We start from the raw sequence: 121896 nt of genomic DNA, 5'->3' as shown, positions 1-121896 counted from the left end.
CACTCCCCCACACTTCAGGTGGCTGCTGTCTGGTGTACTGAACTGAAACAATAGCCATTATCACCCCCCCACACCCCCAACACACACACACACTGAAACTGAGGAGGTAGTCCTGATGATCTCTGAATCACCTCAGTGGTTATTCTCTTTGTCTTAAAGAATAGCACATGTTTGCACCTGCAGAACTCTATGGTCCGGCCCTGTCAGAACTAAGAGGTCTGATAGGCTTCCTTCCCTTTGTGTTGAGGTGACTGATTAGGTCTGTGGTTCACATCCATACTAATCTAACTGTTGTTTGGTCACATGCTAGTGTTCTCTCTCTCTCTCTCTCTCTCTCTTTCTCCAGTATGAATAGGCTGAGAATTTTCCAAATCTTTAAGTTCTGGTTAATTTTTGCTTAACAATTCCTTCTTTGATTCATTACTCTCTTGCATTTTACTACAAGCAGTCAGGAGGAACCAAACTGCCTTTTAAATACTTTGCTTAGAAATCTCCTCAGTAGCTTGCAAGTTTTAGCTTCCACAAAACACTAAAATATAGTTCAGCCAAGTTTTCTTTTGTCATTTTATAAGAAGGACCACCTTTCCTCCGTTGTCCAATACTAGGTTCCTCATTTCCCTCTGAGATGTCACCAGATTGGTCTTTACCATCCATATTTTATTAACATTCTCTTGATGATTATTTACATATTATCTAAAAAGAGAGAAGCTTCTTCTCCAGCTCTCCTCTTTTCTTTGTGAGTCCTCACAAGAATCATTCCCCCCTAACAGCCATATTTCTATGCACATGCAAACTCCTCTAGCCTCAACCCATTACCCAGTTCTAAAGCCATTCCACATTTTTTAGCTATTTGTTTTATTAGCACTCCACTATCAGTACCAAAGTGTATATTAGTCTTCAGAGAAACAGAACCAATAAGATGGAGATATATCCTGGGTGGGTGGGTGGGGAGATATATTTGACCCATGTGCTTGTGTAGGCTAAAAAGTCCCATGATGTGCAATGGCAAGCTGGAGACCCAGGAGAGTCAATGGTGTAGTTTCTGTCCTAGTCCAAAGACCTGAGAGCCAGGAGAGTTGTTGTAAGTTCCAGTTTCAGGCTGAGTCAGAAGGCGGGAGAAGACCAACATTCTAGTTCAAAGACCGGCAGAGAGCAAATTCTTCCTTACTCAGCCTTTTTTGTTCTATTTAGGCTTCCAGTGGATTGGATGAGGCCCACCCACGCTGGGGAGGGCACTCTGCTTAACTCAAGTCTACTAATTCAAATGTTAATCTCATCTGGAAACGCCCTCATAGACACACCCAGAATAATATTTAACCAAACCATCTGGACAATCTGGACGTCTGTGGTCCAATCAAGTAGACACATACAATTAATCATCATAGTGGCATAGCAGTTTCTGCCACAAAGATAGTAGTGAAACCATTGTAACTTCTTTCTCTTCTGTTTTAGCTGATTTCTCATTATACCTATAAAAAAGTTTTCAGTTTTAGAGATACTAGATATTACACAGATGAAGAAAAAGAAATTTTAATTCCAAGCAGAAAATTTCTCCTATGTCAGGATATTTCTTATCAACTCTAGTGTCTTTTTTTCTTTTTGCATATAATCCATTAAAACAGAATCATTCACTATATTTCACTTTGTGATCTACCTTTCTCTACTTTTCTACTTAAAGTATGTATGTTCAACATTTTTCTACTATATAATATTCTTCTATGACATTTTAAATGATGTATCATAGTCTATTGAATGGATATATGATATTTTTCAGCCAATCCCCTATTTTTGGACAGTTAGGTGGTTTCCAATTTTTCACTTCTATAAGCAGCTCTATTGCACTCTTATTGTCTCTTAATGTTTAGTTACAAAAGCAATGTATGCCCTCTCTAACTAAAACAATAGAGTTGTGTAAGATAGAAAGCAAAGTTCCCTATTTCTATTTACCAGCACTTGTATTTCCCACCATTCCTATTCCACATAAGGCAACCACTATTAATAGCTCACTGTGTATCCTTCCAAATGCTTCTGTCTTCTGATTCCTTTTTCCTTTTCCTTTCATTCCATTAACCTACAGCCTTTTGTTTTCTACTTTCTTCATGCTCAGCCCCAAGCCTCCTCACTGTCCTTATCTGCTGCTTACTCTGGGAAGCTAGGCAAGCATACCTGTTAGAATTTTGTGTGAATTTAGACAAAATAATTTATGAGCGAAGGTCTCACACCTCTGATTAAAGAGCATGAACTTGACGGGTTACCTTTTCGGTCTTGCATGTTGACTGCTAGCTGGGCTTACTAAACCTGTTTCTCGGCACGAACTGGGTCAGGCAGTTGGAAAAGCAAATCTTCAAAAATATAAGGTGTTACTATCTTTATTTCTCATAAGCTAAGACTGAAATACATTTAAGAAACATTTTTATATTTTATATTCTTCTCATGTGTTCATACAATTGACCATGAAAGGAAAACTCTATAAAATAGGAGATCTGCAACTAGAGATTTTTAAAGTATATTCATCCATTCATTAAATATTTACTGAGTGCCTCTCATGTACCAGGCACCAAAGAAATCCTGGGAATGTAAAGACAAAAACCCAAAGCTCTTCACAGTTTCTTTTTTAAGCCTTCACAAACACTACTTAGGAAGCATCCAACAGTGCATTTTATTGTCTTCTTTGCCTGGATTCTCTCTTCTAAACTTGCTGTTCAGCATTTTGTCTCTTAAGAGATGTGTGGTAGTAAAACCCCATTCTCTGTTGATAACACACTGGCACTTGAGCCTCTGTGTATTTTCTTGCCACCACAAGTATAGTTATGCTCTAATAGCTGCAGTAACATTTAGCTCAAAAGCAAGAGGGAAGTCCTCTGGTTGCGTACATAGATGGATATTTAGGGCACTTGGACTCCCTCCCTTGCAGTAAAATTAAGTCCAGATATCTGGCATTGCAATTCACATCATCATCTGAAGAAGCGTACCCCTGTCTTCCTTCCTTCCTCTCTCATTCCCTTTCTCCTCCTCTCCCTCCTCCTCCTCCTCCTTTCCTTCTCCTTCTCCTTTGGGAGGTAGGAAGGGGCAGAGGGACAGGGAGGGAGAGAATCTTAAGCAGGCTCCCTGCCCAGTGCAGAGCCCCATGTGAGGCTCAATCTCACAACCCTGAGATCATGACTTGAGCCGAAATCAAGAGTCGCATGCTTAACCAACTGAGCCACCCAGGTGCCCCCCTTCTTTTTGTTTTCTTAAGCTATAAAAATTGCTGAAATGCCAAGAGTTTGGTTGGGGTGAATAGAGAAGTTTGGAATGTTTTCAATCCTGTGCTTAGTGTTGTTGGTAATATTAGAAGAGCAGCAGAGCCATGTATCCAGTCATACCCTTGGCTAAAGCAGCCTACTCTGACTTTAGTACTCATAAGAAAAAAGACCCAGGGCTTTGGTTGACAGTGAATGCAACCTGAGCCAGCGATGTGACCTGCCTGCCAAAAGAAGCAAATGTGATCTGAACCAGCATTAATAGAAGGCTGGCGGCTGGGACAAGTAAGGTAATAGTTCCAGAGTATACTCTGCACTCGTCAGATCACACCTGCAGGATGGGGTTTCCTCTCCGGCACCGCATTTTAAGAGTGATATCGACAAGTTGGAGTATGCCCCAGTTGGGCAACAGGATGATGAATGGCCTACAAACAATATCCTTTGAGGAATCGTAGGAGGAACTAGGGTAGTTTACCCTGGAAACTAGAAGGTATGTGGACGTGGGATAACTATTTTCAATAAGTGGGAGGCCTATCATGTAGAAGAGTTGGACCCTTCTTTGTAATCTCAGCAAGCACAACTTAGACCAAGGGGTATACATTACAAAGTGGCTGATTGATCTTGTCTCCATGAAAGGAAGAATTTTCTAGCCCTTATGAACATCCAGAAAATAGCAGCTTTGCAAGGTAGTGACTTTACCTTAATAAGGGGTGTTGGCTAATCAAACATTAGCAGCTGGCTAATCAAACATCAGAAGATTCACGAATAGGATGGGAAGTTTGGAGAGATGACCTGATCCAAGATCCTTTCAGAATCAAAGTTTCTAATGCAGAACCTTAAGAAGGAAGTATTAGCACTTTACCCCTTAGACCCCATATAAGCATTAACCATAGAAACTGGGTTAAAATTGAGGCGAAGGTCAAATATGAGAGTTTTGAGGATGAAAAGAAACAAAAAAGCAATAGGAAATTTCTGTTGCCCTAGTGGTTGTGGATTTTTTTTTTTACCTTTTTAAAAAATTAACTATTTTTATTCACATATAATGTATTATTTGCCCCGGGGTACAGGTCTGTGAATCGTCAGTCTTACACACTTCACAGCACTCACCATATCACATATCCTCCCCAATGTCCATAACCCATCCAACATAACCCAACCCTCAGTTTGTTTTGTGAGATTAAGACTCTCTTATGGTGTTGGGGCGCCTGGGTGGCTCAGTGGGTTGGGGCCTCTGCCTTCGGCTCAGGTCGTGATCCCAGGGTCCTGGGATCAAGCCCCACATTGGGCTCTCACCTCAGCAGGGAGCCTGCTTCCTCCTCTCTCTCTCTCTCTGCCTGCCTCTCTGCCTACTTGTGATCTCTGTCTGCCAAATAAATGAATAAAATCTTTAAAAAAAAAAAAAGACTCTCTTATGGTTTGTCTTCCTCCCGGTCCCATCTTGTTTCATTTTTTCCTTCCCTACCCCTCACAACCCCCCACCCTGCCTCTCAAATTCCTCATATCAGGGAGGTCATATGATAATTGTCTTTCTCTGATTGACTTATTTTGCTCAGCATAATACACTCTAATAGTTGTGGATTTTGTGGATTTTAGTGATGTTTGTTAGTTTTTTCCCAAAGCAAACCAAATGATTTTTTCCCCATCTTTAAGATGCTTTAGAGCCCTAGTGTGCTCTCTTTCTCATCAAACTCACAGTCCTGGGGCGCCTGGGTGGCTCAGTGGGTTAAAGCCTCTGCCTTTGGCTCAGGTCATGATCCCAGGGTCCTGGGATTGAGCCCCGCATCGGGCTCTCTGCTCAGCAGGGAGCCTGCTTCCCCCTCTCTCTCTGCCTGCCTCTCTGCCTCCTGTGATCTCTCTCTCTGTGTCAAATAAATAAATAAAATCTTAAAAAAAAAACCAAACCTCACAGTCCTCTTAATGTGTTGTTTTCATTTTAATATGGTGTTACATTTTGCAAAATTACTTTTTAAAAAAAGATTTTATTTATTCATTTGAGAGAGAGAGAGAGACAGAGAGAACACAAGCAGGGGGGAGGCAGAGGGAGAGGAAGAAGTGGAATCCCACTGAGCAGGGAGACTGACCCAGGTCTCAGTCCCAGGAACTAGAGATCATGACCCAAGCTGAAGGCAGACACTCAACCATCTGATCCACCCACGTGCCCCACAAGATTACTCTTAATTCAAATTATGCAACAGCATTTCAGGGAATGGCAATCTGTATTCACATGTCAAAGAGCCACCTCTGTGGAACAGCATTTAAAGCTTATTAATTATTAATAATGAGGTAGCACCAAGTAAAAGGCGTGCATTGAGATAGTTTGGCTCTTCCCCACAATCAGTGAGATGAGTAAGCTGGGAATGAGCATTCCTATTTCATCAATGCAGAAACTGAGTCTTAGAGCAGCTTGCCTACCATGATTATGGATGGAACTGGCACTAGAATCCAGAACTTCTGACTTTTAGTCCAGTGCTCTTTCTAATTCTGTTTTTTTTAAGAGTTTATTTATTAATTTTTTGAAAGAGAGAGGGAGTGTGTGAGAGAGAGAGAGAGAGCACACAAGCTGTGGGGAAGTGTAGAAGGAGAGGGAGAAGCAGACTCCCTGCTGAGCAGGGAGCCCCATGTGTGTTGATCCCAGGACCCTGGGATCATGAACTGAGCTGAAGGCAGATGCTTAACTAACTGAGCCCCCCAGGTGCCCTAATTCTGTTTTAATAGTAAAGGCTACTGTTCTTTCCAAACAGTGGGATTAAAGACTAACTTAAATGCAGAACATTGTTTTTCTCTCTCAACTACAGTGGCTCTCTAGAGTAGGAGGGCAGATTGCTTTGGCCACAGACTCGGCTTTTAACTTTAATCCTGTTCCTAGTTCATCTGATGTACTAAAAATAGTCTCTAGCAAACATCACTATTGATGGCTGATGATACTTGACCCTTTTCTTGAAATATTGATGCTAACACTCGAAATAAAAATCTGAAGGATGTATACAGAACAATGTTTGTCAAATGGGGTAAGTCTGACAGGACAGTGCAGCAAAATGCTCAGGAGCTAGGCTGACTCAGAGAGATCTGGGTTTAAATCCATTAGGCCACCAATTGGCTGTGCATCATCATCATCTCATGGAGTCTCAGAATCTTTACCCGTAAATATGGGGAAAATAATGAGATCTGCCTTTTCAGGTTGTGAGGAGGATTAGGTAAGATAATGTGTGTAAAAGCATGAAAATTGATTTTTATTTATTTATTTATTTTATTATTAACATATAATGTATTATTAGCCACAGGGGTACAGCTCTGTGAATTGCCAGGTTTACACACTTCACAGCACTCACCATAGCCCATAGCCTCCCCAATGTCCATAACCCAATCACCCAAAACTGATTTAAAAAAAAAATTGTTTATCATCAGTTACTATCCATTGTCTTTTACTCATTTTTCTCTTGGGATATTATTCTTGTGTGTTTCCTATTTACTTTCGTTGTGGTGTTTATACTCTGCATAGTATGTGGTGAATAAAATCCTAATCAGGAGTATTACGCTGGACCAATAATCGGTAATAATTCAAAAGACCAAGTGCCTCCTGGGTGCTCAGCACAGTGCTGATCTCTGAGAATACAAAGCATTTTGGGGCGCCTGGATGGTTTAGTTGGTTGAGTGTGCAACTTGGGGTTATAATTCCAGCCCTACGTTGAATACAGAAATTACTTAAACATAAAATCTAGGGATGCCTGGGTGTCTTGGTCCGTTAAGCATCTGCCTTCAGCTCAGGTCATGAGTCCTGGGATGGAGCTCTGCATCAAGCTCCTTGCTTGGCAGGGAGCCTGCTTCTCTCTCTGCCTGCCTCTTCTCCTACTTGTGCCTCTGTCCTATTTCTCTGAAATTTAAATAAGTAAAATCTTAAAAAAATAAAATAAAATCTTGGGGCACCTGGGTGGCCAGTGGATTAAGCCTCTGCCTTCAGGGGCGCCTGGGAGGCTCAGTGGGTTGAGCCACTGCCTTCCCCTCGGGTCATGATCTCAGGGTCCTGGGATAGAGTCCCACATCCGGCTCTCTGCTCAGCGGGGAGTCTGCTTCCCTTACTCTCTCTCTCTCTCTGCCTGCCTCTCTGCCTACTTGTGATCTCTCTCTGTCAAATAAATTAAAAAAAAAAAAAAAAAGTCTCTGCCTTCAGCTCAGGTCATGATCTCAGAGTCCTGGAATCGAGCCCCAGAGCCCCATAACCGGCTCTCTGCTCAGCGGGGGCCCTGCTTCGTCCTCTCTCTTCTCTCTTTGTCTGCCTCTCTGCCTACTTGTGATCTCTGTCAAATAAATGAATAATAATAATAATAAAATCTAAACAACCACAGCCACAAAGCTGCCTGAGACTAGGCCCTTGGTAAGAGAGATTGGTCTACAGTGATCTACAGGTTGCTGTGGAGGCCAACCTGGTTTCAGAAAGCACTGCGGAAGTGTGAGTGTTGAATGAGTCACAGGCAACCAGATCAGAAAAGGTGGGTGGGGCCTTGGTGGAGAAGGAACAGCTAGGTGAAGGCACAGATCTCTGAATCAGCAAAGGAGAGAGTGAACTGAAAGCGTCATCAAAGTTGTAATACTTGTTGGGCTAGTCATGTAACCTCTCAGCATCTCAATTTCCTTATCTGTAAAAAGAATGAAGTCTACCTACTGGTCATGATTTGAAAAGTCAATAGAGTAAATATTTGTAAAGTACTTGCTGGCGCATCAACTGAAAGGAGTAAGTATTCAGTTTTAGCCACCGTTACCACTATGTTTAATAATTTAATAATACCTTATAATTGTGAACCTATCATTCCAAGAATAACTCCTCCCCTGATCATTGGACTTCGAAGAAGGGTATCAGGATTCATAAACCACTCTTGAAGAGCTTTAAGACAAGGATGTCAGGGCTGGCTTCGTGAACACAGCCAAGCGCCAGCAAGACGACCCCAAGTCTGCGCGGTGGTAAAGTGCCCCAGCGCGGAGCCGGCCTCCCAGGGTCACGTGGGCCCCAGTCCCGCCCCGGCCCCGGCCCCGCCCGGGCCCAGTCCGGCCCCGCCCGGGCCCAGTCCGTCCCCGGCGGCTGCCGCTGCGGTAGCGGAGGCTGCGCCTGCGCGGATCCGGGAGCGCTCTGCTGCGCTGTCCGCAGTGGAGGCGGCGCGAACAGCAAGGGGGCGGCGGATGGCTCTGCGGGGCCTGGCAGCCTCAGGGCCCGGCTCCCGCGGGCCGTTGGACGAGACCTTGGCGGCAGCCGAGGACCACGGGGCGCCGGCTGTGGTGGTGGCGGCGGGAGGCACGCCGGAGGACGACGAAGAGGATGAGGGCCGCGGCCGGGGCCTGCTGCGCTGGGACGGCTTCTCGGCCTGGCTGCACTGCGTGTGTGTGGTGGGCTTCGACCTGGAGCTGGGCCAAGCCGTGGAGGTGAGGCCCGGCCGCTCCTTTTCCCCGGCGCCTCGTCCGGGTCTCCTTGCCGGGGAGGCCCCAGCAGAGCGTGTGGCGGCTGGCCCGGACCCCGGCTGCTGCGCATCCGGGCGTGGCCGGCCGCCCCTCCGCCTGTCGGGCCGGGCTGCGGTCCATTGCCAGTTCCCGTGGGAGGATCGTGGGCTGCGGCTAGGGGTGAAAAGTTCTCTCTAGGCCCCTCCTAAATACTTGCTGAGGTTCGTTTTTGTTTATTTTTGTTTTTAGCCGGGTGTCACAGGAATAACAAATGGTTAGCGGCACCGGGAGAAGGCTGCAGGCAGGATGTTGGGGACTTTTTTGAAGACGAGAACAATGCCCCTGACATATGGTGAACTATAATAACCAAGCCTCACACAACCAACTTTTTAGACTCCTTGACCGTTTTGGCCATTTCCAGTAATTCTGAGAGCATTCCCCTCAGCCTGAGCCAAAATGCTTATCTCAGCATGATTTTCTCCATTTCCTCGTTTTGTTCCTCATTTCTGTTATTTTTAAAAAATCGTTTCTTTTATTCCTTGACGTTGCTTTTGAAAAGAGTTGGCCTGAAAGCTGTGATCAAGATTAACATAGTTCATAGTTTATCTTGCTTGTGAATCATTCAAGTTTTCCATCTTATGGTGTCTTATTGAAAGGCCTTCGAATGTTATTTATTCTTGACATTGTTTAGGGTCCCTTTTGTAGCATAAGACATGGCTTGTCATTGTATCCAAGGAAAACCTTATTAGAAGGAGGTATGTTTAAAAAGTTTTTGTCTGTTTGTTTTGGTGATGATGATAGATTTTAATGAACCACCTCATTCAGACTTTAGTGGCATGAGTTAGCTATGAAAATGGGCTTGGGAGGTTTTTCTTAAAGCAGAGCTACTGCTTTTGTATTCAACATGTCTTCTCTGTTTTATCATTATGCAGTTCAGTACACATTAGGTTTCCACTAAGATGTAGGCCTTATGCTGGTTGCTGCGCATACAAATATGAACAAAAAACACTTTAACCCGTATTTGTAGATTTAGACTACAATTTAGAGGGGAACCAAGAATTAATCACGGAAGAAGATAGGGCCAAATCCCATGATTGGTACATTAGTGGTGTTCCATATGTACTTGATGGAATGAGTGAATACTTTATCTTGTCGAGACAAACAACAGTTTCCAAAGACTTTGAATTAGAGATTTTTTTTTTAAAGATTTTATTTATTTATTTGACAGACAGAGATCACAAGTAGGCAGAGAAGCAGACAGATAGAGAGAGGTGGAAGCAGGCTCCCTGCAGAGCACAGAGCCCGATGTGGGGCTCGATCCCAGGACACTAGGACCATGACCTGAGCCGAAGGCAGAGGCTTTAACCCACTGAGCCACCCAGGTGCCCCTGAATTAGAGATTTATAAGTCATCTTTCATTTACATTGACATGTTAACCTGAAGTTATATATGTAGTAAAATACAATTTAACCGTAAACTTAGGAGTGGGTTGTTGTAGTTGATTGTATTTTAAAGTAGCTGAAGGAGATCCTTGTGGACTCTAATCATTTGGGACATTATTTATAAACATGTTCTTCTGACCAGATAGACAGTATTTAGCATAATTGAGATGCTACAAAAATGTGAATCATTAAAGGACTTATTTTGAATTTCATTTCCCATGGGATATGCTACTGAACAGTTTCCTTTAGGTCAGTAGTTCTTAACTTTTTTTGCATTCTGGATCTTTTAAAAAAATATAAACTCCGTTATAAAAATCTTACTAATACAAAATTAAGTATATACTTCTGTGGACTGTCTGGTGGTCATCAGTGGATCTTCTGTTCCACTGTTTCCAGATTAAGAATCACTGATTTTAGAAGGCATTGAATGAGGGTGGGGAAGATGCCCTAATAAAGGATCCAAAGAAAGATAAACACATTAAATGGATTGCAACATAATTTTGTTTCATTTTTATGGGAAATGTAGAATATTATACCTTGCCACTTTTAAAAGAAGGAAAAGGAACACAAATTAGTAATGAATATAATGAAATAGTTTAAAAAATGTATTTAACTTTTGTATTATGGCCCTATCCAGGCCAAAATGGACAGGTGGGGTGGCTGTAATGGGAAAAGAAGGTGGTGAACATAGACTTGTGTTGGGTAAGTGACATACAGTAACTCCAGCTGCAATTCCTATAATGCACAACCATGGAGACTCAGAAGGGAAATTAATTAAAGAATAGGTAAAAACTAAATTTGGACTAAAATATCCTAGAAGACACCTGTGCTGTCACCGTCTTTGAATTTTAGGGTTGAAAGAGATGTAAGACTCTGTTGTGCCATCACAGAAAGTACCATTTGTAAATTTTAAACAAATGCATGAACAGCACCACTTGGTTAAGCTTAAATCCTTATCAAAGGGACAGTATAGCACATCAGTCAAGAACTGAGACTCCAGAGCTGGACTGCCTAGATTTGAGTCTGTGACTTTGGGCATATTACTACACTTGACTCACACTCCCTCTGTAACAGTATCTGCATCAGAGCACTGCTGTGAGAATTAGAGAAATTAATGTTGGTGAAATGTTGGGAACAATACCTGTGACTCAAGACCTACGTAAGTCTGTGTTTGGGAAGTACTGAAATTCCCTTTTCATTTTCAGTGGAGAAAATCCTTAACTTGCTTTGTAAAGGCAAGACTTTTGAACCTTAATTTTCTCACTAGTAAAATGAAGTTGTGTTAGTAGAATCAGTACTTTTTTTTTTTTTTAAACAGGGAAACTTTTTTCCCTGTCTAAATAAAAATCTAATATGGGACCTCAATGGCTAACCTGGTTGAGATGGGGTCTGTGTGTGTGTGTGTGTGTGTGTGTGTATTTGGTTGCAGACAATGGAAACTAAGCTATAGCTCAAGCAGAGAAGGAAACTTTTTCAAGATATTCAACGTACAAAACTATTGGGGCTTCATAAAATGGCTAGAGCCCATAACTTGGAAGCCTCTTGCTTATGCTTTTGGTTTTTGGATTTTATTCATGCTTCATGCTCTCTGCAACTTATTTCCTTGGCTTCTGTAGTCTTTATGGTGGAGAAGTTGCCCTTTTCAGCCACTTCAATGAAGAGAGATGCCAGAGGAAGGTACTCAGGCCTGGTTTGGGGCAAACAATTAGCTGAAGACTGTGTGGTTAGAGGAGTGGTCCATTTTGCATAAAATGTCTGTTAGGCCCTGTCCTTGGTAAAGGGGACAATGAACAGTATCTATTAAGTTGGAAAGAAACTATAAAAGGTGTTGACTATAGGAGGTGTGCTCAGCTTCTTCCTTCTCCCACAAAGTGACCCTAGAGCGTCACTACAGAATCCACGTGTCCTCTGGAACGCAGTTTCAAATCCTCTGGATTTTTATAAACTCTAAGTCACTTCCAGCTCTAAAATTACCTGATTATATAGTAAAGCCTTAATTATCTGAATTCAGAATTGCCTCATTTATTCAAGTTTTTTCTCCCTGATTGAGTAATAATATGCTCATTGTTGAAAACTTGGCAAGAAAGAAAATTATAAACATCAGAAGACATCACTCATAATTATACCAAGAAACAAGTGCTATTAATAGTTGATATTTTCATTAATGCTTTTTTTTTTACATAATTCATATCTGTCAAGAATTAATTTGATTGTTAGGAACAGAAACGCTCTCAAATAAATTTAAGAAAAAAGATTGATTGTAAGGAGTCTCTTGGAACCCAGTTGCAGGAAGCTGGAATGAACCTCATGGGATTTGGAAAGCCTCAGGCATTTTGCCTTTGTTTCTCCGGAGCTGTGTGGTCTTTTGTCTCTGCTTCTCTTTGCCAGTCTGTTCCATTCTTTGTGCCGAGACTGGTTTCTTTTTCAAGGGTCTCAGTTTCTGCTCCTCAGTTTCTCTTGATTTTGGATTATTGTGATACTGATTTTAGCCAAACTACTTTTATATTCTGGAACCAGGCTGAAGCTCAATTCAAATACTGGAATATCTGATTGGCCCAGCATGGGTCAGGTGCTCCCTTTTGTTCAGTCATCTGTTAGGAAACCGCGTTTCAGTGACCATAGTGGCTACTTGTAAAAGGAGGAGGGGACACTTCCAAAGCATAGGCTGGGCAGCAATACCCCAAACAGATTGACTATCAGAGTCTGCTTTTTTTTTTTCTTTTAAGGTTTTATTTATTTGTTTGCCAGAGAGAAAAAAAGAGAGCACAGGCAGAGGGAGTGGCAGGCAGAGGGAGAAGCAGGCTCGCCACTGAGCAAGGAGCCCAACTTGGAACTCATCCCACGACCCTGGGATCATGACCTGAGCCAAAGGCAGACCCCAGAGTCTGCTTTTATTGATAAACATGCTCATAAACAATTTACCAGATCATTAAAGACTCTTCATTAGTACAGTTTTATGGAACATAATTTATTTAACCATTTTTCTTAATTTGGATATTTAGTGGTTTTTCTTTTATCTTCACAGTGTAGAAAATTATTTGCTACCCGTACACACATTTTAGAAATGTTTTGAATTTCTGAGCACCTTTAAAGATTTATTTATTTATTTAATTTATTTACTTGAGAGAGGGAGTTGGGGGGGTTGGAGAGAGGGGAGGAGCAGAAGAGGGACAAGCAGACTGCACTAAGTGTAAAGCCTGACTTGGGGCCCCATCCCACCACCCTGAGATGATGACCTAAGCCAAAATCAAAGAGTTGGTCTCTTAACTGAGTGAGCCACCCAAACACCCCCTCACACTTTATTGATTGATTTATGTATTTGAGCAGAAAGGGAGAGGAATTTTTGAGAGCCTTTAAATCACATGAACTACACAGTGGAGAGTTTTTATCAAGAAAGGAGGCTATATTTTGTCAAATACCAGAATCATCTGGTTCTTGTCTTTTATTAGTGTGGTGTGTCACATTGATTGATTTGCAGCCCAGGAATAAATCACACTTGGTCATGGTGAATAATCCTTTTAATTTACTGGTGTTGGGCATTAAGGAGGGTACTGAAAGTAATGAGCACTGGGTGTTGTATGCAACTGATGAATCACTAAATTCCACCTCTGAAACTAAAAAAAAAAAAAGAAAAGAAAAAAGGAAAGAAGATTATATAATTCATTAAATAACATTGCTCTAAAACTAAGAAAAAAATCACATGAACTTACAGAGTGTCCTAGGAAGTTGACATTTCTGTAATGTGAGGTCACCTCCTGAACTTCTCTACTGCTTGATTTTATAAGAATTGAGGCATCATTAGTAGCTGTTCCTCCTTGAAGTCTTTATCAACTCTTTGGACAATTTCAGTCCAAAATTGAGGTTTGGGAGCATCCAGTTTAAAAGGGAGAGAAACAACCCTTCACACAATTGCCTTCATCTTTCTCAAAAAAATAAACAAAATAAAAATAAAAAAATAAAAAAAAAAGTTTTTTTTTCAATAAATTTTTTTTAAAAAGGTAGAGAGCATCTGGGTGGCTCAGTTAAGCATCCAACTCTTGATTTCGGCTCAGGTCATTATCTCAGGATGGTGCAATGGAGCTCCAAGTTGGCGCTGCACACTCAGTGCAGAGTCTGCTTGTCCCTCTCTCTCTAGTAAAGAGAGCACAAGCTGTTGGGTTTTGAACATCTGGTTGTCTGGTTTTTGGCCAGTTTCTTCAATTTTCTGAGTCTCGTTTCCCTCAACTATAAAGCAGAAAAATAATACCCTAAGAGTGTTGTTGGAGGTACTAAGAATGAGAATGCATTTAAGAATTAATGCCTGTCATTTAATGTGTGCCCAAATGTTCCTCCCTTATTATAGTTAGTGTCCTTGCACGTTTAGTAATCAGTGTAGGACTGCTCTTGGTTATTTTCTTACTCCTATTATTTTGCCTTAAATTGATTTTTTAAAAAATCCCACAGTTTCGGATGTGAATCCCAAGTATTTAAAGTACTTCCTGGGAGGACAACTGGCTGGCTCAGTCATAAGAGTATGCAACTCTTGATCGTGGCCTTGTGAGTTTGAGCCCCATGTTGGGTGTAGAGATTACTAAAAAAGAAAAAAAAATGGGGCGCCTGGGTGGCTCAGTCCATTAAGTGTCTGCCTTCTGCTCGGGTCATGATCCCAGGCCCAACCCCATGTTGGGCTCCCTGCTCAGTGGGGTGCCTGCTTCTCCCTCTCCCTGCTGCTCCCCCTGCTTGTACTCTCTGCCATTTAAATAAAATCTTTTAAAATATATATATGTATAATGAAAAATCAAAGTTAAAAATAAAGCAGTTCCTGGAAATCAAGTCTATAAGGTTTCATTTGCTGATAATCTATGACATAGCCTATTTGTGTGTACATATAGATTGTATTCTACCTCTTGCTGAAAATAATTTCAACCCAATGAAATAATCTGTAAAAAGCAGGACAGTTGATCATTAATATATTGTGTGAGTCCTGATTTCATTTGGATTACTGATCTCAGCCTCCCTCTGCCCCCATACACACTTTGTTGATTTATTTATTTGAAAAAACCGAGAGAGAGCACGGAGGGAGAGGGAGAAGCAGACTCCCTGCTGAGCAGAGAGCCTGACAGAGAGCTCGATCCCAGGACCCCTAGATCACAACCCGAGCCAAAGGCAGATGCCTAACCAACTGAGCCACCCAGGTGCCCCACACTTTTTTAAAAAATAAAAAAAACAAAAAAGCCCCAAATTGAAGATAAATCTCTGCTGAGGGGTGAAGGCAAACTTCTGTACCATTTTTTAAAGAGCAGTTAGAATTTACTCCCCTTTCTTTTTCACTTCTGCTTTTTGCCTCTTCCTTTTTATCCCCTAGCAGGGTGGAGCTTGAGGTAGTCACTACAGTGTTCTTTATCTTAGCAAAGTTTGTTTATTTTTTTGAGAACGGTGAAGACAGTTGTGTGAAGAGTTGTGTCTTTCCCTCAAACTGGGTGCTCTATAACCCCAGTATTTGCTCCTCTGCAAGTTTACTCTTTTAATCAAAACAGGTGTTTGGTGTAACTGTTGCTGCTGGACTGTCTCATCGAACTATCTATTCAGCAGATGCTTACTGGGCAGCTACCATATCCAGACACTGTTGTGTTTTGGAGATAAAGCTTTGATGAAGCCTCCCTTCATTGAGCTTCCAGTCTAGCATGGACGGTAGGCCATTAAACAGTGAGGATTATATTAGGAGGGTGCGAGATGCTAATAATGGCCTTTAAATTTCCTTGTGAACTTGTAGCACTTCATAGTAGCTTGATGTAGTTCTGTGGTTTGAGAGTTGAAGTTTGAGTAATCTCCTGAGCTTAGGCTCCCAGATAGTACAAGGGCTTCTTCAGTGCTACTGATCTCTGGTTCTGTTATGAAATTATATAATCCCAGTATGGAGGAATCTGGGATGTTCCTCCCTCCAGTTAGTCGGTTCACAAGTGCTTTATGTTTTCTGAATGATGTGAAAAATGGACAATTGTATCTAAACTTTACTCTTACTAGAGAAAAATGCTTCATGGTCCATTCCATGTTCAAACTGATCACGTTTTCTAGTAATATAATTTAGTTTAGTTCTTGAGTGAGCTGGAACCTTAGACTGAGGTCCAGTCTGTTCTGATACTGTGATGTCAGGCTGTTTTTTCCCACTTTTTGAAAAAAGTAAGCATTTTTATTGCAGTATAACATACATGTAGGAAAGCATACAAATCCTGAGTTTGGTAAATTTTCTTTCTTTCTTTCTTTTTTTTTTTTAAGATTTTATTTATTTGACAGAGAGAGATCACAAGCAGGCAGAGAGGCAGGCAGAGAGAAAGGGGGAAGCAGGTTCCCCGCTGAGCAGAGAGCCTGATGTGGGGCTGGATGCCAGGACCCTGAGATCATGACCTGAGCCGAAGGCAGAGGCTTAACCCACTGAGCCACCCAGGCACCCCCTGAGTTTGGTAAATTTTCATAAAGTGAGCATATCATTTCACTACTCTGGAGATCAAGAAACAGAATGTTATCACTGCCCCCAGAAATTTCCGTTATGTCTTCTTTCAGTCATGAGCCATTGCCCCTTCCCCCCACACCCTGGCAACCACTCATCTACTTTCTCTGTGGATTCTCCTGTTCTATACATTTCATATGAATGAAATAAAACAATTTCATTTTGCATTTTTTTCTCTGGCTTCTTTCACTTAGTATAATATTTTCAGAGTTCATCCATGTTGTAGTATATATCAGTACTCCATTCCTTTTTATGGCTGAATTTTATATATTAAAAGGAAATATGACATTTTGCTTATCCATTCATCATTTGATGAAAATTTTGCTTTTTTTCCTACTTTTTGGGTATTATGAATAATGCTGCTATGAACAGTTGTTTTAAGTTTTTGTGTGAACATATGTTTTCACTTGTCTTGGAATGAAATTGCTAGGTAATAAGGTAATTATGTTTACTTTTTTGAGAAACTACTAAGCTGTTTTCCAGGGTGGCTGTATTTTCACATTTCCTTTAGTAATGTGTGAGGGTTCTAATTTCTCCGTATCTTGTCAGCACTAATTCTTATCTGTCTTTTTGATTACAGCTGTCCTAGTGGATATGAGATGGTATCTTATTATAATTTTATTTGCATTTTCCCTAATGACTAATGGTGCCAAGTGGCTTTTCATATGCTTATTGGCCTTTTGTATATCTTTTTTGGAGAAATGTCTAATCAAATCCTTTACCCATTTAAAAATTGGGTCACTTGACTTTTTTATTGAGTTGTGAGAATTCTTTATATATTCTGTACCTTAGACCCTCATCAAATACATGATTTGCAGATAGTTCCTTCCATTCTGTGGGTTGTCTTCACCTTCTTGGTAGTGTTCTTTGAAACACAAAAGTTTTAAATTTTGATGAAGTTCAGTTTCTGTTTTCTTTGGTTGCTTGTGCTTTGATTATATCTAAGAAGCTATTGGCTAATCCACAGCCATAAAGATTTATTCCCATGTTTTCTTCTAAGATATTTGTAATTTTAACTCTTACAGTTAGGTCTTTAATCTGCTTTGGGTTAGTTTTTGTATATGATATGAAGTAGAAGTGTTACTTTTTTTAAAACCTCATTTTGACATAATATTTGGCTTACATGGAGTTATAGAAGTAATTTATTTAGATTTCTCTGAAGTTAACATTTTATATAAACATAGTACAATAATCAAGACAAAGAATTTAACATTGGCATGATACAATTTACTAAACAGAGTTTATTGGGAGTCACCAGTTTTTCTATTAATGTGCTTTATCTGTTTCAAGATCCAATCCAGTTCTCTACATTGCATGTAGGTATTATAACTCCATAGACCTCTTCTGTCTGTGGAGCTCCTCAGTCTTTCCTTGTCTCTCATGACCTTGATTCTTTGGAGTACTGTTCATATAGTTTACAGTCTGTTTTTAAATTTTGTTTTTTTCTAGTGTGTTGTCATGATTAGTCTGAGGTTAAAAATTACTGGGAAGAATACCCCAGATATGATGTGTACTTCTCAGAACATCATCTCAAGAAGTACAGGATATTAAAATTAAAATGTCTCATTATTGGTAACTTTAACTTTGATTACTTGGTTGAGATGATGTCTGCCGTGTTTATCCATTATAAAGTTACTGTTTTTGTCTTTGTAATTAATAAGTGTTTATTGTGTTAGAAATTGAACTGCACAGTATCTTGTTTTCTAAGCTTGGTCTGCTAATTCAGCATCCATGAGTGGATCTTACCTGCAGCAATTACTATTCTGGTGTTCTAACTGTGATTTTTTTATTTTCCTTACTCCTTCTATATTTATTAGTTAGAATTCTTTTATGAGGAAGAGTTGTCCCTTTTCTCTCATCCATCCATCCCTCTATCTATATCAGTACAGACTGAGGGATACTTATTATTTGGGTTATAATCTAATACTATCATTATTTATTTTGTTAATCAAATCATTCCAGCTTTGAGCATTGGTACCTTTTTAGGTTGGCTCCTGTGTCCTTTAATCCTGCCCCCCTCCTTTTTTTGAACACTTCCTTTCTGGCACAACAAGATGCTCCAGGATTATCTTGTATTTTTCCTGTCCCAGCCCTGTAATCTGCTACCTTCCTAAGATGCCCTGATTCTTTTTATTTCAGAATGGTATTTAGCAATCAGCATCTCAGCGTTAGGTGTACTCAGTGCTACTGGGGTGTCATTGCTTTATTTTTCATATTAAAAAGCCTTTAAAAAGATATTATGTTTAACATATCTTAAGATATTTTCCAGCCAGTTTTTAAAAATAACCAATATATAACCAATTGAAAAGTGTAGATTTGGGGGTTTTTTTGGTTTTTTTTTTTTTGGAGTTGTTTTTGTTTTTTGCCTGTAAACAGTTTCCATTTTCAGTTTGGAATGAGTATTATTGTCTAATCTTTGAAGACATAACTTCTTAAAAAATATTTTATTTTGGGGGCACCTGGGTGGCTCACTTGGTTAAGCATCCAGCTCTTGATCTCAGCTCAGGTCTTCATCTCAGGGTTGTGAATTCAAGCCCTGCATTGGGCTCCATGCTCTGTGTGGAGCCTACTTAAAAAAAAATTAAAAATAAATAACTGAATAAGATTTTATTTTTAAGTTATCTCTGCACCCAATGTGAGGCCCAAACTTTCAACCCCAAGATCAAAAGTTGCACACTCCATGGACTGACAGGCAGCCAGGGTTCTTATTAGGTTTGAAATTAATTCTCTTTTTAATGATGTTTTGATGATATTTATATGTGATTAATGTTAATGTAGGAAATCAGGGCAGGCCTGGGATGGCCTGGGATGTAGTCTCTGCTGGGCCTGAGATGCTAGGGTAGGGTCGTGCAATAGAAACAGATACTGAATGACATGACAACAGACAGGCATCCATTCACAGATAACTGGGATGCATGACAGGCATGAATTTTTCCCATGTCCGAGTGGTACTAGCAGTAAGTTAACTGGTGTTCCTAATTTTCTTTCTCCTGGGACCCATAATTTCTTCTACATTGAGGTGGGAATGTTAGGATAGGCAGGGGCAAGTGGCAGATAGACATACCTTTGAAGATAATAACCTGATTTAAAACGTTTTGTAATACTCTTTTCCAGCAGATATAATAGTATTTTTTTCCTGGGGTACGTTTTTCCTATTACATCATCATGTGAGATATTTATGCTATGTTATCATTTTTAGGCCTTAATAATGATATCAAATAAAATTTACTTTTTTCTTGGCTTATTACTTGGCCATCTCTCCCTTATTTCTTATAACATGGAAGATCTTAACATAGGTAACAGAACCAGGGTGACATTAGCTGATGCTCTCTGTCCCCCTTTGATGCCTCCCAGGAATGCCAGTGGCCTGGGGGACAGAGATGCCTGGACTTGAGCTGTGGAGAGAGGAAACTTCAAGCGAGAGGCGTCTCCAGGTACTGGGGCCAATCCACAGTTGATTAATGCCTGTATAGTTATCAGGAGCTAACTGACTAAACTAACATTGATTGCCCATACTTCAATTTATACTTTATTTTTTACAAGATAAATTATGTACATAGATAACCTAGTAATGGTTGCAATTTGTGCAGTTTGAGATACTTGGCAGTGGTTACTTTTTAAATTTTTACCTAGGGAGTTTAATTGAAGTTCTAAAATTAAGTATGATTTTTTTTCTATTTTCTTTTTTTTTAAGACTTTATTTATTTGACAGAGAGAGACACGGTAAGAAAGGGAATGCTAGCAGAGAGAGAGGGAGAAACAGGCTTCCCTCAAGCAGAGAGCCTGATGCGGGGCTCAATCCCAGGACTGTGGGATCATGATCTGAGCTGAAGGCAGAGGCTTAATGACTGAGCCACCCAGGTGCCCCTCTATTTTTTTATCTTAAGTACACAGTGGACATTTTCATACCTATAACATATAAAGGTACATTACTTCTTTTTGAGTATTTTATCTTTTCTGAATTAGAACACTGGGCAGTCCTAATGGAGTACATTAAAATGAAATTCTAGAATACTCTTTGATAATCTAGTACAATCAGAGTTTTTAAAGGGCAGACTTGATAGTTTATATAGTTCTTAGATCTTTTTAGCTTACTTAAATATATATATAGCATACATAAACCCCTTAAATACACACACACACACGTTATATATATTCAGGCTACTCATATATATGGGTAAAACATACCAACATTTTTTTCTATATTGTCATGCTGGTATTTTAAACCATAGAAGACCAAAGTCCAGAGGAACCACTGTGAAGTCTTTAGGTAACAAAAAAGTGAAATTTTGTATATTTGCTTTTGAGTTTATAGTTTAATTTCAGGAAAGAAAAATCTGAAGGACATTCACATAAAACTGAGCTTAGAGTCTAAGGTAAAGCTATTGCTACAGGCCGCTAAATATATCAAGATGACAACTCTGGTATAATTTACATGTAATGAGAATTTCATAAAATAGGACTAAATAGATTATTATAAGTTTGCCATTTCTGCTTTAAAGGTAACAAGGTAAAATGGTCTCAAGGTGAAGCAAGGAAGATCTATGTGTGTGTGAAGAATAATTACATATTATTAAATATTGTGTTGTTGAACTAATTTGAGGGTATATCCACTTATTGAAGAAATATATTTTTAGTGTTTACTATGCAGCAGAGACTGTTCTAGGTGTAAAAATAGAGTGGTGAACAAAACAGACCAGATTCATGCGTTCATGAATTGTGAAACAGAGGTTAATTTAGATTGGTTAGAACACGGGATGCAAAAGCAGAATAAGTAGAGAGAATATTGGCTTTGGTGTCATTGTCTATTCCAGAAATGGTAGATGGGTTTTCATGTAATGTATCAGCTCTCTAGACCCTCCCCATAGCCCTAGATTGAGAAGGATGATATGCCACATCCTAACTAGTGGGGAAAGAGGGCTGTGATTGCACAGTAATGATCCCTGCTAAGGGTGAAGAACGGTGGCTTGTGTACTTTGGAATGAGACAGGCCTAAGTTCAAGCCCACCTCTGGCACTTACTAAACAAGTAAAATTCAGAAGAGTTATTTAACTACTGTGAACTTGTCCCCTCTTCTGTAAAGACAAGGAGAATTGACAGAATTGTTGTGAAAATTAAAAACTCTGGAAGATACTCTTTAAGCATTAGTTCTCCCCATCTTTCTTCTTACCTTAATTTTCTTATATATACAATGGAGATACTGTTACTGGCCTTGTCTATTATTATGAGGACTAGCTAAGTGAAATAAATGTGTGAAACCATTTAAATATGGTTTGTAATGTGATACTACTATATGTTATATCTGGAAATGGAAGATTATTAGGCTCTGGGGCGGCTGGGGAATGGGAAGAACTCATAAACTCTTCCAGAAGTGGGAAATCATGGATCCCCACATTAGCAACCCAACATTAACATAATTTAGCTACTTTGTGTTGTTTTCTCCCCTTTTTGCTATCAGCCACTAACCTGCTGCTCTTAATCTCATTTCTTCTTTATATTCCCAAGAGAGTCTGGTTTGGTCCACTTGAGCACTGTATTCTTTTGGGCAGAATTTTCACACCCAGCCACATCTAGGTAGTTGGTTGACTGGCCTGTAGAGTCACTGCCTTTGGGTCTGGTGTTTACTAGTGCTTATTCTGACAGGAGCTGTTCTGGCCTATTCTTGCTTCCTTTGCAGCGGCTTTGGGGCAGGAGTGTCCCTCAGAAGGTGGCTATGATCACTACAGGCACTAAACTGACCTGTCCTAAGAAAATGCAATGACTTTTTTAAGGGATTGGAGGAAATTAGGATAGACTTTACGGTGGGAGATGGCCTTTGAGATTTCTTAAACTATAGATAATTATTTTCTCTTAACAGTTTTTCTTTTAATAAGTAGCTGGTATTTGCATTACTTCTTAGAATCGATTGAACATCATTATTTCTTGAGTACCACCCAGCTGATAGATCGAATTCTCTTTAGCTTTTCGGTTTCCAAAGACAAGACTCAGTAAGCTTTAAGTTACAGTAATTCAGTTGGTAAATTATTCTTGATAAACCAAGATTTCACCATTCTTTTAGAGGTAACTTTGACTCGGAAATTTTTTTTCCTAATATAAATCCAGCTCAGTTCTCCCAGCTTCTCCCATATGTCATATTGGAAGTTTGTGAACTATTTCTTAAAACTATTTAATCATAGCCAACCAGTATTAGAAGTACCTGCTAATGTCTAAAATATACACTTAGTATATTTGTCTAACAAGATTTAATTCTTTTTCTTCCAGGTAATTTATCCTCAACATTCCAAACTTACTGATAAAGAAGTAAGTAAAAATATTGCTCCATATAGTCTGCTGTAATATTCTGTTTGTTTTTATTGGTGTGTGTGTGTGTGTGTCAGTATATATAGCTTTTGTTTTCTTTTTCAGAAAACCAATATTTGCTATTTGTCTTTTCCAGATTCAAATTCAGGTAACTATTTTTCATGTGGTATTTTTGTTGAATTTTATACTAAGCATATTGATTATACTCTTAATATATGAAAATGGTTTGAAATAGAATGTTAGAATGCAAATTCATTTTCCGCCTAACAAGTCAGTGATTGTGATTCTCAGTTTTACGATGCCAGTCATGTCTTTTTGATTTTAGTTTGTTCAACTTTTAAAATAACTTACGTTGTAGTGAGGTAAAACATCAAGAAGCAATAAACTGTTGAAATAGTGAAGAGATTGAAAACCAGCAACATTGGTATGTTTGGGGATTTATAGTAGGTAGTGTACTTTTAGTTCAGGATTTGGAAGCTTACCAAGAACTCTGTAAAAGCAGTGAGTTAAAACACACACACATACACAATAGGGTGAATCTGGTTATGAAGCATGGCCATCAATTACTTTAATAGTTTGTGTGCGTTAATATACATAAAGCACTTGGAATAGTGCTTAGCATATAAAAAACACCGTGAAAGTGTTTGCTGTTACTATCAAGTTTGGTTTTGCTGGTCTTTTTCAAACTCTCCCTTTGTGTGGTCCTAATTGTTGAAATCTTTCAGGTTACCTCTTATGTTTCCCTTTCAAAACAGCTTTTCAGGCTTCTAGTGACCAGAACATTCCACATCTTAGACCACACACAGTTAGGACCCTATGAAGCAAAGGCACTCCAGTTCCCTTTCCTTTTGTGGTTACTTCTAATGTCCTGTTAATTCAGTTTAGTTCATTTTATTTGGGAGATTTGATATTTTAATTTTTAAACTAATTTCTCCTTTCCTTATAAATGCTTCCAGAGTTCTTTCCTATATACATGTGCAATTCAGGTTTTAGGAATTATGTGAAAAAGAAATGGTATCTTGGTTAAAAAAAAAAAAAAAAAGCCTTTGAGAAATCCCAGTAGGGCTTTTGTTCTAACCTGGAATTATTAGAATCTCTTGGTATGTTTGCCTATTAATGAAATAATGATAGAGAGGTCCTATAGGATCATTCCTCATTTCCTTACAAAGTCCACGCATTTAGTTCTGAATATAGTGAGTGTTGGATTGGACTTCCAGGACTCAGGGTAAGCTGAGTTGTATGCATTACAGGATGAACTGATTTTATGTGATTGGAGTCACAGTGGATTACACTGCACACTCTTCTCTTTCAGATCACAGCCGGTTTTCATGGCTCTTTTTCACCTCTCCGCATGATCTTCAAGGCTAAGAAGCTAATTACATGTTGTTTGGATAGACTTTTTTATTTTTAGTTTTGTAGTCAGTCCCTCCCTGTGTCCCTTTTTTTCCGAATTTAGACTCAGGTGTAACTCCGTGTAAAATCAGAATTTGCTCAGTATTTTAGACATTTGAGTGATGTTCAGATGTTTTGTAATGCCTTCCTTATAAGCTGCACATCAAATGAATTAGGGTTAATTTTATTTAAAGTATGGTGGATACTTAGAAATAAAATTGACAAAAGGTTTTAAAAAGGACACCTTGCCATCTTAGGAGATGAATATTAAGCTAGACAGCAGTAGGCTGTGAGTTTTATGTGTATTTGAGAGTGCTCTTCTCAGTTGTTGATTATCCAGTTTGTTTCACTGATATTTATGAAATGCATGTTGGGATTCCTGTGCCAACTTTGAAGTGGATTTAGTTTTTCCCAAAATAGCTTTTATTTGTTAGGGAGGGAAATCCAGGTACAGTAGAGCAGTCTTTAGGAAAGAATCATAATTTAAGTTTTGTTTCCATGGTGCACACTTAAAAAAAGTAAAACAAGATTTAGACTCTCTGGTATGCAGATAAAGAAGAATGCTTTTGGGATTCCCAATGGAGTGATTTGCCAATTCTCCATTTCCTCCACCTGCTGTCCACACAGACCTTAGATCCTGTGACTTTAGAAAAAAATTTGGTTTAGTTTGTTTTTAGTTTTCAATATCTTGTTGCATTTGAGTGACTTTTATCTTTAGAAGCCACATTTTGGATTTTAAGACACAGATATATAGCATCTAGAAATACAAGGAAATGCTGAATTTTGTGAAAAAGAAGTAATAAAACTCTCATAGCTATAAATCTCTAACCACCCGGCTCCATTCTCAAATCATGGGTATGCTGTGAGAACTTTCCCGTGACCAGCTACACTCATAAGCTGTACAGAATTGGTCAGGAAGATAGTTCAGCAGGTCAAAAAGGCTTTAGGCATGTTAGCCTTGTCAGTTGAGGTAAATGGCTCCTGTTTTGTGTTTCAGAGGTCTGTCCCTTCACACACTGAAGGTTACTAAAGAAGTATCAACTGACAGTACAGATTGGCAACCAGACTTTTTTTTTTTTTTTAAGATTTTATTTATTTATTTGACAGAGATAACGTGAGAAAGGGAACACAAGCATGGGGAGTGGGAGAGGGAGAAGCAGGCTACCTACTGCGTAGGGAGACTGATACAGGGCTCCATCCCAGGACCGTGGGATCATGACTTGAGCTGAGGGCATATGCTTAACGACTGAGCTACCTGCTCCCTGGCAATCAGATTTTTTACATTTGCCATGCAGAAAATAATATCTAGGAAGGACAAGGCAATCCTGATACCCTACAACCTCATCAAAAATAAATCTTTATTGTTAGTATGAGCCATTGCATTTTCCTGCTCTATCATATTAAGTGTCTCAGAGAAATCAGTGTATACTTCTCAGTGGAGTTTCTTTTTCTTTCTTTTCTTTTTTAAGAAAATATTTTGGGTTTTTAGTTTTAATTCCAGTATAATGAACATAGAGCATAATATTAGTTGCAGGTGTACAATATAGTGATTCAACAATTCTGTACTTTACCCCGTGCTCATCAGTGTAAGTGTACTCTTTAATCCCTATCACCTATTTCACCCATCTCTCCACCCACCTCCCCTCTGGTAACCATCTGTTTGTTCTCTATAGTTAAGAGTCTGTTTCTTGCTTTGTTTTTTTCTCTTTTCCCTTTGTTTTGCTTCTTAAATTCCACATATGAGTGATATCGTATGGTATTTGTCTTTCTCTAACTTATTTCGCATAGCTTTATATTCTCTAGATCATCCATGTTGTTGCAAATGACAAGATTTCATTCTTTTTTTATGGCTGAGTAAGATTCCATTGTGTATATATAAATGTGCAAGATGTGGTTTGTATGCGTGTGTATGTGCATGTATACACAGCACATCCTCTTTATTCATTCATCTATTGATGGGCACTTGGGCTGCTTCCATATTTGGCTATTATAAATAATGCTGCAGTAAACATAGAGATGCATATATCCTTTTGAATTTGTGTTCTTGTATTCTTTGGGTAAATACCCAGTAGTGTGATTACTAGATTGTAGGGTAGTTCTATGTTTAATTTTTTGAGGAACCTCCAAACTGTTTACCACAGTGGTTACACCAATTTTCATTCCCACCAACAGCGTACAAGGGTTCCTTTTTCTCCACATCCTCACCAGTACTTGTTGTTTCTTCTGTTTTGATTTTAGCCATTCTAACAGGTGTGAGTTGATAACTCATTGTGGTTTTGATTTGCATTTCCCTGTTGATGAATGCTATTGAGTGTTTGTTCGTTTTAAAAATAAAGAAAAAATTTCTTTTCTTTCTTTCAAAAACAAAGACAAAAATACTTAAATGTCTTCTAAAGGGAAAAATTGAACAATCAACATATAAATCTCTTGAACTAAAACAATGCTAAAAGTATTTTCCATTATCTCAGGTCTCATGTATTCCCTTTATTTTTAAACTATCAAGAAACTGATTTCACCTATCCTCCAGTCCCCTGTGTTTCTTTCCTCTACCACCAAAGGAATATTAATTTCTATGATTGCATTTAGGTTTATATACTGAGTTGCTTTTTAAAAACTTAAACGTGTTATCAAGTTTTTGCTTCCTTTGTTAAGAACTTCATGTGCTAAAGAAATATAAGTACTGGGACGCCTGGGTGGCTCAGTTGGTTAAGCAGCTGCCTTCGGCTCAGGTCATGATCCCAGCGTCCTGGGATCGAGTCCCACATCGGGCTCCTTGCTCAGCAGGGAGCCTGCTTCTCCCTCTGCCTCTGCCTGCCATTCTGTCTGCCTGTGCTTGCTCTCCCTCTCTCTCTCTCTGACAAATAAATAAATAAAATCTTTAAAAAAAAAAAAAAAAGAAATATAAGTACTTCTTTGTATTCTTAGTCCTGGTATCAAGCCCCATGTTGGACTCCTCGCTCAGCGGGAAGCCTGCTTCTCCTGCTCCCACCACCTGCTTGTGTTCCCTCTCTCGCTGTGTCTCTCTCTGTCAACTAAATAAATAAAATCTTCAAAAATAAATTTCAGGTAGGATATAGTAAAATAGGTAGAGATGCATGCCAGACAGCATGGGTCTTAGTGTGCTAGTCACATATTATAGCTTACAGAGGTAACTAGGATTCTTAATTGAGAGACTTTTAAATATTTTTATAATTTCTACAGTAATAAATATTGATGAATGATTAACCATGCATTAAGGTAGCTGTAATGTGTTTGGAGATGTTGGCAGCTGAGGACCACTTATTAGATATTATAGCATCATTAACAAAGAATACAAAACATATGACAAAGATATATGTATTATGTTTTTAAAGGCTTGAAATGATTATCTTAAATCTGGTACAGAAATCTAAGTAATTTCCATGAGTGACTAATGAAATTAAAGATGTTCTATGCAGACAGATATGAATATAGGTATCATTTTCCTGTAGAAACACTTCACAGAATTATATCACTGATAATGTTAAATTTAGATAATTGTTGTCACGTACTTGCCAGTTCTAAATTGGCATTTCAAGACTGTTCTTATAACTAGTATTTCCCTATATTACAATGAGGCAGTGTCATGTGAGAATTGCAAAAAAAAAAAAAAAATTGTAGCATATTTAAAAATTGCCATTATTCTGATTCTAAAAAAAAGCAAAAATAGAGTGAAAAAAATAAAAAAACTCTTTAAATTAAAATGATGAAAATAGTGAATCTATTACATGGGCACTTCCTGAGTCTGCTGTATTATGTTTTTTAAAAAAACCTTCCCACTGTGAAATGTAAAACACATACAAGGTCTAGAAATAGAACATCGCCAGTGCCTTAGAAGCCCCCTCATGTCCCCTCCTGAGCACTGTTTCCCATCCCCATCCAAATGCAACCACAGTCCTGATTCTTACAGTGATAAGTGTCTTGTTTTTCTTTATACTTTTATCACCCAACCATGCATCCCTAAACTCTATAGTTTGCCTGCTTTAAAAAAAGAAAAACAAGCAACTATATAAATGGATTTGAACAGTATATGTTCTTTTGTATTTGGCTTCTTTTTCTCATTATTATGTTTGTGAGTCAACATTAAATGCAAACAGTTTAAAGATTTTTTTTAATTAAATGGGGAAAATAGGAATAGGAAAAATAGTAAAGAGACCTAGGAGTTTAGATGTATGTTTTGCTAATGGCTGTGCCTCTAACCAACAAAGATGGCTTTGGACAAGTCACTTGAACAATCAGAATCTCCGGTTTTTTTCTCTAAAACATAATAAAATGGGTTTAAACAATTCATAGGACCTTTTTAGTGATAACATTTGGTGAATCTGGATAAAGAAATGTTATACTATGCTGTTCTTAATTACTTTCATTTTTGTTTTCATTAGGTTGTCTTGGAGATACCCAGTTTTGTTTTAGATTTCGACAATCTTCTGGAAGGAGGGTGTCACTGCATTGTCTCCTGGATCATTATGACAAAGATTTACCAGTTTACTTAAAGGTTGGAAAAGTAGTAATAGAAAAATGTCCTCATGAGAGGAAACTTTAGAACTCAGCTACCTCTTAATAGCATTCAGAAATATTTTGCTTTTGTCTTATTACTATATTATAGTGCTAGATTTCCTAAGTGAGTCTATTATATATAAGGATTCAACTCACGAAAGAAAGGAACTCTATAAAGTTACTATTCTTGAAACACATAATGCCGTTGTGAAGTATAGAAATTGATCAGAATGTTGAGGTAGTTTTCCTTCAATTTTTAATAACTCTTTGTTTAGATGTGGAGTTGAGGTGGTACTATACCAGTAAATATCACTCAGAGTTGAAGATTCCCTACTTCATGATAGAATTATAGTTGTCTCATTTTGATTTTTTAATGAGGTTTGTTTTACACTTACTATTTATTAAAGGCAATTTTAATAATTCAGATGATTTCACAGTGTTGTCTCTGTTTGGTATTCCACATTTCTGTCTCTAACTGCATGAGGAACATTTCCATCTGCATGTCCTATCAGCACATCCAGTATGACATCATTTGCCTAAAATCAGCATTTGCAGTTTACCTCCCTGGTTCCTCTAATGACAGGAACCCTCTCCCAGTTAGCAAAAATATTACTGTCAAAATGTCTTATAACCATCTACTTCTTTCCATGACCTTTTGATATTGCTATTAACATATTCTTTCAACTGTTAATGATAGCTACTATTTATGTTATGTTCTAGGCACTGTATTAATAAGCATGTGTTATCTCATTAATCCTCCTTACAGTGTTCTGAGAGAGTTCCTTGTGCAAATAAGGGAATTGAGGGCTGTTGAGGAGAAGAAACTTGCCCAAAGATAACCCATCTTTTGTGGGTTTTTTCCAATGTCATGTATTTTACACAGTGTTGCTAGCTAAAGTATACATATATATTATATAAAAATAAATATAAAATGACTGTCTGTTGCTTAATGAATAAAGAGCTAATGATAGTACTGTTTCCTCATCCTCACTTTTTGGGCCTTACAAATTAAGCACTTTACCTTTCCAATTTCCAACTTTATCTCCTTTCTATACAGGTACCATATTTAAGCCAAACTGAACTATGTGCTTTTTCCTGAGGTAGCTTGTATTTTTCTGTCTGTCCTTGTTTTTGCTCAGACTCCTGGCTCTATAAACCTGGAATGTCTTTGCCTTTGTTTAAATCATATCGATCCTGTGCCCACTTTAAAAACAGTTGCCTCCATGAAATCTTTACTGATCTGCATAGGCAGCGGTAATCTCTTCCCTCTTGGCCTCCTTGTAACACTGTGTTCTTTCCTGTATACTCGCCTTGAGCTTTGTTTTCATCCCTCCTTAGATTAAGAGCTCCTTCAGGAATTGTATTTGAAGCATCTTTTAACTTCTCTAATATGTAATACAATACCTTGTTCTAAGCAGGTGGTTAATAAATATTTGAGCAAAGAGTAACAATCCAATTAGAAACTGGGTCAAAGTTTATTTCATGAGGATACAAAAACTTCTTATGTTTTTTGGAATGTAGTTACTTTCAAATTGTATTTTGATAAACATTTCGGTGTTTCATTTCTATTAGGTAAAAATAGAACTGGCTTTGTAAGATTCACATTGGCATTTAACTCCTTTTTTCTCTCTTGAAATTTTACAATAGGATACCTCATTTTACTAAGACTATCCCTAACTCATACTTGTAGGCACAATTAAAAAATATATAAGTAGCACTGGGGGAAAACAGAATTTTTTTTTTTTAAACAGAATTTGATTATTTTCTGACTTCCATTAACTAGTACAAATATGAACAAAGAACGTAAGCTAAGTAAACTATAGTGGGAAAAATCTGACTTCAGTACTTTAGTTATAATTATTTCCCCTTTGGGCAAGCTAGCAGGTTTGGATCTGCCAGTTACTGTCATGATTATTTGTGTTGGTGGAAAAGCATAACTAGCTCTTTGTGTATACCTTGTATTTCAGTTCAGGTTTATAAAGCAGCATGATGTTAATAATAAAGGATGGCAATATGTATTTTTTTATTTGTCACTTCTTTCATAGAAGGATCCTGCTTATTTTTATGGATATGTATATTTCCGACAAGTTCGAGATAAAAGTCTAAAAAGAGGCTACTTCCAGAAGGTAAATTTCATATACACTAAGGAAAAATACTTTGATATTGTGGCTAAAGAAATAGAAATTGTAAGGATGAATAGTCTTTAAATGATATTTAATCTTTAAACATACTACAACTTACGTTTTATTTTTGTTTTTTTAGATTGTAGACACTTGTCCCTAGATTTTTAACTGGTAGTGAATTTTGCCATTCTGCTATCTCTGTGCTAGTTTCCTGGTGGTAAATTATAGATATTGTATGAAACTCTCAAAAGCCAGAAGAATCTGCTTAATTTTCACATTTTGTAATGAGGGAAAGGACAAACAGTTGATTATAATATTATTACAACTAATAAAAGCCCGCAGTATCTTTTTGAAACCCCTAAGAGTCAGTAAATACACTGTAGCAACATCTTAATCATTACTCTTTCCACTCTAAATGTACAGTCATTTTATTTCCTTAAAAAAAATTAGGGGCACCTGACTGACTTAGTCAGAAGAGCATGTGACTCCTGATCTTGGGGTTGTTAGTTCAAGCCCCATGTTGGGCGTAGAGATTACTTAAGTAAATAAACTTTAAAAAGATTTCTTAACCAACATTTAAAAAAAAAATTGGTTCTGATTTAATCCCAACTAACAGGGACACACCTTTACTTTTTGTAACTAGAATGTACCTTGACTACTACTTGATATTGGATGGAAAAATAAAAAGTAGTTTTCAAAAAAAATAGATGAAAAAGATGGGCATAATCCATATTTGAAGTGACCCGACTATAAAGTTGCAATTTTTTTTTTTTAAGATTTTATTTATTTATTCATTTATTTACTTGAGGGGTGGGGCAGAGAGCGAGAGAGCGAGCATGTGTTCAGGGAGAAAGACAAGCAAACTCCATGCTGAGCGCAGAGCTTGATGTGGAGCTTGATCCCAGGACCCTGAGATCAGGACCTGAGCTGAAATCAAGAGTTTGGTGCTTGACTGACAGAACCACCCAGGCACCCCAAGTCACAATTTCTAAGTGTATGGCTATGACTTTTGAAAACTAAAATACAACAGTCATAGGTCTTAGTTTGAAAAAGCATCACAGTTTGCTCCTTCTGTATTAGGAAAAGTTCATCTGGCTAATTCTGGTACCGTTTTGCTAATGTAAATAGTAATGAGGCCTTAGAAATTATCCGTGACATTTGTCTGTTAATAGGAAATTATTTTTCCTGGAGAGCAGGAGAATCTGTGAATATGCCTTTATGCTTGGGAGGTGTAGTAGTAAGGTGAAACGTTTTTCATTCTGCAACTGTAGTTTTTTGTAGTCTTTCTTTTAACCATCCACTGCAAAAGCTTTATTTCAGAATCCACACTTTTGCTGAATTTAGCTCATTAGTAATTGATTATGTAAGAAATGACAAGTTTAAGTTATAATCATTAAGAAAATTAAAAAAACAAACATGTTTCTTTTTTCTCTCTAGTCCTTGGTTTTGATCAGCAAACTTCCTTATATTCATTTTTTTCACACTGTGCTCAAACAGATAGCACCAGAGTATTTTGAAAAGAGTGAACCTTATTTGGAAGCAGGTAAGTTAAACACTGTGTGAGTTAGATACCTTTATGCAAGAGTTTTAAAAATTTTACTGGAAATGGCTGATAAATATAAAGTTGACTTTCTAAAAAAATTAATTAAGAATTTTAAGGGCTATATGATAGGAGAGAGGTATAAAACTATTCTGCACCTCTTCCTACAAACACCAAAGACCATATCTTTTATTACCTCCTTTTGCAACATAGATGATGCCTATTTATTAGGGTAATAATAAACAAATACGGAGTTGATAGCTCTGCTTTTTGGAGTACTATTTAAACAGAAATCTTTGTCATGCTATACAGAGGCCTCTATCAGGTGGTATGCTTTTGGTAGCTAATTTTAGTAGCAATAAATAAATAGGAAAATTCCCTTTAAACCTATTATTTTGTTGCTTTCAAAAATTGATGAACCAATTTATATCCTAGACCACAGGTATATTTCTGGTGAAATATATTTTCACTACTTTTACTTTTCTTTTACCTTTTATCTTCCACCTTCCCAGTATATTTTTCCTGCTCTATAGAAAGGAGTTCTAATTTCTGATGTTTCATTTTTCATATTTTAATATTGGAACTTATAATAAGGAAATATTTTATTTTTCAGCTTGTAATGATGTTGACCGATGGCCTGCCCCAGTGCCAGGGAAGACATTACACCTGCCTATTATGGGGGTTGTAATGAAGGTAATATCTTTTATTTCATTTGTTTCATTTTCTGAGGAACTCTAGGAAGTTAATAGATGAGTTTTGCTTTTTAACTTTCTAGTGATGTCCAGTCCTGTTACTGCTTTCACTTGTATGTGAGGAGTTACAGAGGTATCACAGTTCCTCCTGCTGTACAGAGCCATTAGTCACACAACTCCAGGGGCCACCTATTTTGTTTCATCCTGCAGAGTTTGCACAAAGGTGTCATTCTTACATAATACATGTGAATGTAAATCCCACCTTCTAGACTTCTGCAACTCTGTGGCCCTCCAGAGACGGTGGCATTGCAGAATGCTTTGTAGAATTGACTATGAATTAGTAAAAATTAAGAGAAATGAGGAAAGCCATTGGTTCTTAGGTTTGAATGATCTTAATGTGTAATGCCAGACCAAACATGTCCATCCCAGGGTATTGTGCTCTATTCACTTCTCCTTTCTTTTCCATTCCTTTTCTTTTTTCTTTTCCTTTTCCTTCCTTTCCTTTCTTAGTGTAGTAACATTTTGCTCAAAGGATTTGTATGAATGTTCTCTAAGTGCTTTTGCAATTCATTTTCAAGTTGGACTTATTTTTGGCAATGCTCTGTTTTTAGATATACTCATTTCTGTAGGATGTGTTCTGTTTTTTTCCCTGGGAGATCATCAAAAGTAGTACTTGTAACTCTGGCTTGAAAGTTCTCATGGTTTCCTGTTAGATTTATCCCATAGTTTGGCAAGCTTGAGAGGGTGTGTTTGGGTGTGTATGTATTAATGAAGCAAAGACTGGAACAATAAACAAGAAGCAGTATGAAGCAGATGCCCTTTTTCTGTTTTCCAGCACATTTGCTTCTCAGTGGGTTAGTGATTTCCATGTGCATGGGAATATGGAGACTTTGGTTCACTTACCTTCTGCTGTGACTAAAGATAAATAAGACTGTAGTTGTAAAGTCTGATACAGATACTTTGTTTTTATGGCTTTTTAGGCATTGCTGAGTGTACTTTTTTAGTGGTAAGAGTGTTTCTAATCCCTCATTGTAATGGGACTCACGATTATATAAAGGACATTCTTTTGTAGCCAAAGTTAATTTCTTCTCATTCTCTTTAAGGTACGGATTCCCACGTGTCATGACAAGCCTGGGACAACTCAAATAGCACAGTTAACTCAGCAGGTAGTGTGGCACTGTGGTAGAATAATCTACCATATATAGTTTCTTTAACTGAATTCTTAAAACTAGCAGATGCAGAGTTTCTTGGGTTTATGGTATATGTCTGAATGTTACTGAAATACGCATTAAATAATTTCGTAATAAGAACTCAGAGAACTCAGAATTTATATTGTAACTGTGAGGACTACGGGAAAATACGTAAATCCTCTCATCTTCTTAGAAGAGAGGTCAACAGACTTTTGTTTGTAGGAAACTCAGTCAAAAGGATTCTGTAGTTATGATTATCTTTCATTTCTCCTAAAGCTACATCTGTTCATGGGTGGGGTTGAAGTTTTTATTTGAAATGTGTAACTGGTGTATTAGCACTCCCATTGTTTGAATTGAATTAAAATGGAAAGCAGTAGGAAAACTAACTTTGCCTGTTGTATTATGGTAATATTTCAGGCAGTTGTGAATTAATCTACTTTCTGACTTTTGGGTTAATGCTTTATCCAAGGAATCTGTCATCCTTGACCTTGTACTGTGTTAGGGGAGATTGGTAAGACCTGTTCTCTTTGCGGCTGCTTCTGGAGGAAGAGAATCTTAAAAGATAGGGCAACATAGCTTATTGATTACAAGATAGATATTTTATATGATAGATAAATGATAGAAATCAATTTCTATAAATTTTAGTGACATTTTCTATATTTTTTCTTTTTTATCTCAGGCAGACACACATATATCTGTTATTTTACCTACTGTTCATGAGGTGGATCTTTTCAGGTAAATTTTATTAACTGCCTTTTCTCTTTTACTTTGTGATATTGTTTTAAATTTCTTTAGGAAATGAATGTTCTTAATTGTGGAAAAAATGGGAAGAAAAAGGGGAAAAGAACTGGAAGAAAGTAGTCATTATGTTTCATATATTGTAAATCGGTAGTTTATCCCTTACTGTATATTATGAGCTTTGACAGGGAGATTTGGATATGGATTGGGTATTACATGGTAGAAACAAATTATTTTTTGTTTGGTTTGGTGTGAGAATGGCATTGTAATCATGTAAGAAAACGGACTTACTTTTTAGAGATGCATTTTTAAGTACTTTGAGATGAAATGTCATGAGGTTTCTATTTTATTTTAAAATACTTAGGTAGGGCACCTGGGTGGCTCAGTTGGTTAACTGCCTTCAGCTCAGGTCATGATCCTGGAGTCCCGGGATCGAGTCCCACATCGGGCTTTCGGTTTGGCAGGGAGTCTGCTTCTCCCTTTCATCCTCCCTCTTCTCATGCTCTCTCTCTCATTCTCTCTGTCAAACAAACAAACAAACAAATAAAAAAAAAAAATACTTAAGTAATGGGCACCTGGGTGGCTCAGTCAGTGAAGCGTCTGCCTTTTGCTCAGGTAGTGCTCCTGAAGTCCTAGGATCGAGTCCTGCATCAGGCTCCCTGCTCAGTCGGGAGTCTCCTTCCACCTTTCCTCCCCTCCTCTGCTCCTGCTCTCTCCTTCACTCTCTCTGTCTCTCAAATAAAAAAGAATCTTTAAAAAATAATAATAAAATAAAATTAAATACTTCGGTAAGAAGTGCCCAGTTAACTCAGTTGGTAGAAACTAAGACTCTTAAAATACTTCAGTTAAAAAAAAAATTAATTAAGTAAAAATGATAAAACATGGTTAACTCTAGATGATATATAAATGGTGGTTCTTACATAATTGTCTTTATTTTTCTGTATGTTTGAAACTTTTCAAAATGCAAAATAAAAAAAGGGAGAGTGAATCTAGCACTGAAAAAAGAAAAGGAAAACGTACCAGTGCCTGTGCCTTAACCAGAACAGCTGAATAGAAATCTTAGGACTGGTATGCAAGTCCCGGCTCCTAGGTGGTTCTGACGTGCATTCCAGGCTGAGAAGCCACTGCTCTTGCCGAGCAGTTATTAAATAGTAATACAAGCAATCAGGAGTCATGCAAAAGACTTAGAATGGGATTTTTGGTTTGATTTTTGTGTGTATAGAACTTTGTGTATGTGACCTTTAAACTGCATGGAATATTGCTTCAAAGAGTGATTCATTGGGGTGCCTGGGTGGCTCAGTGGGTTGAAGCCTCTGCCTTCGGCTCAGGTCATGATCACAGGGTCCTGGGATCAAGCCCCGCATCAGGCTCTCTGCTCTGCGGGGAGCCTGCTTCCTCCTCTCTCTCTGCCTGCCTCTCTGCCTACTTGTGATCTCTGTCTGTCAAATTAAAAAAAAAAAAAAAGGGGGCGCCTGGGTGGCTCAGTGGGTTAAGCCTCTGCCTTCAGCTCAGGTCATGATCTCAGGGTCCTGGGATCGAGCCCCATATCGGGCTCTCTGCTCAGCAGGGAGCCTGCTTCCTCCTCTCTCTCTGCCTGCCTCTCTGCCTGCTTGTGATCTCTGTCTGTCAAATAAATAAATAAAATCTTTAAAAAAAAAATTAAAAAAAAATTTTTAAAAATTAAAAAAAGAGTGATTCATTTTGTATGCTTGATTTGTTTTATATACTTGGCTTTAGGGCAACCCACTAATCCCACTTTTAGGAATTCACCCCAATAAATATGAAAGCACATATCCACACAAAGACCTGTATGCAAATGTTTATAGCAGCTCTATTCATACCAGCCTAAAACTGGAAACATAGCAAATGTCCATAAACTGGTAACTGGATAAACAAATTGTGATTCATGCATGTGCATGGAACACTACTTAGCAACTAAAAAAAAAGTGCGCTGTTGATACAATCTGCAACATAGATGACTCAGAAGCATTATGCTTAGTGAAAGGAGCCAGATCTTAAAGAGCTGCTTACTGAATGATTGCATTTATATGATATTCTGGAAAAGGGGCAGACATCAGACCAGTGGTTCGCTGGGCATGGGGGTGGGGAATCAACTACAAAAAGGATGAGGGAGATTTTGGAGTGATGGACGTGTTCTAAATCTTTGTTAAGTGTGAATTTTACTGTATGAACATTATAAATCTTACTTAAAAACAAATTGACATCCTTTTAAAATTAGATGTTGTAGCATTCTTAGAATGAAAAGTAAATGAACAGTTATCACAGGAAAAATATACTAAGAAGGATGCATACTATTTATACTTTTTTTTTTTGGACAGAGAGAGAGACTGCCTGCATGCAAGTGGGTGGGAGAGGGCAGAGGGAAAGGGAATCTTAAGCCAGCTCCACGAGTGTCACAGAGCCCCACATAGGGCTCAGTCTCAGGACCCTGAAATCATGACCTGAGCCGAAACCAAGAGTCAGTCCCTTTAACCGTCTGAGCCACCCAGGCACCCCTACTATTTATACTTTTGACACTTTGTTCGTTTTAAAGAATTAAAGAATTGGCATGAGTTAGTATAGAATTTGATTACTAGACATATTTTCTTTTGAACTGCTGGGTGCAAATCTTAATGCTTTTCAGTTTATTATCAGTTATCTTTGCTTTTGTGGCAATTAATTATTCCTACCACTAACACTTTTTATTAGCATGTGTCTTTTCTCCTGATTATGAATGACATGTTCTTTTTTTTGTTGTTGTTAAGATTTTATTTGTTTATTTTTATTTTTATTTTTTTTAAGATTTTTATTTATTTTTTATTTGACAGACAGAGATCACAAGTAGGCAGAGAGTGAGGGGGACCAGGCTCCCTGCTGAGCAGAAAGCCTGATGCGGGGCTCGATCCCAGGACCCTGGGATCATGACCTGAGCTGAAGGCAGAGGCTTTAACCCACTGAGCTACCCAGGCGCCCCTATTTGTTTATTTGATAGAGAAAGAGACAGCGAGAGAGGGAACACAAACAGGGAGAGTGAGAGAGAAAAGCAGGCCTCCTGCTGAGCGGGGACCCTCCCCCCACCTCTCCCCCTGCCCAGGTGCAGGGCTTGATCCCAGGATCTGGGATCATGACCTGAGCTGAAGGCAGACGCTGAACAACTGAGTTAGCCAGGCGCCCCTAAATGACATGTTCTTGTTTTTAAAGTAGGACAAGTTGGGGGCACCTGGATGGCTCCCACTTAGATCATGCTCTCAGTCAGGGTCATGTGATTCAGCCCAGTGTCCAGCTCCAAGCTCAGCAGGGAGTCTGCCTGAGAGTCTCTCTCTCCTTCTCCCTCTGCCCCTCCCCGTCCCTCTCACATGCACTCTCTCTGTCAAATAAATAAATAAGTAAAATCTTTAAAAAAGTAGAACAAGTGAGTTTGTTGTTTTTTTTTTTTTCTTATTGCTCAGGAGGTGAGAAAACTGAAAGTTGAACAATAATAGGCTCACACAGCGTTGTGCCAAGTGCTTAGTGTCTGACACTCAGCTTAGCGACAGCACTCTTCATTTTGTGTGTGGAGAACTTACATTGTACATTTATTCATGTGAATAAAAGTTTAAATGTTTATCACTTATATTGAAGGTGATATTTTTATACCAAGAGTGAGCTTGAGAGCAAAGGACTGAGACCTGGAAAGATGTTTGAAGCTGAGTTGCAGAAATGCAGTTCAGGGACGCCTGGGTGGCCCAGTTGGTTAAGCATGTACCTTCGGCTCACGTCGCGATCCCAGGGTCCTGGGATTGAGTCCCACATTGGGCACCTTGGTCAGCAGGGAGCCTGCTTCTCCGCCTCTCTGCCTGCCTTTCTGCCTACTTGTGATCTCTCTCTCTCTCTCTGTCAAATAAATAAATAAAAGATCTTAAAAAAAAAAATGCAGTTCAGTGTAGGCACTCATCTCCCTCCTTGTACCAGGTCAAGTCTCATTCAGCTACCACTAGTACATGGACCCTGACTTTGGTGTCAGCTCTCTTGATCACATAGTCTTCTCATTCAGTTTTTAAGTTGGGCTTAGAATTGAGGGACAGTTCTCTGTTGAAAGAAACACATTCTCTTGCCTAGAGTCAAGGACATTTTACCTGATGATACTTGCTATTGGTTCCTCATAGTGATGCAAGAGGCATATCAGTTATGTGTCATGTTCCTCCTTGCCCCCATCTTGAGAACGAAGCCATCTTGGCTTTCTACCCCATTGGCAGAGTAGATAACAGCTAGGGGTGTTTTGTGTTTCAAAGACTGTAAAAGTCTATTACTATATAAAATGTGTCTGATATCATTGATACGTGTTAGTTTCTTTTAGCTTTTAAGATTATAACAACATGCTATGTCTTTCTGGAAAAAAGTTTATCTAGTTATTTACTTGCCTAGTTATTTATCTAGTTATTTACTTGTCTATTTATATATGTATCTATTTATTCATCTGTTTATTTATTTGGAGTAAGTTTCTGATTTTTTCTAGGGGATGACTCTTTTGAGGGAGACAATGGAGCTTAGCATAAAGCATGGCACTCCAGAATGGGGACATGAAAGTAGTGCTAAAAAATACCCTGTAATTTCCCTATAGACCCTCATTTTAGTAATTTTATACTGCAGTTAATTAGATGCCTACCACCTATATTTATTAAATTTAGAGCTGGAGACAGGGTTTCTTTCTTGAATATTTAATACTTACCTCCCCAATAAAACTTTTTGTAATAGGTATTTCTAAAGTAATACAGGGGTTTCAGAGAATGCTCTATCTTGTAACTCTACTGGGTGTCTGTTTATGCCCTTACTGATTATATTTCACAATACTTTTGAGAAAAAGTAATTTGCAGCTTTAATGCCTTATAGGCACGCCACTATTAAATATATACTTAACACACACACACACTTACCACTTTTCTATAAATTTGTGATTGTTTCAAAATTTTATGTAAATGTATATGTAAGTGTATATGTGCACAGTATATGTAGTTATATATACATATGTGTATATATACATATAAATTTGAAACAGCCACTAATTTACAGAAAAGTAGTAGTATAGTTCAGAAGACTACTTCCTCATACCACTTGATAGTTGGAGACCTGTTGTCTCATCATCTCTGAATACTTTAGTGTCTATCTCCTACAAATAAAGACACATTGCAGTCATCAGAATTGTGAAATTAATGTTGATAAATTAATACCGTTTAATTCAGATGTCACCAGTTGTCACAATACTGTCTAGTTGAGAATTATCTGTTGCATTTACTTGTCATGCTTCTTCAGTCTCTCTCCTTCAGTCTGGAATAGCTCCTCAGTCCCTTTCACACACCTGAGCTTCTTGTGGATTACAGGACAGTTACTTTGCAGGAAGTCCCTCAGTTTAGGTTTGTTTGGGATTTACTTGAGATTAAATGCGAGCTCTGTGTCTTTGGTAGGGACTTAGTTTGCCATGTTACTGATAATGTTCACTTTGTGGTGTTCTCCAAGCTTCTCAATGATAAACTACTCGTTTTCCTTTTGTGATTAACTATTTTGTTGGGAGGCACTTTGAAACTATGTATATGAGTTATTTATTGCTATGTATTACCCCAATACTATGAGGCTTAAAAGAACAAATATGACTTCATACAGTTTCTGAAGATTAGGAATCTAGGAACGGCTTAGCTAGGTGGTTCTAGCTCTAGATCTCTTATGAAGTTGCAGTCAAGATATCAGGCAGGGTTTTAGTCAGTTGGACAAGGTGGGTATGAGGGTCTTGACTGAGGCTGGAGGATCTGTTTCCCAAAAAGGCTTACTTACTTGGCTGCTGACTGGAGGTCACAGTTCCTTGTGGTTGTTAACAGGAGGGCTCATTTCTAGCCATGTGGAGCTGTCCATAGGGCAGCTTGAATGTTCCCACAGCTTTCAGAGGTGATCCAAGAGAAGGCTGAAGCCACCATGTCTTTTATGACCTAACCTTCAAACTTGCATACTGTCCTTATTCTGCTCATTACATGTAAGCCATTAATCTAGTTCAGAGCTAAGGAGGGGAGAATTAGGTTCCATGTTTTAAAGACAGTGTCAGGGGCGCCTGGGTGGCTCAGTGGGTTAGGCCGCTGCCTTCAGCTCAGGTCATGATCCCAGGGTCCTGGGATCGAGCCCCACATCGGGCTCTCTGCTCAGCAGGGAGCCTGCTTCTTCCTCTCTCTCTGCCTGCCTCTCTGCCTACTTGTGATCTCTCTCTCTGTGTCAAATAAATAAATAAAATCTTTAAAAAAAAATAAAGACAGTGTCAAAGAATTTGTAGAAATATTTTAAAACATCATGCTGTGTATATCTGTATGGACTCTTGGTTTCCTGTTTTATTCAACAGGTTATTAAAGTCCATTATTCTCATTTGCTATTTCAGTTGTCCCCAGTTTAGCCAGTGAGACTTGTCTCACTTCAAGTTGGCCTCTATTTTTTTTTTTTAATATATTCTTGTCATTCTTTAAATACTTACTTGCTTTTGTGTATAAGGAGTTCCAGGCTTGGGACACCTGGGTAGCTCAGTTGGTTAAGCATCTGCCTTCGGCTTAGGTCATGATCCCAGGGTCCTGGGATAGAGCCCTGCATTGGGCTCCATGCTCAGTGGGGAGCCTGCTTGTGTTCTATCTCTCTGACACATAAGTAAATAAAATCTTTAAAAAAGAAAAGATGTTCCAAGTTTGTCTTTTCGTGTTTAATTTAAAAAATTGATACATAATTCACATACCATAATATTCACTCTTTCAAAGTATACAGTTCAGTGGTTTTTACTATATTCAGAAAGTTGTGCTTCACTACTCTCTAGTTCTAAACTATTTGATCACTTCAGGGTGCCCGGGTGGCTCAGTGGGTTAAGGCTTCTGACTTCGGCTCAGGTTATGATCCCAGGGTCCTGGGATCGAGCCCTGCATTGGGCTCTCTGCTCAGCAGGGAGCCTGCTTCCTCCTCTCTCTCTGCCTGCCTCTCTGCCTAACTTGTGATTTCTGTCTGTCAAATAAGTAAATAAAATCTTTAAAACATTTGATCACTTCAAAAAGTAACCCTGTTCCTAGTGGCAGTTAGTCCCCATTTCTTCCTTCCTCCCCAGCCCCTGGGAATCACTAATCTACCTTCTGTCTCCATAGGTTTCCTATTCTGGCCATACCACATAAATAGAATCATAAATTATGTGGCTTTTTGTGTCTACTTTCTTTTACTTAGCATATCATTTTCATGGTTTATACATGCAGTTGCATGAATCATTACTTCATTTTATGATGTTCCATTGTGTGGATATACATTTTGTTTATCCATTAATCCACTGAAGGACATTCAGACAGTTTTTACTTTTTAGCTATTATGTGTAATGCTACTATGAACATTTGTATGTAACCCTTTGTATGGACATATGTTTTCAGTTCTCTTGATTCGAAGATTATCTTGTGTGTTTCCTTCCCTGGCCCTGGAACCTGGAATCAGCCATTTCTCCAAAGAGCCTTGGCTTTATTTATTTATTTATTTTTAAAGTGGAGAATAAGATTCAGAAGCCAAGGTCTGGGTACTACTTGTGCTCAGTGCTATTGGGATATCATTGATTTTAGGCCCTCTCAGTGGACAGAGCTAGGAAGTATATACATATTTGTAAGGGGATGCATGCATACATACTCATATATAATACATACACATTTTTGCATATGTATTTATTTCCAAATCTGTATATATTAAAAAGCATAAAGTCATACTAGTACCCCCAATTCCAGTCCTATAAGACAGGGTTCATTCTAGTTTTCTCCCTTTCTATATTTGTATTTCTTTTCCCTTTCTGAGGGACTACCTCCTATTATCCTTAATTAATTTATTTATTGGATCAGTCCCTATTAGTAACCAGTCTCTCATCTCTGCTTAAACTCTCTCCTCTATGCAAATATTTTCTTACTCCTTTAGGGCTTTGACACTCCATACCCAGCTGCCCTTCTTCATGGATACCTTCCTTACCTTCTCAGGCTCTGCTCCATGCTAGATTGACCCCCATGTGGTTACCCTCCCATGCCATTTAGCCTTCTCTTTTGTACATTAGGCCTCCTCTCCATATGGGTGCCATCCTTACTTTGCTTGTGATCTGGCTCCCAATGCTAGAGAAGCCCCCACAGGAATGCCCTCCATACCCTGCTGTGCTCCTACGCCTCTTTCCAGGCCACCTCTCCCTGTGAACACCCTATTTCCCCTGCTCTTATGTTCCAGCATGGACAGCTTCAACGCACTCTGGTTCTGACACTCCACACCAGGCTGCCCCTCCAGGCTTTGCATAACTTCTTGCCCTCTGTCATCCCAAACCAGATCACCTCCACACATGTACATCTTCACCACATTCCAGCAGTCCCCCAGAAAGCCACCTCCTCCATGTGGATGTCTTACAAAGGTCCTCACACCCCGCTCTGAGCCAGCATGTCTTCTTTCCCTCCTGGCAGAGATGCCTACCATGCACCATGTCTGCTTTAGGATTCACTGGTTTAGGAAAGAAAGGAAGAAGAGCTCCTTTGCCTTATCCTTGAACTGTTTATTGTTTTGTTTTTGTTTTTTCCTTGCATTCCCTTCACATTTGTTTTCTTGCCTTTGAATAGTTAAAATTAACTTTCCCTAATTTCCATTTCACAAATCTGTTTTACATTTTTTAACTTACATGTTCTTCCTTCCTTCCTTTCTTCCTTCCTTTCTCTTTCTTGTGTGTGTATATGTTTTCAACTATGAAGATTATGGTTTTTATAAGTAGATACTCTCTAATCTACTAGGAAAAATCGTTACCCTAACAGGAGGAAATTACTAAATAAGTATACCAAATGTCTGAGGCTAAGTAATGTACCAGACTTGTGTCCTAATAGGCTTCCACCTAATTCCAGGGCTACTATAGAAATATGGAGCATTCTGTAAGGGAAGGATTTGCCCAGGAAATCATTCTATTTGGCATTAGATCTCCCCTTGTGATTTGTTTTCATCATTTTTTAATATTGAAAGCATTAGCTTTTATTTATTAATTTTTAAAAGATTTTATTTATTTATTTGAAAGAGAGAGAGAGAGCATGTGCAGGGGAAGCAGCAGAGAGAGAGGAGAAGCAGACTCCCTGCTAAGCAGGGAGCCCAATGTGGGGCTTGATCCCAGGACCCTGAGATCATGACCTGAGCTGAAGTCAGACACTTAACCTGTTGAACTATCCAGGCTCCCCAAAAGCATTAGCTTTTATTTATTTTTTTAAAGATTTTATTATTTGACAGAGAGCGAGAAAGGGAACACAAGCAGGGAGAGTGGGAGAGGAAGAAGCAGGCTTCCTGGTGAGTAGGGAGCCCAACCTGGGGCTCAATCCCAGGACGATCATGACCTGAGCTGAAGGCAGACGCTTAACTGACAGAGCCGTGCAGGTGCCCCAAGCATTAGCTTTTAAATTAAGTAATCCAGTAAACATCCTTTGGAAAATTAATTTATCTTGCTTTCTCTAAAATATTTAGAATAGAAATTCAAATGTAGGGGTGCCTGGGTGGCTCAGTCGTTATGCATCTGTCTTCAGCTTGGGTCTGCTCAGGGGGAACCTGCTTTTTTCTCTCTTCCATGCTTGTGCTCTCTCTCTCTCACTCACTCTCTCAAATAAATAAAGAAATCTTAAAAAAAATTGAGATGTAAGGAAGCAGTATTGATGAGATGGGCCTACCATATGGTACAATTTAATAATTATTCCACATGTTTTTATTATCTGTTAGCCATTTTGTGTGTCAGTATATTGCATTTAATTTTCTAAAAATTGGAATGAGTCAATTGGTATGTTTTTATATGTATAAAAAGGACTTACGCATCAGTGTAGTCTAAAGAATTTGTATGTCACAACGGGGTACAAATAGGTGGAAGAATTTATATCAGTATGAAGTTTTTAGAACGATCATCTAAGAACTGAAAACAACAGAGTTGGATAAATAACACTTCTACTGTATAAAATACCTTTCAGGTGTTTCTGCCCAGTTTTCCTTCATAGTCAGATGCTTTGGGAGCTGGTCCTGTTGGGGGAGCCCCTCGTGGTCATGGCGCCATCACCATCGGAGTCGTCAGAGACTGTATTGGCACTTGTTAAGTGAGTATATTGGGTTCCTGACAGTGGTAGTTGTAGCATTTTTCCATCTGTGATATATTTGCACACAACCCCCTTTCTTATAATAAAGCTGTGCTCATTATAGTACCGTTTCATGGATGAGAAAATTAATTCAGGTTCCATGAGGGCTGGAACCATGTTTTGGTTTTTCTGATGAGAAAATTAATTCAGGTTCCATGAGGGCTGGAACCATGTTTTGGTTTTTCTGAGCAACACACATTCATTCACTTAGACAAAGCTGGCACCTGACAAGTATTAGTTGCATGAATGGTCAGTGTCTAGTAAAAGACATATAACTAGGATATTGGAGTGCCAGAACTTCTCCCCATGTCCAGTGTTCTTTCAGCCCATCATTCCACATTATTATGCATTTCCATTTGTCTTTCTGGTTTCCTAAAATGAGTTTGCTGTTGACTGAAATAAGTAAATTAATAATCCCATTGTGGGGATACTGTGTGTATTGATGTTTTATAGGTGTTGAGTAGGGCCTTTAATTTTGTGTCCTTTGTTTTAAGTGTTCTTCTTGCTCCACAGCTGTATTTCTCCATTAAAGTACTTCAGTGACTTCCGACCTTATTTCACTATTCATGACAGTGAATTCAAAGAATATACTACTCGTACTCAAGCCCCGTGAGTAAACAAAACGCTACTATTGACCAAGTATTACCTGTATAACCAAATTATGTAAAATTAAGTCTTGAACTTATTGGCATCTTGATTTTATAAAAGAAGGTTTGAAGAGCTGCTTATAATACTTGTCCATTTCAGTTGTCAATCTTGTTTTCTTTGAATGATTTTATTTATTAGTGGAAGCTGTATTGTCATTAATAGCCATCTGTTTTCTTGCCTTACTCAGGGCCTCTTAGAGCATCAGTTATCTCTTGTTGATCTGTAACTTCCTTTACCTTCTTCCTCTTCATTGAATTAGCATGGAAACATGAAAGTGCTTCCCAGTATGTCAAAGGGGAAAAAATTATCTTACCCTTTCCCTTTTAGCTCTTGCTCTATTGCTCACTTTCTTTTAACAGCTAAATTTCTAAAATAACAACAACAAATCTCCATTTACTGTCTCTACTTCTTGGTTTTCTGGTTGCTTCTCAGTCCATTGCAGGTTCATTTCTCCAGTGAAGTCATTCTTGGCCGGAGCCATCAAGACCCTCTCCCTGCCCAACCCCATAGGCACATTATTGCCCTATTTCTTCTACCTTCCCTTTCTTATAACATTTAAGCCGTTGATCTTGAAAGCATTTTTTAAAAGATTTTATTTACTTTTGAGAGAGAGAGCGAGCCCACGAGTGGGGGAAGGGGCAGAAGGAGAATCAGGCTCCTCCTTGAACAGGGAGCCCAGTGCAGGACTTGATCCGAGGATCCCAGGATCATGACCTGAGCCAAAGGCAGACGTTTAACTGACTGAACTACCCAGGTGCCCAAGCTTGAAAGCATTTTAATCCTTGATGCCACTCTCACCTGGTTTTCTGGTGTTATATCTCAGTCTCCTGTGCAGAGAGGTCTGTCTGCCAGCACCTTAAATGTTGGTGTTCTTCAGTTCTGTGTTCTGGGATCTGATTTCAGGCTGATAATTCTTTCTGAGCAGTCTTTTTTTCTTTTTAAAAAGATTTTATTTATTTATTTGACAGACAGAGAGGGAACACAAGCAGGGGGAGTGGGAGAGGGAGAAGCAGGCCTCTTGCCAACCAGGGAGCCCGATGTGGGGGAAGGGAGCTCCATGCGGGGGCAGGGAGCCCTGGACCCTGGGATCATGACCTGAGCCAAAGGCAGTTGCTTAACAAGTGAGCCACCCAGGCACCCCTCTTTCTGAGCAATCTTATCTGTACCCATAGTCTCTGTTAAGACCCATATACTGACGACTAAAATTTATCTGCCTAGCCCAAATCTTTGCAAGTTGTAGACCTTTATGTCCAGGGTTTTGTTGTTCTGTTTTGTTTTGGTTTGGTTTTTTTACCATTTTACCACCTTGACATCTTAATTGCACTTGAAACTAAATGTATATAAACTGAATTCTTTCTGTTTCCTTGTTTTCTTCCCTAAACCTATGAATGGTACTACTTTTTTTTTTTTTTAAAGATTTTTGTTTATTTGACAGAGATCACAAGTAGGCAGAGAGGCAGGCAGAGAGAGAGAGAGAGAGAGAGGAGGAAGCAGGCTCCCCGCTGAGCAGAGAGCCCGATGTGGGGCTCGATCCCAGGACTCTGGGATCATGACCCGAGCCAAAGGCAGAGGCTTTAGCCCACTGAGCCACCCAGGCGCCCCTGAATGGTACTACTTTTTACTTAGTTATCAAAAATCTAAATTGTCATAAATTTCTCCTTCTTACATGTCCCACATCAAGTTTTACCAAATTCTGTCAATTCAACACCATAAAATCTCTCTCATAATAACATTTGTTACCTGCTTTCTAAAAGTCTTTTCCCAGTCTTACTGTTTCCAGTCTTTGTCATATCTGCTGTTGCTTTCTCCCAAACCCCTTCTCCTCCTTGTAGGGCATCTTCCAAATTTCCCCTAGAGTGATCTTCCTACATTTTTGTTCATGTGACTTCCTTCCATTTGGTTCTCTAGTACCTTCCATTTGCCTACAAGGTTTTTAAACTTCTTAACATATAAACTTGGCACTTAATAAACTTTGTAGCATATTAACTTGGTACTTAATAATCCGGCCAGCACCTGCCCAGCTATTTTCATTTCTGACTTAATCCTTCTCCTTTTATGCTGTGGGAATGCTGATCTCTTTGTAGTTCTTTGAGCACACCATGATCCCACTTCATTGCTTTGCTCGTACTATTTGTTCTGGATTACCTTTACCTCACTTATCCACGTGGGGAAGAACTTGTATTCATTTTCCATATCTTTGTGTGAATATTATCTCTTTGGTGAAGCTTTGTTTTTTTCGTTTTGTTTTGTTTTGTTTTGTTTTTAGAGATTTATTTGTTCTAGGGAGAGAGAGCATATGTGCACAGGCAAGGCAGGGAGGGGCAGAGGGAGAGGGAATCTTCAAGCAGACTCCTTGCTGAGTGCAGAGTCCTACATGGGGCTTAGTCTCAGTAACCCAAGATCATGACCTGAGCTGAAAGCAAGAGTCGGATGCTTAACCAGCTGAGTCACCCGGGCGCCACTGGGGAAGCTGTCTTCAGCTGTCTTCAATTACCAAGTTTCTCCTTGGTAATTGTCGTATGTTTTATACCACCTTCTCTGTTTCCTGATTTTGGCATTGTAATCGGGTATGTATGCCTTTCTTTCTGTATGCTTTTAAAAAGACCGTGTCTTTTCACCTATACTTGCTTAGTGCTAAACATGGTGCCTGGCATGTAGTTGTTACATAATGCATTGAGTGAAGGAAAAGATAATCTGTTGTTCAATCTAAAGAAATTATAAACTATTCTTCACTGGAACATTTGTCTTTTTCCTCACTTTTTTTCTCTTTTGTTTTTATGTAGGCCTTCTGTCATATTAGGAGTAACCAACCCTTTTTTTGCGAAAACACTCCAGCACTGGCCACACATTATTCGAATAGGAGACCTTAAACCTGCAGGTAAAGTATAAATTCAGTGTTTTGTTTTTAGTATGTTATTTGGCTGAGCAGGTTCATTTCTTCCACTTTGTTTTCATCTCTTGATTACTTTTTAATTATGTTGATGGTAGCCTTTTTGGAGGCAATCTAAATAAGGGTCTTTGTAGAATAGTCTTAACTTCCCACTAAAATATACAGATTCTTATATGTGTAACCCAACATGTCCTCCTATCAAAAAATGTACTTCTAGTGTTGTAAACATGGAATGAATTATGACATAATAAAACCTCAAAAATTTGAGCAACTTTTTGTATACGGATAAGCCCAATTTAACAGGGATTTCCAACACTGCTTGAATAAAACCTTGTAGAAGCTAGAATTATTCAATTTGGCACAAAATTCTCTGCTAGGTCTCAAAAAAAGTATACATTTCTGTGATAGTGGTATTGATTAAGGAAGTGGTCAGAGGTTGTGCTTTCCTTGAGCAGTTACTTCCTTGAACTACTATTTTGCTCATAGTAACTATTTTTTTTTTTAAAGATTTTTATTTATTTTTTTGACAGACAGAGATCACAAGCAGGCAGAGAGGCAGGCAGAGGGAGAAGGAGGGGAAGCAGTCTCCCTGCTGAGCAGAGATCCCAGGACGTTGGGATCATGACCTGAGCCGAAGGCAGAGGCTTTAACCCACTGAGCCATCCAGGCACCCCACTCATAGTAACTATGTAATAAATGATTTAAATGAGTAAATTAATTCAGAGATTGAAGTTTTGTTAACTTAGGTGACAATTTAATGGTATCTCTGACATTCCTCACTGGACATTCCTCAATTTTCTACTGAATTAGTGAGACTTGAGATACTGGAAATATTTTTAAGTAACTTTTTTTTTTTTTTTTTTAAGATTTTATTTATTTATTTGACAGAGAGAGATCACAAGTAGATGGAGAGGCAGGCAGAGAGAGGGAGAGAGAGGAGGAAGCAGGCTCCCCACTGAGCAGAGAGCCCGATGCGGGACTCGATCCCAGGACCCTGAGATCATGACCTGAGCTGAAGGCAGCGGCTTAACCCACTGAGCCACCCAGGCGCCCATATTTTTAAGTAACTTTATGATGTGTTACTTCTAAAGACTTATTTTGGTATATACAGGTATATTTCAAATATTATTTAATAATTTATGAGACATCCCTTCTGGTATATACATAAATCTAGATAGATATCTTAGACTCAAGCAGTAACAATTTATTTTTTTATTTTTAAAGATTTTATTTATTTTATTTGAGACTGAGAGAGAGCAAGAGAAAGAGAGCATGATCAGGGTGAGGAACAGAGGGAGAAGTGGACTCTCTGCTAGTCCAATGTGGGCTCAATTCTGGGACTCCAGAGCAGAAGGCTGATGTTCAACCAAGTGAGCCACTGAGGCACCCCAAGCAATAACAATCGAAGTCATATTATTTATGAACATTATTTAGACTCAATCTTGTGCTGAAATCCTTAGAAACCTTAAGAAATGGAGGAAAGAGCAAATAGCTTCACCTTGGCTGTCAGATCTGTGTCTTCTTAGGCAGAACATCCTCTTTAAGCCTCACATTCTTTGTCTGCTGGGAGATTAAACAGTTCCTGACTCATGACATTCTGTAAATGTCATAGTCACCTGCCATTTCACTGGTGTCCTCTCTGATTTAATGATAATTTAGAACACAGCAGTCACCAGAGTTTTAGCTATGAGAAGATAGGAAACAGTTTTTAAAATCTTAATTTAGTATTGACATTTATTTTTATGGTTTTGTCCTATTAATCTAGACTGATTAATAGTGATATAGTTGAATACTGTTTATTATCTTTGTCGTAGCTTTAAGTAGAGGAACTTCTGCATAAAATGATTGGTAAAGTAGTGTGTTTAACCTTATAAGAAACTGTCAAACTGTTTTCCAAAGTGGCCCATCATTTTTACATTAAAAAAAATTTTTTTTTTTAAATAAAATTTTTTAGGAGCGCCTGGGTGGCTCAGTGGCCTACTTGTGATTTCTCTCTGTCACATAAATAAATAAAATCTTTAAAAAAATAAATAAATAAATAAAAATTTTTAAAGTTTATTTGTTTGCTTTTAAGTTTTTATTTAAATTGCAGTTAGTTAAGCTACAGTGTAATATTAGTTCCAGGTGTACAGTATAGTGATTCAGCACATCCATACATCACCTGGTGCTCATCCTGGTGCTCCTTCGTCCCACCACCTGTTTCACTCATTGCCCACCCCCCCACCTGTCCTCTGGTGACCGTCAGTTTGTTCTCTATAGTTAAGAGTCTGTTTATTGGTTTGCCTTTCTATTTTTTTTTCCCACCCATGCTCATTTGTTTTGTTTCTTAAATTCCACATATGAGTGAAATCATATGGTATCCTTCTCTGACTGGGTTATTTCACTTAACACAATATTCTCTATACCTGGGCGCCTGGATGGCTCAGTGGGTTAAAGCCTCTGCCTTCAGCTCAGGTCATGATCCCAGGGTCCTGTGGTCAAGCCCCACATTGGGCTCTCTGCTCAGCAGGGGGCCTGCTTCCTCCTCTCTCTCTGCCTGCCTCTCTGCCTACTTTTGATTTCTGTCTGTCAAATAAATAAATAAAATCTTTAAAAAAAAATATTCTCTACACCTAAGTTGGCACTTGAACCCATACCCCGAGATCAAGAGCTGCACACTCTTCTGACTATGCCCACCAGGCGCCCCTAATTTTACATTCTTACCAGCAGCCCATAAGAGTTCCTGTTTCTTCACATCTCTGCCACCAGCATTTGATACTGTCTGTGTTTTTCATTATTGCCATTCAGTAGGTTTGAGATAGTGGTTTTCATTTGCCTTGCCCTAGTATTTACTAGGGCAAATGATGTTGAGCATCTTTTCATCTATTTGTTAGTTGTTCATATATCTTCTTGGATGAAATGTTGACTGAAATCTTTTGCCAATTTTTAGTTAGGTTTCTTATCTTAATATTTAGTTGTAAGAGATCTGTATGTATTTTGGATACAAGTCTGTTTTTAGACATGTGATTCACAAATATTTTTTCACAATATTTGGTTTCTTTTTTGTTTTCTTAATGGTTTCTTTTGAAGTGCAAAAGTGTTTCTTCTCCCCAGTCTGATTGAGGTATACTTGACAGACAACACTGTGTCAGTTTAGGATGTACAGCATAATGACTTACATATATTATGAAATGATTGCCACAGTAAGTTCAGCTAATATCTGTCCCCTTGTACAGATACCAAAATAATAAAAGGAAAATAGTGTTGTTTCCTTGTGATGAGAACGTTCAGGATTTACTCTCTTAGCAGTTTTCAAATATAATCAAATATAATATAATAGTTAACACTGCTGTATAATCCTATACGGCAGTGTTAACTATATTCTATAGTCATCATGTTGTCATCATGTATCTGCATCACGTCGCCAGTACTTAATTTCTTATAGCTAGAAGTTTGTACCTTTTGACCATTTTCATTCATTTCCTCCACCTCTAACCCCTCAGTTTGAGTATCTACAAAAATCTGTTTAATTTTAATTCTAGTTTGTCAGGTTTTTTTTTCTTTTATAGATTAGACTTTTAATAGTGTATCTAAGAACTCATTGCCCAATGCAGGGTCACAAAGATTTTCTTCTCCTGTGTTTCCTTCTAAGAGTTTTATTTATTATGTTAGCACCCACATTTAGGTCTATGAACCACATTAGTTGTTTTTTTGTGGCTTAAGGGTCCAAAATAATCTTTTTTGAATGTTGCTCTTCAGTTGCCTTAGCACTTTTGTTGAAGACTATCTTTTTTCCTATTGGATTTCATTGGTACCTCTGTGGAAAAGCAACACTAATGCAATGTCTTGGTTACTGCGGTTTTATAGTAAGATTTGAAATCAGGAAGTGGAAGTCTTTTAATAATGTTCTTCTTTTCCAAAACCGTTTCGGTTATCCTTGGTGTCTTGCATTTCCATACAAATTTTAGGATCACTTTGTTAATTTCTGCAGACAGCTAGCAGGGATTTTGATAGGGATTGTGTTAATATGCAGTAAATTTGCGGGATTTTGTTTTTGATGTTTTCTGATCCGGGAACTTGAGATGTCTTCCATTGTTTAGGTCTTCTTTAATTTTTCTTGGCACTGTTTGTAGTTTTCTTTTTAAAGGTTTCTTTTGTTTTTTATTTGAGAGAGAGAGTGAGAGTGAGAGAGCACAAGCAGGGGCCCCAGCAGAGGGAGATGGAGAAGCAAGTTCCTCACCGAGTAGGGAGCCTGATGTGGGGCTCTGTCGTGAGCCAAAGGCAGACACCTAACCAACTGAGCTACCCAGGTGCCCCTGTAGTTTTCAGTATACAAGTCTAATTATGATGTTAGATAAAGGTTTTTCATAGATGTCCTTCATTAGATTGAGGAAGTGCCTTTCTGTTTCTAGTTTGTTGGGAAGGATTATCATGAATTGGTGTTGAATTTTGTGAAATGCTTTTTCTGTATCTATGGAGATTGTCGTGTGGTTTTTGTCTGTTATTAATATAGCATATTAATTGCATTTTGGATGTTAAACCAACCTTATATTCCTTGGATAAATCCCATTTGGTCATGGTATATAATCCTTTTTATATGTTGCTGGATTTGATTTGCTCTTATTTTTGTTGAGCATTTTCCCATCCCTGTCTATGAGGGATATCAGTCTGGTTTCTTTTCTTGTGATGTCTTGCTAGCTAATATTCTTGTTACTCTGAGAAGCATCTTCAGGCAAGTGAAGTTACCATTTTAAAAAGAAGGCCTAGGACCAAGGGAGTGGAGGGGAAAATTCTTGAATTGCTTTTTCAAAGTGGGGATGAAGGCAGGTATGGAATAATTAGACCTTATTTTTAGCAGCCAACTTTAGAGATGAGCTGCTGTGTTGTCTCTGATTATTTCCATCACCAGATAATTTGGACCACTTCATCAGGTATCGTTTTTTCTACAGGAAAGCAGTGGTGGTATATGGAAGCATTATGCTTTATAGATTCTTAGTGGTCACTGAGGAGTAGATGCTAGAGGTTGTCAGTGTGCTCAGTTTGGTCCTTGTTCAGTTAATGGAAAAAATATGTTATGAACAAAGGCACCAGTGGTAGTTTGATGATTTGGGGCAAGACTTTAGTGTCTGACTGTTTCTGGGACTGGCAGGTCTTATATGAGCACAATTCTTTTTTTTTTTTTTTAGGATTTTATTTATTTATTTATTTGACAGACAGAGGCATAGCGAGAGAGGGAACACAACCAGTGGGAGTGAGAGAAAAGCAGGCTTCCCACTGAGCAGGGAGCCCAATGCAGGACTCGATCCCAGGACCCTGGGATCATGACTTGAGCCAAAGGCAGACACTTAACAACTGAGCCACCCAGGCGTCCCTGACCACAATTCTTAACAGAAGTGCAAAATTTCATTAAGTTTAGTGTGTTTGTGATACTTATTCTTACGTACCTTAAAAGTTGTTTTTATTGTGGTAAAATATATATAACCTAAAATTTACCATTTTAACTAGTATTAAGTATTTAATTCACTTAAAAATAATATAGTGGTATTAAGTATATTCATAATAAGCAACCCTCACCACTATCCATTTACAGAACTTCATCATCCCAAACAGAAGGATTTGGATTTAGTTCACCTAGGAGGTGGGTGGGGAGATGGGATAACTGGGTGATGGGTATTAAAGAGGGCACTTGATGTAATAAGTACTGGATGTTCTATGCAACTGATGAATCACTAAATTCTACCACTGAAACTAATAATACACTATATGTTAATTAAATTGAATTTTAAATAAAAAGTTTTTTAAAATAACACAGTAGCATTAGATATATTCATAAGGTGCAACCCTCATCACTATCCAGTTCCAGAACTTCGTCATCCCAAGCAGAAGGATTTGGATGTCGTTCACCCAAATCCAAAACCCATTTAAACAATAGCTCCCCAGTTATTGCATCCCCCAGTCCCTGGTAACTTTTATTCTAATTTCTGTTTCTATAAAGTTGACTCTTCTACATATTTTGTGTAAGTGGAATCGTGTAATATTTGCCTTCTGTTATTTGGCCTATCTCGCTGTTTTCAAGGTTCATTTATGTTATATCATGCAGAAGAATCAGAAGCATTTCATCCCCCCCCCCCACCTTTTTTTAAAAATTGCGGTGGGATGTCTGGGTTGCTCAGTCGATTAAGTGGCTGCCTTTGGCTCAGATCATGATCCCAGGGCCCTGGGATTGAGTCCCACATCCGGCTCCCTGCACAGCAGGGAGTCTACTTCTCCCTCTCCCTGCTGCTCCCCCTGCTTGTGCTCGCTCGCTTTCTCTCTGACAAATAAATAAAATCTTTTTTTAAAATTGCAGTAAATTGCACATAACATGAAATTTACCTTCTTAGCCATTTTTTTAAAAAAGATTTTATTTATTTGACAGAGACACAGCGAGAGAGGGAACACAAGCAGGGGGAGCAGGAGAGGGAGAAGCAGGCTTCCCACTCAGCAGGGAGCCAGACATGGGGCTTGATCCCAGGACCTCAGGATCATGACCTGAGCCAAAGGCAGACACTTAACAACTGAGCCACCCAAGGCACTCCACTCAGCTATTTTTAAAGTGGCATTAAGTGCATTCACATTGTTGCACTATAATCACCACCATCTACTCACAGTGCTCTTTTTCATCTTGCAAAATTGAAACTCCTTATCCATTAAATAATAACTTCCCATTCACTTCTTTCTCCACTCACCCCACCCCAGGCCTTAGCAACTACGTGTCTACTTTCTGTCAATATGAATTTGACTACTCAGGTATTTCATATAAGTGGAATTCTGCTTTATTTGTCCTTTTGTGACTGGTTTATTTCACTTAGCATAATGTCCTCAAGGTTCGTTCATCTTGTAATGTGTCAATTTCTTTCCTTAAGACTTAATAATAGTCCATTGTGTGCATGTACCACATTTTATTTATCTATTTATCTGTCAATGGACACTTGGGCTGCTTCCACCTTTGAGCTATTGCAAATAATACTTCTGTGAACATGGGTGTACAGATACTTCTTTGAATCCCTGCTTTCACTTCTTTCAAGTATGAATCCACAGAAGTGGGATTGCTGGACCATATAGCTATCTGTGTTTAATTTTTTGAGAAAGTGCCATACTGTTTTTATTTTCCATTCACATCAATAGTGCACAAGGGTATCAGTTTCTCCACATCCTTGCCAACACTTGTTATTTTTTGTTGGTTTTTTTGATGGTAGCCCTTCTAATGGGTGTGAGTTGTTATCTTAACTGTGGTTTTGATTTGCATTTCCCTAATGATTAGTAATGTTGAGCTTCTTTTCATGTGTTTATTGGCCATCTGAATAACTTCCTTGGAGAATTATCTTTCCAAGTCCTTTTTTAATCAGGTTTTGTTGTTGTTGAGTTGTGAGAGTTCTTTATATATTCTGGGTGCCAATCCCTTACCAGATAAGTGCTTTGTAAATATTTTCTCCCATTCTGTGAGTTGTCTTGTCATTCTCTCATTGATAGTGTCCTTTGATGCACAAAAGTTTTAATTTTTTTTTCATTTAAATTATTTTTATTAACGTATAATGTATTATTTGCCCCAGGGGTACTGGTCTGTGAATCATCAGGCTTTACACATTTCACATACCCTCCCCAATGTAAAAGTTTTAAGTTTTGATAAAGTTCAGCTTTTCTGTATTTTCTTTTATTGCCTCTGCTTTTGGTTTCATATTCATGAAAATCCCTTTATCTTTTAATTTATGAGTGTTGCGTATATATCTTGTGGCATTTTTCTGCCTATTGATCTCAAGACCAGGACCACTGCATTTGCTGCACATGTTGTGAAACACAACAGTCCTTCTTAGAATTCTGTCTTTGAAAATTCAAGACTATCTGAGAGGGTCAGTAAAACTACAGAAAAAGTATCTTCTGCAGGACTGGTAGGGAAGGCACAGCAAAACTGAGATTCATAACTTTACCAGAAACATACATTTGGTTTTAACCCTGTAGAGGGATCATTCCTGCTGATATAAAGGGATTCTTTCTTCTGGATTATACCTAGTTTTAGTTCACCCAAATTCTATTAAAAAGAGAAATTTAATGTTAAGATGATAGTACTTAACAAATATTCCTCAAAGCAAAAGTAATTCTATTAGTGTATACTGGATCAAATTATAAACTGATAATTTCTGACCAGAAATTGGGTTTGGTGATTTCACTAAAGGTAAAATATTTGGCCTAAATGTGGAAGATTCTAATGCCTATATACAGAGGTACAATACTGTTGACTATTAATTTAGTAATGTTAAACCCTCTCTAATATGCATTGTACATAACAGACATTGAATAAGTATTTTTTAAGATTTTATTTATTTATAAATAAATAAAGAGAGGGAGAGAGTACAAGCAGGGGGAGCAACAGAGGGGAAGCAGCAGAGAGGAAGGAGAAGCAGGTTCCGCACCCAGCAGGGAGCCCGATTCGGGGCTTGATCCCAGGACCCTGGGACCATGACCTGAGCTGAAGGCAGACGCTCAACTGACTGAGCCACCCAGGCACCCCTGAATAAGTTTTGGGTTCTTTGTAGACAGCTGGGTTCATTGCAGACACTTGTTTTTTGTATCCCAAAGCCATCTGACAAATACTCATTAAAATTTTTTGGTAATAAGCAGTGTATCTTCATGACTAATTTTCTTTATATCTATCACATACTACAGTATAAGAATGATGATGGCTGGGCGCCTGGGTGGCTCGGGGGGTTAAAGCCTCTGCCTTTGGCTCAGGTCATAATCCCAGGGTCCTGGGATCCAGCCCCACATCAGGCTCTCTGCTCAGCAGGGAGCCTGCTTCCTCCTCTCTCTCTGCCTGCCTCTCTGCCTACTTGTGATCGCTCTGTCAAATAAATAAATAAAATCTTTAAAAAAAAAAAAAAAGAATGATGATGGCTAAGGTTAGAGATCAGTATACATCTTACACCTGAAGAGAGCCAGTGAGTCAGAGGGGAATTGTGTAAATGAAGATTACCACAAGCTGGTTTATTTTTGGCTTTTCCCTTTTTAAAAAGACAGATATGGGGGCACCTGGGTGGCTCACTGGGTTAAGCCTCTGCCTTCGGCTCAGGTCGTGATCTCAGGGTCCTGGGATCGAGCCCCGCATGGGGCTCTCTGCTCAGCGGGGAGCCTGCTTCCCCCCCCCCCTGCCTGCCTCTCTGCCTACTTGTGGTCTCTCTCTCCCTGTCAAATAAATAAATAAAAAAAAATTAAAAAAAAAAAAAAAGACAGATATGGTTGAAACCTGTCTTCATTATTGCCCAGAACTTATTGATTATGAGAATATATGAAACCTGCCTAACTCTTCTCCCCTCTAAAACTTGGTTCTTTTTTGCGCAGTGAGTTTCAGAAAATAATGTGTTAATAAACAGTATTGGTGGATAGAATAATTGCAAGTCCTTTGTGACTCAGAGCAGAAGGAAACAGAAAATAAGGGCAGGAATACTTAGACTTATTCAAACCATTATGGTTTTAAACATGCTGTTTGGATTCTTGGAATCAGAAGCAGATAAATGACTTGAATTTAGTTATCTGTATAGTTAAGTAGGTATTAATTCGGTACATATTAAGGGTACCAAAGTTTTACAGATCTTGTGGTGAGACTCTTCTCTGAGCTCTGGAAAGCACAACCACAAAAGTCAAGATGAGAGATGTTCTCATAAGAATTTACATGGGAGGGGCGCCTGGGTGGCTCAGTCCTTAGGCATCTGCCTTCAGCTCAGGTCATGATCTCAGGGTCCTGGGATCGAGCCCCACATCAGGCTGTCTGCTCCACGGAGAGTCTGCTTCTCTCTCTTCCACTCCCCCTGCTTGTGTTCCCTCTTTCGCTGTGTCTTTCTCTATCAAATAAGTAAATAAAATCTTAAAAAAAAGAATTTGTACATGGGAATTTGTCAGCACAATTTGTCAATGTATTCTACCATTGACAAAGTAAAAACTATGAGCTGATGAATCAAAAACTTTCTGAGGGGCTAGGTGGCTCAGTTGGTTAATCATCCGACTCTTGGTTTCAGTTCAGGTCATGATCTTAGGTTTGTGAGATCGAGCCCCAAGTCAGGATCTGAGCTCATCATGGAGTCTATTTGAGTCTGTTTGAGATTCTCTCCCCATCTTTCCTTGTGTCCCTTTCCCTGCTCTCATGTGCACATACTTTCTCTTTCTAAAATAAGTAAATAAAAATCTTAAAAAGTTCTGGAAACCTGAGTGTTTCTGGAGTTTTCTCAGTCTGTCCCCAAAGCCTTTTGGTTTTATCTCCTCCACAGAGCTCCAGTAGCTCCCTCTCTTCTCTTTCCTTGCTGCACCTGTCTTATTTCAGGTTCTGTATCTACCCAGGAGCAGTACTGGGTAGATAGAGAATGCTGCTTTTTTTTTTTTTTTTTAAGATTTTATTTATTTTTTTTCACAGAGATCACAAGTAGGCAGAGAGGCGGGCAGTGAGAGAGGGGGAAGCAGGCTCACCGCCGAGCAGAGAGCCTGATGCGAGGCTTTAACCCACTGAGCCACCCAGGCGCCCCTCCACAATGCTTCTGTTTTATCCTTTGGGCTTTCTCTTTCACCTCAACCTCCTTTGTGTAAGCGAGCAGACCTGTTCGGGAGGCCTGTCCATCTGTGGCTCAGGCCTGTGGTTGTGGCTTATGTCATCACCACCTGGTGTCAGCAAGTGTATTAAATGCAGATTTGATCCTGTCAGCTCACTCTCCCCATCCACTAGTCCCCATGCCCATGCTTTCTGTGTCACTGAGATGTCCGACATCTTTATAGTTCCGCTAGATTCGACCTTTAAATACCTCTCTAACTTCATCTCCTGCCCCTCTTCGCATACCCTCCATTCCTACCTTTGTAGCATAGCAGATAAAAGTGATGGTTCAGGAGTTAGACAACCTTAATTTCATATTCTAGTTTAAGCATGTTATCTGTGTGTCCTTGGATGAGTTGTTCTCTAGAGCTAGCGACCTGTCTGAATGGGGTATTGACCAGAGTGGATGATGGCAGGAAAGAGCCAGTGTGGGTGCATACCAGGTCAGTAGTTCTTTTAGCGCTTTAGTTCTTTTTTCTGTGTGGTGGGAACGATAAGACCTACTTCTTTGTGAAGATTAAATGCACTCATTCATGCAGTATTCTTAGACCAGGACTGGCACAGATAAGGATTGAGTAAATGGTGGCTATTACTATCCTTACCATTATGCGTAACTGGGCAACATGCTCTTCATGCTTCTGGACTTAACTCTGTGTAAAAGCTGTTTTTCCTCCTGGATAACTTTTTATTTCTTGTATAAGACTGCTGACATATCACTTCCTTTAGGAAACCTCAAAAATTTTTTCACTCCTCTTTAGCCAAGACACTGTGTCCATAGTATCTTGTTCATAATTTTATCCCAACATGTAGCCTTCTGTATTGTCATGTATCTCTGTTATCTTACTTTGCCATTAGGTTGTGAGCTATTTGCTACCGGAAACTAGTTGTTTTATTTTTTTTTTATTTCCAGTATCTTGCATTTCCTAATATTTACTGAATCGGTGAAAATATTAGTTTGTGTGTATATGATAGTGGCTTCTTTAAGAAGGGTCTGTCTAGGGGCGCCTGGGTGGCTCAGTGGGTTAAAGCCTCTGCCTTCGGCTCAGGTCATGATCTCAGGGTCCTGGGATCGAGCCCCACATCGGGCTCTCTGCTCAGCAGAGAGCCTGCTTCCTCCTCTCTCTCTCTGCCTGCCTGTCTGCCTACTTGTGATCTCTGTCAAATAAATAAATAAAATCTTAAAAAAAAAAAAAAAAAAAAAGAAGGGTCTGTCTAAAGGTATTGGGGCAGTTGATGAAATTAGAATAGCATCTTTATTATCCTGCAGCTTTTCTGTAAGATTGAAATTATTTCAAAGTAGAGAGTTTACAGAAATACCTGTTTTACCATAGTACGTGCTTTAAAAAATTTTTTTAACAGTATAAGATTACAAGTGAAAATGCTCTGTGTTCCACCTCAAGAGATAGCTGTAGTTAGCAGTTAGATGTATAAAACAATTTAAACAAAAATATGTTGTCAATCCAGAGCCTTGAATTAGATAATCTCCAGATTTGTCTTTCAGTTCTTAGGTCCTCTTACTCTTAGGCAGAGAAGGAGGACGGAGAAAGGAGAAGAAAAAGTCTCTTAATTTTAGTGTGCTTATGACACTTTCAAGTGCTTCTCTTGAGGCACTTTCCTGCTGATTAGAGGGTTGTTTAGACAGTAGCCTCTCTGACCCCCGGACAAGAACCACAGCGTATGCTGTGTAGATTGTTCACAGCTGACCTCTGGCGGCCTGTCCCTCTGTGGCTCGGGTCTGTGGTTGTGACACACACTGTCACCACCTGGTGGCAGTGTAAGTTTCTACAGTGCAGAAACAATTTTGGGAGTGTCAGAAAAAAACTTTTGAGTTGCTTGTAATTCCATTTACTCTTCGAGGATATTAATATTTGGCACATAGGCTTTCAATTTCATGGCTTTGGCACAGAGTTTAAATTACAAGCTAAGTGAAAAAATGGCAAAGTTTTAAGTAATGGTAGATATTAATGAAAGATCAAATACCCATTTTATATAATTTACACACATTTTTTTCTGTAATGCTATAATAATCTAGCATTTATCCAGTTTTAAAGTACCAGGAATAAAGCACCAAGAAAATATTATTTGATGTTAAGAAAAATACTTCAGGGGTGCCTGGGTGGTTCAGTCGGTTAAGTTTCCAACTCTTGATTTTGGCTTAGGTCATGAGATCCGCCTTGCAGTGGGCTTCTGTGCTGGGCGTGAAGCCTGCTGGAGATTCTCTCTCTCCCTCTTCCCCTTCCCCCACATGTATTTGCTCTCTCTTTCTCTCTTTCTCTAGTAAGTAGATAAATTTTTTTTTTAAAGAAGAAAACTTTAGCTACAAGATCCCTGACTAAGTAATAAACAGTAGATTATTAATCTTATAAAATTCCAGTTTTGTAACATGTAAATCTCAAATAATTATAAGAGTCTTTATGATATTTCCTTTAGGTGAAATTCCTAAGCAGGTTAAAGTGAAAAAATTGAAGAACCTAAAGACTCTGGACTCTAAACCTGGTATTGATTTTTATTATTATATTTTATTATTTTTATTAATTTGTAAATATATACTTATGCACGTAATTGGGTCTTACTATTTACCATGTTTTCTTTACTTCCTAGGAGTTTATACTTCTTATAAGCCATACTTAAGTAGAGATGAAGAGATCGTAAAACAATTACAAAAGGTAATTCCTTGCTCATATTATTAATTTAAATTTCCTTATGCAGGTAAGCAATATCCAGTTAGGCAGTATGTGCATTATGTATGATAATGTGAAATGAGGTCTTTCTTTTGAATCAAGGCTTCATAAAAACCAGAAGACTTGGGGCGCCTGGGTGGCTCAGTGGGTTAAAGCCTCTGCCTTCAGCTCAGGTCATGATCCCAGGGTCCTGGGATTGAGCCCCACATCGGGCTCTCTGGGCAGTGGGGAGCCTGATTCCCCTTCTCTCTCTCTCTGCCTGCCTCTCTGCCTACTTGTGATCTCTGTCTGTCAAATAAATAAATAAAATCTTAAAAAAAAAACAAAAAACAGAAGACTAAAGCGGCAACAGTTATGGGCTTAAAATGTAGGGCTTCAGCTACCAACCAGTGGCAGTCTTTAAGAAACTTGGGAGTTAAAGTGAAAAAGCCATGGGCTCTTCTGTGAGATAGCTTAGCATCCAACAGGAGATAGTTAGCATTTTTTGGAAAATCTAAATAATACTCATACAGCAAGTGTGAAATAAAGATAGTTCATTATAAACTGATACTTTTAAGTGTGGGATGAACACATGATGTTTTGCTGTAAGGTTTTTTTCCACAGCATATTGCACAGTGCACTTCAGGTTAATTTACTTCAAGGTGAAGTCCTGGGTTTTTTTTAAATCAAGTAAAAGTATGTATTTACGTATCAGTTGAACTACTATTATTAAGCATTGTTTTATATTCCTTTACATAGAATGTAGGTTTTCATTGCTTTTTCTTTTAAGGGTGTACAACAGAAACGTCCTTCTGAGGCTCAAAGTGTTATTCTCCGACGCTATTTTTTGGAACTGACACAAAGCTTCATCATTCCATTAGTAAGTTAACATTGGTATTTGTTTAATTTAGTGATTTGTTGAAGGATATATGAATGTTTTCCCCATTCACAAAAACCTTAAGTTGTATGTTTTGCCTGCTCATGTGTTTGGTGATTAAAAATAGAGCCCTTTGCAGGAGACCTGGACTCTATTCTAATATTAACTGTGTAATTTTGGCAAGTCACTTCCTCTCTCTGACCCTCATTTTCTTTATCTGTAAAATGTGGCTAATTCCACTTTTCCTAAATATCTTTCAGGGTTGCTGTGAATCTTAAATGAGATAATTGTGAAATATTATGTAATTATTGCATTTTAGTCTTAACACAGGTTAACCTGGAGCTCCTTTTTGATATTATTTCCTTTTTTTTCAAAGCCACTTTTTAAAAAGATTTTATTTATTTATTTATTTATTTATTTGAGAAAGAGAGAGAGAATGAGAGTGAGCACTAGCAGGGGGAAAAGAGAGAATCTCATGCAGACCCTGTGCTAAGTGTGGAGCCTGATGTGGGGCTCGATCTCACAACCCTGAGATCATAACCTGAGCTGAAATCAAGAGTCAGATGCTTAACCAACTGAGCCATCCAGGTGCCCCTCTGATATTATTTTTTTGAGCACAATTTGATATGACGTCCATGAGACCAATAACTCCATGAAGACAGGGGCCTTCTCTGTCTTATTCATTATCTTTTCCTCAGTCAGGCATCTGGTAGCACTCAATATTATGGTATAAATGACTGGATGATATGGTTATTCTATGAAATTCAGTAGAATAGCATATTAAAATACTAAAAGATGCCTCACAGTATCAGATAGTACCATAATGTGGTCCTAGTCCAGAGACTGCATTGGAGAGAGATTCCATGTAGTTATTAATGTAATCTATCTATAATATCAGATGGGAGCAACCTGGAGTTCTTTGCTATTATATTTTGAGGTGAAATATTATTTCTTGGTCTATGGATATAATTAATTTTGTTCCACTTAAACCTGTTTGATTTGAAATGAACTTTACTGTAGTGGTTAAGGACATGGGCTGAAGTCAAGTAGACCTGAATTCAGGTTCAGGCTATGTGACCTTGGGCAGCTTACTTAGCTTTTCAAAGCCTCTTTTCCACTATTAATGGCCGCATGGGATGGTTGCCAGGATTAAAAGAGATCATGCATATAAAATGTTGAGTACATTTTCTGGGACATTCTCACCCAATAGGGTTAATGATTATCACTAAAAATAGGCAGTTCCTTGGATTATTTAAGGTTTATTTAAATTCTTATTGAAAATCTGACTTAATCTAAATTTTGCTATGTCCATTATGGGAAATGATGCATTGCTGCTGAGCATATGATGAAAAACTTGTAAACCCATTTCTTTTAAGGGGTCTGTTTATATGTTTGAAGACTATCTAGGTAAGAATGCCTAACTTTTGGGCACCTGAGTGGCTCAGTTGGTTGAGCATCCAACTCTTGGTTTTAGCTCGGGTTACAGGACAGGGTCCCACAATTAGGCTCTGTGCTTAGGGCAATCTGCTCGGGATTCTCTCTCCCTCTTCTCCCCCTCCCCTCCCTTGTGCACACACTCACGGTTGCGCTCTCAAATAAATAAATAAAATAAAATCTTAAAAAAGAATGACTAACTTTGATTATTTTATTTATTTATTTATTTATTTTTGGTTTCAGGAAAGATATGTGGCAAGCTTGATGCCTTTGCAGAAAAGTATCTCTCCATGGAAGGTATAACTATATTCGGTTAAATTCTTATTTGAGGGGCACCTGGGTGGCTCAGTGGGTTAAAGCCTCTGCCTTTGGCTCAGGTCATGATCCCCAGTGTCCTGGGATCAAGCCCCACATCAGGCTCTCTGCTCTGCAGGGAGCCCGCTTCCTCCTCTCTCTCTCTCTGCCTGCCTCTCTGCCTACTTGTGATCTCTGTCTGTCAAATAAATAAATAAAATCTTTAAAAAAAAAATTCTTATTTGAGTTCTCTAGCTATAATTAACTTCTGCGAGTATATCCATTTTTAATTTTTAAATCAGTATGTCCTAATTTCTAGAGTCCACCCCAGTTAAGACAGTTCCTTCCAGAAGAATTTATGAAAACACTTGAGAAAACAGGACCTCAGCTGACCTCTAGAATAAAAGGCGACTGGATTGGACTTTACCGGTTGGTCTTTTGTTTTATTCTTTTTCACCCATCTGTAGAGCTGTATTTAAAAACAAAACCAAAGGCTGGACTTAAGCTTATACTTCAAAAAAAAATTCAAATAAATAAATAAAAATTCCATTGTTTCACATGGTTTTTCAAGCTATAGATAGGAAAAGTATTGAGGAGAGGAAGTAAGTCATAATCAAACTTTGCTTTTTTAAAATTTATTTTTATAGGCATTTTCTAAAATCTCCAAATTTTGATGGTTGGTTCAAGACCCGGCGGAAGGAAATGACCCAGAAATTGGAGGCACTCCATTTAGAAGCTCTTTGTGAAGAGGTTAGAAAACAGTGTGTTTATGTCATGATTAACAACTATTAAAAATAAAGATAACATTATCCTTAGAGACTGGGATATTATACCCATATCCACTACTTTGTAAATAGTAATACCTAACTTTTCTAGATTACGTGCTGTGTGTCAAGAACCGTGTGTCAAGGACTGTTAGGTACTTTAGATGGATGATGTCTTTTAATCCTCTCAGCAATTCATTGAAGTAGGTGTATTATAATCTGCATTATGAGATCCCTAAGGATTATAAGTTAAGTGACTTGCTTCAGATGGCATCACTGCTAAGTAGGTAATGGAGCCAGCATCAAGCTAGAGCTCTGCTTATACTGATCCACAAGAGCTAACAGTGTACTTCTCTTCCCCACTTCGCGTTCGGTGGTCTCAAGTTGATAGCTTGAAGTTGGCCACAGTGGAAGAATTATACCACCTTGACAAGTGCTACAAACCAAAGACTTTTCCTGGAGAACTGGTGGTTAAATATTTACTAGCATGCCCCTGGATAGAATCAAGATTAAAATTGGAACGCCTTATCTGATTTTTTCCTGTATTTTGATTGTTTATAATCTCTAATTTGTCACCAGACTATTTTAAATTGATCTACTTGTGAAAATGTAAAGGATAGTCTCATCTTTATTTAGGTTGAGGTGGGCTAGCCTCGAAGTGAACTTTCTAGTCATAAACTCCTGGTGACTGTGTGGTTGTGAGAGGAATGCAATGAAGGCAACCACAAATAAGCCGAGGAAGAGCTTGTTTGTAGAAGTGAAAGTTTACATCCAGTAATAGATTGACATTCACAGTTATCTTAATTTGTTAGTTAACGTTCCTTATAAATTAAAGTACTTACTGCTTAGTAGGGATGGGGGCTAGTATTATACTTGGAGTTGCAATTTTTTCATTGATCTAAAAGGGCTACCTCAGAGAGGAGTTTCTTACATTTTATTTTATTTCTAACTATTAGACAATTGTTCTAGCTAATGTAAAAAATTATCTAATTAGACAAACCATAAGGTTTGTCTCTTAATCTCACAAAACAAACTGAGGGTTGCCGGGAGAGGGGAGTATGGAGAGGGTGGTTGAGTTATGGACATTGGCAAGGGTTTGTGCTATGGTGAGTGCTGTGAAGTATGTAAGCCTGATGATTCACAGACCTGTACCACTGGGGCTAATAATATATGTTAATAAAAATTTTTTTAATAAAAAATTATCTAATTATTGTTGTTAGAATATCATATGAAGAATTATTCTTGTACTGTAATGCTATATCTGAGTTGCATACTCTGTTCTCCTTTTCCTTCCTATCTTTCCTGCTCAGTAGCCTTGCCTGTTAAAATAGAGCAGTTTAAAAAGTATTTTGAATACTGATTTGGGATTTGTTTATTCTTGTAGGACTTACTTCTCTGGACCCAGAAACACACAGAAGTAGAAACAGTAGATCTTGTACTGAAGCTAAAAAATAAGCTGGTATGTAGCCAAAACAGCAAAGATCCATGAAGATCCTTTCCTCACATTTGAGGTGACAGTTCATGATGTGTTGCCGAAGTAGCTTTTTAAATGAGAACACTTAAGATTGGCCAATTGATGGTAGATCTGACTGAAAATACTTGGTCACTCGGGCAGATCACAGTGATGCCGTATTATTTTAAAAGTATTTACAAGGAGTCCAAAGAGCTCTACAAAAAACTCTGTCAGTTATATTTAATACCACATGGTATCTGTGGGTATTAGCTCTTAATTTACATAGAAGTCTTTTATTGAGCTCAGCAATATATTGTTTAAATGGCATGTTCATTGCTTTTTTACAGTTCCTCCAAATTCTACTGTAAGTTTGAATTTTCCAAATCATTAGACCATTAAAAGTGTTCATTTAGAGAATATAATGTATTAGTACAGACTCAGAGGGTAATTTAAACGCTTCCAAATGTTCCTTCTGTAGTTGCAGGCGGATCGAGAGCATTTACCTGTGAAACCTGACACTGTGGAAAAGTTACGGACACACATAGATGCAATTATCTTAGCATTGCCAGAGGACCTACAAGGCATACTGCTCAAAACGGGCATGACATGACATTTGCCAGAATTTTCCAGCCAAAAAGGATTGTGCACCATGAAGTATACTGACATTTCAACCCAATGCACAAAGGAGATGTCTCAACCTGGAAAATAGCCGTGAATGCTAGCTACAGGGTGGAAAGACTATACTGACTAAACAGACCTTTTTAGTGCATTATTTTTAAAAATGGATATCTGTGGTGGTTCCACTTTAATACTGAAACACTGAAAGGCATTTCTATATTTTTAATCATGTTCTAAAGTGCTCTTATGGGAGACCTGTGGGGCCATCAGTATAAGTGATTCCAAACTGCAGTGCTGGCATTGCAGATATTTTTTTAAATTGGTGCTGCTTTGCCCAATCATGTAGAAAACTCAGGGGGATATAAAAAGAACATTCACACTGGCTGTCTTCTTAAGAAGAAGGAAAAGACTGATCTGTCCGACTGTAGTTAGAAGTAATTAATGCTTTTGTCGTGCCTTCTGTTGTCCTACATGTTTCACAAAGCTCAGCTGCTAGTCTTGAAACTTTTTCTTAACTTGATTATGATACCTAATTTTATAAGGCATTCTTTTGATAATCACTGCTTAAAGATACATTTCTTGCCTCCATCATGTTTATTAGTAGTGCCCTGATACAGTTTTTTTGGTGTTTTTTTTTTCCCCAGTTGTCCTGTAGGTTTCATTTCATTATATTCTGTATCATTTCAAGTGTAATCTTACCAGTTTCTCCAAAGGCAAGAAAGCATCTAATATTAATTATGGAAGAATTTATTTCTTCTTACCATTTACTAGTTGAACCTGTTTAGGTTAATTAGCTTGGATGTTTTTTAGAGACATTCTAATTGTAAATCTCATAATCAGCTGTTTTTTAAACTGAATTATTCTCATTTCAAAGGCATTCATAAACGTTTTATGTTATAGTCATGTAAGTGATTACAAGATTAGTTTTCAGCATTATTTGTTTGATAGGGTTTTTCCCCCCAGATTAATTTTTTTCAGAACACTTTCCCTACTGTAGTTAGACATGGGGACTTTTGCCTAAATCACTGTTATAGCTCGTTTTTTGTTGTTGTTTTTGTTGTTTTGTTTAAACAATACTACCTTGCCAAAAATAGAAGATTGTGGTTAGGTAGAATAAGGTTGCTTGGTTTGTGTTTGAATAGGAGTGTCCTCCAGAAGCCACTATTTAAAATAGCCACACATGACACAGCACATATGTAAATAGCTGTGTCTTGAATTGCCCTCTCAAGCAACCAAATTTAGTTGTATGTGTTTGTAAGAGAAATGGCTTCAGAAGCTGTCTCTTGTTTCCTGTTAATGCAACTCCTAAGGGCACTCCTGACCCAGAAAGCCTCTTTGTGTTTGTAACTGTGGTCTTATACCTAAATGTGCCCTTTTCTAATGGATATAGTCTCTTGAAGCATACCTCAAAGTCATAGAGAGAATATGGCATTTGAAAGAAATCATTTGCCTTGGATCATATGAGTTATTTTGTGAAACAACACTGTCCTTATGGAAAAGGGGCAACTACTTTTATATGCTAAAGTATTTCATATCTTTCTGGGAAACCTTATTTAGGTATAAATGATCATCTTATTATTTTTCAAAAAGGGGTATTTTAATAATCTTACATTTATATGCAGTTTGTGACCAGAATTTGAAAGTTGTTAGTGTCATATCAAGGATCTTTTAAATTATACCACTATAGGATGCATCATTTCAAGTTTATTTTGCACAGCTAAAGAGTAGCAAAAGATGCCAAGTAGCATAATAACAGTATCTTCATATTTACTGTGTTTAACTAAAACCTAACATGTGTTGAAAACCATATCATATTTACCTGGTTTACCTATTAATTTCAAATTATGTACTTGTAAAATTAACTTAAAATTGCATTGGGAATCTGAGAAAGACTGGTAACAATTTTTTGTATGATTTTCAGTGTTGTCCTTTTTTTTTTTTTTTTTGAGGAGACATTGTTAAGATCTAAAACCTGCCGTTTAATGTTTATCTCCACCAGCATCAGAGGGAATCACTGCTTTCAGTGATGTAATGCCTAGTGCCTACTGTTTTCATGAAAAAGAGGTTTTATGAAGGCATTTATGGTCATTACTGAAAAAGAATTAAAGGCCTTGGATGTTAAAGCACTTGGATGTCTTGTGTTGTTTCTCAGTAAGTTTGGAGTGCTTGAGAAAATGCATAATAAATGAAACTTATGCATTAGGAGATTCCTTTTACTTCCAACTTATTTTTAAAAATTCAAATGAAAACCTTCTTCTATTTACTATGAACAAGTGAACAGCAGTCTGGTATAATAACAGATCAATGAAGTCATTTCATATCCTTGTTGGCAGTGTGTTGATTTTATGAAATGTTCTGATGAAAAAATTTTAGCTTAATAGGTAGGGAGCTATTGTTGGATTCTCCCTTATTTACTACTTTTTTTTTTTTTTACCTTTTTTTAAAATCTCAAATTACTTTTATTTCTTCATATCCCTTTTTTAAAGTATATGATACTATCCTTTGGATTTTAATTTGTTGATAATTTATTGGCTATTACTGCCTTTTGAAGTTACTGGGTAATATCCTTAAAAGTGTAAAAATATTTCAGTACATTTAAGAAAGATTCTGTTAAAATCTCTTCTTTTGTTTTCATATGCTCACAACTTAATTCGTTATTCTTTTCAGAACAAAACAAAAAGTAGTCTTTATTACATTGTTATGATACAGTTCAATATGCCATGCAATGTAATTACATATATGACTTCATCCTTACAAAATTCCTATTATAAGGCATGCACCTTTTTAAAAATTTTATTTATTTATTTTTGAGAGAGCACACACACAAGCGGGGCTAGAGACACAAAGAGAGAGGGAGAGAGAGAATCTTAAGCAGACTCCATGTATAAAGCCTTATGTGGGGCTCAGTCTCATGACCCTGAGATCATGACCTGAGCTGAAATCAAGAGTTGGATGCTTAAACAACTAGGCCACCCAGATGCCCAGGCATGCACTTTTCCATTCATATTTCACAGATAAGAAAACTGAGAACAGAATGGTTAAAAATCTTGACTAATGTTATATGACTGGTAAGGGTAGAACAGGACTTGAACAATTGTCACAACATCCTGCTTTGAGCTATATATTTTGTATTTATATTTTTCTAAGTAATTATAAGTTTCATTTAAAAATATGTATTTGTATCAAAATAATACATGCAAGAGTTGAAGCAACAAGAAGTAGAAAACAGTCTAATATAACAAGCAAAAATAATTTCGTATACTATCTTTCAACACCAAACTGCATACTCCAAAGATGAAGTTTTTAACTCTTCCTATTTTAGTTCATTCTAATAATTCTGAACATATATTTATATCTCACTTCCTTGATCTACCAATTTTAGTATCTGTTAATGGTGTTTTAACTGATACTACTGGGTATATTTCATTTTGTTTTTATTTAAATTCAATTAATTAACATAGTCTATTATTAGTTTCAGAAATACAGATCAGTGATTCATCAGTTTTATATAATATCCAGTGTTCATTACATCACATGCCCTCCTTAATGCCCATCACCCAATTACCTCATCCCCCCAGCTACCCTCAGATTGTTTCCTATAATTTAGAGTCTCTTAAAGTTTATCTCCTTCTCTGATTTTGTCTTTTTTAATTTTTTCCTCTTTTCCCCATGTTCCTGTTTTGTTTCTTAAATTCCACATATGAGGGGAACCTGGGTGGCTCAGTGGGTTAAGCCTCTGCCTTCGGCTCAGGTCTTGATCCTGGGGTCCTGGAATTGAGCCCTGAATCGGGCTCTCTGCTCAGCAGGGAGCCTGCTTTCCTCTCTCTCTGCCTGCCTCTCTGCCTTCTTGTTATCTCTGTCTGTCAAATAAATAAAATAAAATCTTAAATTCCATAAATGAATAAGATCATGTGATAATTGTCTTTCTCTGATTGACTTATTGTCTTTCTCTGATTGACTTATTTCACTTAGCATAATACCCTCTAGTTCCATCCATGTCATTGCAAATGGCAAGATTTCATTTTTTGATGGCTGAGTAGTATTCCATTATGTTTACATACCACATCTTCTTTATCCATTCATCTGTCAACGGACATCTAAGCTCTTCCCATAGTCTGGCTATTGTGGACATTGCTGCTATAAACATTGGGGTGCGTGTGCCCCTTCAGATCACTACATTTGTATCTTTGGGGGAAATACCCTGTAGTGCAATTGCTGGGTCATAGGGTAGCTCTATTTTCAACTTTTTGAGAAACCTCCATACTGTTTTCCAGAGTGGCTGCACCAGCTTGCATTCCCACCAACAGTGTAGAAGAGTGCCCCTTTCTCTGTATCCTCGCCAGCATCTGTTGTTTCCTGACTTGTTAATTTTAGCCATTCTGACTGGTATGAGGTGGTATCTCATTGTGGTTTTGATTTGGATTTCCCCAATGCCGAGTGATGTGGAACACTGTTGCATGTCTCTGTTGGTCATTTGGATGTCTTCCTTGCAGAAATGTCTGTTCATGGGGCGCCTGGGTGGCTCAGTGGGTTAAAGCCTCTGCCTTCAGCTCAGGTCATGATCCCAGCGTCCTGGGATTGAGCCCCGCATCAGGCTCTCTGCTCAGCAGGGAGCCTGCTTCCTCCTTTCGCCCTGCCCTCTGGCCTACTTTGGATCTTTCAAAAAAAAAAAAAAAACTTTAAAAAAAAAAAAAAAAAAAGAAATGTCTGTTCATGTCCTCTGCCCATTTCTTGATTGGATTATTTTTGGAGGGATGTTGAGTTTGATAAGTTCTTTATAGATTTTGGATACTAGCCCTTTATCTGATAAGACATTTGCAGATATCGTCTCTCATTCTGTCTGTTGTCTTTTGGTTTTGTCACCTATTTCCTTTGCTGTGCTTTGTTTTTATACACCTGCATTTTACAGGCTTCCTTCTTTTAGCATAACTTGGGGAAAAATTTAATTACTAACTTCCTAATATTAGTCCTCTAAAAGCAGCTGAAGAAGATAAAAAAAAAATCTCTGATTATGGATAAATATTTAAATAACAAAATGTGTTGTCATATTAATGACTAAATTATAATTAACAGTTTGATACCCTTCCATATATGGAAGATATATTACTTACATGCCATCTGCAACTTGATTGAATTGTGGTGTTTATAATTATACCAATAGAAATTAGCACTTATTAATAAAATAGAGCTCCTAGAGTTTTTTTTTCAATTACATTTCCCAGTTTGTTTGAAATCAATAAAGCATGGCAGGAGAATTCTACTTCTGTTACTTCTGTACTTTTGAATACCAGCCTTTCTCTGTTACCCACTACTTGAATGCTCTGCTGTGCCTTTCTTCAAATTAAGATTACCATTGTCAGGGGTGCCTGGATGGCTCAGTTGGGTCAGGCATCCAACTCTTGATCTCAGCTTAGGTCTTGATCTTAGGGTTGTGAGTTCAAGCCCTGTGTTGGGTGCTGAACATGGAGCCTACTTAAAAAAAAATATATATATATATATATATATTTATATTTATATATTTATATATATATATAGTGGGCACGCCTGGGTGGCTCAGTGGGTTAAGCCTCTCCCTTCGGCTCAGGTCATGATCCCAGGGTCTTGGGATCGAGGCCTGCTTCGGGCTGTCTGCTCAGCAAGGCGCGTACTTCCTTCTCTCTCTCTTCCTGCCTCTCTGTCTACTTGTGATCTCTCTGTCAAATGGATAAATAAGATCTTTAAAAAAATTATTGTTGTCTAATAATCATAGGTCTCATTCTATTTTACTGACTTTACCACTAGGCTTAGGTTCTTCTGTTTCTGTTTGCCTCCCCATTTTCTTTGTCATCCTACCATCATTTGTTTAGCCAATTAGAAAGTTAAACTTCATGGATCCTTTATTTTTTCCTGTTCATGTTTTCCATACTAACCAGTATAAATACATTGTACCATAAATTACTTGCAGAATTACTTTAAAAAAATAGTAACTTTATATTCCAGAATTGTTATAACTTACCATTAAGTGAATAGATTTTTAGACTTGAAGAGGAAACTATTGAAATGATTGATTATAATCTAATGAAGTGGATAAATATTTTTATAGCCAGAGGCTCTGGTGGTAGAACCTAGCAATTTGTGTTCTTAAAAAACAGCTTTATTGAAGTATAATTGACAATTAACTGAGGCATTTAAAGTGTACAATTTGTTAAGTTTTGACATTTGAATATACTCATAAGAGGCACCTGAATGGCTCAGTGGGTTAAGTGTCTGCTTTCTGCTTAGGTCATGATCCCAGCGTCCTGGGACTGAGCCCCACATCAGGCTCCCTGCTCAGCAGGGAGTCTTTCTCCCTCTGCTCCTCACCCTGCTTGTGCTCTCTCTCTCTCAGATAAATAAAAATTAAATCTTTAAAAAAATTTTTTTTAAAGTGAGTACTCCCATACATCACCATAATCAAGATAGGAACATATCCATCACCCTCCAAATCACCCTTCCCTTATGCTCCTTTGCATTCCTTCCTACCTTCCTTCTCAAATAATCACTGTCCTGTTTTCTATCACTATTGATTAATTTGTATTTTCTAGAGTTTTATATAAGTGGAATTATATAGAATGTACTTTTTAAAAATCTTTTTTTGTCTTTTCTTAATATGGTATTTATTTGTCCTCCCTCTGCCAAAACCTGAGCCAACCGCTTTCTCTAGCCTGCCTAATGATATATAGGAAAAAGAATATACAGAGCAGATGAGACATGGGAGAAAGAGCCATGAGTGGTGGAGAGGGCTCCTTAACATGGTGAAGAGGATAGGAAAGACTACCATCTGGCAAAAGAGCCCCATGGAGTCTGAGAGGGAAAAGCCCAGAATGGCACAGGAGAAGAGCTGTTGCCTCAAAAAAAAGTTCCTGGCATAACCAGTGATGAGGCTCCCAAACACAGTCCCAAGCCCAGCCCCAAAGCCAGCCATCCCGCTGTGACAGCCGCCGCCCTGATGAATGTAGCTACTGTTCAAAATAGCACTGGCTTGGAAGTCACAGCTAGGGATAAGTGAGGCTGCCCAGCCCCTGAGGCTCTCGTGGACAGTGTCTGGTTGTTTTAGCACTGGTGCAAAAAGTGGTCAGCTCAGCAGCTGAGAGTTGCTCCTGACTAGTGAGGGCATGGAGACAGATTTGGTACACATGTACATTTTCAGGGAGAGAGGGGCAGTGTAGAAAGGGGTCTAACTTCTTTCACTCAGCATGTTTTGAGATTCATTCATGTTATATGTATCAAAAGCTCATTACTTTTATTGCCGAGTAGTATTCTATTATATGGCTATAATAAAAATGTCTTATCCACTCACTTGTGGATGGATATTTGGATCATTTCTAGTTTTTTGACTGCTATGAACACTCATGTACAAGTATTTATATAGACATATATATCCTTTCCTGTGGGGCAAATACCTAGGAATTATATGAATAGGATTGCTGGATCATATGGTAGGTGAATGTTTAACTTCTTAAGAAACTGCCAAACTTTTCCAAAGTGGTTGTACTAATTTGTTTCCACCAGCTGTGTATGAGTTCCATTTTCTGCACATCCTATGCAGCACTTGGTATGGTCGGCCTTTTCAATTTTAGCCATTCTAATAGGTTTGTATTATTATCTCACTGGCATTTTAATTTGCATTTCCCTAATGACCTGTGACATTGAACATCTTTTCTTATGTTTATTACTTATGGTTTTTTTGTTTGTTTGTTTTGCTTCTGGGTTTTTTTGGTCAAGTGTCTGCTAAAATCTTTTGCTCATTTCAAAAACTGAGTTGTTTAAGGGGCACCTAGGTGACTCAGTTGGTTAAGCATCTGACTTCGGTTTAGGTCATAGTCCTAGGGGCCTGGGCTCAAGCCCTGCGTCCAGCTCTGCACTCAGCAGGCAATCTGCTTGAGATTCTCTCTCTCTCTCTCCCTCTTTCTCCCTCTGCCCTTTGCCCTATTGTTACATTTAGTTAGCCACTGTTTTTATATTGTTAGTTTTTGATGTAGTGTTCAATGATTCATTAGTTGTATATAATACCCAGTGCTCATCACATGTGCCCTCCCTAATACCCATCTTGATACAAGTTCTTTTGCAGATATATGATTTGCAAACATTTTTCCCCAGTCTGTGGCTTGTCTTCTCATTTTCATAACAGCATCTTTTGAAGAAGCAGAAGTTTATGAATTTCTATGCAAATTCTTCCTGGGACTTTGACTGGAATTGTGTTAAATCTGTAGATAAATTGGGGGAGAAGTGACATCTTATTTATATTGCCCCCGGATCCATGAACAAAATATATCTCTCCATTATTTATATCTTCTTTAATTTCTCCCAGCAATATTTTGTGGTTTTCAGGGTACAAATGTTTCACATCTTCTATCAGATTTATCCCGAAGCCTGTCTTATTTCTGATGTTATAAATTATATTATTTTTAAAATTCAATTTTCAGGAGTGCCTGGGTGGCTCCGTGGGTTAAGCCTCTGCCTTCAGTTCTGGTCATGATGTCAGGGTCCTGGGATCAAGCCCCATATCAGGCGCTCTGCTCAGCAGGGAGCCTGATTCCTCCCCACCCCGCCCCACTTTCTCTGCCTGCCTCTCTACCTGCTTGTGACCTCTGTCTGTCAAATAAATAAAATCTTTTAAAAAAATAAAATAAAATTCAATTTTCAGTTTTCCATTCAAAATTTAATTCAAAATACTGTTAATTGACTTTTGTATACTGGTATTGTATCCCACAACCTTAAAAAAACTGATTTACTTGTCCTAGTAACTTTTTTTTTATAGAGTCCATCATGTTTTTTATCTAGAAGATTATACTATCTCTGAACAAAGACTACTTCTTTCTAGTAGATGGCTTTTATTTATATTTCTTGCCTGATTGCATTGCCTAGAGTCTCCAATACAATGTTGAATAGCGCTGGTGAGAGTGGAAATCTGTCTTGTTCCTGATCTTAAAGGAAAGCATTCAGCCTTTTATAATTAAGTATAATATTAGCGGTAGGTTTTCTTGTAGATGTCCTTTATCAGGTCAATGAAGTCTTCTATTCTTAGTTTGCTGAGAGGTTTTTGGTTTTGTTTTGGTTTTTTTGGTTGTTGTTTTGTTTTGTTTAGATCAGGAATACAGCTTTGGATTTTGTTAAATGCTTTTCGTGGATCTGTTGAGATGATCATACGGTTTTCCTTTCTGAGTTTGTGAATAAGATTGGTATGTTAACATTGACTGACTTTTGAATTCTAGACAAACTGTATTCCTAGGATTAAACCACTTTGTCTTGATGTTTTATCCTTTTAATACAGTTTTGGATTTGACTTGCTAAAATTTTGCTTAGAATTTTCGTTCCTGGGACTGGGTGGCTGGCACTCTACTGGGTGCCTCGCCTTGCTACCTGGCCTGGCCACTCCTTGAGGGCACCTTAATCCCCCTCCCAGGGATGGTGCCCCCAAGGATGAGTCTGTCCCCCACCACACTGACCCTGGGCCCCTGCCACCACAGCCACCTCAGAGCCACGCCCACCTTGACAAGCTGGTAGGAAGTGGCTGCCCCCCCCCCACACCCCTGCTCCACCTAGCACCCTGAGGAAGCAGGACAAGGCAGATCTGCAGATGAAGAGCCCAGAAAAGAAGCAAAGGAGGTCAAATACTCAGGGCCCTGCATACTCATATCTGACGGAGTTTGCACCATGCATGACTCCCATGGTGGATCACCTGGTTGCATCCAATCCTTTTGAGGATGACTTTCAGAGCCCCTAAGGTAGGGGGCACAGAACCCCCGCTTCTTTGGCAGTCCTGTCCCCTTTGGAAGCTTCTGTGTACAGGGGGCATGGCAGGCCAGCTACTCTCAGGCTATGGTTTTGGGAGTGGAGGATGTCCCCAGCTTCTTCATTGATAAACCTCCCTTTCCCTCACAACCCTATGGGCCCTAATTTTAACATAAACACCACCTCCCACCCAGGGCCCTGGCTACTCACCCCCCAGGCAACATGAACTCTCCTAGCCAACCCCTCAACCAGCCTCTGGGTCAAAACTTCAGCCCTCCTGGTGGGCAGATGATGCCAGGCCCACTCGGAGGATTTGGCCCCATGATCTCACCCACCATGGGACAAACTCCCAGAGGGGAGCTGCTTCCTTCTTTCTCTCCCCCCACACTTTGTGCAGCCAGGAGCTTTTAATCTCCTCCAGAGACCTGGTCAAGGGCTCCCCTGCCTGCCTCCCAATACAAGTTCCTCCTTGGTCCAGACCTGGCTTTCCTGGCCCTGGTTAGGACTGGGGGAAAGCCCTTGAATCCACCTGCCCTCAGTGCTTTTCCCCAGGAACCTCACTCAGGCTCCCCAGCTGCTGCTCTTAATGGGAATCAGCCCAGTTTCCCCCATGAACAGCACTGTGGGGGAACTCTAGATCCCAACAGTCTGGCACCCGCCCCTCCCAGCAAGGCAGGTGGGTGCTCAGGGCCTCGCCTCTCCCAGGCCCGGTACACCTATGTGGTGCCTGCTGCAGTGAGGTGAGTGATGGCCAGCATACCATTCTGTGTGAGGCCTCCTGCAAGAAGTGGCTCCACCACAAATGCACAGGTGTGACAGAGCATGTATGGGTTGCTGACCCCCGAGGTCTCCACCATCTGGGCTTGTGATCTCTGCCTCAGGACAAGCAGATCCAGTCTGTACATCTGTGATGGTGTGGCGCAGCTGGTGGCTGCTAACAATGGGTGACACTGGCGAGGGTGATGGTTTCCAAGTCTAGTTCTTGGTCCTTGTTTCCACTGGCTTCCCATTCCCATGGGGCAGAAACACAGTGGCTCCTGGGGGCAGAGAAAGAACTGAGGGCGGCATGCAAAAGAACCTGGATTGCTCAGTCTTCTGGAAATTTATTTATATGTATTGCAGTCTACAGAGATCCAGGACGCCAAAGCTGAGCCAAGCATTGTGGTGGCTACAGTCTCTGAAGGCCTGCGGCAATGACTGCCAGAGAACAGAGGCTGGAGGAAGATCTGGGGGCAGGGGTCTCCTCTGTGCCAATGATGGACACCCCAGGACCCATGCCTAACCCTCCTCTCTAGCCCCACAGCCTTAGTTTTTGCAGGGATGTTAAAGGTTTCTGGCCAGAAGAGTTGGGATCCAATCCCTGCAGTATCCCTTTCATGGGGTTTAGGAGACAGCTTTAGGGAATAAATGGGGAATTTTCCTTTTTCTTACCCATCCCTCGCCTCCTCCAAGACTGACCCAAGTCCTACCCCCTTAAAGAACCAAACAGCTTGAAGAAGCAAGAGAGGTCATGGCTGGGGCAGTTTCTTGGTGATTTGGGGCCTTAAGACGGTGGGTAAGAGATGCCGTCCAGACACGCGTCCCTCATACCAAAGCCACCAGCCCTTTCTCAGCCTCTCCTGGGCTTTTCTCCTAAAGACCATATTTTTGCCCCAAATTGGGATACGTGGTCTGACAGACCAGAATATTTGAAGTGCAGGCTGTTCTCGGACCTGGACTCCGGCTGTACCCTGCTTCCAGGCCTTGCCTGTTTCTTGCACGCTGGCATCAGGACTTTGACCTGCTGTATTTGGGCTCCTGTATTTCTCTGCCTCCCTGGCTTGATTGAATGAAAGCTTGAAGAGGCACAGAGCCCTTATACCTCATCTCCTGTTACAAGGATCCCTGTCCCAGCCTGTGGGTGAGGGAGGCAGTGGGACTGTCATTGCCATGGTCCGGAAATGCGCTCCAGAGTCTGGATGTGTTTTGCTTCTCTTTCCTACCTTTCAGTCTGTCTTCTTGGGCCTGGTGATCTAGCAGTTATTCTTCTCAGCCAGTCCTGCACTGGGCTTTATGTGTTATTATTTTATTTTTTAGGCTTTGCCTGTCAGAGATGGGCCTGGGGCCTGGTAGAAGCCTGAGGTAGAGGTAGAGGGGCCCTACCTCTCTTGTAGCTCTTTTTTTTTTTTTTTTTTTTATTTGTCAGAGAGAGAGGGAGAGAGAGCAAGCACAGGCAGGCAGAATGGCAGGCAGAGGGAGAAGCAGGCTCCCCGCCAAGCAAGGAGCCCGATGTGGGACTCGATCCCAGGACGCTGGGATCATGACCTGAGCCGAAGGCAGCTGCTTAACCAACTGAGCCACCCAGGCGTCCCTCTCTTGTAGCTCTTGGCAGACATTCCTCAGTGGGGTGGAGAAGGCAGGCACAGGTGTGGCCCTGGGAGGAGTTGGTGGTCCCCGCCCCCTTCTCTCGGGACCCTAGTACTGGAAGAGAAGACACACACAGATACTGCAGAACTCACTGGCCTGTCCAGGTGGAGCCAGCAGCTTTAGAGGCTGTGAGAAAGAAGGGAGAAGCCTCTGGGCTTCTCTCTTCCAGTGTGCCGTCTCCCTTGTGCTCCCCTTGCCCTCGCCCTGCTCAGCTTTGTGTTGTGTAGTGGTTCTGTAGGCTCCTCTTTTTTTTTTTTTTTAAAGATTTTATTTATTTATTTGTCAGAGAGAGAGAGAGAGAGAGCGCCCGCGAGCAAGCGTGGGAGAACACAAGCAGGCAGAGCGGCAGGCAGAGGCAGAGAGAGAAGCAGGCTCCCCACTGAGCAAGGAACCCAATGCGGGACTCGATTCCAGGACCCCGGGATCATGACCTGAGCCGAAGGCAGCGGCTTAACCCACTGAGCCACCCAGGCATCCCTGTTGGCTCCTCTTTTATTTGTTGCTATTTTTGTGATGTCATCCCCTGGGCCCATCTCCCCCCCCCTTTTGTAAGTGGCTCCTGGGGGGAGGGGTTCTTCCGCTCAATCCGTCTCTCCCTCTCACTCCCGTACTTTTTGGAAGAAAGTAGGGGTGGCAGACAATGGGGGGTCGTTTGTACAGTTGGATTAATAAAATCCAATCCCCTCCCACCAAAGAATTTCTGCTTTTGTTTTGGGTATTGGTGGGTATTAGTTTGCAGTTTCTTTGTAATGTCTTTGGTTTAGGCATCAGGCCTCAGAGAGTGAATTGTAAGAGTAATGTCAAGATGGTTTTGTGTATTTCTTAAATGTTCAGTAATATTCACCAGTGAAGCCATTAGGACCTGGAATTTTCTTTGTGGAAAGGTGTTCACACTCAACTTAAAAAAATAGATACAGGGCTGTTAAGTTTATCTGTTCCTTCTTGAATGAGCTTTGGTAGTCTATGTCTTTCAAAAATTTTTCCAGTTTCTTTTTTTTTTTTTAAGATTTTATGTATGGATTTGAGAGAGAGAGTGTATGAGGGAGAGGGAGCAGGAGCAGTGGGGAGAGGTAGAAGGATAGAGAGAGGCAGCCTCCCCGCTTAGCAGGGAGCCTGTAACAGTGGGGCTCAACCCCAGGATCCTGAGATCATGAACTGAACCCAACCAAGGCGGATGCTTAACCCACTGAGCCACACAGGTGCCCCCCAAATTTGCCAGAGATATTTAAGCTGTTGCACTTATGGGCATAAAATTATTCCTAATATTCTCTCATTATTGTTTCACTATCTGTAGGAACTATAGGGATGAGAACCTTTCTCATTCCTGATATTGGAGGCTTATGAATTTTATTAATCTTCTCAAAGAATTAGATTTTGGTTATATATTCTCTATTTTTCTATTTTCCATTTCACTGATTACGACTGTTGTCTTTCTTTTGCTTACTTTGTTTTTGTTTTTGTTTGTTTTTTTTTTTTTTTAGTTTCTCAACGTGGAAGCTGAGGTCATTGATCTGAGATCTTTTCCTCTTCTCTAATGTAGGTTTTTAGTGCTTACATTTCCCCCTAAGTACTGCTTTAGTAGCATCCCATAAATTCTGATAGATTCTATATTTATTTTCATTCATTTCAAAATACCTTATAATTTCCTTTTTGAGTTCTTAGATGGATCCATGGGTTAATTATTATTATTATTTTAAGATTTTATTTATTTGACAGACAGAGATCACAAGTAGGCAGAGAGGCAGGCAGAGAAAGAGGAGGAAGCAGGCTCCCCGCGGAGCAGAGAGCCTGATGCGGGGCTCGATCCCAGAACTGTGGGATCATAATTCACTGAGCCACCCAGACGCCCCTCCATGGGTTAATTAGAAGTGTTATTTACTTTCCAAACATTTGTAGATTTTCCAGAAATCTTTTTATTGATTTCTAATTTCATCTCAGTGTAGTCCAAGAAAATACTCAGTATGTGTTGAATCCTTCTAAATATATTAAGATGTGTTTTATGGCCCAGAATATGGTTTATCTTAGTAAATGTTTCAGGTGTGGAGGCCGAGAAAAATTAAGGCCATCCCACCTCAGGTTTAGCCTTAGCATAAGTACAGCCATCTTAGCTCCGGCAGCCATCTCAGACCCATGTGCCCAAAGGCTGAACTTTCCCCTACTTTACTTTAGTTCTAAGGACCCTCACCCTGCTTTAGTAAAAAGAACCCCCACCCTGCTTTGGTTCCAGAGACCCCTAACCTGCTTTAGTAACAGGAAGCCCCACCCTGCTTTAGTTCCAGAGACCCCCACCCTGCTTTAGTAACAGGAAGGCCCACCCTGCTTTAGTAACAGGAACCCATAAATACCCCTGCCTTAACTAAGCTCAGGGTCCAAGTCCCTACTCCGGGGAGTCGGGTATACTTGGGCCCAAGCTTAAGCTTGTTAAATAAACCCTTGTGTGATTGCATCGGTGTTGGCTCCTTGGTGGTCTCTCGGACGCGAAAACTTGGGTACAACTCAAGTACACTTGAGAACAGTGTGCATTTTGCTGTTGTTTGGTGGAGTGTTTATAAATGTCAAGTTTGTTGATAGCACTGTTCATGTCCTTGCTGATTTTCTGCCTACTCGTTCTCTCAATTATTAAGAGAGGCCTACTGAAATCTCTTGACTATAAGTTTTATATATACTTTGCACTGAAATCCACTGTTTGATATTCATAGAACTTCAACTTTCTTTTGACTAGTGTTAGCATGGTGTATCTTTTCCATACTTTTATTCTTAACCTATTTGTTACCTTTATATTTAAGATACTTTTTTTGTAGATAGCATATAGTCTGTTGTTGCTTTTTTAAAATCCAATCTGACAAATTTTGCCTTTTAATTGGTGTGCTTCTACCACTGACAATTAATGTGATTATTGATATGGTTAGATTGGAATCTGTTATCTTGCTATTTGTTCTCTATGTCTTAATCTCCTCTTTATTCCCCTTTTCCTTTTTATCTGACTGCTTATGAATTAATGGGCAATTTTTTTTTATCTCATTTATCTCCTTTGTGGGACTATTGGCTATAACTCTTTATTATTTTAATGTAGTTATGCCCCTACAGCTCATGGATACTCTCCATGTTTTTGTCTTGTTTTATTACTCTTCTATCTCTCTGTCTTTCATTCTGGATAGTTTCTGATGCTATGCCTTTAAGTTCATTAGTCTTATGTATTGTCTAATCTGCTGTTTAATTCCATCTAGTCTATTTTTCATCTCAGACATTGTGATTTTTATTTCTAGAAACTTGATGTATGTCTATCTTATGTCTTCCATGTCTCTATTTATATTTAAGATAACATTGTGTCAGTTCTGAGTTGGTTTCACTGGTTATCTCATTATTATGGGTCATGTGTCCTGACTCTTTGCATACCTGATAATTTTAGATTAGATGCCAGAATTTTACCTTGTTGGGTGTTGGATATTTTTGTATTCTTATAAATCTTGAGCTTTGTTCTAGAAATCAGTTAAGTTACTTGGAAATGATTTGATCCTTTCAGTTCTTTTATGATTTGTTAGGTAGGTCTAAAGCAGTGCTAAGTTTATTTAAAGTTTTTATTTAAATCACAGTTAGTGAACACACAGTGCAATATTCATTTCAGGTATACAATTTAGTGATTTAACACTTCCATACATCATCTGGTGCTCGTCTCAAGTGCCCTCCTTAATCCCCATCACCTATTTAACCCACCCCCACCCACTTCCCTTCTGGTAACCATCAGTTTATTCTGTATAGTCAAGAATCTGTTTCTTCATCGCCAAAGACAAAAGCAAGGGCAAAAATGAGCTACTGGGACTTCATCAAGATCAAAAGCTTTTGCACAGCAAAGGAGACAGTCAACAAAACCAAAAGACAACCAACAGAATGGAAGAAGATATTTGTAAATGTCTTATCAGATAAAAAGCTAGTATCCAAAATCTATAAAGAACTTATCAAACTCAACACCCAGAAAACAAATTGGATTATACTGGATTATCAAGAAATGGGAAGAAGACATGAACAGGTATTTCTGCAAAAAAGGACATCCAAATGGCCAACAGAGACATGAAAAAGTACTCCACATCACTTGGCATCAGGGAAATACAAATCAAAACCATGGTGAGATACCACTTCACACCAGTCAGAATAGCTAAAATTAGTAAGTCAGGAAACAACAGGTGTTGACAAGGATGCAGAGAAAGGGGAACCCTCCTACACTGTTGGTGGGAATGCAAGCTGGTACAGCCACTCTGAAAAACAGTATGGAGTTTCCTCAAAAAGTTGAAAATAGAGCTACCCTATGACCCAGAAGGGGCACATGCACCCCAATGTTTATAGCAGCGATGTCCACAAGAGCCAAACTACGGAAAGAAACTAGATGCCCATCAACAGGTGAATGGATAAAGAAGATGTGGTGTGTGTGTGTGTGTGTATATAAATATATATATATATATAAAATGGAATATCATGCAGCCACCAAAAAACAGAAATCTTGCCAATTACAACAATGGGGGTGGCTGGATGATGGACATTGGGGAGGGTATATGCTATGGTGAGCGCTGTGAATTGTGTAAGACTGAAGAATCACAGACCTGTACCCCTGAAACAAATAATACATTATATGTTAATAAAAGAATCTGTTTCTTGGTTTGCCTCTTTTTCTCCCCCTATGAACATTAATTTCGTTTCTTAAATTCCACATACAAGCAAAGTCATATGGTATTTCTCTTTCTCTGATCGACTTATTTCACTTAGCATAATACTCTCTAGCTCCATCCATGTCATCGCAAATGGCAAGCTTTCATTCTTTTTTTTTTATGACTGAGTAATACTCCATTGTATATAGATACTACATCTTTATCCATTCATCAGTCAATGGACATCTGGGCTCTTTCCATAATTTGGCTATTGTTGATAATGCTGTTATAAACATCAGGGTGCATGTAGCCCTTCAAATTATATTTTTGTATTCTTTGGGTAAATACTAGTAGTGCACTTGCTAGATCATAGGGTAGCTCTATTTTTAACTTTTGAGGAACCTCCATACTGTTTTCCAGTGGCTGCATCATTTTGCATTCCAACTACCAATGCTCAGTTTGGCAGTAACTATTCTTCATGATTGAGGCAAGACCTTCTTGAGCACTCTGGCTACTATCTTATGAATTATGAGTTTTTCTAATCTGGCTGATAGGAACAGGCATTCTTCCCAACCAACCCCAGGCACTATTCCTTTAATCCTTTCTGATGGTTCTTTCCTTGGCTTTGAGTAGTTCCTCGCATGCATGTGCTAATCAGCGCTCCACTGATTGGTGAACTTCCTGCAGATCTGTACAAGGGTTTTTGTATAAGGGTTTTTGTTTGTTTCTATGCTGCTCCCTTCTCTATGGAATTCTGTCCTAAAGTTTGGTTTCCCCAGACTTTCAGCTCAAAGAGTTCACCAGGCTACCCAATGTTCTCCTAAAATGTGGCCTAAAAATACCCTCAAGGCTGTAAACTGGAGCAATCTCAAGTTCAGGGCTCACTGCATTTGTTTTCTGCTCTCAAGAATCATTGTCCTTCATTGCCCAGTGTCTTGAGAACTATTGTTTCTTGACTGGAAGCAAGGGTCTGAAGCAATTTTGGTTTAACAGCCTTCCAAGGAATTCTGGTGCATGTTAATGGTTGAGGACTAGATAGATCTATGAATTGAATGTTAGGTGATTAATTCACTAACAGTCTCAACCACCATGAAGAAAGGATTACATGAATCAGTAAATCTAATATTTGGAGGAAAAAGATTTTATATAAGGAAATTCATTGACTTCTGTGCTTTGTACCATGAAAGATATGTCAGTAATTGTGAAATATTTGAAATATTTATACAGTCTAGATAGATGGAGATTTGGGCAAGGAGAGGAAGATTTTGTGAAATTAACCTTATTTCATTAATCTGCTATGGTACATAGTAGTCAGACATTTAGCTTTCAGCTACCTAATAATTTCTTTAACTGTGAAGTTTTTATAAATGTTAAGTGGTAAATACAAATGTGAGCAGAATTAGTGGCGTTAGGCTATGTATCTACCATAAAATCACTCTGCTTTAAAGCAGCAGAAAACCATGGTTAGGTTAGGTTCCCAGTTCTTCTGGGAATTGGGAATGTGACTGCTGTAAATACTTTGAAGGAAACTAATCAAGTTGTTGCATTCCTTATTTTTAAAGTTTCCTGCAAGAAACTTTAAAATAATTTAAGATATGTGTAAAATTTATGCCACCTTTATTAAGCAGGTACAGCAGAAGTAAATTTAAATTGGGGAAGTAGGTAAGTGTTGACTTTAATAAACTTTACCCAAATTATTAAAAAAACAAAAACCCAGGGTGCCTGGGTGGCTCAGTGGATTAAAGCCTCTGCCTTCGGCTCAGGTCATGGTCTCAGGATCCTGGGATCCAGCCCCACATCGGGCTCTCTGCTCAGAGGGAGCCTGCTTCCCCCTCTCTCTCTGCCCGCCTCTCTGCCTACTTGTGATCTCTCTCTGTGTCAAATAAATAAATAAAATCTTTTTTTTTTAATCTAAAAAAAACAAAAAACAAAAAACAAACCCTGACTCCTAGGAAAGATGAGAGCATAGATTCAGATATACAAGCCTCCCCACAAAATCATATGGAATATAAAACTGTTTTTTTTAGAAGACTTAATAAAATGCACTGAAACTAAGGAAAGTTCTTACTACATGGCAGAGGCTTTGAGTTGCTGAGAGGTAGCAGGTTGGGCCAAAATATCCAAAGACTGGGAATTCACACACCACTCCCCTCCTCTCTGAAGGAGAAAGTGGGTGGACAAGATTCTCTGTTGAAGCACAGATACTTTTCCACTATTGCAGATAAATAACAATATTCAGAGAACAAGGACTTTAAACAAGTTCAGTGATGAATTACAGTTAGAGAATGATATAAAAATGGAGTTTTGAGAGGTTGGAGGAAATGAGGTAAAACCAAATTACACTATTGTGGCCTAGAAACAGAGCTGAGCCATTCTTGAAGAGAGCAGCAAATGGCATGGATTAAACTGTTGAGAAGAATAAAGCAATAATGTTTTTTAAGCATGTATGGAATATAGTAAGTGCTCAGTAACATCTGTTGTTGCTATTACATATTAGCACTATTTATAGAATATATACTCAAGTGCTTTGAAAAATTTAAAGGAAGTAATATGGTTTCCTTAAGAAGCTTGCATTCTAATGTAACATACACATAAGCAAAAGTCATTACATTATTAAACCCATGGAACTGGAACATATGAAAAAAAAAAAATCAGGGGCGCCTGGCTGGCTCAGTCAGTAGAGCATGTGATTCTCAGTCTAAGGGTTGTGAGTTCAAGGCCCACATTGGGCATGAACTCTAAAAAAAACAAACAAAAAACCCAAAGCCAGACAGGGAACCCGATTGGCTCAGTTGGTAGAGCCTGTGACTTTTAATCTTGGGAGTCGTGAGTTTGAGTCCCATGTTGGGGGATTTTATTAAAAAATAAAATCTTCCCGGGCGCCTGGGTGGCTCAGTGGGTTGAGCTGCTGCCTTCGGCTCAGGTCATGATCTCGGGGTCCTGGGATCGAGTCCTGCGTCGGGCTCTCTGCTCAGCACGGAGCCTGCTTCCCTTCCTCTCTCTCTGCCTGCCTCTCTGCCTGCTTGTGATCTCTGTCGGATAAATGGATAAAATCTTTAAAAAAAAATAAAAATAAAAATAAAAAAATAAAATCTTCCCAAAAAATCAGACATGAGGGAAACATACCTAATGTAGTGTGTTGTTCATGAGTTGGGGCAACCTCAAAATACCTTGCTCATAATTGTTAGGTTAAATGAAGTATAGGACTTGCTACATGATATGCGATCAATAAACAGTAACAATTTTTTTCTTTGGGGCTCAATTTTCTCATTTTTAAAAAGACGGCAGTGAGTATACTGATTAATAGTGTTGACATCAGAAAAAATAGGTTCTTTTTTTTTAAAAAAAGATTTTATTTATTTACTTGAGAGAAAGCACAGAGGGAGGGGAAGAAGCAGACTCCCCACTGAGCAAGGAGCCCAATGTGGGGCTCAATCCCAGGACCCTGGGATCACGACCCAAGCCAAAGGCAAATGCTTAACCGACTGAGCCACCCAGGCACCTCAAGAAATGGGTTCTTATCCCAATTCTACTGCTTATTACCTGTGGTGGATACCTTGGCAGGGTATTTAGCCTCTCTGACCCTGATTATTCTTATCTTTACAAAAGAGACATTTCAGTAGGCCATTAACATCCTGTTCTATAACCTCTATTAGCTATTTGATGTATGGCATATCTTAAAAGGAAATCTGAAAAATCTACTCTGACATCTTCATTTGTTGTTTTGTCTGTATTTGTTTGTTTGTTTATTTTTTGCTTTAGGTTTTGGGTGCTAGAGATGGACATCAGAACTCCTTCCATCTATTTTGCTTAATTAAACAGATTTGGAAGTAGTTATGAGGAAGGAGACCCATTTTCCTTTGTCTTGAGAAATTTTTTTTTTTAAAGATTTATTTATTTATTTATTAGACAGCGATCACAAGTAGGCAGAGAGGCAGGCAGAGAGAGAGAGAGAAGCAGGCTCCCTGCTGAGCAGAGAGTCCGATGCGGGGCTCGATCCCAGGACTCTGGGATCATGACCTGAGCCGAAGGCAGAGGCTTTAACCCCTGAGCCACCCAGGTGCCCCTGTCTTGAGAAATTTATTAGAATCAACTCGGAAAGACACATATAATCAGGTGAACATTGTTTTAAGGAATTCTATATAAAATTCAAAAAGACATAAAGGCTACTTAAAGGGTACAAGGATTTTTTTTTTTTTAATCTAACAAGCCTCCAAAATGCAATTTTAAGTTACTCAGCTGGTAAGCAACTTATTACATGTACTTCCAGTGCAAAGGAAGGTTCTTTTCAAGGAAGATACAGTCTTTAATTCCATTTAAGTTAAATTCTAGGAAAATGTACAAATCTCTTAGGTAACTGTATAGACTTTTAGTTATTACAAAATTAAACAGTATTTTGCTTCACACCAGAAATTATTAATTTTAAGTATTAAAGTCTAAGTACAAAAAATATTGCTTTCTCTTTGCATTTTTCTGGTGCTCTTTAAATGTTGAACATTTAATTACATTTAATTTCATGTTGCTTGTTATTGCTGGAATATCTGGACTTTTTAAAAGGGCAGAATAAACCTAGTGTAGTATACAAAATTGCTTTACCTTATTATCCACCAGAGTAAAGTTTTTTCTTTTGAGTGCCCAGGGCATTCTGAGAAATAACAGTTGAAGTATAGTTCTACCAAATGGAGCTATACTCAGAAGGCCTTCAACAATACAAAATATCTTACTCTTTTTCAAACTTTTTATATTTTTCTTATTCAACTCCATCCTGCAGAATGCATGAGTTGAAATAAGCAACTATAGAACCTCCTAGGATAGAACTGTTAGAAAGCAATTAATACTTATCCTGGCAATGGGTCTAATTACTGTCTTAACTTATCCTTGTGAATTTATAAAATTGTAGCAAAAGCAAAATTGGAATATTTGGATTAGTGATCAGCAAAGGCAAATGGTGACTTAAATATTTTTTAAAAAACTGATGTTTCCAGTTTCTCCATTACAAACAATGCTATAATGAACATTGTTTGAATGGGACAAATTTTTTTTTTAAGAAGATCTTATTTATCTTATTTAAAAAGGCACTGAGAGCTGAGCCCACTTTGGGGCTCCATCTCACCATCCTGAGATCAGGGACCCTGCTGAAATCAAAGAGTCAGACGCTTAATCGACTGAGCCACCCAGGTGCCCCTGAACATAACAAACTTGAGAAAAATTTTCATTACCATAAATTCCTGGAAGTGGAATTTTTAGATCAAAGAATACGCATGTTTTACAATTTTATAGATCAGTTAAGTAAGTTATTTTATGTAGCTACAAAGGAATGTAGCTTTTTAAAACAATGGTTTTATTTATTTATTTGACAGAGAGAGAGACAGTGAGAGAGGGAACACAAGCGGGGGGAGTGGGAGAGGGAGAAGCAGACTCCTCACTGAGTAGGAAGCCCAATGCAGGGCTGGATCCGAGGACCCTGGAGTCATGGACCTGAGCCGAAGGCAGATCCTTAACGACTTAGCCACCCATGTGCCCCTGGAATGCAGCTCTTAAAAAGAGTAAGTTGTTGGGGCGCCTGGGTGGCTCAGTGGGTTAAGCCTCTGCCTTCAGCTCAGGTCATGATCTCAGGGTCCTGGGATCGAGCCCTACATCGGGCTCTCTGCTCAGTGGGGAGCCTGCTTCTCCCTCTCTCTCTGCCTACTTGTGATCTGTCAAATAAATAAATAAAATATTTTAAAAAAAGAATGAGTTGAATCTATAAATACTGATATTTTTAAATGTCCATTGTATATTATTAAATTGAAAAGGAATTGCTTAGCAGTATAAAATCCCTTTAACGTTTATATAGAGATGTTAGTATTTCAGGGAGGAAAATGTGGAAGAATATATGTCAAAGAGTGGTTGACTCATTTATCAAAGTCAAAGATTACTTTTTAAATTATATACATAATGCATGGATAAATACTTCTTGTAAAAATAAATTAATACAGATAAACAAACACTTGTACTCAAATGTTCAATCTTATTCATAAAGCCCAATTTTTTTAATTTTTAAAAAGACTGTATTTATTTATTTCACAGAGAGAGACAGCGAGAGAGGGAACACAGGCAAGGGGAGTGGGAGAGGGAGAAGCAGGCTTCCCAGCAAGCAAGAAGCCCAATGCGGGGCTTAATTCCAGGACCCTGGGATCATGACCTGAGCTGAAAGCAGACACTTAATGACTGAGCCACTGAGGCACTCCAAAGCTCAATACTTTAAACAACCCAAAGTCTATGAATTGGTGAATTGGTGAATGCATAAAAGAAACTGTGGTATACCCATATAGTGGGATACTACTCAGTAGTGAAAAAGAACAAAATATTGATACACGCCATAACACAGATGAATCTCAAAATCATTATGCTAGGAGGGAAAAAAGCTATCCACAAAAGACTACATATTGTATGATTTCATTTATATGAGATTTTGGCAAGGGCAAAGCTCTTGTGACGGATCAGTGTTTGGCCAAGGGCTGGGGGTGAGGGAAGAGGATGAGTACAAAGGAGCATAAGGGAACTTTCGGGGGTAATAGAAATGATTGCTATCATGATTATGGTCCTGGCTATGCTACTGTATACATTTGTTTATATTCATAAAATTGTACAGTTAAAATTGGTGAATTTTATTGCATTTCAATAAAAGCAAAATGTTTAAAGTACAGATTAAGTTCTTCTGATTACTGCACCAAAACCAGGTTCCATTACTTCCTGGGAAGGCCGCCTCCTGCCTCCAAACAGGTTAAACAGGTAACGACCATCCCTACTGCAGATGTTACTTAAAAATTCTTGTTCTGCATTTACAGACACAGACTCAAATACCCACTGGAAATCTACATTATTATACTGTTTTACAGTACGTAGTCATTATTTGGCGTGTTCCACTTACTGTATCTTGGAGAACTTTTCATCAGAATTTATAATTCTACATTATTCTAACTTCTGATAGTATTACGTTGTATGAATATAATATAGTTTAGTTAGCCATCCCCTCTATCACTCAACCATATTTGAATATCACGGTGTGCCAACTCCAGGAAATATAACGGCATACAGAAATGGCATACGTTTTCAGACAAGTAGGGTAGGGAGGAAGACTCAATAATATATGTGAAGGGGTGCCTGGATGGCTCAGTGGGTTGAGCTTCTGCCTGTGGCTCAGGTCATGGTCTCGGGGTTCTGGGATCAAACCCCGCATTGGGCTCTCTGCTCAGCGGGAAGTCTGCTTTCCCTCTCTCTCTGCCTGCCTCCCTGCCTGCTTGTGCTCTCTCCGTCAAATAAATAAATAAAATATTTTTTAAAAAGGTGAAACTTAAACTGTTAAGAGTGGTTGTGATTCTTTGAGCCTGAGTAATTCATCTAGAGAGATCAAGTAAGTATTTCCCAAGACAGTAAAATTTTTAATTAGATCTTAAGGTTGGGTGATAATGACTTAACTAAGGGGTGTAAGTAGGGCGAGCTACTAACTTTGAACTGCACCAACGGTATAAAGGAAATATGGGGATATGGAGGAAATTACGGGAAATGTGCTTTAAAAAATTTTTTTTACAAGATGTATACCTCATTTTGTAATCAAAAAAAACATTAAGATGATAAATATTTTTAGAACGAGGCTTTCCACTTTCTTAACATAAGGAATTAAGTTTTCTATGCTTCAGGGAGAGAAATGATAAAAGAAACGCAATCCTTCCCCGGCTTTCTTAAAAAGCTGCACTAGTCAATGAACATTATATCGGAGCTCTCTTGTTTTGACACAGGATTAGGGATATTCAGTATGACCCGGAACGGACGGCTCAACGCGCCTAGGCCACAGCCTCTAAGTCTGCACAACTTTTAACCACTTATCTCCTGGGAAAGCAAGGCCCATCTTCACCTCTCCACTAGGCCAAGCGTCTGCTGCCGCGCAGGAAACGTGTACCGTCGTAGACCGGGGAATCCCCATAGCGCGTAGCATTTAAGAGCAGAACGCTCAAAGGGCAGGAGGGACCGAGCTTCACTTCCTAACCCACAATGCACAGAGCGCCTTTCCGGAAGTAAGGACTACAACCTCCTGGATGTATTTATCTGGGCGGAAGCGTTTCGCCTAGAATCTGATTGGACGTGACCAACCAAAGCATTGTGGGACTTCGTCCGTCTCTCAGTACGCATGTGCTAGTTGACTTCGCCGCGCAGGTCCACGTCCGGGAGGAGACGGCGGCCGGAGGATCACGTCGGCGGAACTGGCCTATCCCTTTCGTGCGCAGGCGCAGTGGTTCGGCCAGCACCGGAAGCGCAGGGGGTTGGGGCCGCAGTGACGCGATTCTGTCCGCGTTGGAGGGGCCGGGCAGCTGCTGGAGTCGCCGCTGCTACCGCGTGACGTGGCAAAGCAGAAGCCTAAATCGCCAGACCCGGAGCTGCCGCGCCAGTCGTCGAGCAGGTCCTCGCCCCGTTAGTTCGCGTTCTGGGGCTTCGCAGGACACACCGGCTAGCGAGCCGTCTCTGCCGCCCTCTTTCTTCCTCAGCTCCTCTTCCTTCGCTCAGTTTGTTGGGAGCGTGAAAGGAGAAGGCCCGGGGACGCCCCAAACCCCCTTCTGCTCCTGCCCATCGCAAGTGCCACTACTGCCATGGGCCTCACTATCTCCTCCCTTTTCTCCCGCCTCTTCGGCAAGAAGCAGATGCGCATTTTGATGGGTGAGTGACGGCCCGACAGCCGAGGGCAGGCGGGGTCTTAGTGCTTCGGGTGGCCTCGGAGCCTGTTTGTCCCGGCCTCGGGGCCTGTTTGTCCCTCCGCCCGCTGTGGTGGGGGAGGGGCGGCGGCTCGGGGTCAGTAGGAATTCTTAAGGGGGAACAATGGGGCGAAAGGTGGGCGGTCGCCCCAGATCTGTCTAAGAAGCCGGGCAGGGCCGCGGGACAAGGTTTCTTCCTCTGGCTTTGGCTTTCTCTACTTGATGGTACTGAAATCAGACAGGATTGGGCGGAGATGTGGGGGAAGCGAACTCTTCTGATCTCGCTGAGCCCGGAAGACACTGGCGAGGCCCATTCTGAGAGTGCGGTCTGGCTCCTTCTTCTCCGGTGTGGGCAGCGGTCAGGACGCAGGCAGAACTACTCCAGCCTTCCTCCTCCCCCTTTCTGCTCCGTGTACACACACTGCACACTCCAGTGGTATGTGGAGCGAGCGGTCGCCGGGAGCCCGGAGCCGCCCGAGGCAGGAAGTGACCTGGCCCAGATCGGTGGCAAGGGAGCACCCTCGGTTTCAGAAGAGTCCGGAGTCCTCAGCGCTCACTTCGCCAAACTTACTTGGCGCTGGATTCCACTTCGTGTTCTTTTCCTTATTAATGTCCCTGAAAACTGAGTTTATCTTGAATCACTTTTTGGCCACTCTCAAAAAACTAAGTTTGGTTTACTGTCTTTGGTTTTCAAACTAATTTTTATCTAGCTGGTTAAGGTTTAACAAAAAAAAAACTTAATTTTTTAAGCCGATAACAAATTCCTAGTAACTGAACATCGTGACCCTTAATTTTAGGATAGTCTTGTTCAGTAATAATTACAAAGGGTTTTTTAAAAAGATTCTTGTGGAAAATAAGCTTTTAAAAGCTACTTTTCAACGCCAGTTTTTTGTTTGTTTGGTTGGTTTTTCAGCTGAGGGAGAAGGGGCTTGTCACTTGGGCGATGTAAAGCAGCCCCTCCCCCATGTTACTGTGAGTCGTCTCTACATCACAGCTAAGCTCTGTGGACCTCAATAATGCGAAAAGGAGCTCCTCTAATTTAAATGTTGCAACTTGGTTATTTAGAAGCTTGTTTTTGTAGAGTGGGGAGGAAAAGTTTTATTTTCTAGTTTTCTGGTTCTAGTTCTACTACTTTGAAAGTTTTCCAAAGCTAGATTCAGTAGTAATTCGAGATGTATGAAGATTACACATTTAGTTCCTTTTTAACTGTTATTTCTGTCTTCTTTACAATTCATGGAATAGTTAATTCTTTCATAAAGGTAAATCAAAATTTTTTCTCTTTAAAACTTTTTTAGATTTCATTTATAGAGACAATTTTTAAAGGAGGGCAAGCATATTAAGTTTTTAAGGTGGCTGAAAGTTGACAGTCTGAAAAGGATCTGAAGTCATTGGGAGGACTTTGGACTGTGATAAATGAATTTCCAGGCTGTTCCTTAAAGAAATTAACTAGTACCTGGTTTCCAGGAACTAGTTGTGTTCCTGGAAATGTACTATGTTTGTCCTTTTACTTAAGATTTATTGCAAATGAATTGCTGTGTTTTGTACCGTAAGTCTTTTGTGATGGCTTAAAGTTTCAGAGGGAGAAGAAAGGTAGAGTTATGCTATAAGCACTTTACTGAATTTACTGTATTAGGGGAGCATTTCTCCCCTTATCCCCAAAAAATAACGGTTGAAAGAAAATGGAAAAGCATTTAACTTTGTGTGTTTATGCAAGAGATAGAAGTCATGATTTGGAACTACTTTTTTTATATTAAATATCTTATTACTCTGGTTTCCTATTCTTGTTTTGCTCTTTAATTTTGGGATGATTAGGTTTCCTTGATTAAAAACACTAAAGTTACAAAGTCAAGTTTACTCATCAAATGAAGCATAACCTTAGGGGAGGATATTGCATGGGTAGGGAAAGAGGTGATATGGAAGTTTGATAATTGATTTTTTTGGTCCAACTTTGTGAATTGAATGCATAAATAATCACTCTCAAGGTCTTTCTCTGCTTGTGTTCAAGTTTAGAATTGAGTTAATGATTGCTTTTCTCATATTAATGTTCTCTGGCAGATAAGTACACTTTTTCTTTATTAGGCTTATATAAAATTCATACCTTCTTGAGTCAGTGACTTTTTCAGACTTTATCATTTTTTTAAAATTTTATTTATTTGACAGACAGAGATCACACGCAGGTAGAGAGGCAAGCGGAGAGAGAGAGGGAAGCAGGCTCTCCACAGAGCAGAGAGCCCGATGTGGGGCTTGATCTCAGGACCTTGAGATCATGACCTGAGCCGAAGGCAGAGGCTTAACCCACTGAGTCACCCAGGTGTCCCCCAGTCTTTATCGTTTTTAAGTGTTTCTAAAAGATAGCAGTTAGCACGTGAATCTGGTTTGCCAAAGTACTGTGAAGTTTAACATTTTATTCCTACACTTGTTATCCCAGAAGTTCAAATAATTTTAAAAGGTGTTTGACGTTATAGCTTGTAGTTAACTAATTAAAAACCAATGCAGTGTTTTAAATGTAATGTCGCTTAAAGTATAGATCAACAGAAATTGTCTATTTAGGGTTTTTTTTTTTTTGAGAAATCACTCAGGTGAATGATATTATTGAACTTAAATTAAAAAATGAACAGTTTCCCACTTTAGATATTTCATGTAGCCCTGCATTACCTTATTTTTGGACTGATCTCCAGTGTCTTCATCTGTGTAATTTTGGGAAATGGCTCCCCAAGTTTTGTTTATGTTGGAAAACACTAATGTGTTCTGTAGAGGAATTATTAATACTAAGCTCTTTGAACTTGTAAGTTTTTTTCCCATTGAAAAGCTGAGAAAATGTTGCTTTTTAAAGGATTGCTAATAACAGTGTAATTCTGTATTGTCTTATATGGGACTGTGGTTTTGTGGGGACCGGAGAGGTTCCTCTATTTGCCAATTTGAAAAATATTACTAATATTTTAAGTGAGTCTTCAAGCTATAGAGTGGGATTTCATGCTTTTTCCCTAGCATATATATTTTTTTAAAGGATTTTATTTATTTGAGAGAGAGAGAGAGAAAGAGCAAGAGAGTGTCAGAGGGGGAGAGAGAAGCAAGCTCCCCACTGAGCAGGGAGCCTGATGCAGGGCTAGATTCCAGGACCCTGAGATCATGACCTGAGCTGAAGGCAGACGCTTCACTGACTGAGCCATCCAGGTGCCCCTTCCCTGGCATAATTTTTTTTTTTTTTTAAGATTTTATTTATTTGAGAGAGAGAATAAGAGAGAGGGGGGGAGGGAAGAGAGAGAGTGAGTGAGGGTGAGAAGTGGGAGTGTCAGAGGGAGAAGCAGACTCCCTGCCAAGCAGGGTGCCTGATGCGGACTCGATCCTGGGACTCCAGGATCATGACCTGAGCTGAAGGCAGTCGCTTAACCAACCGAGCCACTCCCTGATATATTTTGTAAATACATTTATTATGTGATTTTTAATTTTTAAAATTTAAAAAATTTTCCCTTTCTAAAAACAACATGTTCCTTTTTTAAGAAATTTTAAAAATATGAGAAAGAATAATTCCACCGTTACACTATTGTTAACATTTATTATATTTATTGTCAGGCTTTTAAGAGGAAATTTATGTTCTTTCTTTTTGACTTAGCTTATTATGAGCATTTTCTCAGGTCATTAGTTGAAAACATAATTGCCAGCCTTTTAAAAAAAGCCCTTCTGGTTAGTTATGTGATATAAAGAAACAACAGAAAATGCAAAAATCTTTAGTTTGATGCCACTAGAAGTTGATAAAAGTACATTTTTAGTTGTACCCTCTGGCATTAATTCAAATGGCTTTCAGACTTTGGTAATTTGCTGCTAATTAACACATTGCTCAAAGTGCAGATATTTCTGATCTATTGGGTAGAAGTAAAACCTAAGCTTATAATTACTTTTCTGTACACCTGGTAGCCTTACTTTTAGATTTGATGGTCAGACTTCTGAAGAATTAGATAAAATACTAAGATACAGTGTGTCCACCAGAAAAACCTAAAGGCAAGATGGCAGTATATAAATACCATTTGAGAGCTCTGGTATAGATTTAGGGGTTTTTTGGCTTTTGTTTTTAATTTTTAAAAATTGAGATATAATTCATATAACATAAAATTTATCCCTTTAAAGTATACAGTTTAGTGGTTTTGCTATATTCACAAACTTGTGTCATCATTGCCACTGTCTTGTCTTTTTTTAAAAAGAGCGCATAAGAGTGTGTGTGCGTGTGCGCAGAGGGAGAGAGAATCTTAAGCAGGCTCCATGCCCAGCGAAGAGCCCAGTAGGGTGCTCAGTCCACCACTGTGAGTTCATAACCTGAGCTGAAATCAAGAGTTGAAGGCTTAACCAACTGAGTCACCCAGGTGCCCCCACCATCACCACTGTCTTAATTCTAGAACATTTTCATCAGCCCCGAAAGAAACTCTATACTCATTAGTGGTTACTGCTCCCCTTCTTCCCTTGTTCTGCAACCACTCATCTACTTTTAGTTTCTATGGGTTTGTCTGTTCAGGATAGTTCACATAATGTAATCATACAATGTGTCCTTTAGTGCCTAGCTTCTTTCACTGTAGCATAATGTTTTAAAGGTTCACATTATATCATGTGTCAGTACTTTATTCCTTTTTAAGGCTGAAAAGTAATTCCTTTCTGTGGATATACCACATTTTGTTTATCCATTCACATTTGATGGAAATCTGATTGTCCACTCTTTTGACTGTTATAAGTAATGCTGCTGTGAACATTTGAAAACAAGTTTTTGTATGGGCATATAATTTTAATTGTCTTGGGTAAATAAATACTTAGGAGTGGAATTGTTGGGTTCTGTGTTAACTGTATTTAACACTTTAAGGAACTGACAAAACTGTTTTCCAGAGCAGCTACACCATTTTATATTCGCATCAGGTGTGTCTGAGGGATCTAATTTTTCCATAAGACATGGGGTTTTGCATCCCTCTTCTACTTCTGTGACTCTGGGGACATTTCTGAACCTCAGATGCTGCATTTGAAAAAATGGAGGGTAGTTGTAAGGTTTGTATTACAAAAATGTATGGAGTCACTTAGTGGTGTGCTTGGAACACAATAAACACTCAATTTCATTTATTTTTAAGTAATTATGAAGTTGTATTTTAAGCTTCCTTGTAGAAAATTGAAAGATAAAGGAAACCATGAAAAAGAAAAATACTCTGTGTGAAATTTTATCCATCTGAAAATAGACTCTTTTTCATCCCAATCTCCTTTCTGCATTTTTTTTTTCTCAATTTGAGATCGTGGAATCTAGTGTCTTTAACTTAAAATATAAATATTTCTTGCTGCCACACTTTAGTAGACATACTTTTTAATGATTGGCTAAGAGTTTTGGGGTAGTTTTATTGCTGTTAATATTTTGGTTAAAGTACAGGTCCAGTTAAGTCCAGTTAAGAAGAACAAGTAATTCCAGTATATCTTTCAATACAGTGACTTGTTTATGGGGGTGGACGGGAGGGGAGAGCATTGCTGGAATGTACAGATTAGTCTTATCTTGGCTAGGTGAGAATTGGTTATAGTTTGTGGAGAAAACTCATTGCCAAATACTGCAACATTAAGGAAATACGTACTTAAGAAATGACTGAAGTAGCACAAAATTGTTAGACCAACATGTTTTTGAGTAAAGAATTCTATATGAGTTTTAAGTGATGTTATGCGTTCATTTGTGCATCTTTAATCTCACAGTAGAATTTTTTTTTTTTTCTTAGATTTTACTTATTTGACACGCAGAGAGAGACCGTGAGAGAGGGAATAGAAGCAGGGGGAGTTGGGAGAGGGAGAAGCGGGATTCCCGCTGAACAGGGAGCCCGATGCGGGCTCAATCCCAGGACCCTGGGATCATGACCTGAGCCTAAGCAGACCCTTAATGACTGAGCCACCTAATTGCCTCTAGAAATTCCTTTTTAAAAAAAACTTGTGGTTTGCATTTATATAACACTTTTCTGTGAAACTCAAAAGATACCTTCATGATTTTAGAATCTTGCATGTAGCTGTGAGCTATTTAGCTGTTATCTTACAGTTTTTATTTTAAAGATAACTTCCTTAAAATGCCTTAGGGTTGCATTATTTTGTAAACACTTCCCCCGTTTTTCATTAAAAATAATTGTATAAAATATATAAAAGGTTTTTAAGCAGTCATCTTCCTAATAGATACATCAGGAAATGTAACCAGGCCAACGTATTCATAAAGGAAATGTGTTATATTGGAATTTTTTTTAAATGAAAGTAACACATGTTTGTGTGAAGAAAATTCTAACTTAGAAGTAGAGTATTAGTTATGCACACAAGCAGGTGTTAACAGTTTTGTTAAAAATTGGGTTACCTCTGTGCTTTTCTATAACTTAAAATATATAATCATAATTTGTCTTGGGTTTCTTTGTTCTGTGTCAGTATTTTTAGATATAAATTGTTTTAGTGATGGTATGAGGTTTAGTTGGACTTCCAGTGAGGATTAGCAGTTGCTGTAGTTCTCAAAACCTAAATCGTATGGGTGGCTCAGTTGGTAAAGAGTCTGCCTTTGGCTCAGGTCATGATCACAGGGTCCTGGGATTGAGTCTCACTCACATAGGGCTCCTTGCTGAGTGGGGAGCTTGCTTCTTCCTCTCCCTCTGTTGCTCCCCCTGCTTGTGCTCTCTTGCTCTCTGTCAAGAAAATAAATAAATAAATAAAATCTTTAAAAAAAATCTAACTCATGTTTTTCTTTTTTTAATATTTTTTATTTGCTTATTTTGAGAGAGAGAGAGAGAGAGAGACAGAGTGAGAGAGAGCATGAGAGGGGAGGTCAGAGGGAGAAGCAGACTCCCCATGGAGTTGGGAGCCCGATGTGGGACTCGATCCCAGGGCTCTGGGACCATGACCTGAGCCGAAGGCAGTTGCTTAACCAACTGAGCCACCCAGGCTCCCTAACTCATGTTTTTCTAATCAGCATCTTAGTTCCACTTCTCACTTGGGCTTAATCCTATTTTAGTTTTTTGTTGATTTATTTTTTTGTTTTTGAGATAGTGTAAGCAGGCGGGTATGGAAAGGGAGAGAATCTTTTTTTTTTTTCAAATATTTTATTTATTTATTTGACAGACCGAGATCGCAAGTAGGCAGAGAGGCAGGCAGAGAGAGAGGGAAAAGCAGGCTCCCCGCAGAGCAGAGAGACTGATGTGCGGCTTTATCCCAGAACCCTGGCATTATGACCGGAGCTGAAGGCAGAGGCTTTAACCCACTGAGCCACCCAGGCGCCCCGAAAATCTTTTTTTTTTTTTTTTTTTAAGATTTTATTTATTTGAGAGAGATCAAGCATGAGTGGGGTGAGGGGCAGAGGGAGAGCATCAGACTCCCCACTGAGCAGGGAGCTGGATGCAGGGCTTGATTCTAGGACCCTGGGATCATGACCTGAGCCGAAGACAGATGCTTAACTGACTAAGCCACCCAGGCACCCCCAAGAATTTTTTTTTTTTTTTTAAAGATTCATTTATGAGAGAGAGAGAGTGTGTGTGTGTGTGTGCATGCACACACGCAGGGGGAGGGACTGAGGGAGAGAATCAAGGACTCCATGCTGAGCGCGGAGCTGGAGGCAGTGCTTGATCTCTGGGCCCTGAGATCATAACCTGAGCCGAAACCAGGAGTCAGCTCATTAACCAACTGCACCACTCAGGTACCCCAGAGAGAGACCCTTAAGCATGCTCCGCATCCAACACAGAGACTAACTTAGCTCAATCGCAAGACCCTGGAATTATGACCTTAGCCAAAATCAAGAGTCAGATAGACTCTTAACTGACTGAGCCAGCCAGGCACCCCCTTTACCTTAGTTACTTAATGGTGAATTTTGCTTTATTTTAAAATTTGGTCAAAATCACCTGAGAAAGACTTACTCTCTCAAGAGACAGCTACTGCTTTTTTTTTTTTTTTTTTTAATTTTAATTCGGGGCACCCTGGGTGGCTCCATTGGGTTAAGTATTTGCCTTTAGCTCATAACCCCAGGGTCCTGGGATCCAGCCCCACGTTGGGCTTCCTGCTCAGCCAGGAGTCTGCTTCTCCCTCTCCATTTCCCGCTGCCACTCCCTCGGCTTGTGCTTTCCTATTCTGTCAAATAAATAAAATCTTTTTAAAAATTAAAATTGTTATTTAAATTCAATTAATTAACATATAGTATATTATTAGTTTCAGAGGGAGAGTTCAGTAATTTGACAGTTGCTCATAACACCCAGTGCTCTGTTATATCACATAGAAATAGGTTTTTCAAACAATGAAATAATCATATTGTTTTCCCCATCGTTTTCTGTATTTTTACTGAAGATATCAGACTTCAGGTAGTTAACTTTTGTTTCTTTGGGTGTATTTTAGAAATATATTTCTGATTTTTTATTTATATTGTCCTGTACTCAAAAAAACAAAGCACCTCCTGGTGCCAGTTGGTTTTTCTTGTGCCCATGAGTGAGGGCTTAGTTGCTCACTCTGTCTAGTAAGTATTATAGTGTTTTGGAAAGAATAAACCTGAATATCTCAGTATGAAGGAGTAGGGAACATAGTTTGATTAAAAGAAACAGAATACAAAGACATAAATTGTCTCCGTGTACAGAGAAATCTTAAAGCTACCTTTGTAGGGTACAGTGCAGAAAAGGTTATATGGGTGGAAGGGGTATGAAATTGCCTATAGCCTTTAGTTCTCAATTGAACTGATAAAAAAACTTATTTTCACAGTAAGGTAAAGTAGGTAAGGGGGGTGATTTCTGTGTGTGTTTTTTTTAACTTAATAGCATTTACTTCATGTGCCAAGTTATGCTTTGATTTAAATATTTAAAATGCATCTTTGCTTAAATCATGAATGAAGTTGAATTCATTTCGAATCTGTGATAGCATAAATATAGATGGCCATATGTGTGATGTCCTTGGAACAATGATACATTCAGTGATGTTATTAGATACTGACCTTCCATTTAAAAGGGTTTGACAATATAGAACGTGATTTTGAGACAGATTTTGAGAGATTCATACTTAAAATATGAGTATTTAATTTGCTCATCACTGTCACTGTAATGAAGAGGTATACCCTCTTATTCCAGGATGGATTTTTTTTCCTTCAGAAACAAGCACATTCTTCCCTACTTATGTCTGCCTCAAAGGAATCGTTTTTTAAGAATTTAGATGTTCATTACATTGGAGATGACTATAAGGCCATTTTTTTATAACCTAAATTAACCAGTCTTTTGTTCTCATTTCTGTGCATTTGATGTAGGAATGAATTTAGGTAGGGGTAAAATTGGCCTCATCTTCTTTTATTATCATTTAAGGATACTAGTGCACAGTTAACATTTTTTGGTAATTTTTGTTCACTTGTTTTTATGTGTTCTCTGATTCAGTTTGTAATGGGTTTTTAAAAATGATAGTAGTTCATAGAATTAATAAGGACTTGAGTAGAAAAGATCTTAGATTAAATGATTCAGTCTCCTTGTTTTACAGCTAATTCCTCTGGTCTCAGTTTCCTACAGTGACTGGTTTAAAGACACTTGACTAATTTATGGCAAAGCAAATCTAGAGACTAGCGCCTGAGTCAGATACTTCTCTCCTTTTCACTACTACATGCTGTCTCTCTAGGTCTAGAAAGAAAAATGGAAAGGCTTTCTGCAGTAAGTGTTGTCTTGGGATTCAGAAACGAAGTAATTTCATTTCTAACTCATTTGGGCCTTGAGCAGTTGACTTATGCTTTCAAACTATAAATTTGTTGTAAAATTAATTCATAGTGTGTGTTCTTTTGGTCTAGATTTAAAATCTTTAATGTCTTTTTCTAGTTGGATTGGATGCTGCTGGCAAGACGACCATTCTGTATAAACTGAAGTTAGGGGAGATAGTCACCACCATTCCTACCATTGGTAAGAAAGTTTACAGATGACTTTAATTATATCATAATACTGTATTATAAAAGAAATAGATATGGTTTAATTTTGAAACAGTTTTTAAGACTTTATTATTTTGGAGAGCTTTATGTTCACGGAAAAATTGAGAGGAAGATACAGAGATTTCCCATAAACTTACCCCCGTGTAAATATAGCTTCCCCCTTTATCAGCGTCCTCACTCAATTTGTTACAATTGATAACTGCATTGACATAATCATCCAAAGTCCATAGTTTACCTTAGGGTTCACTCTTGGTGTGCTTTCTATGGGTTTGGACAAGTGTACTATGTCATATATCTATCATTATAACTGGCTTAGGTTTTTTCAGTTTGTTGATTATCTAGTAGATTTTTAAAAAGCAATTCTGAGAGAATTCCATAGTAAGGGGTTTTATTTTCCTAATCACATTTTGCACAACTGTCTTTTTTTCTTTGTAGGTTTTAATGTGGAAACAGTAGAATATAAGAACATTTGTTTCACAGTATGGGATGTTGGTGGTCAAGATAAAATTAGGCCTCTCTGGAGGCATTACTTCCAAAACACCCAGGTAAGGAATGCTGTACAGTTTGTATAACTTTTCTTTATATGTTTTATGCTTTAAAGTTTCTTTTGATAACTACTATTTAGCTGGGTGTTGGCATTCTTTTATGAGTTGGCTTTCTTAATCACCACTTATATATTCTTCAGTGAACACTCTCACTCATGCCTTTGAAGGCTAAATTACCCAGGGGAAAGAGTTACATAGCCATCATAACAATAATTTGGAAGATTAGGTGGGGGTGGTTCTCAAGATTGAACCAGGTGTCTTATCAGTAGTTTGTTTTGTTCTTAGTCTAGAAGGTAAGGTCTGTGTAACTTTCTTGTCATTTTAATTTTTAATGAATAAAAAGCAATTAATAGTCCTCCATTTAGCTCAGTTAAGTGTTTACCTTATTAAAATAGACTAAGAAAAAAAATATATTGGAGTGCCTCATGGTGTAGTTGGTTATGCATCTGACTCTTGGTTTCAGCTCAAGGTGTGATCTCAGGGTTGTGAGATAGAGCCTTCACGTTGGGCTCTGCACTCAGTGTGGAACCAGCTTGAGATTCTAATTCTTCTTCTGCCCCTCCTGCTTATTCTCTCTCTTTCTCTTTCTAAAATAAATAAATGAATCTTTAAAAATACTATTTATGGGGGCGCCTGGGTAGCCCAGCGGATTAAAGCCTCTGCCTTCGGCTCAGGTCATGATCCCAGGGTCCTGGGATCGAGCCCCACATCGGGCTCTCTGCTCTGCAGAAAGCCTGCTTCCTCCTCTCTCTCTGCCTGCCTCTCTGCCTACTTGTGATCTCTCTCTGTCAAATAAATAAATAAAATCTTAAAAAAAATACTATTTATGTAGATCCACTTCATTGATTTGTATGATATTTTAATACTATCATGTAGTATATATAATAGTGGCAGAGATACTAGTAGTCTGTGAGCAGGAGTTCTCAAATTTGGCTGCACATTAGAATCACCTGGGGAGCTTTAAAAAAAAATGCCAAAGTGCTGATCATTAACTCCATACCAATTGAATTAGAATCTTGGGGGATTTATTTATTTTATTTTATTTTTATTTATTTTTTTATTTTTTTTAAAAAGATTTATTTATTTGACAGACAGAGATCACAAGTAGGCAGAAAGGCAGGAAGAGAGAGAGAGGGAAGCAGGCTATCTGCCGAGCAGAGAGCCTGATGTGGGGCTTGATCCCAGGACCCTGGGATCATGACCTGAGCCGAAGGCAGAGGCTTTAACCCACTGAGCCACCCAGGCGCCCCTTGGGGGATTTAAACTAGGTATCAGTAATGCGTCTCCAACTTTGATGTGCATATGAATCACTTGGATATTAAAATACAGATTAATTTAGTAAGGTCAGACTGAGTAAGGCCTGAGATTCTGCATTTCTAGCAGGTTCTTGGGTGGTGGTCCTGCTGGTTTGGGACCTTACTTTGAAGAGCAAGGCTCTGGTATAAGGTATTTCAGCAGCGGCATTGTTGACATTTCAGACTGAGTTAACTCTTTATTGTTGGGGCGAGGGGAGGTTCTCTGCACTATGGAATGTTTAGCAGCGTCCCCGGCCTCTACCCACTGGGTGTCAGTAGCAGACCCCAACTAACCCACTTGCAGTAACCAAAAATACCTCCATATATTCAAATTATGCTCTGGGGATAAAATTGCGCCCTCTTGAGAACCACTCACTACTCTAGTCTAATTGTTATGTAGGAGCCAGCTGAAGCTTGGAATGACTTACTAGGACTGGAGAGGTGGTTCTTATTCTAGATTTCTCTTTAACCTCTTTCCAACTCAGTTATGTTTACTACCAGGAGTAGTAAACACAGGAGAGGTTTCTCATCAGTTTTTGTTTACTACTGGAGTTGATGATACAATTTTTAAGTAATGTGTGATGTTACAAGCATTTCATATGTTTAAGATTCGCAGAAGTCATTCTTGTTCTTCCAGCTCTTGAAACAGTATGCAAGTGAGGTATATTGCCACCAGGTGGCAGTGAATACCCTAGGTGAGTTGGCTGGAACTGGTTACCAGGTTTAAGTAGTGTGTTCTGTTAAATAATGGCATGCTTTTTTATTTAAAAATTAGAATTTTTCTGTTCATTAGGTGTGATTAGAAAAGCTATTTTTTAAAAGATTTTATTTATTTATTTGACAAAGAAAGACACAGTGAGAGAGGGAACATTAGCAGGGGGAGTAGGAGAGGGAGAAGCAGGCTTCCCGCAGAGCAGGGAGCCTGATGTGGGACTCGGTGCCAGGACCCTGGGATCATGGCCCGAGCTGAAGGCAGATGCTTAATGACTGAGCCACCCAGGCACCTGGAAAAGCTATTTTTTTTTTTTTAAGATTTTATTTATTTGACAGATCACAAGAAGGCAGAGAGACAGAGAGAGAGAGGGGGAAGTGGGCTCCGCGCTGAGCAGAGAGCCCAATGTGGGCTTGATCCCAGGGTCCTGGGATCATGACCTGAGCCTTAGGCAGAGGCTTTAACCCACTGAGCCACCCAGGCGCCCCCTGGAAAAGCTTTTGCTTTTTTTTTTTTTAAAGATTTTATTCATTTATTTGACAGAGAGAGCACAGGTAGGCAGAGAAGCAGGCAGAGAGAGGGGGCAGCAGGCTCCTGCTGAGCAGAGAGCCAGATGTGGGGCCCAGTCCCAGGACCCTGAGATCATGACCTGAGCCGAAGGCAGAGGCTTAAACCACTAAGCCACCCAGGCGCCCCTGGTAAAGCTATTTTGATGCAAGTCACATGCTTCAAAAAACTTCATTATGGAAATTGTCAAAGGTACACAAAAGTAGAGAGACTATCATACAAACGTCCACGTATCTATTAGCCAACTTTAATTATTAGGGTATGGCCAATATTGTTTTATTGATGTTTCTTTCTAATAGATTTTTAGATTATTATAAAGTAAGTCATTGTCCTTTCATTTAGAGAGTGTTTTTGAAGTAGAGTTAGGAACAGTGTAAAACTTTGCTAATCCTCAGTTTGTAATTCTTGACCAGGAGTAACCCTGATCTTGTCCTGCATTTGTTTAGAATGCTTTGTAATGTACTTTTGAGTTTTTGTTTTGTTTTGCTTTTTAGAGTTGAGAGAGAGAGAGTGCGCTGATGCATGTATTGGGGCGGGGTAAAGAGATGCCCACCATGGAGCCCAGCATGAGGCTTGATCTCACAACCCTGCGACCATGATCTGAGCCAAAATTAAGTGTTGGACACTTAACTGACTGAGCCACCCAGTTGCCCCATTTACTTTTGAGTTCTTGAGATTAGATCCATTCCTGGCCTCTTTGGATCATTTTATGATCAAAAGTCCCAAGTACTTCTTCCTAAAGAACTCATGTCTGCAGGGAAAGTTTTATGTGTTACCTGATGTAATCTCAGCTAAGCTCTTAACACCAGCTTTTCTAACATTGCCAATCAGTTCTGTTAGCTATAAAATTAAAAAGAAATGAATACTGTTTAATCATGTTCCTAGAGCCAGGACACTGTTTATTGTAATAAATTCCTCTTCCCTCATTAGATAATTCCAATTATTTTGCTGTTCTAAATTAGTAAGTACTTGGCCTTTTAAGTAGTCTTTTATTGTAGCAAACTTACTTTAGAATCCTAGTTTTTCTACACTCTTGATTCTAGGTTGTCCCAGGAAGTGCATAACTTTGAATTTATTACTGAAATACTTTTTTCTCTCAATAGTGTTACTTTGGAACCGATAGCATTAATTACATTTTAAAACAGAATAAAAATGGATAGTTAGTAGTCCAGATAAAATTAGATGCCTTTTGGAAGCATTGCCTCTTCTAGAGGAATAGATTTTAAAAAGCAGTAGCTTTTGGAATTAGGAGGCAAAGGGGGAGACAACATTTACTAAATGTCTGTGATAAGCCAAGTGCAGTACTAGATTCTTTTGTATCTGTATGATTATGTTTAACAGGCTAATAAAGTTGGCTGGCGTGGTTTTATTTCTATAGAAGAGAAGGCATGTTCCAGGATTAGGTCATTTAGGTAATAAGTAGTCTTGAGATTTGAATTTGGCTATCTTTCCATTATGCTGTACTGGCTCTCATAGCACCAAAAGTATTTCCAGAGATTAGGATGTTTAAAATGATGGTTTCCAGCAGAGACAAAGGAAATGGGTTTGAAATTTGCTAGACCAAAGGACATCATCATTTTAATGACCATAGCCTAGAATAAATATTAGGTACCCTGGCAAGCTCAGAACTGTAATTGTATTGAGGTGTAAATACAGAATAAAGTAGCTCTTTGTCCTAAATGGATTTTATGCTCTTGGTGGATTTAATCTAGTTATTTATATAAATAAGCATAAAACAGTTTGTGATTAAGTGACAAATGATCAAAAAATACTTCAGTGGTCAGGGTTGTGGAGAGAATAATATTTAAAGTAATCACTTTAGTATTAATAGGAATAGATTTTAACAAAGCTATCAAGGTAATCTCTCTCTAGTTGAAAATTTTATACTTTTCCGTTTGAAAGTTTTTAGAAAAGTCTTAACTAATTGTTTCCTTAATTCCATTTCTTTTCTAGAATAGAATTTTAATGTTTGTGAATATCTGTAGGAGTGGTTACTACTTTTCTTTTTGTTAAGAATTTCATATTGGGGGGCACCTCGCTGACTCAGTCTGTGGAGTATGACTCTTGATCTCAGGGTTGTGAGTTAAAGCCCCACACTGGGCCTAGAGTTTACTTAAAAAATAAATATAAAAGAATTTTCTTATTTGATCAAGTCAATAATATTGTGGAGCAGAGCCGACTTTTCCATAAGTAAGCCTACAAAAACCATTTTGTGTGCCCCTTCTCCCTCTTTTTTTTAGAAATACTTTGTGCATGCCTTTTACTGAATATGCTAATTAAGTCATTAGATTCATGCATCTTTAGGATCTTTTGTGTTTTTTTTTTTTAAAGATTCATTTATTTGACAGAGGGAAAGAGATCACAATTAGGCAGAGAGGCAGGCAGAGGGAGAGGGGGAAGCAGTCTCCATGCTGAGCAGAGAGCCCGATGTGGGGCTTGATCCCAGGACCCTGAGATCGTGAAGTGAACCAAAGTCAGAGGCTTAACCTACTGAGCCACCTAGGCACTCCGATCTCTCGTTAGTTCTTTTTCCTTTTGTTCCCGCATAGTGAACCATTCTGTTACTTATAATCTGCACTTAACATGAAAGGGAAGTGGGATAAAATTTATTCATAGTGTAGTTGAGAAAAGTGATCGGTTGGTTAAGAGTAAGATTTTTTTTTAAGATTTTATTTATTTAGAGAGAGCATGTGCATGTGAGTGGGAGAGGGGCACGAGGGAGACAAAGGAAAAGAATCGCCAGCAGACTTTGTGCTGAGCATAGCGCCACATGCGAGGCTTGATCCCACAACCCTGAGATCCTGACCTGAGCCAAAATCAATCAGATCCTCAACTGATTGAGCCACCCAAGCACCTCTACATTTTTTTTTTTAATAACATAAGTCAAAATCACAAATAGTGCTCAAATCTATTTTTAGTACTTAGGGCCCTGTTCTTTTTTGTTGTTCTTTTAATAATGAGACATTGGCTTCTTGATGTTTAATTCAATATGGTTCTTTTGTCTGTAAATATTTAGTGTCTCCTTTAAGGTTAACTGTTGCAGTTTATTTATAAAAACACTTTTTCCCCAGGGTCTTATTTTTGTGGTAGATAGTAATGATCGTGAAAGAATTCAGGAAGGAGCTGAAGAGCTGCAGAAAATGGTAAGAAAGTTTTTTAAATTTCTTATTTCCAAGATGTGTTTTTCAGGGTGACAATGGTGGTGTTAGTGGTTGGTACATCTTAGTGTGATTAGATTACACAAATGAATCGTTTCAGGGCTAGAAAGAACCTTGAGGAACAGTCATCACAGATTCTTAAGAATGCACATAAAAACTGTAGAGCTTTTTAAACAGACCGAAGAGTAGCTACTTCATTAAGTTGGGAGGAGGGCTCAGCTTGTTTTTACCATGCTCCAGGGGTGATAGGTCTCTGGTTGAGGATGTCTCCATTAGTGCAGTGCTTTATTTAATAGATAAAAAATCTATAGGTTTGGAACTTTTGTGATCTAGGAATTTTGGTTCAGATATCTGTTCCCAAGGTCACTGGGTTCCGTTTTCTCTATTCTGTACCTACACTCTGAAATATTTCATAGTAGCAGCCATGATAAAGAATTCCACCTATGGTAGTAGCATTTTGGTTGATGATGGTATTTTAGCTTTGCCGGGTATCAGATTGTTTTCATGTACAGTTGACCCTTGAACAGCCTGGGGGTTAGGAGTGCCGGCTCATGGCCCACTCACCATGTGGACAGTTGAAAATCCATGTATAACTTTTGAGTCCTCAAAAACTTAACTCCTTTTGCTGGCCACAATTTAGTGCCTCCTGAGGCCATGCCTTTGTGTCCTAGGTGGCTTTTCTTCTCACCAGTCAGAATTGGCTGCAACCCAGAAAGCAAGCACCTGCCAAGCCCTCTGACTCTGGAGTGGGAGGTGGGGAGGGTGGGCCAGCACAGGTCTGGTGTCCAGGTATGCATCCCAAGGACCACTTCACCCTGCTGCTCAGCCTGAGAGCACAGACAAAACAAGAACTCCTGGACTATAAATCAGTGGTTGATGCAAATGAAGAAAAAGCTTCAGAAAAAATCACGTAAGATAAGCAAATTGAAGCTAAAATTGAAGACCTGGAAAGGGAAACTGAAGAGTTAAAAATTGCTTTTGAAATGAAAAAGGCTTGTATTAGATAGGATGCAACTTTGAGCTGCATCCTGAAGCTCATTAAAAAAACCTGGAGAAAATTAACCCCAAGTGTGCTCATGGATAACATGAAACCTGGAGAAAATTAACCCCAAGTGTGCTCATGGATAACATGAAACATGTATTAAAGCTAAATTAATAATGAAATCACACCAGGAATCTTGGAATTTGGAGGAAAAACTGATGTTGGAAAGAAGAAATTACAATTAAGACAAGCTTTAGAAATGTTTTAGAACAAATGTTTAGACAAGGTTTTAGAAATACAGACTGAAAAGAGCAAACAGAAAGATGAATTTGGACAGTATGAAAAATTCAGATGAGATAAAGACCATACCATAAAACCTACAGATGGAGATACAGATTACTAAAGTTATTCAGTATGTGTTCCAGATCCTCATTTTAGGGAGTAAAGGCAATTGGGCAGAGGATTTTGCATTTAAGGAAACTGTTCTCCAGCTTGACAAGAATCTCACTGTGATCTAGTAAGAATTCTATTTTGACATTTTTTGTTTTGGTCTTTGCTTTGTCATTTAAATAACAGATTTCAAGTAAAATTCTTTTTAGTGTTTTTGGAACTATTCTAATACTCCAGTTTTTTGTGGCTTGACACTTTAACATGGAATCTGTTGTTTTAAATATGATAATTAAAGTGACTGGCATACTCGAAAAGAATCTGAAAATCTTAGTCTTGGAAGGGTTCCAAAAGACATCTAATCCAGCTTTCCACTGAATGTGGACATTTTTTCTGCAGCATTCCTGGCAGTCCCACCTCTCATCTGGAATACTTCTATGCATTTGTGAGTCAACTAAAATACTAGAAAAGTTAGAAAACGATATCCACATCCTTGATTTTTTTTTTTCAACTGTCAGTTGTATTTTACAAAAATAAATATCACTTTAGATTTATCTCTCACACAAAAAAACTAATAGCTTACTCTTGCCCTTACCAATAACACTTGATTAACACATAATTTTGAATGTTATGTGTGTTTTATATTGTATTCTTTAATGAAGTAAACTAAGGAAAAAATGTTATTAGGAAAATTACAAGGAAGAGAAAATGCATTTACAGTAATGTGCAGCGAAACAACCATGTATGAAGTTGACCCACACAGTTCATACCCATGTTGTTCAAGGGTCAGCTGTATTTATATTGTAAAAATTGTTGGGGATGTACTTTGTCATGGTTTCAAACTTGGATAACTGTAAAATATTTACTGAAATGAAATCTTAATTCTCATTCATTGCTTTTAAGACTATATTGCAGTTTGTGCCAGTGTATGTATAACTAAGTCATGGTAGTTTGTCCAAGGAGTTAAATATCACGCCTTCTACTCTTTTTGTAAACAGCTTTATGGAGGTATAATTCATATACCATAAACGTCACTCATTTAAAATATGTAAGTTACTGGTTTTTAGTATACAGAATTTGCAAACATTAACCACAGTCTGATTTTTTAACATTTTTATTGACCATAAAGAAATTCCCTATAACTATTAGTATTTATTCTCCATTTCTTCCTTCAGTGTACCCCAAACCCTCAGCCCTTATGACCACTAATTTACTTTATATGCATATGCCTATTCTAGGCATTCATATAAATAGAATCATGTAATACGTGGTTTTTTAAAACTTTTTGTTACTTTTCACTTAGCATTAATTTTCAGCACTCATCCGTGGTGTGGCATGTGTCAGTACTGATTCCTACCAGTGTCTACTCTTTTATTTACTTTTATTATTGTTCTATTACTTAGTATTTACTCCTGTATTATTTATTATTATACTCTTACATTATTCTTGTATTTTTTTCACGATACTGCTAATGCCCTAGTCATTGTACTGTTGTCCTCCTGTTGTCTAGCCCTGCTGGCTGGAAAGGAATAAAAGTCCAAAAAGAGTCCTCTACCACTGAGTACCATAAGATGCTGCTGTAAATATTTATTTCCATATGTGTTTCTTGTCCTTACCAATCCTGACTCTTTTTTTTTTTTTCAAAGATTTTTTTATTCATTTATTTGACAGAGAGAGATCACAAGCAGGCAGAGAGGCAGGCAGAGAGAGAGGAGGAAGCAGGCTCCCTGCTGAGCAGAGAGCCCGATGCGGGGCTCGATCCCAGGACCCTGAGATCATGACCTGAGTCGAAGGCAGCGGCTTAACCCACTGAGCCACCCAGGCGCCCCCCAATCCTGACTCTTAGTGGGCGATCATGAAAGCTCAAATGAATGATTTACTTTAATGGAGTGCAGGATGATTGGCTTGAAAAATAGTTTTGCTTTACTTGAAAGGCATATGAGATTTTGCTTGGGTTTTAAAAATTGAAGGATATAAGATGTGAGTGTGCCTGAACTTTATGTTGTGAAATTAGGTTGATGTTTAATAATGTGTTCAAGGTTGAATAAGTGATATATACAGGAAGACCGTGTTTTACCTACTTTGTCAAGTGATTGAGTTCAGATTGTTAGTTGTTAACATCGTAGCTTTTATTTTCAGCTTCAGGAAGATGAGTTGAGAGATGCAGTGTTGCTGCTTTTTGCGAACAAACAGGATTTGCCAAATGCTATGGCCATCAGTGAAATGACAGATAAATTAGGTCTTCAGTCTCTTCGTAACAGAACAGTAAGTATTTGGAGGTTCATGTTAATCTCCTGACTTAGAATTAATGTAATTGTTTAAGGAAGTATTCACTTCGATACATATTAAGCGATTGTCCCTTTTGGACAGATAATGAGCATACCATTTTTTAAAAAATACAGTAATACACTACAAACATGAGCCCTTCCAGACTTTTATAAATGTGTGTTCAATTTTTAAACTATGTTAGTATCTCCCCCGCCCTCGGCAAGAGAGGAGTAGAGAGAGAGAGAGAGAGAGAGAGAGAGAGAATCCCAGGCAGGCTCCACGGCCAGTGCAGAGCCCAGCATGGGCCTCCATCTCATGACCCTGAGATCATGACCTCAGCCAAAATCAGGATTCGGACACTTAACTGACTGGGCCATCCAGGCGCCCCTCCGTTTTTTAATTTTTAATATTTATCTTTTAAGGAGCCAAATGTTTAAATACCTTTATTTCATTTGATTTTTGTTAACTTTATCTTTAAAACATTCAGTATCAATAAAGATGTAATTTTTTTTTTTTAAGATTTTATTTATTTATTTGACAGATCACAAGTAGGCAGAGAGGCAGGCAGAGAGAGAGGGGGAAGCAGGCTCCCCGCTGAGCAGAGAGCCTAACACAGGGCTTGATCCCCGGACCCTGAGACCATGACCTGAGCCGGAGACAGAGGCTTAACCCACTGAGCCACCCAGGCGCCCCATCTAGAGATTATTGATATTGTCTGTTTTAATTTTATATCTTTCAAAGAGCTCTGCAGCAAGTATTTTGTAATTTGGTTTTCTTACTAAAACTGCAATATTTTTGCAGCCGTATTTAAAATTTTTTATTTTTTATTAACATATAATGTATTATTAGTCCCAGGGGTACAGGTTTGTGAATCGCCAGGTTTACACACTTCATAGCACTCAACATGAGCACATACCCTCCCCAGTGTCCATAACCCAGCCACCCTCTCCCTACCCACTTCTCCCCAGCAACCCTCAGTTTGTTTTGTGAGATTAAGAGTCTCTTACGGTTTGTCTCCCTCCCAATCCCATCTTGTTTCATTTTTTTCCTTCCCTACCCCCTAAACACCCCATGTTGGCTCTCAAATTCTTCATATCAGGGAGATCATATGATAATTGTCTTTCTCTGATTGACTTATTTCGCGATTGACATATTTCGCCCAGCATAATATCCTCTAGTTCCATCCACGTCGTTGCAAAAGGCAAGATTTCTTTTTTTTTTTTTTTAAGATTTTATTTATTTATTTATTTGACAGAGATCACAAGTAGGCAGAGAGGCAGGCAGAGAGAGGGGGGGAAGCAGGCTCCCTGCTGAGCAGAGAGCCTGATGTGGGGCTTGATTCCAGGACCCTGGGATCATGACCTGAGTTGAAGGCAGAGGCTTTAACCCACTGAGCCACCCAGGCGCCCCAAGATTTCATTTCTTTTGATTGCTGCGTAGTGCCGCCGTATTTTAGATAATCTTGTTTTATAATGTTTGCCTTTTAACATCCAAAGCTTGTGAACTATAGTTATGACATTAAACAAGTTTTGAATTTAAAATTAAAAGAAACATTATGGCGCTCCTGGGTGGCTCAGTGGGTTAAAGCCTCTGCCTTCAGTTCGGCTCAAGTCATGATCCCAGGGTCCTGGGATCAAGCCCCACATCGGGCTCTCTGCTCAGAAGGGAGCCTGCTTCCTCCTCTCTGCCTGCCTCTCTGCCTACTTGTGATCTCTGTCTGTCAAATAAATAAATAAAATCTTTTAAGAAAATAATTAAAAAAAAGAAATATTATACTTGTTCTCCAGTAGCTTGTTTTAGATCAGTGATTTAAATACCGGCAAAATACAATCTACTGTTTTATATGTAAATATGATGTCACAAACTTTAATATGACTTGTGCTTTACAGTGGTTTTTCACTAAGTTGTCAACAAGGCAGATACTGTGCTGTGGCAGTATCTGTATAGGCTGTTCGAGATGTACCAGGCTGATTTAAACAAGATAAACTGTAACTGGTACCAGTTTTCAGGGCTGTGAAGATAAGAATTTGTACCTTTAACCAGCCTTCTAGGTTACTGGGGTGTTTGTTATTCAAATAATTATTGCCAGAATGGTATACTTGCATTACCCTTGTGATATTAAAGTAAGGTCTTTATTGTAAGGCAGAATAAAATAGGTCAGTAAAGAAAAGTAATTAAACTATTGCTTAAAAAATAAACTATTGCTTAAAGGAAATTAAATTGTTTTCTAGATCTTTTTCTTGCTCTTTCTTAACATTTCATGGCATTTCATACACTTCCTGTTACCACCAAAAAGTGAAACTTTTTGGAATGCAAAGACTAAAGATAGTGAAATTATTTGAGAAGCTTGCCTCCAGTATCAACAGTGCCTATTCTTTTTTAAAATTTTGCCTCCTGTACTCTGAATGTAGTTTTATGGGAAACAAAAGAGGGTCAGAAGGACCTGATGGGTCCCCTTAAGTAGTTACTAATCTTCCTATGAATGTTCTTTTCAGATTAAGGAGTGGATTGTTGATAAACTCTAATGAATGGGTAGGAGTAGCTTTAATTGAGACAGTTTTGTGAGAAGTGTGTATGAGAACACTGTAGTTCTGTATATATAGTTCTATATAGTTACTGAGATTATTAAATACAAAAGTCATGGTGAGATGTAAACTGTATTTACTTCCTGGTTTTTTTTTTTTTTTTTTTTTTTTATTTATTGACAGAAATCACAAGTAGGCAGAGAGGCAGGCAGAGACAGAGAGGGGGAAGCAGGCTCCCCACCGAGTAGAGAGCCTGATGTGGGGCTCGATCCCAGGACCCTGGGATCATGACCTGAGCCGAAGGAAGAGGCTTTAACCCACTGAGCCACCCAGGCGCCCTCTGTATTTACTTCTTTATATCTATAGTTTTATATATTAGTTTTTTGTTTCCCTTTTCCTGTACATGTATGGTAACTGCTGACTAAATATTATGCTTGCACAGTGGGCGGAAATACTTAATGTTCTGATTAAGAAATTTTAAAGACTGGTTATATATAGTGTTCAGTTAATCAAGTATTTTCTTGTTCTTTCTTTACAGTGGTATGTTCAAGCCACTTGTGCTACACAAGGAACTGGTCTGTATGAGGGACTTGACTGGCTGTCAAACGAGCTTTCAAAACGTTAAATGAAATTGGATCTAACCAAGGACACATTTGATAGAATTGGTCTAGGCTTGTTACAACAAAATTAGTTTGCATCTTGGTTATTAAACAGTATCTGGGACTGGTTTGGGCAGAATATTACAGCTTTTAAACTTATTTTGTTGCCAATTATTGTTTACCAAGTGTAATATTGCTATTTAGCAATATGCTTGGTTTTAAAGAAATTCTCCTTAACTTGGGAAAAAAGTGTCCTCTTTTAATTTTAATTCCCTTAAGCCTAAATGCCTGGACATAGCTATTGTGACACCTTTAAATAAATCCGTTTTGAATGTTTTTTTGAGCCCACACAAAATAATGTTTTAAAGTTTTCCCCTTGCTACTTTACTGATACCTTTATCATTCCTGGGGCGGTCTGCTGATTTAAAAAAATGTAGCATTCCATTTGTATTTATTTTTCTCCCTTGCCAAAAAGTTTTTCTAATACTGCTTGTACCAGCCAGGGAAATGCTCCAAAACACTATTCAGATCTCTTGCACTGAGGAACTTCTATTTTTCCCCCCTTATTGAACCTGGCTTTCATCAGCCAAGCTTACCTTAGTGTGGTTTGGATTTGATAGCTAATTAGTTCAGTGCTGGTTGCAAAGAGTTCATATTGAGATGATTTTTAATACCCAGCAGATTGTCTTCCTTTATATTGTATCTTTTTTATGTTGCATGTTGCTTTTTGGTATCAGCCTGACTCTTTGCCCAGTATATGATAGTTCTGCTGATGTTTATTGTTTATTGGTGAACACATCTTCATTAAGAGTTTTTGAAAAACTTATCAAACTCAGTAAGTTTTCTTCATAACCCATTTGGAATTATTCCTAATAAAATGATAAAAATATGTAATGTGTGTGTTCTTTTTGAGTCTAGAAGATATTTGAAATGGATTTTCTTATTTAGCACAGTTAATTTGCATATATTGCATTTTTGTAAACAATAATACAGGTCTCAGTGAGTTTACTAATTGTTTAAATTGGAAAATAAGGTATGGGTTGCTATCATGTGTATAACAGAGTGGGGAGTAGCTTCAGAATTTTAGTTTCCTTTAATAAAATAGAACTTGACACTGTACATTTCTAAACTCACATCAAGAGTAAAAAGCTGTAATAAAATGAACTGCCCAAAAAGCATGTATGCATGTGTTTGTTTCACAACTAATGCTAGGTAAAAAAATGGAAGTGCTGTTTGTGTGGCACAATGCAGACCTCAAAGGATATGCTGCTCTCTTCTGTCAAGGAGTTAATAAGCACATTTAGTTTTAGCTCCACATATTTCAAAACTTCTGTGGAGAGCTGCATGTAACGAATTCTTTGTTAATAAGGCAATAACGGTATATATAGTTAATGAACTACATTTATGAGATTATTAAGGACTCACCTTCATAACCTTATGAGTAACTAACTTAGTTTGTCAATAATATTTTATGTATCTTACACATCTTTCAAATTCTTAGTGGTTTTTACAGCTTCACATAAGTTTCTGGATTGAAATCTTATTTCCAAACCAACTCTATGCTAGTAAAATGATACATATTTTTGAATCATAAAAAAGAAATGCCAGAACAAGTGAAAGGAAATGGGAATTAAGTAGTTGATGATTGTCATGCAGGTTACTGGGGTAAAGTGTGTGTTTAACATGGGTCACTCGATGTAAGTGCAACATTGTAGCCCACTGGATGAATTTTCCCTTCTTCTGTCTGAATGAGAAAGGTATCCTTCCTTGTTGGATAAAACTAAGATATGATGTAGTATGTGTAGTTCTATGGGTTTCAGCTAGGTTATATTAAACTTCCAGTAGGTCCAGTGATCATAATTAAATGACCACTGTATTTTAAAAACAAACCCAGAATGCTTTCACAAACTGAAAAAAGGAGTAAATAGAATTCATATAATCTTATTTGGTAGTAAAGCAGCTCTTACTATCATTGTTGGAAAGGATTGCATTAAGAATCTATAAAATTGCCTACTTTTCACCAAATGGGTTAGATTTGCAAGATTACTTTTTTTTTTTAAAGGGAAACATTTGCTTCGTAACTTGGCAAAACTAGGTGTTTTTTATCCCAAGAAATTACTTTCGTGGGGCTCTTGGGTGGCTTAGTCAGTTAAGCGTCTGTCCTCTGCTCAAGTCATGATCCAGGGTCCCGGGATTGGGCCCCATGGCAGGTTCGCTGCTCAGCTTGACCCCTCTCTTGTGCGTGGGTGAGCACGTGCTCTATCTAGTGCACATGCTCTTGCTCTCTCAATAAAATCTAAAAAAACTACTCTGTCTTTAGTCCTAGTGGTGGTAGTTCTTTAAGTCAAATTGAGAAGTTCCTTCCCCGCCCCCCCAAATAGAAGTGAGTAAATTCTTTGGGGAAAAAGTATAAATTAAGAAGTAACCCCCAGGGGCGCCTGGGTGGCTCAGTGGGTTAGGCCGCTGCCTTCGGCTCAGGTCATGATCTCAGGGTCCTGGGATCGAGTCCCGCATCGGGCTCTCTGCTCAGCAGGGAGCCTGCTTCCCTCCCTCTCTCTCTGCCTGCCTCTCTGTCTACTTGTGATCTCTCTCTGTCAAATAAATAAAATCTTTAAAAAAAAAAAAAAAAAAGAGGTAACCCCCATAATGCCTTTCTCTGTGTTTTAACATTCTTTGCAAATGATGTGAACTTAGAAAGTCGTTATCACTGTCCTAACTTAATTGACATGCTTAGTACTCTTAGGAAATACTTGAAAACCATCAAGATTCAGTGCTTACTGTTTACGTAAATATTAACCTTAGTGTTGGTCACTCAATAAGAGGTGTCTGTGACCTCCCCTATTAATACAGAACAGTTGATTGTGTGCCTAGATTAAAAAGTATTCTGTCAAATAATTGGTAAGTATGTTAATAGAGAAACTGAAGAGGAATTGTGGTTCTCTTAAAGGCTGTTGAGTAACAGCATTGGAGTTGAGGATAAAACCATTATCTGTTTTCTAACCCTCTGACCAATAAGCTTTTTGGGGGGCGGGTGAGCATAATATTACCCATTGTCCTTTGTCTAACTTACTGAGTTACTTTCCTATGGTGTAATATCTTGGTATTTTGTTACATGTTTCTGTTTACATGAATTTCCCCCTCCACCTTATGTATTCTCTATTGAAAATTCAAGTGAAATGTTATTTTAATGTTTGAGAGTATTCATGTCCTATTCACTGAGACTTCCAGTTTTCTTTAGCATATGTACAAAATTATCTCATGTATTAGTAATCACTTTCAGATCATTTATTGGGGTCAGACTTTTTTTTTTTTTTTAAGATCTTATTTTGGGGCACCTGGGTGGCTTAGTTTTTAATGGACTGCCTTTGGCTCAGGTCATGAGGTCCTGGTAACAAGCCCCATGTCGGGCTCCTTGCTCAACAAGAAGCTTGCTTCTCCCTCTCCCACTCCCACTGCTTGTATTCCCTCTCACTGTCTCTGTCTCTCTGTCAAATAAATTTTAAAATCTTAAAAAAAAAATAAAGATCTTATATTTAGGGGTGCCCGAGTGGCGAAGTCAGTTGAGCACATGATCTCAGTCATGAGATTGAGCCTTGCATGGGACTCTCTGCTCAGCGTGGAGTGTGCTTGGGTTTCTCTCTTCCTCTGCCACTTGCCCTCCTCTCCTGCTTGCTCTCTCTAAAATAGATAAAATCTTCAAAAACTAAGATTTTAAGTAATCTATACCCAACGTGGGGGTTGAGCTTAGCCCTGAGATCAAGTCACGTACTCTACCTGTTGAGCCAGTCAGGCACCACTGGGGGGTCAAACTTTATGTTAAGGTTCATGGGATCTATAGTGAATGTCCCCTCTTTCTGATACTAGTAATTTGTGTCCTTTTTTTTAGTTTGGCTAGAGGCTTCTCTGTTTTACCTTTTTAAAGAATCAGCTTTTGGTTTAATTGGCTTTCTCCATTGATTTCCTGTTTTCCATTGGTACCTGCTGATTTTTATTTCTTATTTTTTATTTAATTTGCTCCTTTTCAGTTTCCTAAGGTGGAAGCTTTGATGATTGATTTTAGGTCTTTTCTAATGTTTGAATTAAATGCTGTAAATTTTCCTATAAGGACTTTACATCCCACAAATTTTGCTAAGTTTTTATTTTCATGTAGTTCAAAATATATTTAAATGCTGAAAGATTTCTTCTTTGACTCATGCATTATTTAGAAGTGTGTTAAGTGGGGATTAAGTGTTTTGTTTTTTTTTTCTTATATAATTCCATTGTGGTCTGAATGTAGACACTAGGATTTCTGTTCTTTTAAATTTGTCCAGGTGTATTTTATAGCCAAGAATGTCTTGATGAATGTTCCATGTGAGCTTAAAAAGAATGTGTGTGTATTCTTCTCTTACTGGGTAGGTGTCATTTAAATTGAGTTGATGGTTGGTTTTGGTTTTAGCTATTTTCTTACTGGTTTTCTGCCTGCTCGGTCAGTCAGAGGGGTGTTGGACTCAGACAGTTCTCCTTGCAATTCTCCGTTTTTGCCTCACCTCATGTAGTTTGACACTTTGTTAGGTGTGTACATGTTAACAGTTGTGTTGTAGAACTGACCCCTTTATCATTTATCTTTATTCCTGATAATTTCCTTGTTTTGAAGTCTACTGTGTCTGTTACTAATATAGGTACTCCTGCTTTCTTTTGATGAGTGTTAGCATGGTGTATCTTAAATCTTCATTTCCTTTTTTTTTTTTAAAGATTTTATTTATTTATTTGACAGAGAGAGAGATCACAAGTAGGCAGAGAGAGGCAGAGAGAGGAAGGGAAGCAGGCTCCCTGCCTAGCAGAGAGCCCGATCCCAGGACCCTGGGATCACGACCCGAGCTGAAGGCAGAGGCTTTAACCCACTGAGCCACCCAGGTGCCCCTTCATTTCCTTTTTTATTTTATTTTATTTTATTTTTTTGAGACTGTGTTTTGGAGAAGTTTTAGACTTACAGAAGAGTTGAGGAAGGAATATAGACCACACCGCCACACAGGCATCCCCCGTTATTAACATTCCCTGCCAGAGTGGAACATTTCATTTCATCTGATAATCCTATATTGACACATAATCACCCCAAATCCAAGTTTACATCAGGGTTCAGTCTTGGTAGTGTGTATTTTTTGTGTTTGGACAAATGTATTATATGTATCCCTTATTACAGTATATAGAGTATTTTCACTAAGAAATCCTTTGTTTTTCACCTGTTCATCCCTTCCTCACCCTCAACCCGTGGCAACACTATCTTTCCCCAGCCTCTCTGGTTTTGCCTTTTTCAAAATACTATATGGATGGAATGCAAGATGTAGCCTTTTCAGATTTACTTCTTTCACTTAACACGCATTTAAGTTTCTCCCATGTCTCTTCATGGCTTGGTGGTTCCTGTATCATGGCTTATCCATTTGTCTACTGTAGGACTCAGTAGGCTGAGCCCAAGTTTTGGCAGTTAAAGGAAAGCTGCTACAAGCACTGTGTGCATATTTTTGCACAGACATAAGTAACTCCTTTGGGTAAATACCAAGGAGCATTATTGGCATGATTGATATATACCGGTATGTTTAATCTTATAAGAAATACCAAGGAGCATTATTGGCATGATTAGTATGTACCAGTATGTTTAATCTTATAAGAAACCACCAAACTGTCTTCTGAAGTGGATGTACCACTTTGCATTCCCACTAGTAATGTATGAGAGTTCCTGTTGCTCCAGTTCCGTCCTGACCAGCATTTGGTGTCAGTGTTCCAGTTTGGGACATTCTCAAAGATGTGTAGGGGTATCTCATTTTAATTTGGGTTTTCTTGATGATGTAATGATGTGGCACATCTCTTCATTTGCTTATTGCCATCTGTATATCATCTTTGGTGAGGTTTAGGTCTATGGCCCATTTCTTTGGTTGGGTTTGCTCATTGGATTTTAAGAGTTCTTGGTATATTTTGAGTATAGTC

At 38.7% G+C, this 121896-nt stretch overlaps 2 protein-coding genes and 3 pseudogenes across 2 annotated transcripts; 4 read left to right on the top strand and 1 right to left on the bottom strand.

The window, feature by feature from the left end:
• Nucleotides 1-8324: 8324 nt before the first annotated feature.
• On the top strand, nucleotides 8325-69582 carry LOC111143980 (DENN domain containing 6A). Its single transcript, XM_022498035.1, has 20 exons — nucleotides 8325-8654; nucleotides 22860-22898; nucleotides 23004-23046; nucleotides 28691-28803; nucleotides 30851-30931; nucleotides 32366-32471; nucleotides 33082-33161; nucleotides 34264-34326; nucleotides 35030-35085; nucleotides 45072-45194; nucleotides 45747-45842; nucleotides 48665-48759; nucleotides 61793-61858; nucleotides 61964-62028; nucleotides 62813-62902; nucleotides 64577-64630; nucleotides 64947-65056; nucleotides 65275-65377; nucleotides 66776-66850; nucleotides 67323-69582. The coding sequence occupies exons 1-20, from the start codon at nucleotides 8415-8417 to the stop codon at nucleotides 67452-67454; spliced, it is 1830 nt and encodes a 609-aa protein (XP_022353743.1). The 5' UTR covers nucleotides 8325-8414; the 3' UTR covers nucleotides 67455-69582.
• A 3632-nt stretch (nucleotides 69583-73214) lies between these two features.
• LOC111143966 lies at nucleotides 73215-74639 on the bottom strand (annotated as a pseudogene).
• Nucleotides 74640-77018: 2379 nt separating this feature from the next.
• On the top strand, nucleotides 77019-78163 carry LOC111143735 (annotated as a pseudogene).
• A 13970-nt stretch (nucleotides 78164-92133) lies between these two features.
• Nucleotides 92134-116824, top strand: LOC111144297 (ADP ribosylation factor 4). Its single transcript, XM_022498540.1, has 6 exons — nucleotides 92134-92955; nucleotides 102791-102871; nucleotides 103333-103442; nucleotides 109088-109159; nucleotides 112683-112808; nucleotides 115875-116824. Exons 1-6 carry the CDS (start codon nucleotides 92889-92891, stop codon nucleotides 115959-115961), a joined length of 543 nt encoding a protein of 180 aa, XP_022354248.1. The 5' UTR covers nucleotides 92134-92888; the 3' UTR covers nucleotides 115962-116824.
• Nucleotides 109467-110674, top strand: LOC111144296 (annotated as a pseudogene).
• Nucleotides 116825-121896: the final 5072 nt, after the last annotated feature.

The sequence above is a fragment of the Enhydra lutris genome, unplaced genomic scaffold (assembly GCF_002288905.1).
Source record: "Enhydra lutris kenyoni isolate GAN:26980312 unplaced genomic scaffold, ASM228890v2 scaffoldscaffold10, whole genome shotgun sequence".
Taxonomy (NCBI): Eukaryota; Metazoa; Chordata; class Mammalia; order Carnivora; family Mustelidae; genus Enhydra; species Enhydra lutris.
Note: the sequence above shows the minus strand (reverse complement) of the source record. Positions and strands in the feature narration are given on the sequence as shown.

Bases quoted from the DNA above. Each gene is read 5' to 3' on its own strand.
- LOC111143980 (XM_022498035.1), top strand. From the start codon at position 8,415: ATGGCTCTGCGGGGCCTGGCAGCCTCAGGGCCCGGCTCCCGCGGGCCG. The intron at 35,086-45,071 runs GTAAATTTTATT...AATACCTTTCAG, and splicing joins CATGAGGTGGATCTTTTCAG to GTGTTTCTGCCCAGTTTTCC. The intron at 66,851-67,322 runs GTATGTAGCCAA...TTCCTTCTGTAG, and splicing joins TGAAGCTAAAAAATAAGCTG to TTGCAGGCGGATCGAGAGCA.
- LOC111144297 (XM_022498540.1), top strand. From the start codon at position 92,889: ATGGGCCTCACTATCTCCTCCCTTTTCTCCCGCCTCTTCGGCAAGAAG. The intron at 102,872-103,332 runs GTAAGAAAGTTT...TTTTCTTTGTAG, and splicing joins CACCACCATTCCTACCATTG to GTTTTAATGTGGAAACAGTA. The intron at 112,809-115,874 runs GTAAGTATTTGG...CTTTCTTTACAG, and splicing joins AGTCTCTTCGTAACAGAACA to TGGTATGTTCAAGCCACTTG.